The 143247-nt window shown below is 44.5% G+C and overlaps 1 protein-coding gene and 1 long non-coding RNA gene across 4 annotated transcripts; one reads left to right on the top strand and one right to left on the bottom strand.

The window, feature by feature from the left end:
• Positions 1-49041: 49041 nt before the first annotated feature.
• On the bottom strand, positions 49042-50542 carry LOC146767435 (uncharacterized). The gene is made up of 2 exons (XR_014955850.1): positions 49976-50542; positions 49042-49426 (listed from the first exon to the last, which is right to left on the bottom strand). It is a non-coding gene; the product is annotated as an uncharacterized LOC146767435 (long non-coding RNA).
• Positions 50543-50594: 52 nt separating this feature from the next.
• Positions 50595-122196, top strand: PELI2 (pellino E3 ubiquitin protein ligase family member 2). 3 transcript variants are annotated; one of them, XM_085580983.1, is made up of 7 exons: positions 50595-50757; positions 75040-75169; positions 91279-91350; positions 107563-107664; positions 112611-112808; positions 113087-113275; positions 116272-122196. In XM_085580983.1, the coding sequence occupies exons 1-7, from the start codon at positions 50681-50683 to the stop codon at positions 116851-116853; spliced, it is 1350 nt and encodes a 449-aa protein (XP_085437109.1). In that variant the 5' UTR covers positions 50595-50680; the 3' UTR covers positions 116854-122196. The 3 variants fall into 3 exon arrangements, with proteins under 3 accessions (XP_085437109.1, XP_021390313.1, XP_085437110.1); XM_085580984.1 differs by lacking the exon at positions 50595-50757 and adding an exon at positions 50768-70382; XM_021534638.4 differs by lacking the exon at positions 91279-91350.
• Positions 122197-143247: the final 21051 nt, after the last annotated feature.

The following is a 143247-nucleotide window of genomic DNA, read 5'->3' as shown; positions in this document are numbered from 1 at the left end:
AGAGGGAATAAATCCCTTCGAGAGAGGGATGTATTGGAGCAGAAAGGCTGTGGGGAGGGCAGGGATGCTGAGGGGCAGTGGATGCCAGGAGCAGCTTGTTGGCAGAGCCCTGGTGGCACCTGTAGGTCTGCCAGCCTGGGCTCTGGCTTTGGAAATGTGTGCTGAGGTTGATGTCTCAGGAAGTTCTGCCACACCTGATGGGCTGAGACATCCCCTGAGGTGATGAGCAAGGACACAGGTGGAAGATAAGGGCTTTTTTATTTTTTTTGTCTGTTCTCTGGCTTTTCAGGAATTGTATGCCCATGGTGTGTGGCAGAACTTCCTGAGACATCAACCTCAGCACACATTTCCATGCTCAGATGTGTCCTACAGCTCAGCACCCCACAGTTTTTATCCCATATTAGGGGCAGGGAGACAGCTGAGAATTGCCAAGTGAACAACAGATTGAATTGCTTGATTTTAATGCCCCTCTAACGAATAAAAAAATAAGCAAAACCCACTAGACATGAGATTTTTGAGCCAGTTGCTTACTCTGCTTTTGGTGTTGGCTGCTGCCATGTGCCAGGCCATGGTGGCTGTGGCTGCCTGGGCTGGCTCTGCTCTATTTTCTCCCCTTGAATCCTGTTCTGGGGGAATAATTTGGTTAAAAGTCAGCATGCAGATCTTTGGGGCTCTTAGTTGCTCGGCAGGCAGAAGAAAAGTGGATTTTATTTTTTTGGTGTGTGTTTTTTGAGGGAATAACAGGTGGCTTTCCCATTAGCAGGGACCTCCTGCATGCAGGGCGTGCTTGGGTGGGCTCCAGAGCAGAACCTGCAGCCCATTCCTGCACAGTGCCAGTGGCAGGGGGCTGCAGTGGACACCACCAGGCACCTCCCCCTGCCAAATTCTGCTCTTGAGGGGTGATAAAACCCCCACCCTCACCCCCATCCTTTGCCCCAGCGCCTTGTAAAAAACCCTGCCCTTCAGGAAGCGTGGAATCTTCTCAGCCTCATCAGGGAGGTGAGAGGGTGAAAGGGTGAGGGTGAGACCCTGGAGCCTGGTGCTGTCAGCAGAAGGGGGATGAAGGCACCCCAGAAAAGTGAAATTATGGGTTAGGGAGAGAGGGGAACCCTTTGGGGAGGATCAGGTGTGTCCCACGAGGTGACAACGTCCCCTCCCTGTGTATGGACAGCATCTCCTGCAAGGCTGCTCCTCCAAACTGTGCTGTCTGTTCCCATGTGTCAAAATCTGTGATATTTAAATGATCCCAAGATTGTAGAAAGTCTCTGTCTTTCTGCCCCATTGCCAAAGCAGAAGCCATCATTGGTCTGTGCTGGTTCCAAGGTTGTTTATTCTGTTTATCTCTCACATGTTCTGCTGCCCTGCCCAGCTCTGTCCTGCAGGGCAGCGTGTGGGGCTCTGCCCTCAGTGGGATGTGACAAACATTAAATACCAGAAACTCCCTGGGCTGGATTTACAAGAACGTGCCAATATCTGTCACCTACGTTGGACAGTGTGTCCCCAGCCTGAACCAACAGAAAAATGCCAACACCACAGTGAGACATGGAGGGCATGAAGAAGGAGAAAAAGGACAAGGCACACCCAATTTCCTCCATCTTGTCCCCTTTGGACCCCTCATCTAGAATCCTAAAATTTTACTTTTGCACCTGTGCCACACTTAATTATTACTGATATCAAACACTCAGAGCTGGTAATCCATCCTGTAAGATTGAAAACTCTTTTCCATGGCCAGAGATCACAGCCAGTGTCTCTGGGGGCTCTGTCCAGGGGGGTTCCTGACCCCTGCCAGGGTCCCAGACCTGCCAGGGCAGCCAGAGGGGAGGAACCCTGGATTCCCACACCCGTGCATTGCTCTGCTGCTGCCAGGAAGTTTTTCCCAATCATTTTCCTAATGGATGTCTTTCTTTGCTTCAGATAAAGCCGATTTCCTCCTCTTGTACCCTGGCGGATGCAGAGAACAATGGGTACCGTGTCTGCTCTGCCCACCCCGTGGGACAGGGACTCTTATCCCACTTCCTTAGGATGCCCAGACCTCCAGTGGGAATGAAAAAATTCAGAGAACCCACCTGAGGGGAAAAAAAAAAAACCAAAAAAAGCACTACTGCAAAGAAGTGATTGGGGAAACAGCTTGGCAAAAAATGGTGGGAAGCAGAAATTTAAAGAACAATGTTTGTGGCTGTTCCAGGACAGGTCCAGTGAAACACACACAGGTTCCCACAGTGCGACTTTTATAAAATTACTAGAAATAAAAGAATCTCATCACTGTGAGCTTCCAGGAGTTAAGAAGCAGCCAAGGGTGACCAGCATGACGGAGGAAAATCGTGCCCAGGCTTTTTGTGCTGTGTTGCATTGCTGCAAAGGGAAGGTGCTGCCTGGGAAACCTCAGCCCAGGAGCCAGAGACCCACTTTGGGGAGCCAACCACTGCTGTGAAGCTGCTTATTGTGAAATAGGCAGCTGAATGTATCCAATTATCACCCTGTCTCTGGGTAAAGCAGACAAAACCTGAGCTTGTTTTCTCTCTCTCTTTTTTTTTTTTTTTTTTTTTTTTAAATAGCAGATGGTGAAAAAGTCTGCAGTCCCCAATTCTTTAATCCCTTCTGCGTTGGCTGGTGTTCCCAGACCATGTCAGGTTGCTCTTTCCTGGACCAGCTCCAGCTCATCTGTGCTATCCCCAAGCCCTGTGGAGCACTGCCTGGTGCCCAGGGAGAGCTGTCACCTCTGTCACCTGCCAGGGGTGCACCCAAAGGTGGCCCTTGCCCTACCCTTTCCCTCCTGAGCATCATCCCAAGCTGGGGCCCACCACAACATCCTCAGCTATTTTTATGGTGTTTTAGACCTTCCCAAATGCTATTCCCCAGTCTAGATTTGGGTGTTATTTATCTATCCAAAACACAGCTCCTTTCCCTCTTTGCTCTTACTGAATTTTGTGTAGCTCACTCAAAAGAAATGGCATGAATTTATTGTTTCTAATTACCTGCCTTCCAAAAAGCTGGTACTCCTCACAGCCCAGGGTTATCCACACACTTTCTAACACACTCTTGAGTCTCTCATTGAGTTGCTAATGTAAATTTGGAATCTATGGTGCCCCTTGCAGCTTGGCAAGGAATGCCTGGTAACAGCCCAAGGGGTGCAGGTTTCCTCCCCTCTGCTGTGCCCCCCTTTATAACCTCACCTGGATCAGGTTTCCTTTGTTTGTTTTGAAGTTATCAACCAAGACGGGTCCAGGAGCCTCCCCTGAGTGAGGCTCTGTCACAGCTACAGCTTCCCTGCATCCTCCTCCTCCTCCATCCTCCCTTCCCTCCATCCTCCTGGCCAGTTTTCCTGTCAAAGAGCAGGAAGGATTGACAGGAATTTGCTCTGGCAAAATCCCTGTTGGCGATTTCTCTTCCCTTGCTTTCCCTCTGATCTAATATTTCTAAATTCCTTAACAATTTGCACCTGCAGCTTTCCAGCTGCTGAGACCCAGGCCATGTCTGGGATGCCCTGGGCACTGCCTGACACTCCACTTCAATTTTGTCCTGTCCTGTCATTGCTGACCCCAGACTGGGACCAGTTTGGCACATCTGATTCACCAGTTCTTTGGTGGGTGAAGGCTGGCTGGCACAAGAGCTGCCTGCTGCAGCACCCATGGATTTGTCCCAGCCCTGCAGGGAAATTCTCCAGGTAGAGCACTCCAGGATATTTGGGAGACATTCCCTGTTCTTTGAGGCAGTTGCAGAGCCTTTCAGTGTGATGTCAGAGGTTAATTGTGTTTAGGTATTTGCTGCTTGGCAACATTTAGGAAGGCCAGAGAAAACATAAGGGATCGGCGTATGTTCCCAAATGCTCCGTGATGATGTCAGCTGAGGAAGATTTCCATAGGAGCTGGAGCATATGGCAAACTTTAGCACTGCAATCATCTGCCAGGACATGTGCTGTCACCTAATCACACACCCACATTTGTCTCCTCTGCTTTACATTTTGCCTGGTTCCCTGCAGAGGCATCAGCCATGGGGTTTTCAGGCAGAGCACTGGGACATCCTGGACAAGGACAGCGGTGTCCCCGTGGGCATCTCCTGGGCTCTGTGTCCTCATGTGTTGGTCGATGTCTGAGAGCTCACAGAGGAGCTAATGCACCTCTTAGTTCCCATGTGGCTAAAATCCAGCTGGACATACTCCTGTGGAGATGAAATGCAGGGGATAGGAGCTATCAGAGCACAGGGATGGCTGTTTAACACATCAGCAGGTCCAAGGTGACACTCTGCTCCACATCATTCCTACAACACTCGTCCAACTTGTTCTTAAAGATTTCCAGTGACGTGGACCCCTGTGCTTCCCCAGCTAATCAATACCCCTGCTTAATTAACCTTGTAATTGGAAAGATTTCCTTAAGCCTCCCTCCAATGTGCTGCACTTTAATTCACCCCTGCTTGTCCTGCCTGTGGTGGCCGTGGAGAGCTGACTCTGAAGGACTGTTGTACCTCTGAGGACTGGTGGAAGCCCTTCCCTCTATTTTTTCCACTGTTTTCTCCAGATTTCAGGTTTTCCTGACCTCTGATCACCTTTGTCTCAGCCCTTCAGGTGTGACCAGTTGCTTTGCACCCTCCTTCCGTGGTTGCTTTCCAGTGCTGAGCCTTGCCAGAGGAAGACCTCGTGTACCCTAAATCCAACAACTGTCTCAGCTCACCCCTTTTTTTATGGCTTTTTCAGGAAAGGAAATATCAGTGGCTCTCACGGCCCTGTCACAGCAGTGAAGAGGGGGATGGACATTGTGATGGAGAAGAACAGGATCTGCTCATCGTGGTGGGATTTCACAGAACACAGAATGGAATCCCAGAGTGTTTTGGGTTGGAAGGAGCCTTAATGCCCATCCAGTCCAACTCCCTGCCACAGGCAGGGACACCTTCCACCATCCCAGGTGGCTCCAAGCCCTGTCCAAAATGGCCTGGAACACTTCCAGGGATGGGGCAGCCACAGCTTCCCTGTGCCAGGACCTCCCCACCTTCACAGGGAAGAATTTCTTCCCAATATCTCACCTAACCCCACCCCCCTTCTTCATTTCTGACTGTCCCCAACCGTGGCCTTCTAGTATGGAAAACAGCATTTCCAAAGTGGGGAAAAAAATTAAAAAAATCTCAAACGATCCAAATGTTTTACACTTGGAGTTTGATTTCAATGATATTTTCAGGGCAGCTTTGTCTTTAGTGTGTCTCGTTTGGGAAGGATGAGAACATTCTGTGCTGATGAAATTGTTTGGCTTAATTGCATGCTAAAAGCATGTTGATGTTTATGTTGTGTGAGTATTAATTTTAATCTCCAATATTAATCAGCAGCAATGTAAACAATGTATCAAGCATTATCTTTGCCAGGTTGTATTTGTATATAATTTAATATTTACAACAGGTGTTTAATATTTTATATTATGTGATAATGTTTCTCTGTTATTGCTCATCAGGGACATGAGAAGAAATAAAGGCTCTAATGGCAGCCAGGGAGTTTGGATTAAACATCTGGAGTATTTTTTTCTTAGGGAAAGGGCAGGGAAGCACTTGGGCAGATTTTTGGGGGTGGGGAGAACTTGGTGTGACCTCACTTGTCACACCAGTTGGTTGTTCCCATCTGACCATCACCCCAAAACCCTTTTAGCCCCATTTTCCCAGTGGGGAAAGGAAACTCTAGAAGTGTCATCTTGTGGGAAGAACTTATGATAAAATAGTTGTGAAAACTCATAGATTTGATTGTCCTGATGGAACTATTTCCTTATTTAGCAGGAAACAACGGAGATTAAAGGCAAGATCTGGACTGGCCAAATTTTGCTCTGATTGGGACATTGAGGTCCTTGAAGTAGCTTATGAATGAACTGCTCAGAAAATCATGGTCCAATTTGTACTGCTGCCAGAGTCAGATAAAATTTAGCCATCACTCCTTGTCAGGACTGAAAATCACAAATCCAACCTGCCTCCAGATCAAGGCTGGAAACATCTGCATAAGAAATTATTTTTTACCTGCACAACTGGTATTTATCCCTGAGGTCTACTCTGTGCCTGGAACACCCAGCATGGGAGCCATGGACATTTTCACCCCAAATTTGTATGGCAGAAAGACCTGCTGTGATCCAAAATACAAAATAACCTGTCTCTAGTCGATTTAGTGGAGATATCTTGTCTTCAAGACATAGCTCTTGATTTCCAGCACTAGGAAAGAGCAATCCACACTGTTTTCTACCAAAATTATTTTGAGAGCTCATGGAAAGACTTATGTAAGAGCTAAACATGTATGAACCACTTTGACATTTTTTGACTCTTTAACTAGAAAGGGTTTTTAAAAATTATTATTATTTTCCAGGAAAAAAATTGGTTAAATTATATTTTAATAGTGTTTCAACAGACTCTAGTACAGGAAATAAAGTAGTCACAAGTTATGCACCTAAGCACTGATTTGCATTATATTTCCCCACCCAAAAAAAAAAAAAATTATATATTCATTGTTGCTATGAAACCAGAAGTTTTGCTTAGATCAGATCATTTTGTTCTCATGTCATGGATAGAGGGGCCGAATGAACAATGAATGGTGTTCATGTTAAATGTCCTCAAAAGGACCTTTCGCCTCCCACTCTTCCCAAACAAATAAAGTCTTTTAAAAATGATTTTGGGTAAGTTCAGTGCTCCTGAAAGTTCCTCCTGGGCGAGGCAGTGAGAGGAGCACTGGGGCTGTGTGTTGGCATGGAAATCTGGATTTTGCAGTGATTTATGTCTGGGTTAGTCGAGGTGTGGTTTTTGCTGATGCATCAGTTCCCTCCTTCAGTAGAGGGGGATCCCTTGGGAATCCTCCTGCTCCTCTTGGGAGCCCAGAGTAGCACCAGGATGTTGATGATAAAATAATGGTAATGTGAATATAATTTTTGATTAAACAGCTTTTTCCAATTGCCTTTTGGAATAAAACTGGGGTTAGAAAAGATTCACTCAATTCCTGGAATTTGGTCTTTAAGGGGAAAAAAAAAAGGTGAAATTCTGGGATAAAACTTCCTTTGGGTGATGATGTGTCAGGCCTTGGGCAAGACAAGCAGGTTCTCTGCTTTTTTTGGCTGCTTTTGTGTATGAACAGTGTGCATGTATCTATATAATTTATATATCAATATCTATATCTAAAGACAAATATTTATACATGATATATATGTAAATATATACCTATAGTGTATAGCTTAAATTTTAACAAAAATTCTTGAATATATGAATCTGTATGTGTGCATATATATGTGTGCCTGTGTCTATATATATGTATTTTTATATATATAATAGCACATAAAACCATATGTTTATATATATATATATATATATATATATATATATATATATATATATAATACATTTATATATAATGGCATACATATTTATATATGCATCTAATAGCATGCATATTTATATATACATATAACATACACACAGAGAGACATATATAGGTAAATATAGAAAAAATATATAATATATTTATATATGCATATAATAGCAGGCATATTTATATACACATATACACAGAGAGACGTATATAGGTAAATATAGGAATATATATAATATATTTACATATGCATATAATAGCAGGCATATTTATATATACATATAACATATACACACAGAGAGATGTATATAGGTAAATATAGAATTATATATATAATATATTTATATATGCATATAATCACAGGCATATTTATATATATATAACATACACACAGAGAGACATATATAGGTAAATATATAAATATATATAATATATTTATATATGCATATAATAGCATGCATATTTCTATATACATACAACATACACACAGAGAGACATATATAGGTAAATATAGAAAAATATATATGATATATTTATATATGCATATAATAGCATGCATATTTCTATATACATACAACATACACACAGAGAGACATATATAGATCAATATATATATATATTAAAAAAATATATATATATATATATAATTTTTTTTTTCTGAAAAAGACATCAAAGACAGAAACTTTCTCTTGCTCCTGCCCTCATTTACTCCTAATTGTGGATGATGGATTGCATTTATATGGCTCCCTCGAATCTCTTTTCTTCAATACAAGCATACCTCTGTAAGAATTCCTTGGCAAGAGCTGTGGGCAGCAAGCTAATTCAGCTTTCATGCTGATTCATATTCCTTGCTCGCCTCACACATAACAGTGATGGGCTTGTGGAGTGGGTGCTTGCAGAAAAGCCCCACCTGTTTGGGGGAGCAGCTCTGGGGTGTCTCGTCCTTCCCCTGAAGGGGGAATGAAAGTCTCTTTTTAGCTGCTGAACAGAAGATAGGAGTTAAAATATGCAAGTCCATGACGGAGCAAGGAAAATGTGTGCTTTGTTAAAATTAACTGCTGAGGGCTGCTCCCCATCCTTCCTCCTCAGCCACTGTGGGAACACCGTGGCTCCTCTCCAAACAGGAGCTCGGTTTTGGGTTTTCCTCGTGCCAGCTTCCACCCTTGGGTTGGAGGCACTGGGTGCTGTGAGCTGCAAAAATCTAAAAACTTCCTCAAATATCCATCCTGAAGGCACACATTTATATATGTGTGTGCACGCACATATATAAACATACCCCCACACACACACGCAAACACATGTAAAAATAAATACATGTATATACATTTTTACAAGTCCTCAGCTGCTCTGTTTGCAAAATAAACTTCCAGTCTAACTCAAAAAAAAAAAGAGGACGAAAATCAACAGTGAGTAAACCTGGAGTTGCTCAGAGGGAAGTGATGCTGCCTGGAAAATCAGTCTGTTTTTAGGGTTGCCTTTGCTGGTGTGGCCATAAGTCGTGTCAGGAGTTACCTGTGGCAAATTCACTCTCTTGGCTCGGGCTGAATTTGCAGGGAGCCCCAAATTTGTACCTGGTTCCTATCCCTGTTGCATTAAAGAGGAAAATCTTTAACTACAACTTAGCTCATGAAAAGAGGGATGAAAGGAAAAGGCAGCTCAGAGGGTGGGGAATTAACTCAGCAGGGAGCAAGGCAAGGGGTTGGGATGGAGGGGCATGGGAAATCCAATATTTGGGACTCCAGGAGGTGGTTGGGAGTGCACATTCACAGGTGGCCCTTAAAATTTTGGGTAATGCTTATTCTACTCTGGCTGCAAAATCTTCCATAGTGGAGGGATACCTGAGAGTAACCTGGGATAAACTTCCTGCCAAAACCCCACAAATCCAAATGGGTTTTTATGATGCTTTTTAGAAGCTCTGGCATTAAGCTCCCAGTATTTTTACTGGTTAAACTGGTGGTCTTGTATGGCTGCAGAGCAGACAGGTAAGGATGAGTTCCTGTCCTCTTTTGCCTCCTTGAAGAAAACCTGCTGTAAGAAGATGTCTTCAGCTTTTGGGGCAGGAAGGCAGCAAGAGCCATGTTCCTCCTGTGGTTCCTCCTGTGGAACCAGTGCTAATTCCTGGCTGCTTTTGGATGAGAGCAGGAGAGGGATTAGGGGATGCATGGAGTGTAATTTTGTGATCAAAGTGAACTTTTGGGGTTTTGCACTGGGCTCTGACACCCAGGGTGGCTGTTTATACCTCCACTAGGTTCAATCAGCATCCTTATCCCTTCAGGAATGAGTAGATATTTCCACACTGTCTCTTATTAAAAAAACAATTACTGCATCCATTGGGCAGTACATTAATTGACACCGTTTAACGACAGCCTAATTTATCTCTGAACGAAATACATTTCAAATTTCCAGTGTATTATTCCATTCAATTACTGCAAATCTCTGTTTGCTGCCACAGACAGCTGGGTTGGCAAAGCTGGGCACACACACTCAGCTTTGCCCTCTCCTCCCTGGGGAATCAGCTCCAAACCCAGCCCCAGCAGCCTGATTTCTGGCTCAGCTGGCTTTTCCAAGCTTTAGTGCAGGTGGGATGTTTTCCAGCCATTCCCAGGGCCAGGGAGGTCAGGTCTGGGGTCAAATTAAGCTGATACGGAATTTGGGAAGAGGCTGGAACATCTTTATGGGATGTAGGATGATATCCCAGCCTGGCTGAGGGCAGAGAGGAGTGAAACCCCAATCCCATGGCCCTGGTCTCCAAGGTAAACCCAAGGTGCAGCCAAGCTGAAACCCAACAATTCCCATCCTTTTGGTCCTTCCAGCAGAGCTGCATCATGTAATCCCAGAGCTAGAAGGTACAAAAATTTACTAAAATTAAGATGGCTAAATTTTATCTGCCTCTGCCAGCAGGAGAAATTGGGCTGTGATTTTCTGAGCAGTACATTTATAAATTATTTCAAGGACCCAAATGTCCCAGACAAAGCAAAACCTAAAGTAAGGGCACCTTAGAGACCCTTTTGCTCCAACCCCCTGCCATGGACAGGGACACCTTCCACTATCCCAGGTGGCTCCAAGCCCCATCCAGCATGGCTTTGTCCCAAAAGCTTGCATTTCACAAAATTCCTTATGTTTTCAGCCACAGAAGCTCAACAAATGAAATAATCACGGGAATTTATGCCAATCTGGCATAAATTTGTGCAGAAAGAGCTTTCCAGCCAAGGACAGACAATTTGCTGTCAGTGCTGCTAAGCAGTCACAGGAAACGTGCCTGTTGGATGAGTCTGTGGCTAAGGGACCACTAAAATAGGCCCCCTATTTAAAAGAAATGAACTAATAATAATAAATAAATAAATAAATAAATAAATAAAACTATAAAATATATAAATAAATAAAAAAATTAAATATAATCTATATTATAATTATATATAATATATATTTATATAGAATTATATAGAATATATAGCATATATAATATAGTATCTAATATGTATACTATAATAAATAATATTAATAAATAATTAAATAAATGAAATAAATGCAAACTCTGGACATATGCTCTTAAAGCCCATCCCATTCCAGCACGCAGAGGGAGGTTTTATTTTATTATTGTAATTATTTTCTGTTATATTAGATTTTTCTGAGCAGCCTGAAATTGGGCAGGAAGCTCACGGGAGTCTGGGAAACGACATGGGCTAAACTCCTGCTGCTTTTGCCCTTAGCTACAAATCTCTGTGTGTTAAAGATGTTTTCTTTAAACACAGATGCCCTCGCTGCTTCATCCTGGGGCTATGAAATATTCAGGCATTGTGAAGAGAAGGAAGTGGCAGTGACTCTGGCTCTAGAGTGTGGGTTGGAGCACATGCTGAAGTCTCAGTGATTTCAGCTTTAATAAACACGTTTTCCTTAAATATATATTTAAGGTTAGGCATTTTCTAACCTGGGACCTAAAAGATGATTTTGTTTCCTACCCGTTTCCATGAGCAAGGACACTTCCCACTATCCCAGGTTGCTCCAAGTCCTCTCTAACCTGGCCTGGACACTGCCAGGGATGGGGATGGGGCAGCCACAGCTTCTCTGGGCACCCTGTGCCAGGGCTCACCACCCTCACAGCCAAGAATTTCATCCCAATATTTAATATCTTTGAACTACTCGCCAAGTGGGCTTCCTTGCAAAGAAAAACGACTTTTCATTCCAGGTAAAGCCACACTGTTCCTTTTTTTCTACAGCCCTGCAGTTTCTTTTTCATTATGTCTGGGAGAAGGGAACACAAATAGAGACACAGGAGAAACCTGACAGAATTCAGCCTAATGGGGAATATGGGACAGCATTTTTGCTTTTAGATCTGTGCTGAACCTCTCATCTTTATTAGAGAAGTTGACAACTGAGCTTATTTCTCTGTGTGATAAATCCACTGTAGTAAAAGGCTGTTTCCAGATGGCAATAGCTGGCACATAGGAGTAAGATATAAGCAGAACATCAGATACACAGATATAAGCAAAACATCAGATACTCCCAACCAAAACTGTTGGCTGGTCAAAAATTCTTCAGTTTTAATGGTGTGCAAAGCGCCATGTGAAACACATCCCCTCAATAAAAATCGTGGGGGATGTTATTTTCAAATGAGCTCTTTAATCAAGAATTTTTTCTTTAGCCTCAAAGTTTTCACTTGGTCCTGGATCAGCAGAAAAAAATCCAACACGGCTGATCTGATCAAACTGACACGGGAGTGTTGGAAAACTGGGGGTGGGTGGTGGCAGGGATAATTTAGGTTGTAAAGTGCTAATGACCTCCTGGGATCATCAGAACGTTTGTTTGTGTTCCTTTGACTGCAGATGCCTTTTCCATGAAGGCACAGAAGTGTTTTGAGCCCAGGGAATGGCAGGTTGGATGCAGAGGCTGTGCCTGTGGAGGGGTCTGGTGGCAGCAGCACTTTGTCCCCCAGGGCATGGACAGGGAGATTTCACAGCTGAACAAGTTTTTCAAAGCAACATAAATCCCCTGCTCTTCATTCCTGTATCATCCACAGCTTGTTGCTTCCACACTGGGATGGTGTCCCCTCACATTCCCAGCCTGGATGGGAGGTGGGATTTGGGAATTTGAGCTGTGTCCTCCCCTTCTTCCCGCTTGCCACAATTTTCTCCTGCTTCTGCCTGCAAGTCTAATAAAACAAAAGCCATGTGCATTATGCAAAGCCTTTAATTTCAAATGCTATCCATAAATCCGGTCAGTTTTATTTTGCCACGGATGGGGGTTTAGCTATATTTGCTGTTTTGCTGCCTTTTTTTTTTTCCCCTTAGGATTTCTGCTCTGAATCCTCTTGGAGCTGCAGTTGGGGTTTGCTCTAGGGAATGTCTGCCCTCACCCTCCAGCCTTCAAACTCCTTCCCTGTGTAAAGCCTTCCATGCAGCCACAGAAATGTGCTATATATTATGTGCTATATATTGGTTTTGTGCAATATATTGGTTTTGTGCTATATATTGCCTCTGTGTTATAGATGCTGTTTGCTGAACACGGCCTGTGTGCTGTGTAGCCATATATTAACATCCCAAACACATTTGCATCCCATAATTGCCATACAGACTCCTACAATGGTTTGGGTTGGAAGGGAATTTAAAGCTCGCCTCGTTCTAACACCCTTGCCATGGGCAGGGAGACTTTCCACCAGACCAGGCTGCTCCAAAGCTCATCCCAGCTGGCCTTGGACACTCCCAGGGATGGAAGTTTTTTGGCTTAGAACCCCTCAGGTTTGGTTTATTTTACAGAGGCAGCCCCAGGCCTGTCCTCAGGCACACCCCAGCCTCCTGCCAGTGCTTTTTCTGAGGAAAACGCTCCAAAATCAGCTCTGGCTCCCGCTCAGAGCGTATTAGCGTGTGGATTATGTGTAATGCAAGCCATTATGCAAGGCAGGCGGGATGGCAGCCGGGATTACAGCCCCAGAACCCCCTGGAAATGCAGGATTAGCAGCCCTGGGCCGTGAGGCCGCTCACCATGGCTGTGCGGAACAAAAAGAAGGAGCTGAGCCTCCAGCATTCCTTCCCCCAGGATAGCCACCAGTGCAGGCTGCCTGCAGAAGGCATCTCATGGGATCACAGAATATCCTGAGCTGGAAGGGGCCCACAAGGATCAGAGTGCAGTTCCTGCACAGACACCCCAGCAGTCCCACCCAGAGAAATTCTGAGAGTGGCGTCCAAACACTCCTGGAGCAGCCTTGGGGCTGCGACCATTCCTTGTGGAGCCTGTCCAGTGCCCATTCTTCACCCTCTGGATGAAGAATATTTTCCAAACATCCAACCCAAACCTTCCCTGACTCAACTCTAGCTGTTCCCTCAGTTCCTGTCACTCGTGAGGGTGAAGAGTTGGTGCTGCCCCTCTGTCACCCTTGCTCCAAGTATGCCACAAGAACAGAAGAAAGACCAAGAATAAAAAAGAAGCTTTAAAGGATTCTCCAGCTTATATAGACCGATATACATTCTACTTGTTTGGCTAGTTAATAAAAACATCTTTTTCACACACCCTCCTTGAGAAGAACAGAAAAACAAGATGGAAAAACACCACCTGCAGATTGTTTATACTGACAAGTTATCACATTCATACAACTCTCTAAAAATTCTCCCAAGCCACTGTGAGAAAGGATTGCAGTTTCTCTCTCCCTGACCAGGCTGGCTTCCACACGCCTCTGCTTCCCCTTGTGAGGATTTTGGAGGCTGCCAAGAGGTCTCTGCTCAGTGGTGTTTCACCCCTGGTGCACATCCCAGCAGGAATGATGTGGGATACATCCCTGCCACGGGATGAAAAACTTTTTCACAGCATCCTCAGGTCCCTGGGGAATCCTCTGCACTCAGTCCAGAATGACACAGCTGGGACAAGGTCTGCTGTAAGGTTGTGATGTTTGTGTGCCTTTTTCCTCCTTTTTTTTTTTTTTTTTTTTTTCCCTCCAATCCAAATCCACTAATTACTTTTATCCCTGAGCTATCATAGCTCTGTCCTTTGCCTTTTTGGAGTATCATGCTAATTGGGCTGGAACAGAGGCTTTCATTACCAAAAGCAATAGCTCACAGAGTGGCACCAATTATTTCCCAACCAACTGCAGGATTATTTAATCCAAGGTTGGATTTTGAAGCCAGTGGCACAGAGGGATGGGGATGTCCCATTGGCCTGGCTGTGGAGTCACAGGGATGGTGATAATTATCTGAGAGAGGGACATAGAGAGGGCATTGAATGCTTTTCAGGTAGGATTTTGGGGTGTGAGGAAGTGTCAGATTTGATGAAAGACTGGCTGCAGAATCCAGCCAGTGTCAGGATTTCCTGAGGCTCAGGTATGACCTGTTCAGACCTGTGTGAGTCTGTGGTGGAAAATGAGAGAACCTGGAACTGCAATGGTTACAGGTAATGGAAGAGCTGCTGGGGATTTTAATCTCCCTGCTATCATAGAATCATGGAATGGTTAAAGAAGAACTTAAAGCTCATCCAGTTCCACCCCTCTGCCATGGGCAGGGACACCTTCCACTATCCCAGGTTGTTCCAAACCCCATCCAGCCTGGCCTTGGACATTTCCAGAGATCCAGGGGCCTCCCCACCCTCCCAGCCAGGAATTCCTTCCTAATCTCCCACCCATCCCTGCCTTCTGGCAGTGGGAGCCATTCCCTGGGTCCTGTCCCTCCATCCCTTGCCCCCAGTCCCTCTCCAGCTCTCCTGGAGCCACTTCAGGTCCTGCCAGGGGCTCTGAGCTCTGCCTGGAGCTTCTCCTCTCCAGGTGAGCACTCCCAGCTCTCCCAGCCTGCCTCCAGAGCAGAGGGGCTCCAGCCCTCAGAGCTTTTCCATGGCCTCCTCTGGATTTGCTCTAGCAGATCTGTGTCCCTCTTATATTTGAGGCCATGGAGTTAAGAGTAAGGTTAAGCTTAATTACATCTCTCTGTTAGATGTTAGGATGAAACCTCTCAGGAGGGATGGAGCACCTGAGGGTTGCTGCTTTCCAGCCCCAAAAGCAATGGGGATTTTTTCCAGCCTGCCCAGCCAGCCCAGCAGAACTTGGTCCCTCTGTCTGCCCTCCCAGACTGGGATCACTGGGTGCAAGTGGTAAAGTCCATAGAGGAGAACCAAAATATCCTACAGAGGAAGGTTGGCACAGAGAAGTGGAAGCTGCAGAGCAGAGGCTGTAAAATACCCTTGATCCTGGGGAAAAACTGCTCTGAGGGGCTGCAGGGCATTAGGAGAGGACAAAGCTGGGCTGTGGAGTGGGGACAGAACCCCCTGGGCTGCCTGGTGCCTGCAGAGCTGTGGGAATCCAGAGCTTCCCTCTGGCTGCCCTGGCAGGTCTGGGACCCTGGCAGGGGTCAGGAACCCCCCTGGACAGAGCCCCCAGAGACACTGTCTGTGATCTCTGTCCATGGAAAAGACTTTCAATCTCACAGGATGAATTACCAGCTCTGAGTGTTTGATATAAGTAATAATTAAGTGTGGCACGGGTGCAAAAGTAAAATTTTAGGATTCTAGATGAGGGGTCCAAAGGGGACAAGCTGGAGGAAATTGGGTGTGCCTTGTCCTTTTTCTCCTTCTTCATGCCCTCCATGTCTCACTGTGGTGTTGGCATTTTTCTGTTGGTTCAGGCTGGGGACACACTGTCCAACGTAGGTGACAGATATTGGCACGTTCTTGTAAATCCAGCCCAGGGAGTTTCTGGTATTTAATGTTTGTAACATCCACTGAGGGCAGAGCCCCACACGCTGCCCTGCAGGACAGAGCTGGGCAGGGCAGCAGAACATGTGAGAGATAAACAGAATAAACAACCTGGAAACCAGCACAGACCAGTTATGGCTTCTGCTTTGGCAGAGGGGCTGACAGAGACTTTTACAATTTTGGAATCATCAATACCACAGATTCCAACACAGAGGCAGCCCTTTGCTAATCCCTGATCCCTGTGCTGCTCCTGCAGGGAATGCAGGGATGGGCACCGATGCTCTGCTCCCACAGGAGCACCCAACACATTGGATTTTGTCCTCTGGAGAGGAGGAGAGAGGGAAAGCAGTGAGGAATGATCAGTGATTAATGAAATCAGGGTGCACACGTCTGCAGGGATCAGATCAGCCTCAGTGGGGATGTTCAACACCACCAGGCAGGATTAATCCCCTGTCTGTCTCCTCCAGCACCTTGCACTGACACTGGCCACAGCCAGATGTTTCTGGGGAAGGTGTGAGAAGTCTGGGGGCAGGCAGACACCCCTGTGCCCCCAGTATTTTCCCTCCTCTGCCCTATTTCTCTGCCATGCAAAGGGCACTGTGATGGGTGCTGTGCTCTGGGCTGCAGGGTGAGCTCTCTGCTCGAGGCTTTCATTATTTATTTTTGGTTCTGAGTGGCAGCTGCCAGAAGATGCTGCATTTGAGGCTGCTGGCTGAGGCTGCAAAGTGACCCACGACACTGGTGGGGACAGTGGGCTCTGAGTCTGTGCTGCTCACTCTTGGGGACACCACACTGGCCCAACTTCTTGTCCAAGAGCATGGATATAGACTTACAAAATCCAGCCAGCTCAAGGAGGGGATCAAGGCAGGGAATAGAAGCACTTTTCTGCATTTATTTGGTATTTGAAATTCTCCCTGGCAGCTCATACTTGGCAGGTTAAATCCCTTTCCCTCTCTCTCTTGGCACTAAGCCCACTGGAGGCAGAGCTGCAGCCCCAGCTCTGTCCCCAGCCATGGTCTCAGAGGACATGGACATGGATTTTTCCGAGTCATTCCCTCCAGCAAAGGCAAATGATGGGTGAAGCTCAGGCTGGGCACAGGCACAGGGTCTGCCCTACGTGCTCCTGCCTCCAGGAAACACCTGAACACCTTCCCAGCCCCAGGGCAGGATCATGCCTCCATCTGCCCCTCTCCCACCTTATTGCCCTCCTTGGCACCTGGACCCTGCCACTCTCTGGAGGGCAAAGGGCTGGTGCCCATCACGCTCCTGCTGCTGTTGTTGAGCCTCCTTGACTACAGCTTTGCTGGAGAAATGCTGGGGTTTCTTTCCCCTAGAAAAAACATTCATATTTTCTTAGATCTGCAAGGCTCATTGAACAAAGGAATTGATCACCATGGCTGTGAAAAATGTCTTATCTCTTTAAGTCTATAAAGGACTCACGCTGATGTAGTTATGAAATACCTGTGAAGTTCCTGAGGTGTGTTCTGCCAGGGACCAGAGCTGCTGGTAGGGTCCTTCCCCTGAGAAACACAAAATCCAGGGAGCTGTGTCCACTGTCTGTTGCCTGTCCAGCGTGGAGCTGTGATTTCTGTCTCAAGTGGCTCCATGTTGCTCCAACCAGCAGGACTTGTCCTTGTCCATAGTGGTGGAGAACATGGAGGCAGCTTTTAAATTGCTGGGATGAGGCTGATGCTGGTGTGTCTCAGCTCACCGATTCTGGTTATCTTTGCTTCACCTCTACCCCTTGGCCTGAAAATGTGGGACTTGCCAATCCTAAACCTGCTGGAATGTCGCCCTGATTCTTAAGATTTTCTAAAGCCTTCTGAGTTTGCATTCTTGTAGAGAATTTTCTTACACGACTTTCTGTAAACAACATATTGTTTTGCATTCCTTCATAGGGGTGGAGAAATTTGATGTACTGGTGGTTTGTCCAATGTGTTTGGAGAGGTGACACATTCACTCTCCAATCCACTGTGACCTTTGGAAAAGTATAAAAGTTGGAGTCAGAAAATAAACCTTCTTCTTTACCTTGCAAATAGCAGTGGCTCACGTTGTGCTTTCACGTGTCCTACAGTGACACTGGAAGCACTGAGACACTGAGACATTCAGATTCACAGCATCACAGAATGGTTTGGGTTGGAAGGAATCTCTTAAAGCTCATCCAGTTCCAGCCCCTGCCATGGCAGGGACACCTTCAACTATCCCAGGTGGCTCCAAGCCCTGTCCAGTCTGGCCCTGGACAATTCCAGGGATCCAGGGGCACACACAGCTTCTCTGGGCACCCTGTGCCAGGGCCTCACACCCTCACAGAGAAGAATTTTTTTCCTAATATTCCATAGACCTGCCCTCCTTGAACTTAAAGCCACTCCCCCTTGTCCTGTCCCTCCATCCTTTGTCCCAAGTCCCTCTCCAGCTCTTCTGGTGCCCCTTTAGGCTCTGGAAGTGGCTCTGAAGCCACTCTGGAACCTTGTCCAGGTCCAGCTCTCCCAGCCTGTCTGCAGAGCAGAGGGGCTCCAGCCCTGTGATCACCTTCATGGGCTCCTCGTGGTTTCTGAGCTCCAGGAGGGAATTCAGTGAGAGGCACCATGCCCTGGTGTATTCATCCCCTGGTGTATTCCCCTGGTGCAGCTCTGATGTTTTAGCTCTTCTGCATCCTTTTCTGACACACATGCCTGTGCAGAGCTACGTGGAGAATTACAGGCACCAAGTATTACAAAGCCAGACTTTGGGATATTCTCTGTGTTTAGGATGAATCCTGGGCCATTAGCAATAGCTCCTTTCCTTTTTTTTTCCCCTACCAGGATAATATCAGCAGCCTAACTGGATGCTTTCTATTTATTTATTTATTTTTTAATGTATTCTTTGTGATGAGAACCATGTAGTGAGCAATCCGTGTACTCCAAACAAGATAATGCAGAGATGCAGCAGACCCCCTGCTTGGCTAGAGATTGCTGGATAATATATGGCATTCTGGTGAGATAATAACCCCAAATGGAGTGAGTTTTTTCTCCCTGCAGCATTTACATCAAATACTTAAGGTAGCCTTTTGTGGACAGAGAAGTCAGAGGTAGTATCATCTGACTGGAGAACAGAAAAGACTTGAAATAGGGGGATAAAAAGAGCTAGTCATTGAGATGATTTCATTTTCTTGAGCTTGCAAGGCTTGGGAGGCTGTGGGATGAAAGGGGATGGAGGGAATAATTGGAGTTATGAAGTGTGGGCAGCGAGCTTGCTGCTGGGGAAGTTAATGAGCTCTATGAAAATTAAATCCCCAGCACGAGAACTCACTATGAGGATGCTCCCCCTTATTTATTTTTTTTTTTTTCCCTGCTGGCTGCCAGCAGGTACTAGAAAATGGGATTTTGCCATAGATGATGCCATGCCAACCTGCTGTCACCAGATTTCTTTCTTGGAAAGGGAGCAGAGTTTCTAGGCAAGGCAAATGCAGAGTCTGGAGTCTGCCTGCCTGCCTTCCCTGAAGCACTGACCTGTGCTGCAGGAGAGTGCAGATGGAGTCTGGGGGTCAGTGCTGGTATTGAAGCCTGGGGAAGGGCTGTGAAAGCAAGAGGGTGGCTTAGGGGTGGGGTAAAACAGGGCAAATGCCATATTGCAAAGGTGAGCTCAAGAATCTGAGAGGTGAAGCAGCTTTTCTGCTAAACTGAGGGCTCGTGAGTGCAAATTAAAAGGAGAACAAAGACCTCGGTGCATTCCCTATGTGCCATTAATTGGGATGGTGCTGGGAGAAAAGGAAAATGGGACCCTAAAGAGAAAAAAGAAAAATAAAGATGAGGACATATTTAATTACTCTGCTAAATGCTGGGGAAGCATCTTTGGGAACGTGCCACAGAGTTCTGGTGGTTACCCCCCAAAAAGTTGAATTTAAATCCCAACAGGTCCAGCACAGGGGTGCTGGGAAGGGCAGGGGAAAAAGCCTATTTTAGGTAAGGAGCTGAAAAATATCATCTGCGTTTGTCCAAAAGATGTTGGGAGAGGACACGATGCCTGTCTATAAATACAGAGGGAATGTAAACACCAGGGAGGGAAGCAAACTGATTTAACTGGAAGGGCCGTGTCAGCAGAAAACCAAATGGCTCTGAAGGGGGCAGGAATAAATCTGAGAGGGGATCAGCACATGTGGGATCCTGGGCTGGCTGGGGCTAATAGGATTGCTGAGGGTGAAAGACCTCAAAACTCATTTTGAGGCAGAGCTTGTTAAACTGGTGAAAGATCTGAAGGGCTGTTCTCTGCTGGCAGCAGAGTGGGGGCTGAGCTGGGAAATCCCTTTGGGGGTGAATTACTGTGAGCTCCCTGATTTGCATCCACAGCACCCCCGTGACCCTGAGCCTATGGTAACAGGAGTAGGGACTATTCACAGCACTACAGGATTCTTTATTTGTATTTTCCATGCCTATCCCATGCTATTTGTAAGGAAAAGAAACAAAAAAAGAGGAATATTTGAAATTAATACAGGAATATCTGAAAATGCCTCCTTGCCCCAGGCTGGGTGGATATCAGGATTAGCACAGGAGCTTCCAGCAAGGTTCCTGCTGTAGGTACAAAGGAGCTTGTGAAGGTCCTGTGCTGATGAGCAGAAGATGCTCCTGCTGGGGGATGCTCAGCCCTGCCTGAGACAAGGACATGTGGGCACAAACCCACTCTGAGCTGCTGCATATTGCTCCTATCATGGGAACCACAATATTGTGGTAGCACCTTATAGTAGCAGACCAGAAGTGGGCAAAAATTTGCTTTTTTTCTCAGTTAATTTGAGCATTTCCTGCGACCTGAGAGCCTCCAGACAGATGGATCATAAAGTTTTTGGTGGTTTTTGGGATAGGCCCTTGCAGGGAGATTTGTGGGCTGCCAACCACGCTTGAGATTTTGGAAAGGGTCGTGTGAGGGAGATGGGAGAGGCTCCCCTGGGGCAGAAGAGTGTTTGTTCTGCAGCAGGAACAGACCCAGGAATGATTTCCCTATTTTTTGCCCCTAGGCATTTCAGTTTTGTTAATCAGAGCTGTTAATTCATTGGGCTGGAATGAACCTCGTGCTGAGGGTGTTTGGATAAAGCCTTTGGGAGGCTGTGCTGTTTGGGCACAGAAGGGGTTTGCTGAAGCTTCTGTGGGGTCACAGTGGCCTAATTAGGATTTAGGGGAAATGGTGTCTTTTTGTAAATGGGTTTTTAGGTAAAAGAAAGAGGTGGCTGGAATGTGCTGTTAGATGTGGAGTGTAGCATTAAATGAGCATGTAAATGAGATGACTCTCATTAGAAAAGGGCAAGTTTGATGAACAGCTCCTGAGAGCTTTCCCTGGAATGATGCCTTTAACTTCTGCCTCCTGCCTTATTATGGCAGGACAAGGAGGCTGGGAGGGTAGGAGGGATAATGAACTGCTGGGAAGGCTGGCAGAGCACGGCTGTGATGCTGGTAATAAGGAGCAGTCATTCACCAGCACTGCCAAATCTGAGCCTCATCCCAAAATTAATCTGCTTGGCAATATGGCAAAACCACCGTCAGGCCCAGGGGGTGAGGGTTGCCTGAAGTTGTGGCCAGTGTTGGTGGAGGTTTTTGGCAGGACCCTGCTGGGTTTTGCATGGGTGGGTGAGCCTCTTCTGAGTCTGCTGATGTTCAAGCCCAGGTTTGCATGGGAAGTTCTTCCCAGCATCTCCCAAAATTCTCCCCAGGAGCATCTCAGCACCCAGGCCTGCCACAAGCCACGAGGGAGAACCAGCCCAGAGTTACCTCCTGCACTTGGGATGAAGCAGGGCTGGTTTTTTCCTGCCTAAAATAATCTTGACTATTAAGCCTCCAGCCCTAGACCTTCTCAGCCTGACAAGAGCACTTCAAGATGATTCCTTTGAGCTCTTTCCTTGCTGAAAAAACTCGTGTGTGCTGGCTGTGTGCTCCAGCCCAGCTGAGTGCAAAGGCTCCAGGGATGAAAACAAAATCCTATTTGTCTTTCCTGACTGCAAACAGTTGGAGGATCAGAGATGTCCATCCCATTTAGAAGCAGGCTGGGGCAATTTTCAGGACCAGGGGATGTATTTTGCTGAATAAGGTGGTTTTTTTGTTACCACTCCTTCAACTGAAGATGAAAATCTTGCTTTTCATCAGCTGCCTTCCTGAATTTGGTGATCACCTCCTTTGGTTTATTGGAAATAGGCTGACACACATGGGGAGAGCCTTGGGGATAAATGGAGTGGAGTTGTCCTTATGGAATCTCTGCTGGATCCCCCAAGGGAGGCTGAAAATGATTTTCTGAGCTCCTCGGCACTCCTAGAGGAGGTTTTAAGCTCTGAGACACATGTCCAGTCAGATTTCCCCTGGAGATGTAGATGTTCATGGTTCTCCTGGATAACTTTCCTTTGAGACAAGAAGATTGATGCCCTGAGCATCTGTGAGACCATCAGATCAAAGTGTTTTTCTTCTGGACCCATATTCTTCTAGGCTAGAAATGAAAGCTGTCCATGCTCCCTCCAGGCTGCTTTTCCACATCCCTCCTGCATCTTTACCCTCTAACAGTGGGTTTGTGAGGGTCAGGATCAACCCCACAGTCAGTGCAGGTTTAGGCAATGAAGTCCTGGTGTTGGTTACATCCCTCAGCAGGAACTGACATTCTCTAGTGCTGGAAACTGCAGGAACCAACCCTGAAATTGCAGCAGCTCCCACGCTGCTCCCCTGACTCCAACTGCAGCCACTGGCAGCCCTGTAATTGTCACTGTAATTGCAGGGGACTTGGAAACCCTGAGCCCTGCCAGAAACATAACTTAATCTTTTTCTGAGCTGTTGCTTTTGAGGGCTGAGCGGGGGGATTTGCTCTTCTCATGGTGGCAGGGGATCAACCCTGATCCCAGAGCTGGCAGGGAGGGTCTGGGTGCTGCTGCTCCTAACAAGGAGCCCAGGTAAGCTCGTTACAGGGGCTTATTCAGCAGATGGACGAGCTGTTGCCAGGTAGATCTGATTGCTCATTAATATGCCATTGGCCTCATTTGCGTGCCCTGCTCACCTCTGGCTGCATCCTCGTCTGGTGCAGGGATTGTGTTTCCAGCCCAGCCTGTCCCTGGCATCCTGCTCCCATTGTTTGTCACCTTCCCAGATGGCAAGGGCTGGTGAGGGACCTGGATATGGCCAAACCCAATCCTGGGGCTTGAGAGCTGTCCCGAATGTGGCACTGGGTTACAGTGCCAAGGCTATGGAGAAATGATGCCCCATCCCTGGAATGTTCCAGGCCAGGTTGGACGGGGCTTGGAGCACCCTGGGATAGTAGAAGGTGTCCCTGCCCATGGCAGGGGGTTGGAATGAGATGAGTTTTAAGGTCCCTTCCAACCCAAACCAGTCTATGAACCTATGATTTGACTGCAAGAGATACCAAAAGCTTCAGTATCTTCTCCAGCTGAGTTACGAGAACCTCTGGGGAGGACGTTTGTGAGCATGTTGACATGGGGACAGGTGGGTGACACAAAACACCTCAGCCTGCAGCACAGCAGGGAGTGATCTGGGGCTGGGAACCTGCTGCATTCACTAGTAACATCTATCAAAACTCCCCCCAAAAAATCAAAGCCTGGCAAAATCCCTCCTCCTGTGTCATTCTTTCTTAAATGTTTGCCATCAGTACATTTGGTTCTCCATTTTCCCTGGTACTGAAGTGAGAGATTTCATAATGATTCACACTGTGTTCTGCTGAGCAGTTTCGAGCAGCAACTGGGGAGTCTGTTAAACAGGCATCCAGCCCGGAATATTTTGTACACTATCTAAATGCAGAGCTGTAATTAAAAGACATGCTTGAAATAAATGAGAGAGGGCTTGGGGTTTGTGGTTTTTTCCCTCCTTTTTTTTTTTCCCCCCTTCCCCAAGGGAGATAGGAAGGCGGGTGGAAGTTGCACTGAAGTACCAAAAGGCACAACAAGCACAATTGAACAAATAATATCCAACAACACGGGTCTACAGAATTGCTTTCAAATGCTGCATGTTCAGTTATCACCCAGGGAACTTTCTGTCTGATTAAAAATAATTATTGCTGGCATTAAATCTGTTCAGAATTACTCAGCGCAATTCATCTCCTACCGCACGCCGCTACCATATGCCTGCTCTGTTGAGTGAAAAATGTCTCTTTTATTCAGATAAATAATGCTTTGTAAATATTTAGAGATGAATGTTCTGGATTAGTGAGCGGCTATTTTTTTTTCCTGATGACAAATATGTGCAAATGAGCTTGTTTTTGGCGGCGGCTCCATTTGAGGCAGGCGCTATATGGGGCCAGATTAATCCCTAAGTGAGCGTGCAGGGGCTGTGCCAGGATGATTTACCATGGGGACAGCAGAAGGGTCACACAGTCATGGAAGAGCTTGGGTTAAAGGTCATCTCCTTCCAAAATTACTGCAATCAGCAGAGATACCAGGTTGCTCCAAGCCCTGTCCAGTCTGGTCTGGAACACTTCCAGGGATCCAGGGGCAGCCACAGCTGCTCTGGGCACTCTGTGCCAGAGCCTCTCCACCCTCCCAGCCAGGAATTCCTTCCCCATCTTCCATCCATCCCTGCCCTCTGGCAGTGGGAGTCATTCCCTGTGTCCTGTCCCTCCATCCCTTGTCCCCAGTCCCTCTCCAGCTCTCCTGGAGCCACTCCAGGGCCTGCAAGGGGCTCTGAGCTCTCCCAGGAGGATCCATGGGACATGGGCAAAGGTACAAGAGCTGGATCCCACATTGTGTCTGGATCTGACCCTGCTCCTCAATATGCCTGGAAGGAGGGTTTGTTTAAGAAATGGGACAAATGAACCTTTTGGCATGGCCAGAGCCCTGCCTGATGCTGACAGGGGCTCGTGGGACTGGATGGGATCGTGGGTTACAGCTTCTGGAGCCGTCTGACGGCAGCGGAGCTGACGCTTTGCATCTTTCCCCTCTTACACTTCAAAAGTGCTGCAAGGAAAATGCTCATCTCAGTGCCAAAAACCATATTTGCTGAGCACATATAACCTCCAGGACAGCTGCTCTTGGCTGGGTCCTGGTGATGCATGGAAAGGGAACAGGGCTGCTGGAGGGTGCAGGCAATATTCAAAGCAATGCAGTTTGTCCAGAGGCGTAAAATGAGATGAGATCTCTCCCACAGGTGAGATAACAGGCTCTGAGAGAGGTGAGAGTTAGCCAGACACATCCCTCCACTCCCAACATGCCTCCCAGGGAGTGGAGGTGTTGGAGGGCACATCCAAAAGATGAATTTCTTTCCCTCAGGATATGCACAGGAAGGGGGATGCAAATCCCAGGCCTCCAGGTCTGCCACCTCTTCACCTTCATCACCTCTTTCTCCCGGGAAAATTCCAAGTGGCTGGAGATCCTGTCCTCAATGAACACCCTCTGGATGTATTTGCTCTGTATTCCATTAAAACATGGAGGCAAACAAGGGGCATTAATGAATTCCTTCGTTTATGATGACAATACCTTTTTGAGTCCTTCTATTGATTTGCCGAGCAAGCTGATAAAAAGAGCAAACCTTGCAGTATTTCCCGCCCCGAGCCTAAGTGTGATGTCTGAATCAACAGAGCCTGTTTGCTTTTCCAAATTCAAATGAGGACAAAAATAATCTCCTTTTCAGGAGGCCAGCAGGCCCCTGCAGGAGGGGTTTTTGCCAAACTCACTCCAAGAGGTGGCACAGCTTGGGGCCAGCTTGAAGGGCCTGGCTGGTGTAACTGGGATCTCCCCCAGCTCTGGGGTCTGTGCTGATGCACACAGGGGCAGACGCTGGGTCAGGCTGTGAAAACTGGAAACCAGAGCAAAAAAGCTTTTGACAGTCAGCTGAGTCATCAGCTCCACGTGGTTCATTAGGCATAGCTCCTAATCAAAGTCATTATTTACCTTGGAAAGCAGGAGTCTGGGCTGCTCCGGCCTTTGCTGAGTGCAGGGCTGGGCTTTGATGTGTTTTCTAGGGAGGACAGTGGGAAACAGGGGCACATGGCTCCTTTGAGGGCATGGAGACAGGAAAAAAAACATGAAATGAAGAAATTGGAGTGACTGGGAGGGTCAGTGTTGCCTCTGGTGCTCTGTGTTTCTTCCACACTGTGCCATGCTCAGTGGGAGCTGCAGGATGGAGAGGGATGAGCAGTGTGAGCCTGGCTGGACCAAAACCACCCTGCTCAGATTAACTACAAGAGAAAAGCAACACAAAAAACCAAACAGGATTCAAGATTTTCCTTTCTCTCTCTGGAATACTGGAGAACCACAGGCCATGCTTCTGGCTCCTTGCTCACCCTGAGAGCAGATGGAGCAGACCCATCCTCTGCTTTCCACTCCAAAATGCAGCAGCATGCTCAAGCCTTGACCAAAGAGGCCATTACAAAAGCAAGTCAAAGCCTTGATTTAAACCAGCTTGTTCAAATATTTTCATGCTCTTTGTGGTTGGATTCCAGACTTTTACTCTCTGATTGCTTTAGCCTGGGGAAAAAAAAAAAAAAAAGAGAGAGAAAAGAAAGGCCCGATTCAGTGACGAGGGGACGGCACGGCTGAGCACAGGGTGCTACAGTTTTCCCAGGAATTGTTTCAGGTCTCAGAATGCCCTGCAGTAAATAAAAACAACCAAAGATTGCTAAACATTGAGGTAGATAGTTTTGCCCATCTTAACAAGTTATAGGATGCCTTCTGGGGAGTGAAATTCGGGAGATGCTCCATGGACAGTATTGAGGTTATTAATGAATATCCTGGGCTTTTGGCACCATCAAATTGATTTTGTTCAGGATGCTGAGGGGACTTTGGGTTTCCTGGATAACCCCATGGAGAGGGGCTGTGAGGACTCTTCCATGTTTTTGTTCCTCTGAAGTAGCAGCTGTGGGAGGGCACAGGAGGCTCTGGGTCTGTACTGGCTTCGTCACTGACTCCTGTTTCACTCACAAATTATTAATGGTCATTACAGGCTTCTCATTCTTGGTGCCATGGAGATGCTCCACAGGCCAAAACCTTCCAGTGAGTTCATCTTGATGTCCAGATATATATATATATTTTTTTTTTTTTAATTGCAGCCAGGAATGTGCTTGCAGGATCCCCTTCAGAAGCCAGAAGTTTTGACATCCAGTGGGGACACTACATGTGACAAGCACTTTTGTCCTTGTTCTCTTTGTTGGACAGTTTAGGCCTGGAAATCCCCTCACGGCCACAATCATCTCTCCAAGGCCACAGAGTAGGCACAGGATCACTGTTTTTTTTTTTTTTGTTTTTTTTTTTTTGTTTTTTTTGTTTTGTTTTTTTCAGAAGACAATTTTTAGGAGGAAGGAAGCAGCTGATGGTGGTGTGTGCTCTTCCCAAACAAAGATAAAGAAGGGAGCTCCAAATAACTCTGTTCTTGCTGGCAAGGGGTATTTTTAACCAGCAACACAACACAAAAATAACACAGACGTCTGGAAAAAAAAAAGGAACGGCTGCTTTGCTGAGAGAGGAGTTTGCTCTGTTTCACGGGGAAGGCAAGAAACATTTATTTTTGCAGCCCTCTCCCAGCTGCCCATCAGCCATGCCATTCCCAGGAGGTGTTGCCCATGGTGTTTGCATGGACATGGGGGATGATTTTAAATGGCTGCTATAAAGTAATCAAGGTTGAAAGGTCAGGCTTGGGTATAAACAGCCCCCAGGAGCCTGTTTTTACACCCTGAACCAAGCCTGTTTTTATGCCCTGAACCAAGAATTGGTCGACTTTATGGGTTTCTTTCTCCAGAGACACTTTGGACATCTGGGTGTTCTGATTAACACTGTCAAAAGGCAGAAAATACAGCTCTGACTCAGTGCCAAAGCAAGAAATGACCTTTTTCCAACCCTCCTGCCTGCAGCTTTCCTTCCCCACTGTGCTGCAGAGCCAGGGCTCCCCTGGACCGTGCTGGGACAGGGCTGAGCCTGCCCATGGCAGGGAGAGAGCCCTGGCACAGCCTTTAGGGAGTCTGGGCTTTTCTAGCTCTGATCAGAGCTTTCATGGCTTCGGGGCAATTTTTGTACATGCTTGACAGCTGTTTTGTTTTTTTTTTTTTTTTCCCTTAGTAAAGAGCAGGAAATGAGCTGGAGTAAGGATGGGATGTGCAGCGTGTGGGGGAAGTTTTGGAAAGAGGCTCAGACCCCAAGGCTACGTGAGGCATGCTGAGACTGTCAACATGCCTGTTGATATTCAGGTGGAAAAGTGGGAATATCCCCTTGCAGGTACACACCCGTGGAGGTTTTGTTTTGGTTTTTTTTTCTTTGGTTAAACTTGGGATTAAATGTGTGAGACAGTATTTTTTCTTTGGACTTCTATGCTTATTAGTTTTTATCTGTATTGTAGTTTCACAAATTGTGAGTTCTACAATATTTTAACAAATTAAAAATGGAGCTATATTTTTTCTCTATAAGGTTTTTAAGGATAAACTGTCTAATTTAGAAATTATACTTTATTGTTTTTATTTTTAACTTAATAACGAACTACTTGTGGTCTGTAATGTGGACTTCTTTATTTAATTACACAATATTACTTAAACTCATGAAGAAGAAGGTGAAGAAGAAGGACTAGTCTCTGCTTTAAAACTTTTATCTTGTTTTATATATGTTACTATATTCTAAAACTTTAAACTTTTACTATGTGATATGATACATTTCTATTTAAACTATATACTCATAGTTTTAGTTCTATCATTCAATTTTGGAAGCCTTCTTTATGGCTTCAGGTTAAATGTAGTGTTTTGTTGGAGGTTAGTGTCTGTCAGCACAGAAAGTTTGAAATTCTCAGGAACCAGGGCTCTAGCACACGCCCACACACGCAGAGGGGAAATGAAGGGGAAATTTTCTCTGGTGCTTGTCAGAGCATCCTTTGGGGAGAGCAGTCAGGAAGAGGAGCAGTTGTGCAGGAAAATCCCGGTCTGTGCTTGTCAGCATTCAGAAACACAAATAATCACAGGATATGATTCTATGCAGGTGCTTTTATTGAGAAATCTGGGAGTCGGGGTACAAACCCAAATCTGACTCTGACACGGCTTTCGAGCTGAACGTATTTTATATTTTATCATTATATAACTTACACATTAATTATTAAACTTATATTGTTCTATTGTATTCATTGATATGAGTTTCTCGTGCTCTTTCTTAGGTCCCTGACCACAGTTTCTCATGATGTTTCTTATGATTAAACAGCAATTATATTTAATAACTAAACAATCATCACATCTAACAATTATATCATTTATCATGTACTAGCTACATAGTGCAGTTCTAGCACTAGTTCTCCATGTGCTTAAGGTATTTATTTTTCCAGGGCCTACTAAGCTTATTTTCCTGTAAACCCTAAATCCCCATGATTTTAAAACCCTTTTACTATCATGCTCACGGAGCAGCCCCAGGGCTCCGGTGCCTCCAGCCCCTCTCTCCGTGGTGCCTGATGTGAGTCAGGTCCTTCCCTCTGCCTCCCTCCCCTGGATGAGCAATGGAGTTGGGATAACCTTTAACGTGTCTTGGGGACTCTCCCAGCTCCTTTTTTTAGGTGTTTTATTAGCAGGGACCAGGATGGAGTAAAAGTGCAGGGGTGTGAAATGTGGAGGTGTCTGCTGGGGGCTCCAAGAGATCCCCAAAAAATGCACCCAGTTCCTACAGCAGCATCCACACTCTGTGGGGAGGGAGCCCCATAATTCAGCTTTCCTCAAACTGCAGCAACCCCCAGTAAATCTTATTTGTGTTTTAGGGCTTAAAAGCTCCAGTGGCTCTTGGAGCCTTTGCTGCAGCCTGGAGGGAGCCTCTGCCCAGCTGATCCTTGTGGTGCTGGAATGGGGTGGCTGGCTGCAGCCTGGCCCTGGAGCAACCCAAAGGCAGCAGAAATTCAGTCAGAGTGAGGACCAAAAGGCACATTCCTGGCTCAAAACTGGCCCCTTGCTTTTCTCAGTGCTTCACAGGACACGTTGATGGCACAGAACCATAGAATCATTTAGGTTGGAAAAGACCCTGAAGGTCATCCAGCCAATTGTTCACCCAGCCCTGCCAACCTCACCACTCACCCATGACCCCAAGTGCCACATTTCTGCCTCCATTTGTTTGTACAATGGCTTGAAGAGGTGAGTCCTGGCCCGTGAGTGGGACATTTTTACCTTCTGGGGTGCAAATAATGACCTCAAGCATGATGGGCTGAGTCTGGTGAGTTCTGAAATTTTCATAAATAAGTCCTTTACTGAGGGAGAGTCACTCATACCAAGCTCTCTCCCTTTCAGGATTACAAATAAATTGCATACTGTGATTTTTAGGGTTATCCTGTGCAGGAGCTGGACATGATGGTCCTTGTGGGTCCCTTCCAGCGAAGGATATTCTGGGATTCTGTGATAAAGAATCTCTTCCCCATAACCAGTGTGCCAGAATAGCACTCGGGTCGGTGAATCAGAGGCAAGCAATTTATGTCAAGATTTCCCCTCTCTTGCAAATTATAATGTACTATATTATCATTATAGGATTATGATTATGTCTAATAAGCAGGAATTTTGGGTGCTGGCAGCTCTTTAAACTTCACTGTAAGGATTTCTTTGCCTGTCCCGAGGCGAAGGCAGGCAGCAAAGTCACGCAGACAGAAAGGGCTCTGTGGTGGCCCAAAATGAGATGGAATCTGGAGGTCAGGATGAAAGGAACCATTGTGGGGGCTTGTCTGCTGCCCAACATGTGAAGGGCCTGGTGCTCAGCAGGGCTCATCATGTGTCAGCTCTGAGCACAACTGCTGACCTTTGATTTTGGGGCCAAGGGGTTTGTTGGATCCCGAGGGTGATGTTCAGCCCATCAAGCAGCACAGGGATGCTTCAGGGCTTGAAGTCGTGGGGTTTGGCAGAAGATTGTGATCATTCAAGGCAGCACAAGGCATGGGTCAGGGAGGTTTAGGTTGGAAATTAGGAGAAGATTCTGGCCAGAGCGTGTTGAGAACTGGAATGGGCTCCCCAGGGCAGAGGTTGTGGCATGAAGCCTATCAGAGTTCTAGAAGTGTTTGGACAGTTCTCTCGGACACACAGTGTGACTTTTGGGGTTATCCTGTGCAGGGCCAGAAGTTGATCCTTGTGGGTCCTTTCCAACTCAGCTTATTCCAGGATTCTATGATTCTGAATGTTAGAGAAAGCTTTTGGGCACCTGGGCTATTTCAATTCTTCCACTACCTGCAAAACAGTCCTGCATGGGGTATTTAATGATATTATTAATTTCTCATAGGTACTGAGCAGTTTCAAAAGATTAAATCTCAAAACACCAATGTCAAATTTAAAAAAACAAAAAAAAAAGGGTGAATGCTTTCTGTGATTTGCTGATCTTCCCCGTGTCAGTCTTCAAGACTTTGGGGGACTTGGTGTAGACTTTAATAATTGAAGTTGGTAAGACTGGATTTAAAGGGCTATTATTGGTATTTTAAATTTCTGGCATTTAGTTATGTGTCATTTGTATGAAAATTGAAGCCACCTTCTCCCTCAGATCTCCTGCTAATAGTGTTGTTTTAATTTAGGCTTGTTAATGGGCCGTGTAATTTAAGGACAAAGCCCTGTTTGAAGCATTCCCAATCACTTCAAGCCCCTCATCAGCACTGAGGACTTTCCTGCCTTTGCAGAAAGAGGCAGGTGGAAAACATAGGGGCCTCCAGAGGCAAACTGCAGGTGGCTTTCTCCCCCTCCAGGAAAGGATTATGAAAATGTTCATGTGAGTGCCCAGGATATGGGGGATCTGTTCTTGCCCCATCCCTGGAAGTGCCCAAGGCCAGGCTGGACAGGGCTGGGAGCCTCCTGGGATAGTGGAAATTGTCCCTGCCCATGGCAGGGGGTTGGAATGAAATGAGCTTCAAATTCCCCTACAAACCAAACCATTCTGTGATTCTGTGAAAATATGGAATGTTTTTGGAAAAGTCTGTCTCCTTGTTGGAACAAACCCCACAGTGCTGGGATAAATTGCTGGGAGAAGGGATCCAGGCAGTCATGCCCAGCTCAGCAGCTGATGCTCCAGCTAGGAATTCTCCAAGATTTCATCCCCTGGGCTTTTCCTTCCACTGCCTCCCTGATGATCTGCTGGGCTCCTTCAGCACTAGGAGGAGGAGGAGGTGGAGGAAGGCTGTCACACAGCACTTTCTGGATTTTACAGCACTCATATCTGCTCCTGAGCTTCTCACCACATCCTTCTCCTCTGCAGAAGGGTCTCATGTTCTGTGCTGCTGTTGGATCCCATTTCCCCACCACAGCTCCTACCTCACTCTTGGAAGGGAGGCTCTGCATCTCCCGTGGCTTTAATTCACCCACCTCTCACCATGCGAGACACAAGAGCAGCATTAAGCACATGAACATATCTCTGATAATTTATGGTCCAGCTTGGGAACTCCGTGGCTTCTGGATGCTGCTAAGTGGTTCTGCAAGTGAAATAAATATCATCCCTTCAGGATTCAAGCTGATAGCTTTATTTTAGCTTTATATTCCCAAGGGGAAAACGTAGGATCTGCACTTTAATTCTTCTCTGGTACCTGTTCCTCCTGAAAAATGTTGCTGAACTGAGTCAGGAGGAGAAGGAATGCATCTAAGTGCAGAGTCAGTTGCCAACACCTGAGATTTATGCCATGGAAAACACCATTCCATCAGGACGTTGCTGCTGTGGGCACCTCATCAGCGTGATGGGAAGTTGCATTTATCCTGTTGTGTGGATGCAGAATGGGCACCTCCACGATAAATCCAGTGCCAATGCCTCACTGGAGAATTTTGTGCCTGTGGTGGTAGGAGGAATCTCATTAACACGAACTTCAGAGGGATCCAGCCCTGCCAGCCACAAGACAAATGCAGCAGTGCTATCATCATCTATCAAATGGAGAATGACCTTTGCTATCCATTAGGATGGAATGAAAAGCTTTGGGCTTTAACTTGGTTAAAATGCACATGGCTTTCTTTTTAGATCCTGGAGCCAAGCACATTGCCGAGATTAATCAAATTGTGCATTTTGCAAGTGCTTAAGCAGTAATGTTATGTAACTCCACCTCTGTGTGGCTTCAAGACAGAAAGCAGAATAATTACACCGAGCCAGGCTGTGGAATCATCCTGCTGTGGTCAACAGCTGAGGAGGCAGGAGGGCTTTGGAGCCAAGTGCCAACCCCATGTTCTTAAATCTTGAATTCAGTTTTCTCCTGGTCAGAATTAAATATGTGGGTCTCTAAGGCTGTGTGTGCACTCAGCAAGGCTCAGCTGAAGGACATGGGTGCATCTCATTGTGGTCTGTCCTAAATCTCCCCTCAGAAAGGGGTGTAGCAGTGGGTTTTTCTGGGATTTCACTTTGAAAAATGCTGATGTGCCCAAGAAATGTAGCCATGCTGAAAAGAGGGAGAAGAGAGCATTGCTCTGCCAGCATTGGCCATCAGAGAGAGGGCCCACAGAGGGAAGCAGGGCCTGGTGGGGGTCTGTGCCTCTGGGGTGGCTGGGCAATGGGCTGGATGGCAGTGAAGAACATGCCTGGCAAACCCTCTTTCCACCAGCTGTTTAACCAAGACAGCTCTGACCATGGGTCCCTCCTCTTTGATCACACCTTGTCTCTGAGAAAAGCACAAATCCTGCCCTTCCCTAAGAGAAGGAATCACCCAGATCATCACATCCAAAGTGTTGCAGTCAGTGCCTCAGAATCCACTGGAAATAATCCAGTGCTGTCCCTCAATGGATTGTATTGGGACTGGTTGGAGCTGGATGATCTTTAAAGGTCCCTCCCAGCCCAGCCCACTCCATGATTGTAAATCCTCACAATCCTCCCGGGCTCCTTGGCCTCCATCATGTGCATCCTGCACCCAACAGCTCCCTGTGTGTGTCTTCCCCTCCCTTTCTCCTCTCAAGCTCTTCCCTGCTTTTCTCCTGGTCACATTGGAGCCCACCTCCATCCTGGTGCTGTGTGGGCTGATAATTTGGGACCATCTGTGGCATGGGCAACTCTTGGTGCTCCCATACCAAAGGTGAATCTATTTTTTCTGCATAACCTCTCTAGTATTTCTATTTTCTTGACAATTCTTGGCATAGTTCTTGGCATAATAAGTCAGATGGTGACTGATACCTTCTTGTCTTCACCTGAGAGCTTCACCCAACTCTGCATCCCTGGATTTTCAACAATTGCTGCTGCATGGGAACCATTCCAGCTGACTTGAGCAAAAGCAGGAAATACTTGGAGCAAACAAAACAAACCCCAAAAGTCTGTGCAGCTGTGTGAATTAGGTTGGATGGAACCAGTCTGAGGTCTCAGCTTACACTCCCTGGTTAGAAAAACTGCTGTGTTTATAGGTTGTAACCCCACCTGCATTTATTTCAGTGTCAGTCTAAGCAGATGCTTTACTTAAGCCTATAAATATCTTTTTTTTTTTTTTCCCTGCTTAAAGTATCTGCTTATTTACAAACAGAAATTAAATCCAGTTTAGAGGATATGATATAACAGGGTCTTACACTGAAATAATGACAAGCTTTGGGTTCCAGCTGGAGTAGCTCAGCTGGCAGGTAAGACCATAATACTACTGCACATAGACAAGCCTACAAGCAAACATATATTCTTGTAGCTTCAGTGCAAAAGGCAAGAAAAAGTGATGATGAGGAGAGCTGGAGCTTTGTAAATCAACAGAGCCCCATTGGCTGATCTGACAGGAGCTGAACAAAGAGGAGCTGATACCTCAGTGGAAATCAATCCCTTAATGGACAGTTCTCCTTGTCAGTTCCTGGAGTTGATGCAGGTCTCTGGGACGATCTAAAATGATTAGCTGGAAATACATCTTGTTTGAGCAGGGTATGTGGGAAGTGTCTCCTTAGCTCAAGTTGTGTGAACTTTCAGTCTGATGGTGACATCAGATAAATCACCTCTAAAGCGGGCTCGATTCTGGATTTCTGATATACCAAATCGGGAGGAATTTCCTCATGGGAAGGGTTGTTAAGCATTGGAATGGAGTGCTTGGTGAGGTGGTGGAGTCCCCATCCCTGGAGATGCCCAAGGAACTACTGGATGTGGCATTCAGTACTCTGGTCTGGGTGACAAGGTGGTGACAGTCACAGGTTGGACTCAATGATTTCAGAGGTCTTTTCCAGCCTAAATGATTCTGTGATCTAGGATGTGCTATTTACGTCTGTGTGCTGGTAATAAACAAGTTTGCATCACTCAGTTACAAATCCATATGTAAAAGCCATTTCCAGTGTGGTCCTGGAGGAACCACGTCCTGCTCAGACCCTGCTCTCCCCTGGGAATGCCTCTGCTCTGAGAAGCTAAGCTAGGAGCCTTGAATGGGAACCAGTGACTAAATATTAACCCAGAAAAACAAAGACCCTATTTAGATGTAAATGGAACTGAGGGGAGGGAGGGGGAAGCAGTAGGGAGAAGAAGGAAGGAAACAGAAATACATAAAATAGGAGTCTACAAGCAGAATTATTTCTTTGCAGTTTTCCAGATTTCCCTTGGCGAATTATCAGCAACACTCCACATATTTGTGCAGCCCAATAGCTGCAAGGCTACATTCTCCAGGAATGGGGCATAGAACTGGATAATCTTTAAGGTCTCTTCCAAACCAAACCATTCCATAATCCTGTGACTGCAGATCTGAGCATGGACATCAGCACTGGGCTGCTCCTGAGTTACAGTGATGCCCTGTGCAGGCTGACCTAGGAAAGAAATTAGATGGACCTAAAGAATAAAGTAGAGATTTATTAGGAGGCCTCAATGGATCCACCTTGGGCAGTACAAGAGCCCAGACAGGGCTACGAACCCAAAATGGTCAATAAATGGATGGCCAGTCAGGAGGTCTCTCACTTTTATAAGTTCTGGTCTATTTGCATATTGAAATTAATTGTCCAATTAGTGCTTTAGATTATGAAGTCACTTTCTCCTTGTTTTTCTCTCTTTAGCCCATGTTCTTTATGCTCTTGGGCCTGAGATTTGGATCATTTGTCCCTGGTCCCCAGCTAGAGAAGGAATTGTTTTGTCTCCCTGCTCTGTGCAGAGAGCTCACCATTCCCTGATATGGAGCCCAGACTCACACACTAAAGCAGCACAGAATCTGGAAAATATAAAAGCTGAAACCTGAGGCATCAAGAGAAACAGGAAGATGTAGCAGGTAAACCCTGCAAATCTACCAGAGTAATTTCCTCTTTGCCAGAAACACAAGATGCACCTTGCTGGGAGGTGTCAACACTTCAGCATTTGCAGAGCAGGGTCTGTCAGACCTCTCTGCACAAACGCTAATTGCTTTTAGTGGTGAGGCTGCTCAGCTCAGTGGACAGAGCCAGTGCCTCTGGACCTGCCTCAGCTCCTCTGTGATCAGCCTGTCCTTGAAAAGCAGATTATCCATTGGTGCCATTCATCTGCCCTCCTTTGGGTGGGGAGCTGTCACCCCTGGGTCTGAGAGCTCACAGCTCCAGGAAAGGTTGCAGCCAGTTGGAGATCAGCTCTGAAAATGCAGAGTTCATTTGTCTCCCTGACCAGCAGAGTGAGTGCTCAGGATGTGCAAAATGAGGTTAAAACAATATCATAGATATTGTTCCAGCTTTTTTCCCCCTCTTCTGTTGGTGTCACTGGCAGTAACTGGCCAAGAGAGAGGAGATCTGGGAGAGAAGGAAAACTGCATGCTCAAGGTCAGTATCTTTCCTCAGCTCCAGTGGGAAAATAAAAAGAAAAAAGTCAAACCTCTGTCACAAAACCTCGAGCCCACATGGCAAATTAACACCTCTAAAAGGGGTTTCTCTGCTGCTGCTCACATCAGTCCAAGTGTTGGCATCACACCTGTGCTTGCCCAGCTGGCTTGGCTGCAGGTGTGAGGAGTTACCTGTGTCCTACCCTTGACAAGCAGAAACATCCTCTTTTTCTATCTTATTTTTTTCCACTTGCTGGGAAAATGGGGGCAAATCCAAGAGTCTGTCATCCAGGTGCATGGGACTGAGCAGCTGCTCCACACTGGGGGCACCAGCACAAGAAGAACGTGCTCAAGGAGCTCGGCCAAGGGACACTTCTCTGTCAGGGTTCCCAGCAAACCTTGTTTATTCCCTCCTTGAATTTTTCCTGCCGATGAAGAGCACGTTATCCTTGGAGACACAACCCAGAGCTGTGCTTGCAAATTGAAATCCTGGGCTCTGCATGCTTCCTGGGAAGCATCAGCTCAGTGGTGAACACCCACAGCACACTGCCCTTCACAGGGGCACGTCTGCAGGGGCTTTGCTGCTTGCAAGGGTCTCCTGCTCTACAGCGGGGGAAAATGTGGTTTTCCTCTGTTGGTTTGGTCTTTTTTGGTTTTTATTTTTTGGTGAAAGGCTTTACTGGCTGGGATTTGGAAGCATTCCCAGTTTTTGCAAATAAAACTGTGAGTCTGTCTGAGAGCGTTGGAAGAGGAATCTCAGGAACGTGGGAGCGTTCTCCCTGGAGCCGCTCTTGAGTTTCTCCTCGTGTTGCTTCAAAATATTCCTGAGGCGGTGGTTGTTCTGCACATCTCCAGGTGCTGGAAACAAAGGAGACGTGAGACCTTACAGCAAGTTTGTTTGGCAAAAAATGCAGGCCAAAATTAAAAGCAGGATTTGCCCCTGCAGTTACAGAAGAAGGAAATGTCAAACTCTGATTTTTGCACGACGAGTGAGGACAACGATGGAACAAGTTCCCCCATGAAACGGTGAATGCTCCAACGCTGGCAGTATACCAAGCCAGGTTGGATGGGGTTTGGAGCAACCTGGTCCGGTGGAAGGTGCTCCTGCCCATGGCAAGGAGTGGAATGAATTGATCTTTAATGTCCTTTCCAGCCCAAACCACTCTGTGACTCTGTGACAAAATATCAGCAGTGGTCCCTGCGTTGGTGACTGCAGTCTGTGAAAGACCCTCAGCACATCATTTTGTCCCACTTTTCATGTCCCCACACAATGTCAGGACAGCTAAACAGCTTCCAAACTCGGATGGGACTTGGGGAAGCCAGGAGTCATCCGGAGCTGAGATAAAAGGCTGCAGTTGTCTCCCAGGCTGTCTGCATTAAAACGAGAGATGATCCTTGCTTGTTCCTCAGCCACATGGAGGATATGATAGTTCTATAAAATTTTATGGAACAAAAGCTCACAGGCATTTTATTCGCTTTTTTGTGACTTAGGAGTCACAGACAGTTCAGGACTGTGATGAACCCTGAGAAGAAGTTTTATCTTCTTAACCAAGGACTGGAGCCACCGGCAGGATAATCTATTTCCTCCAGGCTGCTGCCTTAAAAATGTCAAAAAGTCAAAGGGATTTGAGTAAAAATAGAAAACGACATCCTGGATGATGGGGGAAGGCTTTGTGTCCACTGGGAAGGCAGGAAGTCACCAGGCAAAGCCCAGCTCTACCAGGGAACCTGCCTTGCGTGGGGACCTGCAGGCTGGAATGGGAGGAGGGAGAACAAACCTTGTGGAAAGTCAAAAATCCCACCTGGCCATTATTCTGGGGGGGAAATGGGGTGGTTTCTGCTTCTTGCTACTCTGCCATGTGCATGGGGCCAAAATGAGATGGGTGCCAGGGCTGGGTTGGCTCTTGGGGGGACAAAACAACATCTGCTTCCCACGGGAGCGTCGGTGTGAGCAAAAAACGCTGGGATTTATTGCTCAAATGCCTTCCCAGCAACCAGGAGTTCTTGGAATTTCCATTAGAGCAGCAATGGATGGGCAATGCCAGTGATCCTGGGATGGAGATGTGGAGTCACAGAGAGCTGAGGGGTGGCCTGTTTCCAGGGCTTGGTGCTGAAATGTTGTCTTGGTATAATTGAGTGAAGAAGACTCAGCCTGTCCTCTAACAGCAAATTAAACACAACTTTGTGGGTTTGGTGGTTTGCTGCCAAGTGTCAATACAGCTCCATATTAATGGCTTATGACAGGATTATTCTCCCTGTTTTTGGCAGGAAGCAGCTCTTTGGCCTTAATCCTGCTTGTGGCTGAGGGAAGAAACGCAGCATATCCCATGTATTTACCAATGGTGTAACTCCCAAATACTGCTTAAATCTCAAATTTTCCGAGAGAGGCAGAGCAGCATGACCCTGCATCAATCCAAAAATGCTGCCAGGAGGCAGAGAGAGGTGAGGACACTTCATGCACATCCCAGGGTGAAGCTTAGCCTACCCCATGAACAGGAATTATCCTATGTAACTGTGGGCATCCATCCTCTCAGTATATATATATATATAATTTATATTATTTATATAATATATAAACATCATGGTAAATATAAAAAGATATAATATTTTATAGAAGTACAAAAATACGATATGTAAAAATATAAGTATGAGGTTGTTAAACCAACAACTTCTAAAAAATTTTTAATACTGGTAGGGACCTCAATATTTAAATGCCTGAAAGGAGGTAAAATCCCCAAACAATAGGGTTGGAAATAGGAAAGCAAAAGGGATTTGAAGCAGTAGGTTTAGGAGCAAAAAGTGCTCAGCACACAACCAGGTCAAAACCTCTTTCAGGGGGCATCTGGATGAAGCTCCCACAGCATTAATCCTTTTTAAAATTCACAGACTCCAGGCAGGGACCTCAGTGGTCACAGAGAATCAATTTAAGTGAAAATCTCCAAATTACACAGCCAGCATCCTACCCTTCCCTGTGCTTGCAGTGATGAGTGACTGGCCAGAGAAGCTTCAAGGGCTTGATTTTGGGAAAAGCTGAGTTGTCAGCACTGGCAGCAGAGCTTCACTGAACTGAACTGGCAGCATCACTGGAAATAAAAGCAGGGAGGTTTTCTGGTTTTTTGTTTTTTTTTTTTTCTCCAAGAGAGAATTTTCAAAATTTCTCCCTGATTGCTGAAGTTTTGGCTGGGTCTGTCAGGATTTGCTGGTGTGGGCAGCAGGGCTGGGCTGCACTGGAGGCTGGTCAGTGCTGGGGGTGGGGGCAGGACAAAGATACGTGTGTGCAAACCACCAAAACCTCCAGGAAAAATGAGGACAGGCTTGAATTTTTATAAGGAGGTCAGCACAGCCGTGGCTTTGTGCTTCCCACGACCTGCGGACAATGTCCCTTCTCACTGTTACACATTTGCAAAGAGGAGGAGGGGAAAGAATAAAAGTCAAACTTTGTCTCCTTTGCCTTGCCCGTGCCAGCCATGCCCTGTGGGCACAGAGGAGGTGACAGGGTGGCTGGGGTGGAGGTGACACCCTGCAGCACCAAGCTGCCATCGCTGCATCCATCAGCAAGGCACAGAGACGATGTGAATTTTGGGAGGTAGAAATGTTTATCTTGACTTCACGCTGCAAACTGTGTGGAGTAACCAGGAGTCAGAGCATGAATGGCTTACTACAGGGAGAGAAGAAAAACAAAAAAATTTAAAAAGAACCCCAAAGCCCTCAGGACTCTTCAGTCTGCTTTAAAGTTCTCATGTGGCACGAAACAGAGACATCTGCACTTTTTCAGTGTTTCCTTATCGTCCCAAAAACAGAGGAGCATTTGCCCACATGAACACATTTGTAAGAGGATCCAGGCACAGACACGCTGAAATATTTAAATGTAGCACCATGCTCAGTCGATGACCTTTGCATAATTAGCAGCTCTTTCTCTTTCTGATCATGGAAATGGCCTGTGGCTTCTGTAGCAGGGACCTTTGTGCTGCCTGCTATAGTCTCCATATGCTCCATTTGCATCCTGGAATTATCGATCGCAAATGTAAAGATTTATAAGCAGCTGTGGCAGGGCTGGGGATCCCAGGTTGGGGGTTGAGGTCACCGAGGCTTTGGCTGCTGCAGATGGGACGAGCAGAGGGTTTGGCTGTGCAGGGCCTCGCTAATGAGCTGCAGGTTGGGTCAGTTCTTGGATGAGGAGGCTTCCTGTGGCTCTGTTCCCATCTCTTCCCCAAAATCAGGGGAACAAAACATGAAATAAATAGGATAATACATAAAATGAATCTTGTGGAATGAAAACTTTTGGGGCAAGGCCAGGTTGGATGGGGTTTGGAGCAACCTGGTCTAGTGGAAGGTGTCCCCGTTCATGGCAGAGGGTTGGAACAAGATGGGCTTTAAGGTCCCTTCCAACTCAAGGCATTCCACAACCCTGTGATTTTCCCACCACCAGACTGGGATTTATAAGGTTGCTTTTGCTTTCCTGGATGCTTGGATTTGACTAAAACATCTGACCTGAGGGCTTCTTCACTCCAGAAGGCAGAGGGTGATTTTTATTAGCAAGGGGTTTCCTGTTCCTTTGATTCCTTCGATAATGTATTTTCTGTTGCTGGGGTTGGATGTACTCCCTGTATATGATTGCTAACCCTTAGCAATGAATTCATGTTGATTTTCTTTCAGCTCAAAGGCTTTCCTCATTCATCTTCTCTCTCTTAATGGCAACAGCAGGTACGTCTGCGCTCTTTTTGTACCAAAAAAAAATGTATCACACACTTTTCACAGATTCTTCTGGTATTTCCATACAAAATCTTCCCCTCTAACAGAGCTGGTAAATCTCGGCTGTGCGAGTGCCTTTTGAAGGCGAGGAGCTCTCAGCCTTTTCCATGATAACTCGGCTCCTTTGTTAAGGAAAGGCATTATCTGATGAGGTACAAGGCATCTCCATCTCCCAACCATTCCAGAAGCAATCAGGGGCCCACCAGGATCGTGTTTCTCAGCCATTACCTGATTGCTCTCAAGCACCGTTCCAGCCGTCCATCTCCTAAAGAGCCCATAATAAAGACAACCCCACCGGAATCCCGGCCGCTGCCGACAATAGCGAGCCTTTCAGCCTGTAAAGATAATGATTCACTAATTACCCACCCGGAGGAGAGGTGACCATCCATAACCACCTCTGCAAGCTCCCACAGCCGGCAGGAAGGCCGGGAGCTGCGGCCGCACGTTGATTTTAAAGGATGCTGCAGGATGTCGCTCCCTCTGCCACATCCCCCCGACATCTGCGCGCCGATGGTGGTCGCTGCTTTTTGGTGGTGTGTTTCTTGTGGTTTTTTGTCTTCCGATTTTCCCCCCTCTTGCTCAGATTTCAAGGGTTTTTTGGGACTGCAGCAGCCTTTTTCCCCCCTTTTTTTTCCCCCTGAGTTTATGCACTGGCTGGCTGAAGGCAGCCTGGAAGTTTGCCAGGGGCACCTGGCAATGCACTCAGTAAATTACAGCAGTGAAAAGAATGTCAGATGCTGGGAGGGAGGGAGTTATAAGGCTTTACTGGTGTATATATTTTGGAGGCCAAATGCTGCTTTTATTACATATTCAGGTATGACCTGGCATCTCTTTACCCTAACAAGATGTAGAGGAGGAAATGATGAATTGCCAGGTCTTGCTACCCACAAAGACAGAACTCCCAAGTTGTTTTTAATCACAGAATGGACTCACAGAGTAGTCTTGGATGGGAGGGACCCTTTAAGGTCATTTTGTCACCTTCAACTAGTGCAGGTTGCTCACAGCCCTGTCCAACCTCTGCCTTGAATGTTTTCAGTGCTGGTCACCCACCACCTCTTTGGTCAACCTGTTCAGTGCTCCACCACCCCATCATAAACCCTTCCTCAAAGAACACGAGGTCCCACCAAGATCCCACAGCCCTTTCTGTCCCATCAAGTCCCAGAGTGGTTTCCTTCTCCAAAATCAGTGCTGCAAAGATTGCCAAAGGCAGCGATGAGGAATTTGGGGAGACAAGGGGATGGGCTCCCACGGGCTCAGTGCTTTTGGCTGTGGAGCTGAATCCTGCTGGGGAACAGCCTGGGCTGGATCTCAGTGGGGATGTGGAGGAGGTTTTTGTAACCTACTGATTATCTGCTGGTTGAATGGGAGCTGGGGGAATGTCTCTCATTTCCAATATGCAATAATTTCTAAAATGCATTTCATTCTCTGTAGCAGAAATATGTGGAAGTGATGTTTGATTTTAAAGTGTCTTTGTGGGTGTTCACGCTTTGCTGGTGGGCGAGATATTTTGGCAGCTGCAGACTGGGGAAGTTTTGGGTCTGAGGTTCATAGTGCTGATACTGATGTCTCCCATCATCCTGAAACTCCTCGAGCATCCCCTGAAAAGAGGATTTCTTGGCTGATAAAAATTGGTTGGGTGATACCAGCAGCTAAAGGAGGTTTTCAGACATCTGTGCAATTGGATGACAAACCCTCACCAAGGGAGCCTTTCACACCAGAGCCAGGCTGAGACCACAGATCTGTGCTGTGCCAGAGCTCCAGTGCTTGGAAAGCAGAGCTCCTCTCCTACCCCATATCCTGCAATGATTTGGGTGTTCTCATGATGTCTGACTGGGAGAAGTCTGGTTGATTTATGGGATGGCTGAATTTCTCTTTGTGGATGAGGACCCAGCCATCTGCTCTGGAAGCTGCTCCCCTGGGGGATGGGGACCATCACTGCCAGGGATGGCTCCTGCAGGAGGATGATGTGATCCAAGCCCAGGGATCCATATTCACCAGCTTTGTCTGCTGGGATAAAGGTCAGAGTAGCAGAATTGCCCCTAAATTAGGTACAAGTAAATTATAGGGAAACTGTGTCCATCTTTTGCATCCCACCACTGTGTGTGTGTTAACTTTGCAATGGAGGCAAAATAAAAAGGAAAAAGGGGTGAAATCTTGAAGAGCAAAGGTCCATTCCCAAAACAGCAGCTGGGATAGGATAGAGTGATGTGGTGATTTGAGAGGGGATTTGGCTCTGGGCTGCAAGGTCCTCAGGAGGAGTTGGAGCTGTGGCTGGACCTGAATCCTCCTGGGAAAATTGCAATAAAGGCAATACCAAGATTTGGGATGCCAGTGTTCTGATTTTGGCAGAAACACACAAAAGATGTTTATTTTTATTGCACCTTAGCTAACACAAGTCCTTCAGGAACTGAGCTGCAAAGTGAGTGCACAGTGCTGGTGCTCCAGGGAAGGAGGAGGCTGTGGAGCACACGAAAAGGGACTCAGAACATCCCTCTGGATTAACCCACGTTGCTGTAAAAGATGTACAGAAGCATCTGGGCACGTTTGGTGGTTTAGATCATTCTCTTTCAAGAGGAGGACCTGTAGTGCCTGTCACACCTGGAATGACAATATATCAATTACAGGCAGCCATTAGACAGATATGGCTAAGGTCATCTTCTATCTACTTTACTCTTGCTGGGTCCTTCTAGAACTCCTTACAGTCAGCTTAAAATTTTTTTGGCTTGTCAGCAAACTTTCCCATTAGAAGTCAGCAGCCTGGCCAGGGCCCCACAATACCACAAAAACCCAGCAATAACCTCTCCCCACTGTGAAAACGAAAACTGATTTCCAGCCTTTGGTTTCTCTTGTCTCAGCTGTTAATCCATGCAGCCCTTTCTTTAGCTCATGCAACTTTTATCTCTTTGACAGCTCTTGTGGTGCCAAAGCTTTGCTGAACCCCAGGTATGTGATACACATGCGATCACCTCCTCCAACATATTCATTGACTGCTTTAAGGAGTGTGAATGCTTTATAAACTTTGACTTCTTTCTGCAAAAACTTCCTATTGCTCTTTCCCTGGTGTATCAGACCTTCCCAGTGCATCTCAGGTATCCATATTTACTTGAACTCCATTGGATTTTCATTTGTGTAGTGCAGGTCAGACTTTGACTCTTTAAGTTTTTAAACTTGCTTCTTCAGCAAAGTTTATTTCTTTTAAACTTGCTTCTTCAGTGGCAAGTTTGTTATTTCTCATCCTGTAGACAAGCGCAACCCTTCTCAGAATTGTACAAACGCAAATATATAATAATATATTTATACAACGTTTTATAGAATATAATGATATAATTATTCATGTAATTGTATTTGAATCTCTTTCCAAGTCTTGAGCCAGTGGCATCTCATTCTAGAAATTTGCTCCTCTGCCAATTTACCTTTTTATTCCAAAATTTTCTTGGTGATACTTATATTTAAGAAGCTTATCAGAGCCACTGCAGAGAAGGAGGGTTTTTCTGTGGGAGTCTCAAGCCCAGACACATGGGGAGCTCCTTTACTCGACCCACCAGTGTTTTATTTCACCCCAAACTTCTCATTTTCACTGCTTGCTGGTCCCAGTGAGTCCCTGATTGACTTTCTGTCTCTGGTAAACTGCTTTGAAATATCTTCTCCCCTTGCCTTGCAGTGGTTTTATATTTTCCAGTGTTTGTGCTATATTCCATTTCCCTAATTTTTGACAGCTATCTTTTTTGTTCCTAATAGCCTTCCCCACTCTGCTACTTAACTTCTTTGCTTTTAAAAATTCCTTTAGGGTCTTTATTAAGGAATGTTACATATTAAGCTGGAGCCTGTACCATATCTTTAAGCTGCTGCCAGAGTATTTGAAAGTATTTTATCCTTTTAGCTTTTCCACTTATTTTGTAATGCAATTCTCCTCTCTAAATTTTAGGTGGTATATGAGTCGAGACCATTATATGTTGTGGTGGAAAATTAAGACAATAGGAGAGCTTCTCAAATGGGGTAAGGAAAAGGAAATTGGTTTTAGCCTGACCTAAGTTAGGCACTGAACCCCTGAAACATGGACTGAGAGGCTTCCCCAAACATCCTAATCTTGGTATTGCATCAATATGAGCAATCAGATCTTATTTTTTCTGTAATTTATTTATTAAATCTACTTTTAAAACACCTGCTGCACTTTCTTCTGCTATTTCTACTTGGTGGCTGCTTGAGAGCCTCACTCACCTGCCAGCTGGAGACTTTCCAGCCTGAAAGCTATCATCCACCCAGATGGTACTTACTTCATTCTAACCTTAGAGCTGAGAGAGTTTTTCTCCTTTTTGGGATAAAGGAGAAAAATTAAATTTTTATTCCCCTCCCTGGAGCACCAAATCCAGGCTATTGCCACCCCAGAGTTTAATTTTCCCATTCCCAACCATCCCCACTGATGGCTGAACATAAAGCTGATCCCAGGCCTAGAAACCTCTCTATGAACCAGGACTGGGAATGGAAACCTTTCTCCCAGTTTATGCTCTGATCCCATGTGCCATGAGTTCCACGTGCAGTGGAAGCTGCAGGTGTGATCCAGGGGCTGTTTAAACTCGTGGGATCCCAGAATGGTTTGGGATGGAAGGGACCTTAAATCCCATCCCATCCCACCCCTGCCATGGCAGGGACACCTTCCACTATCCCAGGCTGCTCCAACCTGGCCTTGGACACTCCCAGGGATCCAGGGGCAGCCACAACTTCTCTGTGCAACCTGTGCCAGGGCCTCCCCACCCTCACAGCCAAGAATTTCATCCCAATATCCCATCTAAATCTCCCCTCTTTTACTTTAAAAACCTCTTTCAGTACTTTTGAAGCCCATTCCCTAAGCCCCAATTCATAAAAGCACTGAAGTACACTCAGAGTCCAGCACATCTGGAAGTACTTTGCTGAATTAGAGACTTATTAATCTTCCTGCATTTAAAATAACTTTTTATTACATTTTAAAAATAAATGGGCATGTACTATTTCTTCATGTTTGGGAATTTTTTTTTTTTCAAACATTGATTTTTAATGCTCGCCTGGCTTGGCTGGATATCCCTCCATCCAGCCAAGCAGCTGCTTGTGCTAAACCTGGGAGCAAAATCCCTCTTTCAGTATTGATGCAGCCTAGAAGGAGCTCCAAGTTATCTGTAACTCCCACTTTTAGTTTTTTGTGGTTGGAAAACAACCCAGCCTCCCTTTCAGCGCCCTAAAAAGCCACCCTGAGACACCCCAAATCCAAAAGGGAAGGATGTTTTGAGCTGAAAAGTAGCAGAGTGCAGCTGTGGGCTTATTTCTCAATTATTTCAATGGGTTTGGGGGAAAAACGCCAGCCAAATGTTGCTCGTACCATTTGAAAAAGGAATTTTTTGGAGCTGGGGGAAATAGAGAGTCTGGGATTTGGGGTTGGGATCTTTGTGGCACAGGGAGCTGTGTAATGTGTGGCAGAGCTGCTGCCTCCTCCTGGCTCTGCTTCATTAGCCAAAACGTAGAAATTTTAAATATTAAACAATTCTAAGCAGGTTTCCAGTGCTGGCAGCTATTGGTCTTTGGGAATAGAAATGAGAAAACCTAAAATTTGGCAAGAAAAGACTCAACAACCCTCAGAACACCTTGTGGGGCTGGGACTGATCTTCCTTCAAGCTAAAACACCCTGTGGGCAGAACGAAGAGATTGGACGTGGACAAATAAAGCAGATTTTCCAAGGAAAAAGAGTAATGGATCAGCCCAAGCTCAGGGTTTATGTCATAGTGTCCCACCACAGGTCCATGGCAGCACAGCTTATCCACCTCCTACAAACACCACAGATGTAAATATTCCCCTGTGAATCCCACTGGGATCTTTTCCCCCTGCACATTCATTTTTCAGCAATGCCAAGAAGAGCATTTTCTGTATTTAATAATATTTTCAGCAGTGCAAACCAGTGCATTTTCTGTAGCCATGGAGTGGGAATCACTTCTGTGTTTAATGACAGCAAATACAATGGTTTGTGTGCTAGGAAAAAAATCTAGTTTTGGGAAAAGGGTGCAGAGCTGCTCAACTTCCCTCTGTTTTCCAAAAAGAGCAGCGTTAAAAAATGAGGGAGTGGAAAAGAGGGGCAAACTCAGACCTCCAGGGTCCTTCCTCATCCCTCCATCCCCAGGTGGGAGCAGTAAAAGATGCTTGCTCTAAGTCCAGATCCATCCCTGACTTGTGGAAGCCCATCTGAGCTGAGCTGCTCGGGAGCATTTTTTGGAAGATTACTGGAGTTTGTTAATGCCATGTGAAAGCCAGGCTGCTGGGAAGGTCTTGCTTTCAGGGGAGAGATGCAGAAATTGAAGAGGATGCAGCCAGGAGCTTTGTTTTCCACGCTGTTTTTGGGAATTTATTTGTTTCCTTTGACAGTGACTTACGGCCCGGCTTTCTTTTCTATTTTGTTAGAGCAATAAAGAAGATAAATCTATAATAATTCAGCTCCCTGTCTTCAATAAAATCTTGTCTTCTTCACACAGCCCCTGGGAAGATCTCCATTTTGCAGCCCTTCGAGATTAGTTGTGTTTTTCCATTTCACCTCTTCACCGGAATGACAGAAAAATAATATTACCAGTAAAATTAATAGCTAAATACAATTTCTGGCAGAGGGAAAGCTTTCGGCAGGAGCAGCTGTGACTGTGCTGGCCCCAAGGATGCTCTTCAGCAAAGGTGGATGCTCCCATTGCTTTTGTCTTTGATAATGGGTTGGAAACATCAAATATCAGCTAATGAGAGTTTCAATCTTCAGCACGGATTAACATCAAGCCAATTTTTGTTGATTTTGGGCTTTAGTCAGGTGCAGAGGACAAAGGAGGAAGATAAGAGGATGGTGGTGGGGCAGACATCGAGGCAGAAAAATACTCTTGGAAGTTGTTATAAATGAAAATTTGTCCGGCCAAATTAAAATGAAAAAAATAAAATATTTATTTTGCAATTTGAATTTTATCTAGCCAGCCACAAGGAAAGAACAGAGCCAAGCCCGGGGTCGGCCCTGGGTGTGTGACAAGGAGTCAGCCTCAGCAGAGGTTTTCCCCTATGCCCACACACCTCCATCCTGGCACAAGTGGTTTTTATAGGGAAAATTCCTCCTGAGGCCAAGATTTCAGCAATCAGTCCTTTCTTCTATTCATAGTCCCATATTTTGATGAGATTTCTTTTCTTGGTGAAGAGGTAGAACAATTTGATGTCTGGAGTTGGTGAAACCCTTGATGGAATTTACGGGAACGCTGCATTCACATGGATCTGTCCTGAGGATTTCCACGATATCCATCTTGGGTCATTCATGAGCAGGCCTGGGTATCCCCATATCACAGCCATCTCCAGAGAGCCACATCCTTTTATTTGTAAATCGGGTTTCAACATACACCAGGTTTCACCTATGAGGGTGGGGGGGACTCCTAATACAAACGTGTACACTAACAAATATTCAATATCACATATATCATACTAGAAACGGCACAAATTATATCTACTACACACAACAAAAGTCATGGAATGGGTTGGGAAGGATGTTAAAGAGTAGTAAAGAACAAAGGGGGTGAGGGCATTTCTGTCCCCTCAGACAGGAATTTCTGTCCCCTCCAGAGGAGGCAAAAGGAATTTCAACATTTCATTTTTACCATTAAGAAAGACAACGAACAAAAAGCTTAGAGATCACGAATTTCACTCCCCACAGAACTGCTGAGGTAGCATTTTCGTTATATGGGGAAGACTGATGTGAAGTGGCATTAACAGGCATGACTCAGTAAGCACATTCTTAATATTTATTCTAGATCTTCTGACAATCTAGCAGCATAGTTTCTTCCAGAATTCAATAGGCATTTAAAGATGCTGTCAAAGGAGACAGTTTTACCCAGATCCAAGTTCATTCGCAACCTCAGAACCAGGTTCCCAAAGCTGTATTGGGCCAGCAACAACAATCACACTTTCTAGGTCAGAGCTTGCTTCTCTCTTGGACCTTTGAAGACAGCCTTGGTGGCACCTGGAAGAATAATCATAGGCCCTGCATACCACCAGCTCACACTGCAGGTGAACCTCTGCATTGCTCCCAGTGACCTGGAAAGAGTTGAATTTAAACCGGAGGATGTGTCTCTGCGGTGAGTAATAAGCAGCATAGGTGAGATCTTTGACACACCTAAAAAGGAACAAAAATAACACTGTGATGAATACACGCGGCAGAAGAGGCTGGGATGTGGCTCCAGGGCTGGGGGCCGGGAGGTGGGGCAGGAGGGCAGCGTGAGGGCACTCGCACCACCGCTGTCCATGGAAGGCGCAGGGATGGGCAGCGTGAGGGCACAGGGATGGGCACCGTGAGGGCACTCACACCATGGCCGTCCATGGCAGGCGCAGGGATGGGCACCGTGAGGGCACAGGGATGGGCAGCTTGAGGGCACAGGGATGGGCACCGTGAGGGCACAGGGATGGGCAGCTTGAGGGCACAGGGATGGGCAGCATGAGGGCACAGGGATGGGCAGCGTGAGGGCACTCGTACTGTGCCTGTCCATGGAAGGCGCAGGGATGGGCACCGTGAGGGCACAGGGATGGGCAGCGTGAGGGCACAGGGATGGGCACCGTGAGGGCACAGGGATGGGCAGCGTGAGGGCACTCGCACCACCGCTGTCCATGGGAGGCACAGGGATGGGCACCGTGAGGGCACAGGGATGGGCACCGTGAGGGCACTCACACCATGGCTGTCCATGGAAGGTGCAGGGATGGGCACCGTGAGGGCACTCGCACCGTGGCCGTCCATGGCAGGCGCAGGGATGGGCGGCCGCCCCCTCAGGGCAGGAGCGGACCCGGGACCCTGCAGCGATCGGGGGGGGAGCACTGCACAACCCCCAGCCCGGACAGGAGGAGACGCGGCCCCGCAGTGACCCAACCCGGGGTTTAGAGACACGCTGGATGGATGCCGTGGGCAGAAGGGGACCTAGAGCCGCACAGGCGATGCGGAACCCGGGCTGAGGTGACCCACAGCGCCCACTCGGGACCCCTCGCTGACCTCGCGGGTGCGCGGCCCCTTTAAGAGCGGCCGGGTCCCCTTTACTCTATGTTTACATAACACGGCCGGGCCGTACCACTGCTGCTTGAGCGGGGGGGGGGGCGCACCCGCGCCCAGCCCCGCCCCGCCCCGTCCGCCGGCCGTTAATAGGCGCGCGGTGGGCGGGGTCACTCTCAGCCCCGCGGGGGAGGAACGGCGCCGGTTCGCTCCTCCCACCCCCCCGGCGCGGCGGGTTGGTCCGTCCCCGCGTGGCCCCGCCCCCGCGCCCCCCGCGGTGTAGTGGCCGTTGCCGGCGGCCGGCGGCGCAGAGCGGAGCGGAGCCCGCTCGGGACGCGCTCCCCTGGCGGCGGCGCGGACGGGGGCGGCCGGTGCTGCCACAGCGGCGGCCCCATGTTTTCCCCCGGCCAGGAAGAGCTGTGCGCGCTGAACAAGGAACCCATCAAGTACGGGGAGCTGGTGGTGCTGGGGTGAGTGCCGGGCAGGGGTTCTGGCGGTGGTGCGGAAGGGAGAAGCGCGGCGGTCCGCTCGCAGCCTCCGGCTCAGCGCCGGCCGCGTCTCCGCGCTGAGAGAGCGCTCGGAGCTGAGGGGGGCGCGTGGCGCTTCCCGCCTTCTCCGCGGCCGCTGGAGGCGGGGGGGTGACCCCGGTGCCCGAGGGGAGCCGGGAGGGATGGATGGAGGGTTCCCGTTGCCTAAGGGGAGTAGGGAGGGATGGAGGAGTGAAGCGGGGGAGGTCCCGGTGCGTGACGGGGCGCGCGGTGCGGCCGTTGCGGGGACCCGGTGCCGGTTGCCGGTGCCGGAGGGGAGCGGGGAGGGAGGGACGGATGGATGGGGGGTGGTCCCGGTGCCGGAGGGGAGCGGGGAGGGACGGACGGATGGATGGGGGGTGGTCCCGGTGCCGGAGGGGAGCGGGGATGGACGGACGGATGGATGGGGGGTGGTCCCGGTGCCGGAGGGGAGCGGGGATGGGTGGATGGATGGGGGGTGGTCCCTGTGCCGGAGGGACGGACGGAGCGAGGTCCGGCCGCTCTCGGGCATCGAGGTCGCGGCGGGATTTGGAGAAGAAACTTCTTGCAGTGCCTGGGGGTGCGGGGTTGTGGCACACAGATCTCCCCGCTGCGGGCCCCGTCCCTCCGCCGGTGCCGCCGTCCCTCGGCCGCTGCGCTCCGGGAGACGGCGTCCTCGCTGCAGATGGCAGGGATGATGACTTTGGAATGGGGAGGGTGAAGCGCTTATACTCAGATTCGTCGTGGAAATGTTTATTTTCTCGGCTTGATACGGATCTTAAAGTAATCCGCTTGGCATTACGCTGTTGCCCTGCTGTTAAAGCTCGCAGCCGCTGTGCTGAGCGCCGCGGAAGCAGATGAGAGAGAAGCGTCTAAGCCGTGCTTGCTGGGAGCCCTCGCAACCTCAGAAGAGATGCTTAATTTTGGTAGTTCAGTGCGTGGCAACGTGTGGTTAATGGAGTAGTTTTTTCAGTGCTAAACACAACGGAAAGGTTCGGAGCCAGCCGCGAAGCAGCACGGTCACAGCCTCGCTGCGTTACTCAGCCTCCCCCAGAATCTGGTACATATCTGCTGCAAGGTCTTAGAAAAGCCTATTCTGGCTTCTTAGGGATTTTTTTTGTTCTGTTTTGGTGGTTTCCTAAAGAGCCGTGTTCACCTTTGCAGAATAAATGTTTGGAAAAGAGCAATCCAGGCTGGGTACTCGTATCCAGTAGTGCACCTTTTTTCCTTCAGGGATGCTGAATGTTTCCTGTCACGAGACTGGGTCAAGACGCAGTTACCGTGGAATAAAACACAGCTGCTATCATGAACGTGGTGTGGCTGGTTCTTGAAATCCTTGAATTTAAGTCCCTTGCTTCGTGAGGAATACCCTTATCACACTAAATTTAATAAAGAAACGCTCTTACTGTTTCAATTGTGGCAGTGGAGGGCAAGCTCAGCTGTGCAACACTGTCTCTGACAATAAAGTCATAGTATAATGCAGAATCTTTAATTAAATTAGAGTGCATAAATTGATGTTGTGCTGCAGAGGCTCTTTGTGCACAGCTGGAAGCATTTTCCTTTCTGTTGCTTTACTATTTTTAGCAGCAGTTGAAAGTACAGAAGTATGAAATGTTTTGGCTCTGATCTTAACCTGGCAAAGTCTGGTGCGCTCTGCTTTTAATATGGGGGCGCATTGATCTCGGCTTATCGGTTCTGCTGGGCTCTTGATCTTCACTGTGTGTGTTGAAACACACAAATAAAATCGCAATAAAATGTATATGGCTGGGTTTAGGTCCTGTTTGAGTTTCAGCTGCTCTCTGAAACTACTGAGGCTGCATCTTGTAGGTGTAAGATGCACTGAAAATGCAAACAGATGCTCTTGTCCTTGCAGTGCAGCCAGGGACAAGAAGTCTGTGCGAGGGAGCCGAGTGTCCCCGTGGCTGCACTCAGACAATGTGGCACTGGCTGTCACTGCTCACACAATGGGATGTAGGGCTAGATGGAAACGATCCAGGAAATCTCATGACTTCTGCAACTGCGTTTTTAAATTTCAGACCGAAGACTGTTGTTTTAAGAGCCCTTTGCTGCTTCAGGAGTTCATTACTGCCTGTCCTATCAGAGGTGTCTTAAATGTTTGTAGTGCCATAAATAATGTAAACATCCCTCTCTTTGGTGACTCACTATTTGTGACTAGGAACTCTTGGAACAGCTTAAGCTGTTCAGTATGCTGAAAAAACCACTTAATACCTGTTTTGTATTAAAATCTTGTAATCTGGAGTTTCATTTAAATAAGACAGTGTAAATCTGCTCTCCTCCCTGCAGTGACACTGAGACCTGGGGACCAGCACAAGCTTACTGTTGCAGCTCCTGTTACAGCTGCCTTATTAAAATTGATAGAGCAGCCTCGCAGCTAGGTTTAAAAAAAAAAAAAAAAAGAAAAAGCTGTTTTGAGACACTGTATGGGTTGTTTTGTTTTTTTTTAAAGAAGCCTTGATTGTGATGTTGATGAATAACTTGTGTCTTGAACTGTGAGACTTTTAAATTAGGTGGTGAAAAGGATGATGAACAAAGGAATTGGCATACCTGGCAAACTGCTGAGCTCCTGTTTTTAAGATGACAAAACTTTCCCTTTATCTTTAGCTCTCACTCTGCCTTAGCAATATTAAAGTGGGGTTGCTCTACGTTGACCTTTAAATCGAGGGGAAGGCGTGTTTTTTTGGCAGGAGGTGGCTCTCCCAGCAGGGCACGTTCCTCATTGTCTCAATACTTGGGATTGCTCAGTCTGCACCTCAGGGTGAGCCCCAGCAAAGCCCGAGGCGTTTCGTGTCACAAACACATTTCTGATAACCTTCTCCCAGCTCTGTGCTACGTCTGTGCTGGCAGTGATGTGGCAGCGTATGTTTGGTTAAGGTTTTGCCGAGGTTTACATAATCAATGTTGTAGTGGATAGAAACAGTTTATGTAAATCGAGCCAGACAGGTCAAGACGGCTGGTAAAGAAGAGATCATCTGCTTTATTGTGAATCTGCTTGTGTACATCTGCTCGTAGCATCATCTGCTCACAAAAGGCTCTGGATTTCTTGGTGAAGCAGAAACATTCATATTCTAATTCTTTTTGAAGAAAAAAAGAAAGCAGCTTTGTTTGAAGTCCTGTCAAAGTAATGACTCATTATATATTTCTTGGAACGTGGGGCTGGAGGGAGTTAAGGAGATGCTGAATGCAGTACCAAGTACCTGAGTAGTGTCAGGGTGTTTGTTACTGCCTTTGTCAGTAGCTTTTGTTTGACTTATCTAGTGCCTTAGTGTTTTGGCCCCTTGCTCCTGGTGCCCCTTTGTCCCCTAACTTGAAATTGTGCCCTTTATTCCAGCAGTGTCACTTCTGCGAAATGCATGGAGGAGCTGGTCCCTGGCTGCAGGGGGTGACTGTCACTGCAGGCAGGTGTCAGTGGCCTGGTGCCCTTAAATCCTTTGGGACTGCACGATGGGGATGGGCAGCTGTGACCTCTTAGGAAAGTCACTTGATTAAAATGATGTAAATTGAAGGAGGAACAGCAAGGAGACATGAGCTGTAGTCAGTGGCAGAGTTCTGTAGCAGTGAAAGATTTGTACCTGACGCTGAATGCTTTATTTGGATGGGGTTTCTGGTACCTGTGTACATGTAAATGGAATATTTCTTATTAACCAAAGGCTTTCTTGGTATTTGCTACTCCTTAGCAAGGTGGTGCAGCCTGGTGCATCCTCAGCTGAGGAAGACTTTGTTGTACAGATTTAGCGGATTTTCCAATATCTAATGAATTTTAAAAATTTAACCAAACAAAGCTCGAAGGACTGTCCCTCAGTGTTGTTACAGTAGTAATTTTGAACATTTTATATGTAAATTTTCCATTGACTATCATTAAAATAAAGGAATTGTTTAATTTGGAGGCTTCAGTGCTGAAATAAGCCACTGTGAGTTATGTGAGCATTGTTTAATGTGGATTCATGGACATCCTTGAATAAACAGGCTGTAGTTCTGCTTAAATTAAACTTTTTGAAAAAGTACAATGAAAGGATAGGTCTTGGAGCAGCCTGGTCTGGTGGAAGATGGCCCTACCCACAGTAGGGGGTTGAAACCAAATAGTTTTTAAGGTCTCTTCCAATCCAATCCCAATCTGGGATTCTACAAAAATTCTCACTTGTGTTTACAGTCATACATTCTGTGATAATTTTTGGGAAGCTCTTCTCTTTGATGGACCACTTTATACTTGAAGCAACTTTAGATCTGAAACAGTCTTTTTGTATTAATCCAAAGAGACATGCATTTTTAAATTCCTATTTTTCATAATGTCTCTTTCTGACTGATCAGAATTCCCACTACCGCCACCTTCTTGCAGGGTAAATAAGGTTTCTGAAGTATCTTCTGCTTATAAACAAATTTCTGTTTTTTTTTAAACTTTTACCTGTCTGGCTTTTCAAGTCACTCATGTCTATCTCTTGCTGTGCAGTTTGGGAAGAAGCCAGTGCAGGTTTGCAGTGGTGTTGACAAGTGCAGAAGCAGTGTGGGATCTCTGCTTGTCCTTGGGTGGTGTTTGCTGCTGTGCATGGACTGAAGGAGGAGGGAGAGTCATCCTGGCTGTGGAATTAAACTGGGGACTTAGTTTGCACATAGATGGATTTGCTGATACCAGACTGAGGCTTGGTTTAATGACTTGGTGGTTTCCTGCTCTGTCTGCTATAGATATATTGGTGAAACTGCTTAGGTGACTCGAGTTCTGCTGTTAAGCCTTATTTAAAAATGTACTTTAGGTTTCATTTAAAGGAGTGACTGCAGCATATAATGGGAACTACCAGTTAAATGTGTTCAAGGTCATGATTCTCTGAGAGTCATTGGCTCCAGCAGTTATAGCTGGAAGGCTGCTGTTCTGGAGAAACAGATTTTTTTTTTTTTAAATTTTTCTTTTTCATATTTTTTTCTTTTTCATATTGACAGTGGCTTCTTGGTGACCTTTATGTCTTGTTCTAGGTTTACGGTGGATCTTATATGTGCATATTGCAAATGCGTCATCAGGGTCAGTTCAGAACTTGCAAGGAGATTAATCAAACAGCAGAAGAATTGTGTGTGAATAGAACATTAACTGCAGCGTAGGGAAACAGTGGAAAGGATTATATCTGAGGAAAGGTCTGTGGATTTTTTTGGAAAGCTTGTACATGGCTGAATAGAGCAAACATTTTGCTTCATTTAAGAAAGAAAACATACTTGAGTTGTTTTTTTTGCAGCTATCCTATTCCTTGGAGTACATTTGACTTTCTCAGAGTGCAGGTTTGTATCCAGCTGTAGGCTTTATTCACAACATCTCAGTACTGATGTAAAATCAGAGAGCAGAAACGTCAGACTCTAAAATCTATGTTTATTGAAGCAAATCACAGCATCAAATGTCTGCATGTTTAATGTTTGTTATAAAAAGGAAACTGAGTGCATTCTGGAAGTTAAAACTAATCCCCTTGGTGTGTACAGGCAGGAGGTCACACATGTGGTAGTGAAAGACTTCGGTTTTATTTTCTTAAAATATGGAAAACAGTTTACTCTGAATAAACAAGTCTGGGAAATATAGGACTTTGCCTTTGATGCAGTTCTTGTGTAGAACCAAGTATCTGTTCCTCTTCAGCCCTGGCAGAATCAGGGATGAATAGTTTTCCATTTTCAGCTGAAATTTGTAAATGGGTAAATGTTGTAACAGTCCACTTGGTTCTACTTTAAAATATGCATATAAACCAATAAATTATTTCTAGGCTGTTAAGAATTGGTTTTTTTGCTGAAAGCAGTATCTTACTTAAGCTATTTCGTGTTCTTTCTTAACTGTTCTTTTATTGTGATTACAAGGTTGCTTGAGAACAGGTTTTTCCTAAGAAGTCAGGAATTTATTATCCAGTTCAAATGGAAATGATGGCTGGTTTATACTTACAGAACTAATGTTACTCTGACTTGCTCAGTAGTGATAGAAGGTATAAACTTGATACTTTAAGACAACGAACTCCTTATTCTGTACCCTAATGAGGTGTGTGTGTAGTACCGAGCCTGTGCCTTGCTCTAGGTTGAGTTTGTTAGCTCAGGGTGCCAGCAGAGAAGTGTTACAACTGTTTGCAAAGTCCTACAGAAGTGTCTTGTTTCCTGTTGGTATTATCTGCACAGCCTTTGGTTCCCAGTTTGTCCTGAGCACTTGTGACTGGTGTAGCTCTGAAACCTACCCAAGATGACTCCTCTGGTGTGTTATTTGCAGTCTTTGTTATGTGCTTCTTGTGGTGTCATCTCAGTCTGGTTATTCTGCACTGTCATACTTGTGGCTTACTTGTCCTGTGGTCAGCCTGGCAAGTGAAGTAGAGGAAGATCTGGTCTAAGCTCCCACCTTGAAGCAGGATCTCGAGCTGGTTTCCAGTGCACTTTGTGCTTTCAAATCCTTTTTTGCCTCTGCTGTTTGATACCCTAAATCTCATTTGTGTTGGGATGCTTTTTCTTTTATCAACAGAAATCCTTATGTTTATTCTTGCTCTGTCCCAAGGTCACCAATGGAAGCTTGCACGTGACTTGTCACGAGTTTAAAGCTTGAGGGACAGGAATGAGGATGCTGGCATAGGGAGTGTGCCTGCTTCCAGAGACTTCTGAGCCAAAGCTGCTCATTCTGTTGGTTTTATAAAGACATCACTAAATGCCCTTGCATTTTCATTTCACCTGCATAGTAGACCAATATGTTGAGGGGCTTCTGCCTTTCCTTGTTTCCCTCTTGATAAGCTGCATTTCAGAATTTTATGCCTCCCTTATTTTTGCATCATATTTGTTTTTAGGCATCTCCTGCTGTAGCTTGATGTGGGTTGGTCCTGGGTCTTGAGTTCATAGTGATGTCCCTGTACTTTAGGAGACCAGTTTGTGCCTTGTCTGACAAACTGTAAGTAACATCTGGGATTAGACTGCTTTAATCCTATTACTTGTTAGCCTGGAATAGTCTTGGTAGTCATGTTAAACAAAAAGTACAGTTGAGAGCAGTGGGGGTTCCAGAGCAGAGATTAGTGAGCTCTGAGGGCTGAGCAGGAGCAGTGCTGTCCCACCAGCTGTGCCCCCTCTGTGCTGACTCCTCTGCTTGACTTTGTAATGTCACCTCCTGTGCAAATACTTTCCCTGGGTCTCTGCATTGTCCATGACTGAATAATGATTTAAAACCAAACAAAGAGCAGGGGAGGACAGTGGGCAGCAAACTGTTTGTAGAGTTTTCTTAAAGTCTGAGTAGCCATCGTGGTGCTGGGAATTCAGCACTAAGAGTAACCTGTCTTGGGGTTTGCCTAGGAATAAACATCTCTCCTGCCTTTCCTGCAAACAGCACTCATTGGCTTGAGTTAAAAGATCTTTGGGATTCAGGAAGACAGCCCTTGCAGGAAATCCCTATACAGTGAAACTTCAGTAGATTTAAATATTTGGTATTTGAAGGCTTGTCACTGAGGGGCCGTGTGGCAGGAGGATGCATTTTAGTGTGATGGGGCTATGAGTGATGTGTGAACAAGGTGACGCTGGACTTGCATTGTCTTCATCTAGACAATGCTTCTATAATTACACATTCTGATTAGTATAACCTCTGTTCCCAAAAATAGCAACTATCAGCTGTTTTGCAATGAAGTTTCTCTCAGTTCTTTGTATTCCAGCCTTGGAAGTCCTCATGTGAGGTCACTGGGAAGCATGGATGCAGCTGGGTAGGGCAGCAGTTATTGGCTCATGGAGAAGAGAGAGTAATTCAGCTAAAAGCTTTCCTCTGTTTCACAACAGAAATGTCATCTGGAGAGAGCATATTAGAAACAGCAGTTGTGAAAATGGATACAGACAACGTCTACAAAGCTGAAGAGTTTGTTGTGTTAAAAGCAAAGTGGTTTGGAGATGAGCTCTATTTGATGAGGAATGATGTGAAGGTGCTGATAGCTGAAGGACCTCTCTAAGCATCCTGCTTTTAATAGCAGTTTGTTTCTGCTGGAGAGGGAAAGCAAACAGGCTCTGTTTTGTGCTTCTGGAAGTTACTTACTTCAGATAATTTAACAGTATAATTTTTAATATTTCATGCTGACCTCACTGTAGATACAACTCGTGTTTCAAGGAGGATGGAGTAGATGTGGGCTGTGCCTAATCTGGGTAGCAAAAGGCTTCCTGTTCTAGGGAATTGGTACAAAGGCCACACGTGCCCTCACTGAGTGTTTGTCAATAAAGACCTGATGTTCTTTTGTCGTATTTATTGCTTGTATTAACTATGATATAGTTACATTGCTGTGTAGCAACTAATTGTATTTACCAAAGGCGCCAGCAGGCAGCTGCACAGTGAGTCAAGTACTGTGTAAAATGTCTGTCGTGCTGCCTCCCCAGAGGAGTGGGGACAGGCAAGGAAAGTTGTGAGACAACTGGCATATAGTAGGTTAAAAAGAGAAGGCCAAGAAGGATTGTGGTCATCTCCTTGAGTACTGTAATGTTAACTGACCCCCGTTTTTGCAAAATAATTTTATTTTCTCTTTACATTCAAGAAATTTGAGGACAAAAAGTTATCAGTCTTTCTTTCTGAGAAATGCTTTTTAACTTTTTGAAGCACTTGCTGAACTGTAACTATGCATTTAGTGGGCTTTCAGATTGCTCTTCACCCAGAAATGTGTGCTGTCTTTAATTTAGAATCCAGTTTACAAGCTGTCATGAAAGAATTTTATTCTCCAAACTGGCTGGCTTTAGCAATGCCTCAACAAACCAGGTAAGCTTCAGACTTCTAAGGTGTATCCTCTTTTAAGGCATGGAAATGTCATGGGTGAGGACAGAGTGGGACTGACTGTGAAGACGATTAGTCACTGTATGAAAGTAAACAAATTGAAGTGAATAAAAGCTCAAATCCCTGCTTGCCTGTTACAAATAAACTGGAGCCCAAATGTGCAAACCCTGGAGCACATGCCCCTAGAAAGAGTGAAAGAACTGTTTAGTCTGGACACAGAAGTTAATGGGCTGAAACTTTGATATAAGCACAGCTGTATTTCTTCATGTGCAACAGCATGAATTCATTTTGATTGTTGGTGTCTGATTTAGTGCTGGTAGAGGCACAGCCTTTGAAACAGGAGTAGAGTTTGTGTGTGTCCTCCTTTCACAGAAGACGCCGTGCTGGTGAAAGATGGCGAGGGCTGTGTGGTTCCTGCTTCCCAGCACATCCTGTGCCAGGGTTCAGCACCTCACAGACTGACTGTGTTTTTTATGGAACACTGACTAATAAACCAAAATGTTGCTGTCCTTTCAAGTTGCCTTCCTCCTCGTGCATGTTTGACCTCTGAGAGCAAGTGGCTGTGCAGCTCAATACTTGGATTCAAAATCATTCTGGTGTTGAAGACAAATCTTTCAGACTTGATAGGATTCATTACCTTGTGCTTGCCCTAACCTTCCTGCTACCATACATGCAATACTTACTTTGAATTGCATTCTGAATCTTAAAATGTGCTGGAGTAGTTTCTCAGTGCATCAGGGAGTGAGTTTTGATTCATGAGTTTGGTGTGTGCTGGGCAGTGGGCAGGAGTCCCATTGCAGAACCACGTGTGTGATGGGAGAGGTGGCAGTGCCCTGCTGCAGGTCTGCAGTACAGAGGAATTCTAAGTGTTCCCTCATCTGACTCTGCCAGAAGATTTAATTAAATGGGCTGCCAGCACTTCAGTGGTTTTGCCAAAAAACTACTGGCAAATTAGGCAAATTGAATGATTTGGTGTTGGGGCAGATCTGTGAGAAGGCAGGTGCTGGTTCATGTGAGCAGCTGAGTGATTTCTTCCATCAGAGCAAAAACTGGAGAAGGAAGTTTGGGACAAGCCTTGCATGGTTTTTTGACTCCACTTTTATTTTAGGCTGGGCTTCACTGGAAGCATGAAAAGAATGGAAGGTGAGAGATGCCTCAGAACAGCCCTGGTGCTGCAGCTGCCCTTGGGATGGTGCTGGCAATCTGGGAAGTTGCAGGATCTGCCTCCATGGGCCATGGAAGCTGCAGTGCTTTGTTCTTACTGACAGTACTGGGATTTGTTGCCTGGCTGAGATGCCTTGCTCAAGGTGCCAGGGTAGAGACTGCAAGCTGCTTGTTTGCTTTTAGGGATGTGCACTGCAATTTTTTCCTCGTAATCTCGTAAATATTTTCATAATACCCAAATGGTTTTTTCTGCCCTTTTTGGTAATGAGTCCCTGTGCCCATTTAAAATACTTTGATGGAGCTTTCCCAAAATCTCTGGGTATGTTCCTTCTTTTGCTTATGAAAGATAAGCTGGGTTTTTTCCAGTATTTTCAGTCTGCTTGCTGTCAGAGCAAAAGAGCTTTATTTTTTGACTTGAGTTTGGTGCCTTTTTCCATGTTTGAGCACAAATGCTGGAGTTCCATTGCTCACTTAGCTGTGCCTTATCTCTGGTTGTGCAATCCCACTTCCAGCTGCAGAACTGGAGTGCCATATATCCAGTTTTATTGCAAGTTTAGGGTTTCCAGCATGCAGAGACTGGTGTTACCCAGCAAATAGCTGTCCATGTAAGGATGCAGGAAGACTACAGAAAGTACAGTTCCCTCTGTAAGCAAAGACAGGGTTTAAGTGATTAGCAGGGTCTAAGTCAAGCTCTGTGTACCCTCCTAGTTTATTACGTGGAATGGGACTTCAAATTCAGCTCAGGAATTGGCCTCTGATCACGTATTGCTGGTTTGCACCTTCAGCTCTTTGGAGGAGACTGGTTTGTGTTATGGCTTTACCTACTGGAAATCTCTTGTTGTAGGGAGAACAATGATAAAATTATGCTTTGTTAAAGGGTAAGCAGATTGAAGCAAAAGTGATTTATTTGCTCTTTCACCTCTGGGCATTCTGTCTCCAGTGCATGGGGGTAAGGAAGGAACTGGATTTGGGCTTGGCTGGGGTCCAGTTGCAGACTCTGTTCAGACCCAAGCCAGAAGGAATATGGGCTTATTTGTAAGTTTTGGGCAGAGATGAGAGTTGAGAAAAACCAGCTGTCTCAGTTTTGTGAGCTGATGAAATTAGTTATGAATATGTCAGGTGGTAAAAGTGGGATGCTTTGTGCTGTGCAGAGACTGAGAAATGCATTAAAGATCAGTTTGTCATGCCTAAGTCAAGAGACCAAAACATTTAGCTGAGTTAAACTAAGAGAGATAAGAATGTATGATGCTCTTTAATATCCAGAAAATAAGTGTATTCATTTGTAAAAACAACTCATTTATTGTACCCATGAGTACAAAGGAATGTTTTCCTACCTCCTCCACCATTCTTACTTGTACATGAACTAAGTGGAGCTTGTGTAAGTGATTGTGAGCAGCATTTTGTTTACTTAGTCATTATTATATCTAAAGGCTGGTCAGGGTAGGAATAACACACATTTCATTTTCTTCCTGCTTCTCTTCCTAGATTTTACTTTGTATTTGGAGAAGGACTGAGTTTATTTGATGTACAGACCTATGCAGTGTGGCAGCTGTTGTCAAAATTTTAAAAAAACTGGTATAGCAAGCAGAGTTTGACAGGACATTTTAGTTTCCTGTTATTTATTGGTTTTTTTTGGAAGAACAAAAGTCCAGATAATGACTGTTCAGATGGGCAATTTGTCTTGGCATAAACAAATCTTTAAAATTGGGAAAAGTTCTGAATAGGTGTTTGTTACACTGATGGTCATAACTGCTTCTAGTGATGCCTCTGGTTTTAGCTTTTCTATGTTTCAGATTCTGTGCTGCTTAAATGTATGGGTCTGGGCTTCATCTCAGGGGATGGGGATGGTGAGCTCTCTTCACAGAGTAGGGAGACAATTCCTTCTCCAGCTGGGCACCAAGGACAAATGATCCAAATCTCAGCCCCAGGAGCACAAACAATGTGGGCTGAAGAGAGAAAAACAAGCAGGATGGGACTGCCTGGTCTAAAACTGGAATTGGACAATGAACTTCAATATGCAAATGGAGCAGAACTTATAAAAATGTGAAACTGTGACCTTTTGTGACCATTTTGGGTTCACCTGAAGTGCAGCCCTGGCTGGGCTCTTGTTCTGCCCAAAGTGGTTTCATTGAGGCCTCCTAATAAATCCCTACTTTATTCTTTAACTTAGTCTAGTCTCTGTTCTAGGCCAGCCTTCACAAGGTATCAGTAGACTCTGGAGCTGCTGCTGTTGCTGGGGTGGGATAAGCTGTTTAAGGATCTGGTTTGGGGACAGAACAAGGTGTCAGTTTTGGGATGGTGATGCCACATCTGCAGAGAAGCAGTCACTCTCCAGGCAGTTTCCTTGCAGGACACTGAATCCTCAGCTCTGCTGGCACCACGGGCTCCCTCTCCCAGTCGTTTTCCATCTGCCTCTGGTGAATATGCCGTGATTTACTGAGAGATGTAGTGACAGGTGAGGTTGTAGTCTGTAACTGGAAATGAAGGATGTCACTGAACTGATTTTATTCCACAGCCTCCTGATGCTATTTGAGCTCTGGTGAGGAGAAGCTGTAAAGATGAATGAGATTCCTACCCCCCTCCTTGTTAGGCATCAGGGAATCCATGTGACTGATTCTCACCTCAGAGGAAAAGCTTCAGTTGGAGCTGTCACCTCAGTAGACAAAGAAGGAATCCAACTGCAAGACATGTACCCAGAGGAAATCATGCTTTGCTGGTTCCCTGGCTTATGAAACTCCTTGTTTTTTCATTGTTCTCCTTGTCACTACTAGTGCTTCACCTCTGCTGCCTGCAGTAGTAATAACAGTGTTGGGATGTCGAGTTTGAGTGAGTGGGAATGGACACAAATGTTCTGCTGTAACTGAGGGCTGGGTGTAGGAGAGGTTTGGGTGGAGAAGACAATCACTTGAGTGTTGTCTTTTCTTGGAAAACCAGCTTTTTGGAATAATTTTGAACACAACCTGAAACTGCTTTGAGAATTGTCAACAATGTCTCATGTTGTTTAGCAGCCTCCTATTTTGCCTTATGGATGAGCTCAGTTCAGAGCTAAGAATAGTATTCTGTGTTACTCAAACATGTAAATTTTCTGGATGTGGAAAGTCTTCTTTTCCTAGTGGTTGTAAAATAGCCTAGTGGAGGATTTTTGTGCTTGGCTGAAACTCTAAAAGGAAAAATTTGGGATTTGTCCAGACCTGAATGTCTCTCCAGTAGATTTCAGGCTTGTTCCTTTCTAATGGGCAGTTCTAGGAGATTTTACAGATCTTCTGAGTTTTACAAAGATACTGAAACAAACTGATGGGGTGTGAGTATTTCTGGATATCATTTTTATTTTCTGCTTCCCCTCAAGGTGGTGCAGTGTGAGAGATTTCTGCAAATGCTCTTTTTTGATAGGACTGTAGGAGAAAAGGAAAAGAGTTGTGAGAGACCCTTAGAGACATTCTTATGTGTATAATGCCAAAGAATTGACAGAGTAGCAAGGGCATGTGTGCTTTATGTTCTGAAATGCACATGCAGCACCTTTAGCTGGGCAAGGGAGGACAGCAAAGAATTTGGTATCTGCACAACCCACATAAAAACAAGATAGTACAGACATAATCTGAGTCTTTCACATCCTCATGTGCTGCAGTGGCTGCAAAGCTTTTCAGCATTGTACCACTCCCCTCTTCAGCTGGAAACAGTGCAGCATGGCCAAGGTGCCCTTATGGAGAGTGATGTCAGGTATAAAAACTTGAGGGCAACAGGGAATCTCTGGAGCCAGGCAGCTGTAATCAATTACTTGATTTCTGTGTCTCTGAACTAGCTCCTGCAGTCATGCTTTGCTGGGCAATGCACTTCCAATTTCAGTCTTGGGCTCATGAGCTTTATTTCCACAGCTGAATTTCCATTTGGCTTGCAAAAGCTACTTCTGAGTCCTGTACTGCTGTTTGATATTATGACCTGTATTTGGGGAAACATTGCTTTAAACAAATCCTCTGTTTTCTTGGTCTGGTTTGCCCCATAGGGTGTCCTTGCCTTTAAAATCAAAGGAGTCTAGAGAAATAGAGAGAAACATATGGGGTGGCTTGTTTTCTTGAAAGTTGGTGAACAAAAATAGTAATAGTATGCTGTCTGTCTTTGTGGGTGTTGGCAGAGAAAAAGAGCTGGATTTCCAAAGGAAATAATTTGAGGGAGAACTATCTGTGGTTTTAAACTTATTTTCTCTTCTACAAACCATTGTGCCACTTGTGCACATTACTTAATATCTGTTGGAATGAAAGTTCAGCTTGCAGAGTGTAACCAGAAGTAGTCAGGCTGGAATAGTCCTGCAAAGGAGCTGAGAGAGAGTTTTGCTCTAGGAAACATCTCTGCTGTAGAGCCTTCAGTGTGGCTGCAGAGTTGCAGAGCTTGGACTGTGTATGAACTCAATCTTGTGTGGTTGTCTTGCATAAAAATCTCTTGGTGCTTCAGTGAGGAGGAGTTTCCTTCCCATCTGCAGAGCACAGCAGTGCAAGATCTCCTGTCCAGGCACTGCTACACAAAGCTCTGTAGTGAGTTTCTTCAGAGATCAGAATCTCTGAGCATTTGGACATGAAAAACCACTAGGAATTAATTACTTCTGTTGCTTTGATTCATTCTTAGTAAGTGGTGCTTTCTGAGGCCTGTGAAAGGTCAGTGTTTATTTTATGTAGCATTTTGGGAAGCCCTCGTAAGGAAAGCAAAATCTCCAAATTCTTTTGGTGAAAGTGTGAAACGGAAAGATTTTACTGTCATGAAGGTACATAGATCAGAATTCATTCTGCTGATCAGCAGTAAACATCTAATGGCTTTGCAGAAATCTTTTCCTGGCTAGAGATGTCTGATTAACTTTGTTATAGATTATGATAAAAGCAAACACCCAAGGTTGCTGTGAATTAGTAAGCTGTCAGTGTGTTTTAAGCCAGAAGAAGATCTATTAAAGTCTAGCTCTCTGCACTGCTGCACTGCTAATTTCTGGTTTATTAAGACTTTTTAAAAAAAACCCCACAGTTACAGCAGTGCTGTGATGCCTCTGTACCAGTAGGTTTCAGGTAGTTCTTTCAGGCAGGGTATGAAGAATAATTTATTCTGTGTGAATTTTAGGGTACATAACACACCTCCTAAGCAAGAACAGGCAGAAAGGTAATTCTTTGCTTTTTCTCTTTCCTTACCCACTCTAATCATGCTAGGAGCAGGCAGTGCAGTAGATTATCTTCCCTTTGACAGCTTGTGCCATGGAGCAGTTGATATAATGCAGATTCAGTGATATTAAGAAAGCTGCTGTGTTCAGAGGCAGCAATGCTTGCAAGTGCTACAAAGAAAGAAACCCAATTCTTTATTTTCTATTTCTGAGGCAAATATTTGGGATTCTATTCAGAATTTTAGGTTGAATTGGGAGCTGTGCATTTGTAAGGGTGTCTTTTCCCCTGGAAAACTAAAAGGAATGTTAAAATTGATGGAATTAAGAGTTGGATGTTGCAGTTCAGGATGCAATAATTGAGTGCCTCACTTTCTATTCAGTGCACTTCTGGTGACATCACCTATATTCAGAAAATGGATGCAAATTTTCTCTGTTCCTCTGTGCTAAATGGTACTGAAACCAGCCTAGGAAGATTCTTGCCATGCTTGAGTGTTTGAAAAAGCTGTAGCAGACATCCTGGAACTTCTTGCACTGTCTGTGAAATCATAAAAATGACATTGCCACTGCTTACATTTGGAGGTGAACTGAAGTTAGAAGAAAGCTATCACCTTTTCTTATGAAAATGTGAACTATTAAATAGTCCTTGATAGGGTTTTAGGGAAAGCACTTGATTTCTTAGGAAGGAACTGTTGGGACTGTGCTTTTATTTTCAATGGCTCAGATAGTCCTTTGAGTGCAATGTAGTTTCTCCATAATGTTTAATGTAGTGCAGTTTCAGCTGTAACATGGTGTTATTACTGTTCATTCCTCAGGCTAAAACTTGAGCAGTTTGGTTTTGCACCTTGGAGCATGTGGGAAGTACAAATAGGTTGGGAGAATGTTCAGAATGTCAGGGCAGGTGGGTTTTGAGGTCTCTCATCCTCTTGCATGCTATGATGTCTAATTTGTCTCAATTCTGAAACTTGCAGCTTTTTCTTGATGTCATGTTTAAAGGCAGATTGTAAATAGTTTCCAAACAAAGCTGTGTGGTTCTTAAGCCTCTGGTGGTTTGGATCAACAGGATTCTCCTTCCTTTCTTTCCTCCTGTGCCCCAAAACCCAGCTGTGTGTAGTACTTTGCTTTGAAAGGGATTGATTTTGTGTTTTTCTGACTTGTTTTGAATGCAGTGAAAGTCAGGTCTTGCTTTTTGCTGTATCTGTGTTTATTTAACCGAACTCCATATCCAACAATTCTGGTGGCATTTGGTAGATGATGGATCCTTCTCAGATGAGCAGCATTTCCTCTGTGCTGTGAGAGGTTTAGGGTTGGAAAGAGGATTCTCTAAACATGCTGCTTTGCCCACCTCTTGTGCTCCTTTAGCTGGAATAAAAAGCATGCTTTGAAATGAACCTGATTAGTTTATATCCTGTTTTTTTGCTGGTTTTATGCAGTGGTGAAGGGTTTTAGCTGGCAGCTTTGGAGATGGGCTTAAAGCACTCAATAAAATTGCCTCCTTGTTAAATGAATGCTGGGGGGAGCAGTAAAATGTTGAAAATAAGGATTGTTAAGGAAATCATTATGTGAAAGAAGAGGTTTCTTTACCCCTTACCCCCTTTGCTTTTTGAAAGGGAAACATCTTGCATTCTAATGCTCTGCTGGCATATTACTTCTATTGGAATTGTATAATAATGCCTTGAATATGGAGGTTTTTTTTTCCTGTTAAAGTTGCTACCTTTCTTTTTCCATGATCATATCATGGTTATCTGTGTTTCATGTTGTGAGACTCAAGTCATCACTGCCTAGAGAGTTTTTATCTATTCAGTTGTTTGGAACTGTCAAGTTATTTGACTGCTTTAATTGAAGCGTATCCTGATGCTCTAGCAGCCTGCATCAGCATGTTCCTTGGGTTCTTCCAGAGTGTCAGCTTTTAATCAAACTCTTGTGCTACTTACAGAGCTGTCTTTGATTTCACAAAAACAGAAATAACAAATTATTTTCCAGAAAAATAATCTGGGACAAGTAACAAGCCACTTGCTAAGAAAAATCAAGGAGTGTAGGAAGAAGTTTGTGCAGAAAGTTTCTCCCAGCCCAGGAGAAACACCAGCTCTTGTGTATTCCTGAGTGGATCTCCCTGGTTTTCTGTGCCAGGTAGCTGCAGTAATAAAGAACTGACTGGTTGAGGACTGGTTGCCTCTGTATTATTTTACTTCATAATTTCTTCCTTTACACCTCAGTGAGGAGAAGAGTATCAAAATAGCCAGAAATTTTGGGAATCTTGGAGGCAGCTGGATGTGTGGTGTAAATAAAGCTGTTTAAAAGCAGTTCTTACACAATCCATTTGGTATTTGCAAGCCAAGAGCATCCTTTAACTTTCTGGATAGAGTGAAGTTAATACAGATCAGGTGGGTTTTTCTTGAAGTGCCTGTATTACGTAAACTAAACATGCATGAGCATTAGTCAGCTGTATTTTCTATAAATATTCTCCTGAACCAAACTTGATTGTTTTATTACTCATATGTTACAACTGTTGTAATAGCAGCGTAGTCCTGCTGGTGCTGGAAGGGAATGTGTGGAGTGGAATAATTAAAATAATGAGTTAACCTGATCTGTAGGGTACCAGATTCTTTCATCTCTTGGTGGGTGGAGGTGGGGGAAACAGGAGGAGGCCACAGCAACCAGGAATAGCTTTTCCCCTTCCCTAAACCAAAAGAATGACCAGTTCTGCTCCAGAACACCAGGGAATAATTAAGGTCACCCTGGAGAACCTGAGCTACTGCACATATGACTTCTTGTGGTGTTCCAGTAGATAAAGTTCTACTTAATTTGTATACCCTGTGAAGGAGTAAAGTAGGTGCAGCTTATCTGATCTGCAGTAGGTGCCTCCGAAAGCTTTTTTTTTTTTTTTTTTTTTTTTTTTTTTTTGTGGTGTACCTAACCTTTTACTGTGTGCTCAGCTAATCCATGGGGCTGGCTGGGTGGATGTGAACATAAAAGTTCTGTGAGTGTAATGTGAGGCTTTGGGGCCAGCTCACTGCTGGGTTCCTGATGGTGGGAGCAACTTTTGAAAGGTAGCTAAAAAAAGTAATTAAAAGTAATTCCTAATCCTGAGCCAGTGATGCAAATCAGCCTTTTCTCTGAAAAATCTGGGGTCATGGCACAGATTGGGCAAAGCTGCATTTCACTGAATCACTGCAGCCTCTGTGAAGGCTGGAGGACAGTACAGTGAGCAGTAGACAAAGCAAGGAGTACTAAAATTTGGTGTTGGGGAGGAGAAGGCTTGTGAGCACACAGGGCTGATCACTGTCCTGAGTGTTCCAAAAGTGCTGGAGAAGGGAATGCTTCCTGAAGTGTTTTATGATAGTAAAATGACTTTACAAATGCAAGTTGTAAGAACAAACACTTGTCTCAGAAGAAGAAAAAACCTCCCTCAAACTGATTATAGCCAAAATTAATAACTCCAGCGTAGCTTTCTTATGGATAATCAGGTTCACAGATGCCAAAACATTGCTTTTAATTGGGTGAAGAGATGAGATTATTTGGGACTTTGGAACTTGTTGGTTTGGATTTTCTTGCTCTGCAGGAAGACTGGCTTTGTTAAGCTGTACGACTGGTAGTGATTAGGAAGCATTTATGCCTATGGAGATGTCTTAGCCAGCAGAGTCTGAGGTGGGACTGTCTTTCACTCAGGACTCCCTCCCAGGTTACATAAACCAAAGGTCTTGGATCAGTGGCTTTTTGTTAATCAAAGGATGGAAGCCCTTTGGTTATGCTAGGAGTTGCTTATTGCTGTAGCCTTTCTACTTAATGCTACTTTAGTTTTGTGTTTGTAACGACTTAAAGCATTTTCCTTCAGAAAGAAAGCAGAATCTGATGGGAATGAATTTTCTAGCAGGTGAGCCTGCTGTGGGAAGGAAGAGAGAACAGGTTGTTTAAGCTCTTTGGTGGCTTTGGCAGGAAGTGCAGGAGACTTGCTTGACCTGGATCTCCCTTGCTGTGTGCATGGGAAAGTTTTAACTCTAAAGATGTTGAAACACAGTGGGGAGGCCTGGATCTTCCAGAGGTGTCATGGATGGATTGGATCAAGCCTTTGGGTTGGGGATGGAGTAGGTGACTCTGCCAGCTCTGTTTTCTGTCACTCTGTGGTCAGAAAGCAGCTGTACATTTTTCCAAAGGTGCAGTGGGGAAAGGGAACCTTCTGGTCAGTCAAGTCTTGTTCAGTGCCTGGGGTTGAGGGCAGCAAGGATAAAACAATATAAATAAAACAGTATCCTCCTTCCAGCCTCCAAGAAACCTCAGCATTAAAGGTGATCCTTGCAATCTGTTGCAGAGATTTGTGAAGCCCTGAGTGTTCGAGGAGCAGCCGTGTGTTCACTGCCAGGATTCCCCGACAGGAATGGGATTAGCAAAGCTCTGGTGGTGGAGCTGCTTCTGGAACAGACATTGGTGCATGCAGTCAACTGGAGACAAGCTGAGACCTAAATTCATATTGAGTTAATACCTGTGACACTGATAGAGCACCAGAGAACACAGTTCAGAGGAGGAAGTGAACCAGGAGTATCCCTGGAGTTGGTACAGAAGTACTCCTTAGCTTTGCTTTTGCTGTTTGGCAGCTCTTCCCCGTGAGATTAAGTTTGAGAATAACTTCACTGTTCTGTTTCACTGAAATTCTCAGATAACTGGCAGACAGCAACTGCTTGTTTTCTGAAGCTGTGATGCAGAAAAATGTGTTTGGAATAATTCTTGCCATTTTTTAAAAAAGAGGAAATTGTTAGCCATTCTTTTGCTGAAATATTACTAGACACAAAATGAGTTGTTGAGGCTGATACAAGGAAAGAGGGCGTAAAGACTGAAGTACTGGCAGTGATATTATATAAAGGGAGACACAAATACACTTATTTTGTTGTCAGCTTTGTGTATGTTGAAGCTTTCTGTTTGTATTTTGCTATAAACTTGTGACTTTTTTAATGTGTGTTCAAGGGAGGGAGTGCTGGATACTTCAGCAGCAGGAGAATTTTCCTGTTAGTCAGGACTTGAGTGTGGAGCTGTGAAAAGCTCTGGGACTGGGTGATGCAAAGGTGAATAATGTATCTTTAGCCTTCATATGTGGTGGATGTCATGATAGCTGTAGGACTGCAGTGCTTCCAAGGGAATCTCTCCTTCTCCCTGCTGTTTTCTATGTTGCTGATACAAGTGCTTCTGTGGCTTTGCAGTGGGCTGGAGAGTAAGGAATGTGGTTTTAAAACTGAACTTAAAACATAAATCTAGTTTTGTTTCCCCTTCATGTGAACCAAGGAGAGAAGCAGTGGGAACGAATTAATAAATGAAAGGGAGACTGCTGCTTTTGGCAGTGGTGTGGGACCACACTGGTTCAGGGAAGTGAAAATACAGTGTAAGCACAACCTGAATTTTGCTATGTGCAGAGTATGTCTACAGGATTCTACCAAATATGGGATCAGAATGTACTTACAAGGGAACATTTAGTCTGATTTTGCTTCTGCAGCTTTATTGTTTAGTGAGCAAAGATGTGCTGTTTGACTCACTAAAACTATGGAAACAACCAAACTGCAGCATCTCATCTGTTTATAGCCAAATCTGTCATTTGGGATGGTTTCCATCCAAAAATGATGAGGTGTGCTGTATATCTGTTAGTAACAGACAAGAAAAGCCAAGTTAAATTTCTCTTTTTTTGTCTGGGGGAAATGCTACCAGTGAAAATCAGGAGTTGTTCAGTTTTAGTCTTTAGGGAGGTAGTTTGCATAGGTATGCAGAAGTATGTAAGTTTAAGATGCTTGCATTTTGATAGCATTGCAAAAGAAATCAGCTACATGCAGCACCTTCAATGTCAACTAGTACATACTTTAATTCTAAGGGTGCCTTCCTTGAGTTGAAGTGAAATTTACTGAGGTGCAGGTCAAGATTTAGAGCTGCTGTACTAAGATTTACTCTTTACCACTGTCTAGGCTGGATTTGTTTTTTTTAAACAAAACCAAAATAAACATAAACCAAAAAAGCTTGTGTAACAAGCCTTCTGACAAATAGTTCAAAGCTTGTTGCTGATCTCTGAAGTAGACAAGTCCTTGTAGTAGTACAAGTAGTACAAGACTTGTAGAAAGTAGGAACTTGCACAGTGGACTGTGGGAGAGAGCATGTGTGGTCTTGCTCTCCAGACAGCCCTGAATCCAGGCAGAGGAGAACCTTTCATTACACATCCCAGCCATGGGAAAAGCTTAATTGGAGTTTGCAGCTCAGTGTATACCAAACTCTTCAAGTGTTTGATGTAAATCTGTAGGAAACTGGCTTTGGTAATTATGGTGCCCCTAGCCCATGCCAGCACCACTCCCTTATTTGCAAGGAATAGTGCTATCAACTGAGATAATTATCCCAGGAGGTTTCATGATGCAGCTTGTCCCAGTACTGCTGTCCCTGAGAAGCATTTGGAAAAATACAGGACTGCTCCTTCCACGTGTGGTGGTCTGATGAACATCTGGAGAACTTCCAAAGTGCCCCACAGATCTGTGTGGGGACAGGGATGCTCTCAGAAATTATTGTTTTGTTGCTGTGACATTGATTTTTTTCCTAGCTTGTTTATTAGTTGGAAACAATATTTGTTCCAGGCTTTTTGGTGGGTGGAGAATTCCAGCTGCAGGTTCTTTTGGTGGTACTGAGAGAAGCAAAAAGCTGTGTGCTCAGGTGCTGGTCCCTAAGCTGGTCCTGGAGCTTTTGGAGGAGTGCAGAGGAGAAAGGAAATGGCTCCTTGTGGAGTGACTTTGTGAGAAGAAGTGTTTGGTGATGGGGAATTTGTGTCCTCTAGTCTTGTCCCTTCTCCTTACATGATTCCATCTCATTCCACCCTCATTTTTTTTCCCCTTCTAAAACATGTGTGTGTCCCTAGGAATTGTCCTAGCTCTTTCTACCATTGTTGGATCAAAATCAGACTTGAAGGTCTATAATTGAAGCTTAGCGAATCATAAAATTACCACTCAGTTCCTCCTGCCCTTTGTGGAAATGAAATGTAGAAATGTGGGCACAAGGAGAACCATCATGAGAATTTATCAGTGCTAATCAGGATGAATGAGTTCAACGTTCACTTTGCTTGTGTTTGAATACTCCAAGAGATCTTTTAACCTTGAGCTTCTTTATTTATGTATTTTAAAAGTAATTAAACTCCACAGAGACCTGAAATGGAGTGGACTGCCCCAGTTAAAATTGTGTTCTGAAAATGAGGGGAAAAAACCCCCCAGACAAGAAAGCCCTACTTGCCTGGTTTTAACTTCCAATAGAAGTATTTTAATTCAGAACTATTTAGCAGTTACACAAGTATAAGGAAAAATCAATAATTACAGAATTTAAAGGTAGCAATGTTAATATATAGTACTATATATTAACCTATAATATGTTAATATATAGTACTATATATTAACATATTATATCATTATATATAATTTTATATGTTATATATATGATTATAATATATATTATATTCCCTATTTTTGAGGGAATTGTTACTTTTTTAGGTTTCCAGATAAAAATACTTGTAGAAAGAATGTTGTCTTCAGCAAGTTAAAGCTTGCTGGCATATCCCTGATAATAGTGTCTTTGAAAGAAAGCATGTGCATATACCCAGGGAAATTAAAGTGGAGAGTCAAATAACTCCTGTTTGAAGTGCTGGTATGTAAGCTGCTTGTGGAACATTTTGATGTCTCTTTCTAGAGATTGGCCTCTTGTGATGAGGATCCACAGGCTGCACTTCTCTGGAGTAGAGTTAATAGCAAATTTCCAAGGTGCAAGTAGGCCTGGCATGAAATAATAGTGATTTATTCCTGTTGGTTTTGTGCTGTGTTAGGGAATCTCCTTTAATATTCCAGAAAGACTCAGTAGTTTTCCCTGTGAAAATGGGAGTGAGAGGACAAGTTCAGCTGGAAGTCTCTCAACTTTCTATGTGGCTTTAGCATCATGTATTAAACATGCATTTTTTAAATGTCTGGGTTTTAAGTTCTAGAGCAGTGAGATTTGAGATAATTTTTATCTTAAATCTAGTCCTGCTTGTGCAGCAGTCTTGCCTTTGGGATTCCTAGAAGGGTAGGAGGCTCTCCAAGTGCATTTTCCTGTCACACAAATAGTTACATATACAGGATGTAATGATAAAAAAAAAATATTCTGTGTTACTGCATTGCTGCCTCTTTCCTTTTCATATTCTTTTTCTGCCTGGTGTGTTAACCTGTAATCATAAAGACTGGAGGAGAGGGATACATGAGATCAGTGTAGAACAGATCTCACCAGTAAGACAGAAGAGATTTATCAGTGGAATAACATCTGTAGTTTCTTGGGTAAAAGTCTGAAATCTCTGAGGATCAGGCATGGAAGATTCAGTAAAACCCTGAAAGCTCTTCCAGCTGAGAGTTGGCAGGAATGGTGGTAAAAAGCTTTTATCTGACCCAAATCTTGGGGGTGAGGTGACGGTGAATTCCATGCTCATGCACTGCGAAGAAATTTCCAGTTGATCCCTTCCCTGGGGAAGGAGCTCTGTCCCCTGGAGGCTTCAGACTTCTCTGGATAATTAATCCATTGGGTCTGTGTCCTCAGGGAGAGATGAAAGAACTGTCGAGGGCTCCTGTGTTACACCTGATAAAGAAAATCATTAGTGAGTCTTCAGATAGCCACATAAATTAAAAACACTTGCATCCTCTTAGTAATTAATAGATGAAGCCTTTAGGATTAAAGTTCTGTAAAAAATGGGGGAGATGCAACTAGAAAAGCATTCTGTGTGAGTAGAATTCCTTTCTCAGTTTTACTTGCTCCTAAATGACTTTGATTTTCCTGTTGCCCCTGTTCTTCCTCCAGTCCTGCTTGAGGTGTGGGCAGATAGGTGGTAAGGTAATAAAACATTTTAGCACTCCTCACATTCTGAAATTAAAGTGAAGATGTAGAGTTTGTTCTTTTAAATTCCTTTGATTCTAGAGGTGAAGAAGTGTTTCTGTGGCTGAAAAACTGGCTGTTTCATTTGTAGTCAATTCCTTTTAAATGAGAATAAAATTTCAACCATTGGTAGGTAAAGAATGTTTGAATGCTCAATTCAGGAAGCAAAACTTAGCCTGACTATTAGTTTTTTTTATTTTGCCCCATGCATTTGAGGATACCAGAATATTGTGGCCAAATTACCTCTCTCTCCTTTGCTGCTTTCCAAACTGGTGGTGTTCTATGCTAAACTTTTCCCCCTTATTTCCAGGTACAATGGATCCCTTCCAAATGGTGACAAGGGGCGCAGGAAAAGCAGATTTGCCCTTTATAAACGATCTAAAGCAAGTGGAGTTAAACCCAGCACTGTCCATGTCATCTCTACTCCTCAGACATCAAAGGTATGCGACACATATGGCAAATCCTGGGTTTTGATGATCCTGAGTGGAGAGCAGCTTGGGTATTGCTGCTGATTTACCTTGCTGCCAGTTTATTCTGTGCTTGTAGGATGCTTTGGTTTAATGAAGAGGCTGCAGTGGATTTGCTTTCTGGGGTATATAGCTTTAATCCAGTTACCTGTTTAAAATAGGCTGTAAGCTCAGGTATGAGATAATCTGACCTTCCTGCCCCTGTTCAGAAATCTGGCTGTCAGTGCTGACTGTTCTGAGCCATAGAGTACATGGGATAAAAACACAAAAAGTAGTTTAGTTTCTTTCTCACTGGAGTGATCCTTCCTCTTCAGGAAGATAACTGACGTGCTGTAAAAAATGTTCTGATCCCTTTAGGCCTTTCATTTTTCTTCCTAATAATGAAACTGTACAAATTTTTACTTGAAGTTTAGCGTGGGTGAAGGAGGAAATGCAGCAAGGTTAACATATTAACATAGTAACATATTAATGTATAGAACTGTCCAGGTTAGAATTCTGGTGGTGGAATGTATTTCAGGCTGTAAATGCTCTTCCTGTCTCTCTTCTCAAAGCCTTTTTCTTAAAGCAAGAAATGAGAGTAGAGTTTATGGCAAACTGGAGGAGGAGGAGTTAAGTGGTGGACTCATACAAGAGGGAAATGTACTTCACTGAAGTATCTCTTGGGATATTTCAGTGAGAACTTCCACTGTGCTCAGAAATGTGTTGTCTGACTTGAACCAAGAGAAGGATGTTGTTTAATACATAGTATGGCATTGTTTTATTTTCTAATACACAATATATGCCTAAACTTGTCAAAATACACGATGTCAGAGCTTGTTCTCTTTGAACATAGTATAGAGCTTGCCTGCTGCTGAGAAATGTGGAGTCTTTTGGATTAAAAGTTACAGGAAATATTTTACAGTTTTCTTGTTATCAAAATGAAAGCTTTTGTGAGTTAAATCTTCCTGATGAAATCAACCTTCAGAATAGAGCTGTAGTATATGTTGGTAATTCTAGTTTGTTGCTTAAAATATAACAAATGGGGGAAAAAAAGTGTTTTACATAGTGGATGAAAATATACATATGTTCTCACTGGATGATCTTAAGCATTTGGACTGCAGATAGTATTTCAGCATTTGAGTTGCAAAATATTTGAACACCTGGCAGACACCACAAGGAATCTGGTTAATGTTCATCTGTGGTGTTATTGTAGTACAGATAAAATATGTGTGCTGTACAAATTAGTGCCCTTATAAAGATAGCAGAGGGATCTGGGACATTAAAGCCTTTCCTCTGAGCATTTGGACTCGGGTAGATGTGTAAAGTTGAATGTATTTTGCACTTTCTCTGAACCCTTAGAAAAGAGCTTTTGTGTACTTGTGCTGCTGTCTGGGGCAGGGCTGGTGGATGTGTGCCAGAACAGTGGTGCAGTGGCTCTCAGTGAGTGCTCTTCCATGCACAGAAAGGACACTTAACATTTTAAAGATGCTGTCATCAGCTTGTCTCACATCTTAGGCACCAGAGCCTGAATTGTTTTACTGAGAATTGTTTCTATATGTAACTTGTGTAAATGCCTGAAGAAAGCTAGGCTAATAAAGAGTGAACTGCTTAATTCTTAGAAAATAATGGGCAACTTGACCTCAAAAGTTTAGTTGTGCTCTCAGTCTTTCAGTCTTGTATTTAAGAAAGATAAACCAGCAGAGACTTGTGCTGCATAGGATGTTAGAAGAGTTTCCTCCCTTTACATTTCATTTTAACTTTTCAGGTACCAATTTTTTGTTTTGTTCTGCTTGTCTGTCACTGTAAACTGAATCTGTGGGTAAAAAGGCAAGTGTAGAGCACTGATGCTTTTTGAGTGGTGGATTTTGCAGAGGAGGGAGAAGCCCTGACTGCCTTCGTTGGTTTTGTCTCTGACAAACAGAGGCTTGAATAAGGTGCACGGCTGGTTTTGTGCTGATTGCATTAATGCAGCAGCTCAAGAACTGTAGCTGTCACCAATTTTAAGTTCGTGTGTCAGCCTGAACACTGCAATAGATGGAAAGAGGATGCTTGTCATGTTCCATTGTCCCTGCTGTGCAGGTGTCAAGGACAGCTGGAGTAGCAATGGCTTCAGTAGTAAATTTAGCTGAGCTAATTACATATGAATCACTGCCTTTTGTTTGTTTTCTTCCACTGAGCGCTTGTTTTTTGCCACTTTGCCTTCTGAGGTGCTGAAGAAAATTCAGAAATATTTGGCCTTCTGAGGGTATATGGGTATATTTAGGGGAAAAGCAGTGCAGAGGGTAGTAAGTCTCAAGTTTTTTCAGAGTTGCTGTCATTGTTAAAATACAGAGGAATCTCTTCAACATTATGCACTGGACTTTAAAACCCATTTTATTAACTCTGTGCTTAGGCACCATTCAGTACATTTTGTGGTGTCCCCTGTTTGATTTTTTTCCAGCATTGTCAGAATTGGTTTTACTGTAAGAAAGAGCTTAAAACTCTTCTGCTGTCCTAAGCTTGTCTGTGTGGATATGTCTGGGATAGAGGTTTGGGGAATAGGGGACTGTGAGTCTTCATTAACTGAGTAAGGATCTTTATCAAGATTTTAATAATCCACTTTGCTGAATTAGAGTTTTTTTCAAAATCATCCCATCACAGAGGAGGCCATTCCTTGCCTCTTGACCTGGGTCTCATGATGAAGAGGAAGGTTTATCAGTCACAGTAACAGAATTTGTGAAAACCTTCCTCTGATTACCAAACTCACAGGTGTAAATTTGCTGTTGGCTCATCATAGGGTTGGTGGTTTTTATTTTCAAGCTTTTGGAGCTGTTTAACAAAGTCAAGTCAGTTGTAATGTTTATTTCATGTAGTTGAGTTGTGTTAACTGTTGTTTTCATGGACAATATTTAATGCTGTGAAACTTCAGTGTCTGCTGGTGTCTGCAATGATTACAGGGTTTACTTGGGCAGAAATTTTCCAGTAAGTGCTGAACTTCAGGTGAGAGTGGGATAAAAGGTTGTCTTTAGAATAGTCACCTGGAAATGATGGGATGCTGAACTGGATTTCTCTGGGTTTTGGGAGGAATAGGGGAGGCCTTCATAAGAGTTTCTTGCATTTTGAGAGTTTGCAGCATTTTTTTTTTTAGTTGGGGACATTTGTGTCTGACAGGGAAAGAGGCATCTGACTGAAAATGAAACTGCCTTAATACCATAATATTTGGAATAATATGAAACTGGCTTAGTACCATAACATTTGGAATAATATTTGAGGACAGTATATTTTCTTACAGATCTTAAACAGGTCAGTAGTATGCTGTGGAAATACAACTATATGATCCCAAATCCTGCAAAGAGTGGATGGTCCTGTTCCAGTCCACATCCAGTCTCTTGAATGAAGGCTTTCCAGGTTAACACTTTTCCCTGTACAAGCACAGGTGAATCTTCACTCCTCATTGCTTTTCATGACCATCCCTGGCTTCTTGCTGGATGTTGTTAGTTGGGATTCTTTTTGTGGAGCAGTGGCAGAGAACTGCCCCAGTCTCATATGAGAGGGGTGCTGGCAGCTGGCATTAGCACTGAGCTCACTGGTGTTACTGGGAACTCTGATCTTGGAATTCCCCATGACTTTGGCTCTGCAAGCATTTGGATTTCTCTGTTGGGTGCTTCAGAATTATTTCCATGGGCGTGAAGTTTAGAGAAATGAAGAAGGAGCTTCATGTACATTTGAACTACTTGAAGTATGGCGTTAGGAAGCAGGAATTGTTGACAGTAGCACTCCAGGATTCATCTGGAAATGACTGAATTTCTTTATTACAGCATGGATGGTAATTGAGACTTTTCCAAAGTATTGAGTCAGTGGGCAAGAGAATGTAACTGCTGAGCATTGGAAGTACTCCTTTTTAACCAGAGACGGTTGGGCTTTCTTAAGTGATTGCATGTGTAATGGTGACTCCAGAAAAGATTCCAAATGCCTTTTGAACTGCCGAAGACTTGAAAAACCTCACATTTAATACCTTTTTATGGTGGTGTGTCTTGGTATTTATTATGTCTGTCTTTCTTAGGATCAAAGTTTTCCTTTGGTAACCTGTGGTAGATAAAGGCAACCTATTTTCTCCCCTATGAAATTACTATTTCAAACTGACTGAGGAAGATCTCTCTTGACTTCCAAGTCCAGTTACCTGCCGAGTTGGCTTCTGCTTTGTGCTATCACAACAGCAGCTTGGCTAGTCACTGGCTGGGTTCCTGCAGCTCTAATCAAGTTTCCTGCTGCTGCTGGAGAAGAACAAAACACAGCCATACGAATAATTATTAGGTCGGGGAGAGAGCTGCAATTTGTGCTTTGAGTGACGAGAGAAAATGAAAGTATAGGATTCTTGTGATTAGTTATCTACTGTAGCTACTGCATCTGCTTTGACGCACTTTGAATTGGGAGTAAAAAGCCACAAATCCTTTTGGCACTGACAGCTTTTTGGTGCTCATTGTGAATGAGAGCTGTAGAGCTCAGCTGCTGTCGGGAGGATGCTGTGTCTGTCAGTGGCTTCTTTCTTTCCTGTTGGGCTTATTTATGGTCTAATCAGTTCATGGAGCACTAATTTGTTCTGAAGTGACTTAATCACATAGGTGTCTCAAGAGCCCTGGCTTGTGCAGAAGCAGCTTTTTCTTGGCTCATCAGACTGAGTCTGCTTGAATAATAGTTTCCTTGGTGTAATGTCCTTTTCTTCTATTAAATGAGCATCATTTTAATGTGCTAACTCCCTACCCCAGCGCCCTTGCAAATAGCAGGGAATGGTTAGGCAGAAGAAGATGGTTACACCAATTTCACTGGTAGGGCTGAATAAATAACAACCCTTACTCGGTTTGAAACCCTCCCTCCTGAGCTTTTGGGTCCTGTGGAGCAGAATGCATGTCAAAGGTTTTGGAAAATCATTTTATAGTGTTTTCTAACAAAACCCAGATGTTTAGTGAAGGAATAGGAATTAAAAATTGCTGAGGTCTACAGCAATTATTTTTTTATGACTTAACGTTGCTTTTTGTTTTCGTTCTCTCCCTTCAGAGGATAAAAAAAAAAATCGAAAAATGCTTTCCTTGTAAATTCTCTTTAAACTACATCTGCTCTAAATCAATATTTTAGAGCAGATTTTACTTGAATGTGGTGCCCTTTGAAAGCAGAGGAAGATGCAGTGATCAGCAGGGCTGGTGTCAAGAAACTGGGGAACATTTCATTTCCCCGTATGCTTCCCCTTGGCTTCCCGCGGGGAGCCAGGCTGTGGAAGCACTGCTGTGCAGGATCTGTCACTTTGCAGTTCCTTGACCATGTCAGAAATAACCTGGGGGGTTTGGGCTTGTGAGAATGCAGAACCAGAGAAAGGAGAAGCTGCATCTCAGCTGAGGTTTAAATGCTGTAGTGTAAGGTCAGACACTGCAAATCCCGCTGCCCATCACGGAATGTCCTGGATTTCTTTGTGCCACGGGAAAAGCGGCGCGTAGGATTTGTACTGGAGACAGCAGAGCCACTTGTTTCACTGGAAGATGAAAATTTCACAGCTTGAGCTTAATGTAGCATGACTTGTTTAAAACTGTCTTGTTCCAGTTTGACTGGTTCCTGCATGCTTCCCCACTGTTCCCCAGAATGTAGAGTGGAAATTTTGGACCACCTGCTGTAGTGGTGAAACTCTGTCCTGTTTCATATTTATTTTGTTTGGACTCTCAATTGCCTGGAATGGACCTGGTCTTAGAAGTGCATGTCTCCTGAGAGCTGGGCTGCTCTGAGCTTCCTAAAGGTCAGGAAAACTCCCCAGTCTGGTTTTGGATGCCTGAGCATCGTATTTCTACCTGTCTGGTGGTACTGCCTTTGGACTTGTTTGGGATAACTCACCCTGCAAGCTGGCAGTACTGAGGGAGATTCTCTTTAGAGTATTAATGTCTAGATGTGGAAAGACAGGTGACTGCTTAGGAAGGCAGGAGCTTCCCCTGAAATGGAAAAAATGTAGACTCCCTCCCTCCAAATTGTTATAAATTTGAAATTAAGGGGCTTTCAAGCAAAAACATGGGAGCAGGAATAACAATTCTTTATTAGGGAAGAAAATAAAATGATAAAATAAACAATGCAGTAAACCACAACAACACTGACAGAGTCAGAATACAACCTGACACCCTGCTGGACAGGGTGTAGGCATCAGTCCAATTGGGAATTATGGCTGCAGTCCTCCTGGAGTGTCAGGTGTGGTTCTGTTGGAGCAGTGATCCTGTAGAAAAGGGTTCAGTCTTCCTCTAAAGATGCAGTGAAAGAGGCAGCTGTTCCTCTGGGAAATCCAGTGCAGGAAAAGCTGTGCTGATGTTTCAGGAACTCAAGATTATATCCAGGTAGGAATGCTTGGCTCCTCCCTCTGGGTGGAGCATCTCACAATGGGATGTTACAGTTCTTATCAGTCATGCAGTGACATTCAATAGCCCCTTATCAGCAGGTGTCTCCCCTCAGAGAGGATTGATTGTGGAAGAGATAAGGAAAACTGCTCACTTAACAGATGACAAGTGCCATACAGATGGCAAATAGAATACATCTTCAATCTGGGACAGTTGAAGTGGTGGGGATCTGCTGTAGTGCTCTGGGGCTTGGGTGGGCTGTGCTGGAGCACAGCTGGGAACAGCCTGAGGATTGCAGGGCTTTGTATACAACTGTTGGAGCCTGGGACTGTCAGCATCTGTAATACAGGAATTCCTCTTCTCTGTATGGGTTGTTTCATGCTCCGAAGAAAATGCCATGACAAGGGAAACATGGCAGCTGATGATGGATATGCTTTTCTGATATCTCAAACAAAGTTGTCTTAAATGGATGGAACATGGATATGCTTTTCTGATATCTCAAACAAAGTTGTCTTAAATGGATGGAACATTGTGTTTTGGAAAAGTCCAAGTCCATACTCATTCCATACTCAGAGTAGGGAATTGCTCTCCTGGAACAGGGGAGTTGGAACTTCATCAAAGAGGAGATGAGACTTCTCTGCTCCAAGGCTTTGTTGAGAGGGGCAATTATTTTGAAAACACAAAAAGCAATTGAAGCATCATGGGCCAACAGCAACTTTCCAAAGAAACAAACAGCTGCTACTCCTGTTTTACAAATTAGAAAATGCTTGTCTTCCAGAGTGCTGAGAGATTTTGTTGATGTAAAGAACAAAATCTAAATATTTCTCTTTTGGGGAGTCTCTTATGACTCCATCTGTAAAATGAGTAATGTTATCTGTGTGCCAAGAGAAGAACTAAGTGGGGTGATTCTCTTGTGATATTCAGAGATTCCTCTTTCCACTCTGTAGGTCTCTTGTTTGAGACATGTTTATGCTTTTTTTTGGATGTAGATTTACTTTGTTTTGAGATCCTGCTGAATTGTTCCTATTCAACACCAAAGACCTCACAAATATTTTAGGAGAAAGAAGGGAGTACTTTATCCTGATAATCTCTTTTGAAGGGATGTATGCCCAGCAAAGTGCTTATGGTGATGCTTCATTGGCTGGATGCTTCAAACTCTTCAGCTCTGCATGCAGAAATTCTCTGGCAGTCAGAAAGCAATCCAGAATTCCTTAGCACTCTGGCTTTGCTTTACGAGATTATTTTTTTTTTTATCATCCCTGAGGTGTCCTTCCATGAAAACAAATGAGTCCAGCCACTGGACCTACATCAGAGCTTGTACTTAGGTGACCTCTGTGTCAGACTGAGGGTGTTCTGTACAGACTTGCCTTGAAATTCTGCATGTCTCTTGTCCACAGTGATTCTGCCAGTTCTTCAAGAAGTTCTGGACTCTGCAGATGCCTGCTGTGAGATAATGCTTGTGGTAATCTATACTTTGGGCTTCTAATTTCAGTAGCAGCAGATGCCTATCGCTTTGACTTGAAGTTCATTAAAGGCCCAGCACTCTCAACTTGCTCTGTTCACTCTTCCCCCAGCTCTGAGGGATCTCCCTTCCACTGAGTTCCCCACAGCCAGGGAATGATGGATGCTTTCCTCTCTGCTTTTGGGTACCAGGGAGAGATATCACTCCCTGGCCACCTGAAAGACTCTGGACTTGGTGCACTGAGCTGAGGGTTGCACATTTCCTGGGACTCACTCTGGGGACTGTGGCCTGAGAACAAGGGCAAGCTGTGAACAGTGATTTATCTGAAACTGGGCTCATCCTGAACTGTTGCACTCTCAGCCTGGGATGTTGACAACAACTACCACTTTTGTGGGCCTAGAGATTTTCCTGGGAACCTCTCCTGTTTTGTATGTTTAAGATACTGAGAGACACTTTTCCTCCTCTTTTGCCCTAACCCAGGATAAGAAAAGAGGAAGCAAGTACAGGTTTGATTTTTATGTATTTAGTTTTCTTTCATGAAGCTCATGTGGCCAAAGAAACTCTTGTTCCAGGGTCTGTAGTTGCACAAGTATTTCTTCTCGCAGACTTCACAACTGATCAAAGGGTTAGATGGCAAAGCACTCCCAGTTTACAGCTTGGGTAACTCTTGTGTCTAAAACAATCCTGTTCAGCATTGGTCAGGGGTGTTCTTGAGCAGGGGAATCTGAAAAGAATATGGAACTTCCCTGGTGAGATAAACCACATTTTATATTTGTACTACAGCTATGCAAATCTCTGGGTTTTATTGCGAACCTCAAATTCCAGAGAAGTTTAACAGGGGAGATGGCTTGTTTGTGGGACTAGGACATGCACATTTGCACCCTGGATGACCAGGGAATTTCTGAACCTGTAACAGCTTGCTTGTTCTCCAGCTATTTGGGAAATTCAGTGGAAGCTGTTCTTTGGGGAGTGAGTTAGAGCCTCTGAGGATCAGAGCTTCTGTTCCCCAGACAGTGCTGTGCTCTTCCTAACAGAACTGTGCTGTTGCTCTTTCATTCAGCTTTATTTCAGCTGCATGAGTCCAGAATTCCAGAAGAGGTAATTAGAGATCATATGGTTCAGAGAAGGTGAGGGAGAGGTGCTCTTTTGTGCTTGAGGTTTTTAGAGAGTTTGTGAGTATTACTAAAGCAGAACTACTTCTGTGCTGCATAAATGCAAATAAAATCATGTGAATGATCAAGGACCCCTTCAGTGGTTATGAACAGATTTCTGTACTTTGTACCTTTAAGGCAATGGACTTTAAATATACAAGCTTACTAGTTTTGAATTTTCTACAAAGGTTTAGAGGGAATGTTGAAGAGGATAGCGAGAGCAAATGCACAAAAGTTGGAAGGGCGCCTGAAAGAAATTTTGGGAAGGCTTTGTGGATTGCTTTTGACTTTTAGCCTTCCTATAACAGCATTTATCATTAAAAACTTTGGACAATAGGCTACAGTGTAAAACATGCAGAAATTTTTCCTCCTCCTTGTTATCTCTATGTTAGCATTTGGTTTTCCAGACTTCTGTCTTTTCTTCAGCCCACCAAAGAACCTTCCACTGCTGAAGGTCAGGAATGAGGCAGTGCCTTGGTGGTCCAGGTGGGAGGCAGGGAGGGACAAAGCTGACCTTGCTTCAGCATGGGAAGCTGCTCCCAGATTGTTCCCAAAGAAAAGCTGGCCTTGGAAAGCTGGACTGTGAAACTTGTAAAAGCACATGAAGTGTTCTCCCTAACTCATCCCTCTTCCTCCTCCTCAAAGCTTTCTCAAGTCTTTGTTTGGTGTTTTGTCACAAAAATTGACTCTGTTGCTACTTGGGTATAATAAATAAACTGCAGAAGTCAAAACAAAATGTTTGCAATTTTGTTGGAGAGACAGCCCATGCTGAATGTCTTAAAATATCCCTGTGTTATGATCTTGCCTGTTACTGGAAACACTCTAATTCTCATTTCCTTGGTTAAAAATACCTTGGTTATTTAATGTTGTCTCTTGGTATCTTTGCACTGTAGTAGCAAATACTTCTGGGGTTGAAAGTACCACTGTGCCATTATGTGATGCATATAAAAACAAGGCTCTTTCTAAGGAATCTTTATTTCATCTCCAGATGAAGATGCACTTGCTAAATTTAGAGGTAGGGCTCTGATTTTTCTCTGACTGCTGAGGAATTCTCTGTAGAAATCCTCTGATTAAAATTGAGCCATAATGCTAAATAAAAATATATGTGCACTCCAAATACAGCATGACAAGGGAGAACACCATCATCCAGTGTGGCACTGTGAATGCACCGAGGTTTTTCCAGGCTGAAGTAGTAATTGGTTTTTACTTGGTGGCAGTGAGTTACCTCATTTAGCCTTAAAAACACTAAACCACTTTGAAACAGGAGTGTGGAGGCACCTTCCTCAGTCAAAGGCTTTGATGGCTTCAAACACATCTGTGAAAAGGAGAAGATTTTGAAATTTAACAACTGATGCTTCTGCCTCAGGTTGGACTGGGGCTATGCAAAGGCTGAGAGGTGATAGTTGTCTCAACAAGTGGATGTTAGAATTTCCATGGAGCTGCAACCCATTCTGTTCAGTGTTTACCAGGTAATGTTTGGCTGCAGCATTAGTGGTGGAGCAATAATGTGAACTGGATGATTTCTGATACCCAAAGAGTCTTGCTCCCAGCTCAAGGAAACAGTCCTGCCTTGGTTTATTCTGAATAAGGCACTTTGCATTAGGTGAAAGCCCACAACAATGCTCCAAGTCCAGCAGTGGAGACCATCCTTCCCTGTGGCAGCCCAGTGGAGAAAGCAGTGTCAGGGTCATGGAGGCTGGGGCTGGAGCTGTGTTGGAACATTTTGGAGGATGCTGAAGGCTTGGCTGGGCAGGTTTGGGCTCTGCAGGCTCAGGGGTGGCTCAGCTGAGCAGCACGTGCCACTTTAGAGCGTGTGGATTTGGTCAAGCTCCAGTGAGTCAGCTGTGTCCAGAAGGCCATACCAATTTTGGTATCTTAGTTGCTGATACAAGCCTGGCTGAAGGTCACCCCAGAAGGAGCTGTAGCCAGTTTGTGTACATGGGATGTTTGACAGCTTGGGAGCCTCATGTAATCCATTGTCCTTCGGTCATTTTTCTGCCAAAACCTTGAGTGTCTGCAGAGTCATCTTCTGAACTCCTGCCAGGATTCGGGTACTCTTTGTTTTGAAGTCAAGGAAGTTGTCTTCAAGGAAATGTCATATCCAGAATCATTTGTTAATTGTGCATAAATGGTGCATAGGCTGTGTTTTAGCAGTACTTGCCCAGCTTTCACTTGCCTACTTGTGAAATGTGTTGTTAGCACCAGGAGAAATTAATAAATCACAGATATAATCTGTGTATCTAATCAGCCTGTCCAGTGTTCCAGGATTATCTGAGTCTTGTGTTTCTCAGGCTTGATTAACAGGAAGGAGAGAGCACTTAGGACACTTGTTACAGGTACATGATGTCTCTTCTTTATCACTTACATTTTTCCTGTTTTATATCAATGTGTATTCGAAGAATAGTGAAGATAAAAAGTAGATTTTCTTTAAAACAAATCCTCCTTATTCAAATATTATGTACTCCAGACTGTACTATCTCCAGACTGGTAAAAGCCTGCACATTTATTTGCCATGATGGTTTGCTGTTTATGCACTTCCTTTATTTTGTTCTTTTCTTTGTTTGTTTATGCATGGATCTAGATACCATGTTCCTCTTATTACTGAAATAGATGAGCAGTGTTAAAGAAGGCTTACAAACTATTGGGAGGGAGAATGTAATTTACAATTACAATTCTTTCTCATGAAACATTCACTACTTTTAAGTCTATTTATTTAGTGCCTGCTAACTACAGCCAGGATGATGATGATTGAATGCTTTTTCATGCAGGCTCATGGAGACTTGAAGTGGAATAAGATTCACCTTTGGAATTCACTGAGATAACTTTGTCAACAGCAAGAAATTGCATGCAAAGTCGAAAGGCCAAGAATGTGCTGAATGTTTTGGTATCATCAGTACTGTATTAATCCAATTTCTGATTGTGCCTTGCTGTACTAGTTCTCTATTAATAGTTTCTTATCCCAAGAGTATGTTTTGCTCCACACTGGGAGAAAACACCTTGCCTTGAAAATAGGGTTTGTGGTTCTATTAAAGTGCTTTTGGCAGAAACTAAGATTAATACCTGTCTGAGGCAGGTTGTGTCTCCCTGTCAAGTGGCAGATGGGTTGGTTGTCTGTGTAAACAGTGAGACTTGCTCTCTGATGTGGTGTTCTTGCTGCAAAATTGTTAGGCTGGCACTTAATTCCAACTTTACCAGGATTTTAAAGCATCAAAAATTACGGCTGAAGGGGTTGAATTGAACTCTTTGATAATTGACAGACATGATCTGGCTGTGATAGACTTGTGGAAGGGTGTACAGTATGAACTTTATATGAGAGGATGATGTTTTATGTGGAAATAAACTGATACAGAAGCTTGTGCTTTGTCGTCTTCCCCTTATGCATCACCTCCTGTGCATCTTATAAATGCAGACATAATACAGAGTGTAAAGAAGAAATGGATTTCATGAATTGGTTTGTAAGCCTGAGTTAAAGTCCTGCTGTTATTTTCCTTCCCATTTTCTTCCTTCCCTGCCACTGACCTGTCCTGTGCTGCTCCTCTGCCCCTTTGTCCCTGGGAAGTGAGGGACACCAGGAGTTTAGACGTTGGTTTTTGCTTTTTCTGGTTTGGTCTATCAGTGAGATGCCTTTGAGCTTTTTAGGAAAACATAGCTGAACATTTTCTTTTTGGAAAGGAAAATGCTAAAACTGTACTCATGGGGCTTTAAAAGAGAATTTTCCTTCTCATTTTGCATTTAAGATATAAAACATGTATACACTGTGCTTAGCACTCACTACTGGTGTAGAGCCTTGCTCATTCTGGAATGCACATAAAGTGAAAATAGGCTGGTGTGCTCAGGAGTTGTGAGATTTGTGTCCCAGTTTTCATTCGTAACAACACTTGGACTGTGTTGTTCTGTTACTCCATGTTGGTAATATTTTGATTTTTATTTCTTTCCTCTTGAGCTGGCAAAATGAGAACCTTGTTTTTGCCATAGTGAGTTCTTTGCTGGTCTCTGAACACAAATTGCAGCAGTGCACCAACAGAGTGGTGGGGATGTATTGATAGGATATTCCATATAATATTATGTTATATTCCCTATAACTTTAGATCCAGAAAAGATTTTCAATAATGTAAAAATATAAAGCTACAAATTCATCTCTTCATCATTTGTTTTGAATGCCTGTGTTCATGAAAGTAGTTCAGAGTCCTGATGGTTCTGGCTTAAATCTTAAAATCTTCACCGAGTCCTAGGATTGAATTTTCATGAATAAACAGATCTTAACTTTGGAAAGCAGGAAATGCTAGGGTATTGTTGCATTTCTGTTTGTTCACGTTTCTGTGAAGGGGAATCCTGGCCTGAGAGACATGATTCTGTAATTAGAATATTAGTTACACTAGATCACCTCTTTCAGCTTTACTGGAAATCAGTGCTTTTCACGCTTTGCTAAGTGAGATGCACAGAGACAGGCACTAAAAATTACACGTTACACTTCAAACTCTTCCTCTCTCTTGATATTTTCCTTGGTACTGAGGCCTTTGGCTGCTGAAGGGAAAAATCTAGGATACATGCTGTTCTTTCATAGCTCTCATTTCCTCAAAACTATTATTATTTTCCTTGGAAGCCAGTCTGAGCAGAAAGCGTCAGTCATGGTTCTGTATGTCTGGTGGCACAACACTGTGTCATCTCCTGGTGTCACAAATAAAGGAATTTTTCCAGGTCAGGACAGAATTTCAGCTCATTTCTCCCGGACTGTTTGCACTGGAGAAGCCTCATAGTAACAACTCAGCTTTTTTTTTCCTCCAGGAGGAATGTCTGCCTTTTGTTCTTACAACTCATTGTTCTTTTCTGAATGCCTTCCCCATAAGTGCCTTGTGGGTTTTTTTGTTTGTTTTTCACTCAGACTAAAAATCTTGAATTAATTTGTGAAGTGGTGTTTGAACTTTCTAACAGAAGTTAGTCAGGTTGGTGTTCAGTGAGACAAAGCTGCAATTATCTCTATTTTTGTACTCCCGAGGGGCTTCATTACAGCAGCTCCTCTCTCCCTGCTGCTGTGTCCTGGCAAGGTGAGGTTCAGGATTCAACAGACACAACAAATTATTATTTTCTCTGTCTGTGTAGTATTTCATCCCTGCTGATGGAACATTTAACTGGGGGTTTGTTTTTGGTTTTTTTTTTGGTTGATTTTTTTTTCTTGTTGTTGTTGTAGTAACAGGAGAATCTGTGTGAGTTCAGACAGAGCTTGTATTATTGAATACTTGTTTGGTAGTCTTGGTTTGAAAAGCCAGGTGTCAGCTAAGGAAGGTGGGAGCCTCCCCTGAAATGGACAGTGTAAACTCCCTCCCTCTGAATTGTTATAATTTTGAAATTAAGGGGCTCTCAGGTAAAGATATGGGAGTAGGAATAACAATTCTTAATTAGGGAAGAAAAATTTTTAAAAAAATTAAATAAAAAGTGCAGTAATACAAAGCAACACTGGCAGAGTCAGAGCAGCCCTGACAGGCTGTGGGTCAGGGAGTGGCTCAGCCCCATCCCAGGGGGGCTCAGCCCTCCTGCAGTGCCAGCTGTGCTTCTGCTGGAGCAGGATCTGCACAAGGGGGGAGTTTTCCTTGGAGCTCCAGGGCTGGGGGAGATGGGCCTGGGCTCCTCTGGGAATGCAGGGGGAAGGAAGCTGCTCCTCTGGGAATGCAGGGGGAAGGAAGCTGCTCCTCTGGGAATGCAGGGGGAAGGAAGCTGCTCCTCTGGGAATGCAGGGGGAAGAAAGCTGCTCCTCTGGGAATGCAGGGGAAGGAAGCTGCTCCTCTGGGAATGCAGGGGGAAGGAAGCTGCTCCTCTGGGAATGCAGGGGGGAGAAAGCTGCTCCTCTGGGAATGCAGGGGGGAGAAAGCTGCTCCTCTGGGAATGCAGGGGGGAGAAAGCTGCTCCTCTGGGAATGCAGGGGGCAAAGGCTGCTGTGCTGTTCCCAGGTCAGATTGGATCCAGGTAGGAATGTTTGGCTCCTCCCCTGGGCAGAGCATCTCCCCATGGATGATGGAATTTTCTCAGCCATGCAGGGACACTCACTGGCCATGAATTGATAATTAATAATTAATGGCCCATGAATAGAAGAGGTCTCCTGGAGGGAGAATTGGTTGTGGAAGAAATAAAGAAAACTGCCCAAAGAGCAGAGGATAACTGCCCCACAGACAGGAATAGAATACACCCCCAGTTCCAACCCAAGACAGTAATGATGTGGCAAAAGTATCAACAGTTCTGCTGCATCAGCTCCTCCACTGCTGTCAGCTAAAGACAGGGACACTTCAGCCCCAAAATGGCTTTAAACTGCTCTATTTTAATATTGCTTAATGCAATTTGACAGGCACATAGTGCTCTCTTAAAGCCTCTAACAACACTTTCATGATGGACTAGTGTGGGTTTAAGCAGGCTTTCCTGAAGTTTTAGATTTGCTGATCCAACCCTGAGGGCAAGTACTAGATGCTTCAGACCCTCCAGACTGTTAGTTACACTTCATAGTAACATTTCCTTCTTCAGGTAGTGCTTTGTCTTTTCATAACACTTAAACCTCCTTTAATTTGACAATTTTAGCTATCAAAGCTGAAGCTTGAGTGGCAGCATGAAACTGTAATAAGGATACATTTGGTCACAGACACAAAAACTGCCTTACATTTATACTTTCCACTGCAGAAAATTGTTGCACACCTGTTGTCTCAAGACCCTTTTAATAATTTTTTAATAAATCTCTTTTTTTTTTTTGCTTATATATTTTAGTAGGACATAGTTCTTTTTTTATAGTGATATCTTTGCCAGCATTTAAGTATTCAGTGCAAGTCAGGGGAACTGAATAGTTTATTCATGCATTTATAACTCCTTGTTAAGGGAATGTCTATAATATTTTGAACAGAATGTACTCAAGTAACTACCTGCAATTCACAGAGCTCTCTGCCTGGAAAGTGAGCTTTAGCTATTGTTCAATATTTATTTTTAGAAATTGTGGTAATCTGGAGAGGTCTATTCAAAATATTTTACTTAAAAGAGAGTATGTCAATATTTGGCAGGATGCAAATCCTGACTTTCTCAGATTCTCTCAGCAAGGAGAGGGGGAAAAATGTACCAAAACCATTGAGAATTAAATGCTCTGGTGTTTTGCATTATTTTGTTGCATTTCAGTGGAAGATGGATTTTAAGAGTGAAGACCCCAACCTTCTGCGTGGGGAATTTGTCTCTGAGATTGAAGACAAGGTAGAGTATCCACGTGAACAGTCTGTGGTAAGAAGTAAATAGGAAAAACTTACTTAGCAGCCTCTAGTCCCAAAAATTCCTTGCCTGTGTAATAATGTGAGGAATCTGACATTTCTGTGCCTTGCTGAATGTAAATGAGATATATAATAAATATATTTATTATATATCTGTTGGTATCTATTAATAATTATTGATATAATAAAAGACACTTTGAGAAAGTGTATGAGGACACAGTAAAGAGGAATTCTAAACTATTTATCCTCATGTTCACAAGGGAGGGATCAGTTCCTCATCTGTTTGGGTTAGATGGGGATCTATTTTCTGTAATGAGGGAACAGGAGAGAGCCTGGCTGTGCTTTTCCCAAAGCTTGCACAGCACCTCCTGCTGCCTTTTCATCCCTCTGCACACATTTTCTCCCTGCATTTGGGGAAAACAGCAGAACAGCAGGTGTCTGTTCACTCTAGGGTTATAAGGTGAGTCCTGGTTTATTGAGGACATCCTAGAAATACAATTTTCTAAATGAGTGTGTTCCCAAGGATCCTAAGTGGCTAAAGAGAGAGGGAGAGAGCACCTGCTGGCTTGGTAATTGATTGCTGGGGTGAGAGCAGTGGGGAATTCCTGAAGAGTTTTAATGGTCCTCTAAGAGCTGGAAAGGGATAATGAGGGCCCAGATCCCTGTGCAGGATGGGAACGTGGCACCACTGCACACTGGTATGAAAAGTAAAAATGAGAAATTGAAAAGGAGCTTCAGGTGATATTATCTTCACTGTTATCAGCTGGCTATTAATTAATTTAAGTCCTGGTAAATTATTTGTGAAATTGAAATTCCTGAGCTGGTTATTAATGGGATTTTGTAGTAGTAAGCAATTTTCCAGCCTGAAATGTATCACATGAAAGAACCTTTGAAAAACCAAATAACCAACCCCATAAATTTAATTTGATAAGACTGGTAGCAGTTCATGTGTAAGAAGAGTAAGTAAAATTAAGCTGCATGGAGTTGCTTGCCCATTTAAAAATGGTCTTTTTTTAAAAAAAACCACATTAGTTGTAATTAACTATAACCAAAATACTAGCAAAGTGAAATACTTGGAGGATTTCAGTAGGGCATATAGGTATTGCAACAGAGACTTGCCTTGGGAACAAGAGTTGTCTCCAATTGGTAAAAATGTAATTCTGCAAAATTGGATTTCTGGACTGGGATGAGCAGGGAGTTGTGGAATTGAACAGTCTGTGTTGACGAGGCTGCCTTATCCAGTACAGATCTGCTGTCAAGTGTTCAGAAGGATTCTGAAATGCTGGAGAGGATTCAAACGGGAGTAGCAAAACTGATTTGAAGGAGGGAATGGAAAGACGCTGCCTGGTATAGCAGCAAATGAAAACTGGCAGCTGAAATGAGCTGTTGCACAAGTTACTCACCACAACTGCCCGAGAAACCTGGCACAAAGTGCCTCACCAATTTGATTCTGAACTCCAGCAACTGCCTAGGAATTTCCACATGCTGCTGTCTGAAAACTGATTTCTTTGAAGAAATCTGGTTTGTTTTTAATTTAGTGTATTTTACACTTCATTGATGAAATCAAATTAGCATGAAGCAGATTGACATGTTTTAGCCAAATGTGATGCACTTAAACCAATGTGGGGACAAAAGGATGACTTTGGAAAAGAGCTGGTATGGGGAAAATTTAACCTGATTAGGTAATCCTGTTTAAAAATCTAAATTATAATTTCTTTGTGCTCTTTTGGAGAAAATATTAAGTGTGCAAAAGTGTTTGGTTATTCTGAAGCAGGTGTTCACTCTTGTCTCCAGGATCTGGGTGGAGGGTGGAGTGAGTTGTATCCCAGTAGCTGCAGGGTTTTGAAAATGATGGAAAATGTTCCCATGTGTTGTAGTAGGCACTGTGTGGAGTGTGTGGAATGGGAGGGTAATGGCTGTTGTAAAAATGAATTAGGACTGTTTGTGAGTAAGTGCTAAAATGGAACCTTTTTTTTTTTTTTTTAGGTGTAAAAAATGATGATGCTTGTAGTGAAAGTCTGTGTACATAATGTAGGGGAAAAAACAAACCTGGGAAGCATTAGGGAGGGAAGATTAAAGGAAGAGCCCATCTTTAGAGCCCATATGGGATTTGTAGCTCCAGCTCTGTCTGCAGAGACATCAGGGAAGGGGGTGAGAGCCCTGAGCCTTGATGGATGCAGGGAAACCCTCGCAGCTCTTGGGGCCTTTTGTTCCTGCTGCTTCATTAGGCAAAGCAGATGTGAGATTTAAGGGATTATTTGCTACTCCTACAGAGGCTCAGCAACAAAATCCAATACCAAAAGACCTCAAACTCGAGGTTCTATTTCGTCTGGGGAATTGTAAATTTGGAATGATACTGTGTGAAGTCTAAAATGTAGTTTATAATCAACCACAAATTTTGGTTTATGGCTTCTGTGCCATCATTTAAAATCCTGTTATCCGCACTGCCTGACCTGACTTAACAGTCAGAGGGCAAATCTTCTGAGTGGAAATAATGTTACATTAGTTGCCAGGTACAGAAACAAAAAGGTCAAAATGAGATACTGTGATAAAAGCTGCTCTGAATTGCCTATTACATGTAATAGCTGTATTAATAATAATAGTAGAGGTTGAGAGAGCAGGATGGGTTAATGTAGCTGAATAAAACACCTTTTAGGTGTGAAATATTTTCTACATATTCCATTGCTTGTTAGAGAATAGATGTCATTATCCCAGAGATTTAATAAAACATTGGAAGGTCAATGAAAAAATGAATGTTTTGATAGGACAAGATACTCAGGGACAGGGGTAGTTGGAAGTCATGCTGCAAGTGGGGAGTGCATTCAGCTATTGAGACACTCCAACCTTTCCCTCAATGTTTATGGAACCCAAGAGAGGTTCTGCTGCAGTTTTCTGAAAGGAATTCTTTAAGTAAAGCCAACCTTTGGTGTACAATTTGTACGTAAAAAGAATTTTTGTGTTGGCACTGCACACTGTGGTCTGCATTTCTTCAGCATTGCTGTGCTATTAAGTTCTTGTTTTTAAGGATCAGTGAATCTGTACCAGCTTGCTGGGTGGTTGTTAGAAAAATGGGTAAGTTTTTTCAGTTATAATTACATTAAATGTGAATTTAAATATACTCTTCACTTATATTGACTTTGATTTTGGATTTCAATTTATTATATTTGCTCAAAAAGTATGTAAGATCTTAATTATTTTTTTTTAAATCTGGCATTTGATCTGGATTGCTATTTTCATCTGTTGTCTTTAATTAGGCTTCCTGCTGGGTTTTGTAGCTTTACAGTTCATACCTTGTGAAAGAATCAATTGATTTCAGTGCAGATTCCCACGGTTACTATTCTTAAATTGCTTTCTTAGCTCAGCAGAGTGGTGGCACAGTTCTTGAAATTGGATCTTTACAGCCACTGCTGTTTATTTAAAAGAAACAGATTACTCATGATTTTTCTACAGCCTGCATGAGATGATTTGATAATTTATTTGTAGGCAGTGTTTGCTCCAAGGAGTCACCAGAGCTGCTTCTTAATTCGCTCACCCACAGTGTCTTGGGGCTTCCTCTGGATACCATCCAAGTATTCCAGAAGTGCACAGGAATGTGACTAAAACTGCACCCAAAGCATGTGATTTCAGTGTTTTTAATTTTATATATATGTATATAACATATGTGTTCCAATCATGTAATAAATGTCAGTAGGTATTTAGTCAAGAGAATGTAAAGGGCAGGTAAGTCTGGAGATGGAGGTTGGTGCAGAGGGAAGGAACAGTGGAAATGATTTAAATGATTCTGGGATTTATGGGGCAGCTCTCTGGAAAGTCAAAATGGGATTTTTGGCAGAGGGTTGCAAAAGGGAAATTTTTTTTCTTCTTATCTCCAGCATAAAAATGATGGGTGGAGTAAGCAGTGATCTCTTGAGCTGTGTGTGAAATGTGTAATGGCTCTTCCAAGTCCTGCTCTCAGTGAACCTGTAAAACTGTGGATAGTCAAGTGGTTTGAAACATGTCAAATACTGCTCTTAAAGCTCTCAGAAACACGTGTGTAAATTCATGATTTTTTCTTAAATTAAACAATAATATTGAACACATTTATCAGTACTATGGGCAGCCTGATAGTGCTGTGTGCTAAATACCCTTCACTGGCTCAAAGTTCTGCCAGGAGAAGAATCAGCACAGCAAAGATTTTCCTTCCTCCTTGCTAAAACTTAAACAACTGTTTTAAGACATCAAGTCATTTAAAACACCAAATTGAAACCATCTTTTAAATCAGTTAATACTGGGAAACACAATTTTTATGTCAAGAACTTCTACCCAGGCATGCTGTGGGGGCAAAAAAAGATTCTTGAAGTGCTTTTTGCTGTCTGTAATTTTATAAACCTGTTCTCCACATAGATGTGAGCTGCTTTATCCTAGGAAGCACTGGATATTCTATAACCCTAATTAAAACTGTGCCTTATTAACACTGTGGGCTGCTAAGTGCATTGTGTCATTATTTAAGACTCTTACTCAATGCTTGTTTCATTCAATATAAAGTCCCAAATCCCACCTTCCACTGGGAAAATTGTATTTTTCATAGAAATAATGACATAGCCCATAATTTGGCTCCTGCAACTTTAGATTTGTGCTCTACCTCTTTATTTTTAAAATAAAAATAGAGAAACAAGATATAATTTTAAATAATATAATTTAAAATATTATAATATTTTTGTCTGTGTGTGTGTGTGTTCAGATAATTTGGGTCTTATTGCTAAAGGTATATCTGGAAAAAAAAGTGTTAATATGGGATGGAGGCTCGATTCTGTCTGAGCCAGCCTGTTTTGGAGAGGGGCAAAGCAGGTCATATCAGTGGTGAAATCATGTTGTGTGAAGTGCAGAGCTTCTGATGAGCTGTTCTCTTATCTGACATTACATGTGAATAGAAAGCAAGTTGCCTGTAAAGCTTGCTTTAAATTTTAATAAACTGTAAAAAAGATAAGTGGTAATTTCCTGATGTGGATGCATCTAGTAGAGCCTGCTAAACCCAAATCTCAGGATCATAAATTTTAAAACAAATCTTAGTGGCTTGAATTTTTAAGCTGGCATGATAGATTTAAATTTTAGGGAAATAAATTTCCCTTCCTCTCCTCTGCCTGTATCAATCTTACTGCAAAACGACAGAAGATTCAAATTTGAGAACACAATGAAAATAACAGGAAGGGAGAGCAATAGAGGCGACTAATCCTCTAATTACTTTCTCTGAACACTGGGAATTGGGCTGCAGAATATCCTTCAGTACAATCTAGAGTAAGCTAAATTTATTCCATTCCAAAGCTGTAAAGGGAAGGATTTTGCTACCAGCTCAGAATAGTAATGGGCTGTGGTGGTCTTTATCTGATGGCAGCCAAGCAGATGTGGCTGCTCTGCAGATTTGAATTTCTCTGCCTCTTAATTGCCCTGTGCTCGCCCTTTCACACCCTGGGGTTTGAAATGGAATGAAACAATTCCATGATTTTATAAACCATGGGGCAGAGCCCTCTGTTCTGGGCATGGGGGCTGAGGATGGCGTTTACAACAGAATTCACAGAATGACCAGGTTGGAAGAGACCTTAAAGACCATAGAGTCCAACCCAGTCCAACACCTCAGCTAAACCCTGGCACCCAGTGCCACATCCAGGCTTTGTTAAACACACCCAGGGATGGGGACTCCACCACCTCCCTGGGCAGACAATTCCAGTGCTTAACACCCTTTCTGTAAAAACCTTTCTAATATCCAGCCTATATTAGGAAGTGACTGTTGGACTCTCCTAGAAAGTTCTCTTTGGCTCCATACTGGTATAAAAGCTGTTTTGTGGCAGACGTGACCTGTATTTTGGCTCAAGTACTCTCAGCCAGTTCTTTTGTGTTTACTTTGCTCACTAGTGTGCTGTTGATATTGATATTTTCCCCAATCCTTTATTCCACACTGAAGTTTTAGTAAAAACACAAAGATGCTGTACACGTGTGGCTTTCAGCTAAACCTCCCTCTGTTGGTGTTGCTTGTAACCTCTGGCTGGTGTCTTGGGTGCTAAAATTCTGGAGTAACACTCAGGCACAAAACATTCTGGGAGAAATGAATCTTAAATCTGGCTGTAAGCACTTTGTTGTGGTTCTGGTGAATGACTGAGAATGGGATTTGCTTTCTCACTGTGTTTCTCAGTTTGCAGGGTGGGGAGGCAGTACTGGTCCCACATCCTCCCAGAGCCCTGACACCTCCTAGCTGCAGAGATGGTCTTTTTTTTTCTCCCTTGGATAATTTAGAAAAGTTTGGGAAACGGGGCCAGCCTTGTTTTCAGCTTTGCACAGATTGAGACAGCACCAGGGGGGTTTACAGTCACTTATGTTTTGGAATGAGCCTGGCAGCTGCACATGTGGGGAGGAAAGCTCCTTGCTTTGCACTTGTTAGCAACTTGATTTTTCAACTCCTGTGCAGCACATAATTCAGGATTTAATTCTGACTGCTGTTTAATGTATTATCTTGTTGACTTAAATCACTTAAGTAGCTCAGTTAAACACAGTTCAGAGAGTGTGTGTGTTTTTAAGTACACTATGTTGTGAGTAAGGAATGTGAGCAAGCTCTGAACTTTGCCCAGGAAGATGCTTGGTAATGTGTATAAATAAGAACTGGAAAGGTTACAAATGCTGTGTTCATCGTGCACTTGTAGGGCTAAAGAAACCCAGAGTGATTTTTTCCACATGCAATATGTGGGCTATTAATTTGTGTTAGTGAACTGAGAGGTCAGATCATCCCTTTCATCCTGCAGGAGACAGATTCTACAGATTTACATTTACCTGGCTTGTTCTGCTCCCAGAAATCCCTTGCAGTAAGGATGCTCTGTTTGAAAAGTGGGCTTAACATACTTTTGCTCAGAGCTACTGTCAAATTTGCCTAACTTAGTTCAAGCCCCAGTTGAACTATTCTACAGATATTTTTATATTATTGAAAATCTCCACTGAGGAAATTGCCACAAAGTGCAGTTTGCAATGACTTGTTGCAGTTCCTGTAGCAATCCAGACCAGTAAAAAAAAAAACCTGATTGCTTTTGGGTTTGTTCTGTCAGAGTGTTTTCTCTCAGGACAATATTCCATAGTATGATTTCTAGAAAGCAACTTCTGTCCCTTGATGGGCTCTATAAAATCTAACTGCTTTCCAGAAGCACTGAATGGCTTTTTTGGCAAGAAGTATTTGCTTTTTTCCCCTCCCTCTTGAGAGAATTTTGTGCAGCTGCTTAACAGGTCTGTTAAGGTAACTGTCTGGAGAGTCTTTGGCTGTCTTGATGTAAAACTGGCTTGTGTCAGATGCAGTTTATGGAGTCTGGGAGCTGTGGAATGATCTGCAGCTTCTCCTGGTGTTATTGTGTGCTCTCCTTTGGCAGGCAGGCACAGCTTGGTGCTCAGGGGTGCTTTGATTCACAGAAGCATTCACTGCTGATGAGCCGAGTGTACAAATCTTTCAGGCTGTAGATTGATAAAAGCCCTTGAGGGGACTTCATCACTATATATATATATTTTTTTTTTTTTTTGTCTGGCTTTTAGTTAAGGATCCTAATTTGTGGCTATTTTGTGTGCTTGGCATACCCAAATACACGAGTGTAGCCAGGCATCTGCTGCTTTTGTTCCTGATGTGTATAAATGAATTGTAGACTGTTGGCACCAGAATGTTCAGTTACAAACACTGTTGCATCCTTCTCTAATTACTGATATTTTTGTGGGAGTGTCAAGAGTTTTGGGGATGTGATCCAGCTGCAGTGACAAAATCATGTTCATGTCTTCATGTTTAAATCTATAGCTTTGTAGTCTTCCTGGAAAAATCCTACTCTTAGGAAATTAATGCCAGGAGTTTTGGCGTCAGAAGTTTTGCTTTCCAAAAAGTCACACATGAAGGAAGGTCTCACTGGTGTCCGAAAAAGTATTTTAATAATTTGAGTGAAATCTCTACTGAGAGGAATATGGAAATCTAACCTGTAATACAGTGGAGAATCCCCCTATATTCTATAGTGATTATTTAAGGCATTGAAAAGAGAATTCCTGCTAGAGTAAATAAGAAGTAGTGGGACTTTTTTTCTTTTTTAAGTTATTGTTGACTGCAAATATTAAAAAATGCAAAACCGCCAAAAATCTGCATGTGACAACGTGATACAACACCACTGAAGGTCTCCTATCAAACAGATGAAACTCTGCATAGGAAGTGATAAACAAAAATGCCTCCTGAGGCTCCAGAGCAGCTGAAATGTGTCCTCAACACAGGATTCCCAGCAGGCAGCTCTAGAGCAGCTGTGATAAAAATTGTCACAGCAATGTGCAGGCACTAACGTGTCCAGAGGAGCATTCTGGATTTTGGGAAGGAAGATTTGGGTAGTTGATGTATCTGACACTGCTGCAGTTTGGTGTGATGCCTCTGAGCTGTCTCTGGCTCTGGTCTGTTTGGGGGAGGAAATTCAGCAAACTGAATAAAAGGAGGAAAAACAGATAATTCTAAAGATGGGTGAAAGATCACTTATCATGTAATGTTACTGAACATGGGCAGTAGAAAATGGAGAGAAGAAAGATCTTAAGGGCAAGAAAAGTGAGAAGGTGAGATTGGGAGGAAAATGGTTTATAGGTTGGTTCTGTAAAGTGTTGGTTCACAGCAACCAAAAGTTGGTGATTTACAAACAACTCCTGAGCTACTGTGTCATAAAGTTGGTGTGTGTTGGTATAAACTGGTGTCTACTTTGAGCTGCTTTTACTTACTAGGGGGAGCAACTGGGCTTGCAGAGCTGGTCAGGAGTCCTAGGAATGAGAAAGGATTCTGGTCTGGTCAGTGGCTGCAAAAATGATGGTTTGGACCCCTAACTTCAATCTGTGCAGTTTCACCAACACCCCCTTGAGCATTTTGAGGGTATTTTGAATACTCCCCTTTTGTTTGGGGAGTAGCCGACTCTACATTCTTCTGAAAAGCAGAATATAGCCAAGGGTCTTATCAGCCCTGATGTAGCTTTACAGTAGCTTATCTAGGAAAATTTTTCCTTTTCTGCCTCCTTCCCTGCTGCAGTACCCAGCCACAGAATTAGGGAATGGCATGTTTTGGTGCTGCTTCTCTAGGGAAGGGTTCTGTGTGTGGTATTGGCTGGTTGTCTAAAACAACACAGATCCAGCAAATGGAGGAAAGGGTTTAACATCTGCCTGTTGAGTTGATAAATGAAGTGCTCGAGTGGCAGCACACAACCCCACATGTGCACTTGGAGCAGATGGCTTTGATGTGTGCTGGAGACAAATGTGCTGTCCCTTCTGTCCCCTCCAGCCTCAGCAGGGAAAGGTGCACAGAACAAACCTGGGAGTGCTTCAAAAGCCATAAAAACATGAAGTGTAAACAAACCACGCTGTGCTGACTTTGTTTCTGTGTAGTCACTGAGCCTTGAATTTTGGGGGGTGATCTGCATTCAGTACATTGAAGTGGGGTGGGTGATCTGCTATTTTCATGCTTCAACTCGTTCATTGTGACAGGGATTGCAGACAGTGCCACACGTAGGTCGTTTCAAAGTGACAAAATTTAATTTCTTTGTGGTGGCACATTGCCTTCCCTGCATGCAGTTACTGGCTCTTGGTGCTTTTTTTGGTCATTTCCTGACACTCTTTAGCTGTCAAGAGAATATTGGCAGCTGAAGTATTAGAGACAGACAAGGTGTTAACATTGATATTTCAAAAATGACTGCAGAGATGTTGTTGCAGTTGCAATGTTTATAAGGAAGGGGGAAACCCTGGAAGAATGGGCTTGTGTGGAGTTGTGCAGGAAGCAGATACAGAGTTAAAAGAGGTGGGCCAGTGGTTCTGGTTGATTCAGATATTTCAGTTTCTCCTACAGGCACATTAAACCCTTAAGTTTTCCATAATAACGTGTCTTTCTTTGCAGAAGGCTGTAGGAAAATTACAGTATATATATACTAGCTGTATCAGTAGGCAGAGGTCAGTGTAAATTTATTGAAGTGCTGTGTTAGAGAAGCAGTAATTCTGGGCAATTTCTCTTAGGTTTGAGACAGAGTAAAATTGCAAACAGTCTTTAGCTAATGTTCTACGAATTGGCATTTGTCTTAATTTGCTGGGAAACTTCCCAAGTGGTGGACATACTTTTCTGATGTGGGTAAAGTATCAGTGGCTCGTGCTTAGGAGCTTTTGTTATGTTTTCTTCTGATAACTCAGAGTCTGCTGGCTCTGGCAGTCAGTCTGTCCAAAAATCCAGTGGAAATGGGATGTGTTCTTCACTTTTGAAGGCTTCCTTCCTTGCTGGCTAAAGCTTCCCTTTAAGTTGCAAGATCTTTTGTCTGACATCCCCGAGTGTTTCTTGTGTTCTCTTTTTATAAAAGCAATGGAAGGCTGGCAGCCAAGTCTGAAAGCTTTTAACTCATGAAGGCTCTGCTGTCATTAATTTTAAACACGTCACTGTGGTGTCGGTCAGCTCCACTACCAACAAAGAAAACTAAAGTGTTCCCATAAATCATTTTATTGTCCTAATCCAACCTAATTAACTCAACTAAAAATCCTATTCTGTTGAAGCAGCCCTTCCTGTGAGACATCTGCCTCTTTCTTAATGGATTTTAGCTTTTATTTCTGCTATGGTGCACAAGAGATGGTGACCATAATAGCATTAAGTCCCTCTTGGCCTCTTTGGGGAGCTCACCTGCCACAAGGGAACTAATTTTAAACTTCCAAATGCAGAGATTTTCTTTTTTTCCTCATTCCTTGGAAACATGGTTTGCAAGCCAGGAGGAAGCAATACAATCTCTATTTCTAGAAGTGGATTAGACTTGTTCCCTTCAAGCTTTGCAAGCAGCAGCCTAAAGGCTCTGAGAATTTTGGGATCTGCTTCTGTAGTTCATGGACACGCTCCTGACACGGCAGGTTTGGCTGAGCAGTGTTGAGCTGATGGGATCCTGCCCTGAGCTCTGGGGCTGGAGGTGACTCAGGGGAAGGAGCAGCACTGTCAGTGTGCAGGGCTTTGCTGTGGCACACCAGGACATGAGCCCAGATAGGGAACATCTGGCTGAGCACAGCTGTAAATTCAGTGTAGGAGAAAAAGGTGAAATGCTGACTTAAGAGCCATTTCTGCTCTTGGGGATAATCTGTTGAAGATTTGTTAAGTTGTAGTTTTGTTCCATCCTTTTTCTGTATCTTGGCTAAAAAAAGCAGAGCACTAAGAAGCATTGGTTTTAAATATAACCTTTATATATTCTTATTCCCTTTATCTATGAGGTGCCTTTCTTTGGGGTGAGGCAATTTGATTTTCTCACTTCTTGAAATGATGATAAAACTGATAGCATCCACCTTTCCAGGGGAGTGAGTGGAGAGCAAGAATTCAGATGGACTGAGATATTCCAGGGGCTGGCAGAGTTTGCAGTGTTGCTGCTGGGAAAGCAGACTCTGTTTGATCTCTATTTGATCTTGGCTCCTCTGAGACCTGACAGATTTGTAAGTCATAGCCTTTAGCTGCTGCTTTGATTGTGAGGGCAAAGTGCTGGAACGAGGTTTTGTTCTCAAAACGGAGAGAAAGGAGCAAGAACGAAAAAGTGTGTGTAAGGAGGCAGGGGAAAAACCAAGGCCAAGTGTAATTCCAGCCAGCAGGAAGGATATAACTGGAAACTTGTGCTACCAGCAAAGTTGAAAAATGAGAAATAAAAAGTAAAAAGGAACATTTGCTTGGGCCATGTTGTTGTGAGGTCATAGGCTTTTCAGTCTCTGTTCAAACTGGGGAGTTTTGATCCAAAATGACCAGAACACAAATCTTGAGGTAGTGGGGGGAGCTGTGGGGTTTGCCTGGAGCAATAGGGAGGAATCTTCCTGCTCACCTTAAGAGCAGGCTCAGCATCCACTGAGGCTTGGAGCCTCCATCTGGGAAGCCCCATGGATTTGTATTCATTGCTGTGCAAACACGAGCCCTGTCTTGGAAAAGTGCTGGCCAAATCTGTCCCTTCATGCCACCTAGAATATGGCACTCAGGGTTCCCTTACTGGTTTTTTTTGGCATTTGGACTTCTAAAAATCCCTCAGTCCCACTGTGGGCATAGTCACTAGCAGTGCAATTACTGTGGAAAAAATCTCTTGCTGCTGTTTGTTCCCCCTGTTCCTCCACAGGGTTTTTGTCAGGTCGCCTTCCCTTTGCTCTCTGTTTCCTCCAAAGGGAGCTCTTGAGCACCTTGAGACAGTTAAATGTAGAAAAACAAGTGTTGTGTAGGCAGCTGAATTCACCCAGCCTGTGTTTCCCCACCAACTGATGTGTCTTACAGTTCAACTGCTTACAGTTGAGCTATAAGAACTAGAATTCCTAAGATCATTGCACACATGCTTTTGTAATGTTTAGGTAACAAGAGTTACCTCAGAATGTTAATGCAACATTAAACATCTATAGAAATACAAGCTTATAGTGTAACTGTAACTCGCACTGTGCATCGCATACCTCTAATGTGCTTTTACAACTACCAAAAAGTGTGGTTTTAATCTATAGTTAGTATTGAGTTAGTATCCCAAGTAAAATAACAAGAATTCCCTGCAGTTTGGGGCAATTAACCCTACTAACACCCTACATAACAATGATATAACAAAAGATAAAAAGAAGTACACAATCACTCCAACACAAATTTACTTCTCAGTGTCAGGATAGTGGAGCCTTTTGAAGACCTAGTTCTATTATTTCTGCATCTGTTTAGGCACCTAGAGTACCTGCAGCTCACACTTTAGCCCAATTTAACCACATTCCTGCTGGACAAGGGGTGGGATGTCTGTGGTCAGCCTGGAGCCACATGGTTTGGATTGGCTTGGTAGGCTCAGGCTGTGGATGTTGGTGAGGTTTTTCCAGCATTTCTATCTGTTGGAAACTAACTCAGGGTGGGATTTTTTTTTTCCTGTTCAATTGATAATGTTCATTAAACTTTTATGAGCCTGAAAAGCAGGAGCAAACTGTTCAAAGTTAAACACAGGGAATGGTGAAGGAGCCCAAAATGCTGGAAGTGCCTGCAGGAAGATCTCACTTCCAAGACAACCCTGGGATTTATGGTTGGATTTGATAATCTTAAAGGTGTTTTAAAACCAAAATGATTCTACAGTTCCACTCACTCAAAAGCTTACTGGATTCTAAGAGAAAGCTTTGAAAATACCCAGTTTTACTCTGGTGGCTCTTGGCAGCCTTGGAGTTGAGGTGAGGAGACAGAAGTAGAGTTTGGTGCCAGGTTCTTGTTCTTCCTTGTCTTGTTTCCTGCCTGGAACGTGGACATGGTGTTGTCCACCCTGAAACTCTGAATTTATCAGTGAGAGCTCTTGAAGTTGCTGTAATTCTTGTGGGAATCAAGGCTTTTCTCACAATTTCAGTTGGTGCACCAGGGCAATTATGTGACAGCATCAAGGGGTTTTGAGGAGGGAATCCTGCTGACAGGAAAACAGTCTGAAAATTTGAATGCTAGAAGCAGTAAAAAGGCAAACTCACTATTTTGGTTGCAAAAAACCCCAGATTTGTGCAGTCAATCTCCAGACTCTTTTGGGACTTGTAGTAATGTGGTTCTATATTTCCTCAAGCAGTCAAAATCCTTCATTTTGCCTGTGTCTGCATTCCACTTGAAATAGTGTTTTATTAGTAGGAGTCTTACACTGTTTTGTGTAGTTCCTAAAATACTGTTACTTGTCTCTTTTTTTTTTTAATTTCTTGACTTTGGAAGTGGCCAGTTGCTTTGCTTAAAATACCTGTACAGTGTCTGAATTGGAATAACTGTTGGTGCTGAGCAGGCTGTGAAAGCACACAAGTTGAAACATTTCTCATAACGTTGGCTTTTTCCAAAATGATTACACAATTCCAGGAAATTAAATCTAGCGTTTCTTTACTGAAAATAACTGGGTATAAATAATGGAAAACAAAGAGGAGGGGAAGTAGATGGGGAAGAAAAGTTGGGAGGGGGAAGGAGCACACAGAGAAAAGATTATGTCCTACCCTGGAATTTCAGAGGACACACTGACCCTGGTCAGTATTAGTAATATATCTAAGCCCTGAGCTCTGTAGGCGTAGGGCACGACCTGAGTCAGTAATTCAGGAAGTCCTTGTGTTTCCCTCTGTGTTTTTTCCAGCAGACCTTAAAAACTTCCAGATTGGATTCTCAGCAAAGCTTCCATGTGATGCAGAAGCTTGTCTGACACCAGCCTGGGCTTGGGGCACACGTCCCTGCCTGGGTGCTGGTGGCCACTGCTGCACAGAGAGGCTGGAGCTGCAGTCAGGACTGTCACATTTACACTCTGTCCTCTGCTTATTCCAGCTGCAGCAGAGATTTGTGGAAATGAGTGATATCCTGTGTAGGAAAGCTATTGCTTTCTGATCTTTGAAGTGGTGATAGCTGATAATATGAGTATGAACTGATTATTGCTATGTTAAGCTTAAAACTTAAGGTGTAAGGGTCTCCTGTTTATTTCTTTATTTCACTTCATTCTTTTTTGTTTTATTTCTTTATATCCTAGGAACACCTTTATTCTTTTCTATCCTAGGAACACCTGAGACCTGCATAGAGTTTCAGATCCCTCTCTTAGTTGTCAAACAAGCACAGAGGAAAAACTTTTGAGAGCACAGCTCAGTGTCCTGGCAGGTCACAGAGTGTTAGTGACGTAATCCAAACTGCATTTTGGTGCCACTCTAGTGGTTATTACAAAACACTAGAAATAATCTGGGAAATTCAGAATCTGGCTGTTACTGATTACCAAGTGTGTTTGCATCACTTCTCAGCTGTTACAAGGCTTAGATTTCGTCTTCAAGTTTTGTTAAAAGCTTTATTGCAGAAAAGAAGTACTGGGAAAGGTCATCTTGCCTAATCAAAGTATGGTTTGGTGGGAGGGAACCTTAAAGAGGATCCAGTTCCACCCCTCTGCCATTGGCAAGGACATTTTTCACTAGACCAGGTGCTAGAACTTCCAGCAAGAGGCACTTTGTAAATGCATTGTCTGGTTGTAAATGCATGAGGTTTGCAAGAAACAATTCTTCCATTACGTGTTTTCAATAATTCTGTGTCAAATACTCTTGCTAACCCTTAGTAGGCTTTTAGTATGCACATAGATGTTTTTAATACCTCCAGCATTCAGAAGGATTTTTAATGATTTGTTCAATAATTGATGGAGCTTTGGCATAATTTAGGCTTTTGTGAGGGAGAGCAGGCAGATGAGTAGAATATATTTAGTTGTTTAGTTTAACCATCCCTATATGTGAATTCTTTAGGTGAAAAGCAGAACAAAGGAAAGGAGCAAGTGAGAGAACAACTTGGAGAAAATTAGTCCCTGAACTGAAAACTGGAGAAAGCTTTAATTAACTTATTAATTCATTGCTTAAGTATCTGCAAAGAGCAGTAACAGTCATTGCCTTCCAGAATTGTGTGTGGAATTTATATGGACCTTTTGTCCATATAAATGTCCATATATGGTCCATTTATATGGACCTTTATATTTACATCTATTTCCCTGTTAGCCAAGAAATTCAGTTTCTCAGCTCATTTTCCTCAATCTTGGTGAGATAAAGCAGAAAACAGGAGCTGTCCTCGTCTTGTCTTCTTTTAAATACAAAAATACTTTTTAATCTTTGATCTTAAATCCATATCTGTAGACACCAGTCTACTTTGACAGGTAGTAAGAAGTACCCTTTAATGAGGAAAACCACACTGAAAGTGTTTGGATTTTGTCAGCAGTTATATAAAACTGCTGGGCTCTTTCTGATATAAATAGGAATTTACTTAACCTGAACTCCTAGGTTTTAACTGGAAATCAGTTCTGTTGTTCACTTACTTCAAAAAAAAACCAAGCCAAAGCCCCCTCAACTCCAAGCCTTTGCTAGTGTACAAGTTGCTGCAAGGGTTAGGAACTGAATATAATTTCAGAGAAAAAAGGTGTTTGGAAAAAATATAGTATTTTTTACATTCAGAATACCATATAAAAATGGTATTTAGTATCTAAAAATGTATATAAAAATGTAAAAAAAAGTATTGGGTACTTCTGAACTAGAAACAAACAGCTGCAGCTTGGGGTTTTCCATTAAAAACAAACAAAAGAAATCCTGTTGTATGTGCTTACCCAACCTTGTAATAGCATGTTATGATACATTGCTTTTCCTGATCACAGCAAAGGTGTTTATGTAGAAAAATGATTTGATTGCAATATTTTTGTGTGTAATAGACATCTTTTTTTTTTTTTTTGTCCACCAGGCAATCAGCTCAAAAGGCCACCACAGTGTCTCTTACACATTATCCAGAACCCAGACAGTCATAGTGGAATATATTCATGACAGAGAAACAGACATGTTTCAGGTAAGGCTCTAAAATACTTGGATTGTTTTTTAAAAGCAGCATAAGAAAACCCCAGTTCTGCCTTATCCTTTGTGTGTTCTCTGTGACCTGTGGGGTTTCTGCAGTCTGACCCAGCTGTATTAATTTGGGAGCACTTTGAAATTTTGCATTATTCTGCTGTTTGCAAACCCACACCAGCACCTGTTAATGCTCTTACTGACTTACTCCTTTAATTGTACTCTGCCTTTTCTCCAAAGACAATTCTGGAGAGAAATGTGTGCTGTTTGAATTCATGAATGTGCACAGAATTACACCCACCACCCTCCAGATAATAATGTAGCTGGAGTAAAAGGAAAGTGGAGGGAGTAGGACGTGAGATGGAGAAGGAGGAAAGTAAAAGGAGCTGGGCAGTAGGGGAGACAAACCAGATAAATTATATTTATCATTCCAGCTCATTATGATGAGTTCCTGAGGGGTGTGCAGATCTATCAGCACACACAGGTGGTGTGGGCTGAATTTCTCTAAGCTCCCATCCAGTGTCCAACACGTGCTCAGTGTCCCCTGCCTGCATTTGTGTTTTTCTGCCTCATTTTGGTAACCTGAATGATTTTCTTGTGCTGGGGTTATATTTATGTATAATAAGAGAGAGCAAAAGTTCTGTTTATACTTAGACTTGAAACTTGGGGAACCCAGATATGCCAAACAACCTTTTTGTTCTAGACTGGTCAGGTCTGTGTTATCTAGAGCATCTCACCAGGAATTGTTATCCCTCCTCATTCAGCCTTTCATATTTAAAAGGGTCAGCAGTTGAGTGCTGTTGACAGAGAGGAAATAACTCTTTGGAGGTGTTGTTGCTTCTCTTGACTTGTGTGTTTTGCTCTATATTAAATTTTCCAGTGTGACCGAAACTATTAGGTCCAAATAGAAATTGATTAAAACCCAGTCTCACTCATTTGCTGCAGAATGAAGGATTGAACAGCCAGGATGAACTGAAATAGGTTTTTCTGTGTTGACTAGTGAAAGAAAAATGTAACCCATCCATTGGGGTTACAGTGTGATGCTTGTTCAGCTCTTGGGTAGCTACAGTACTATTTTTTCCTGTATATAAATTTTGAAAAACCATTTTTGAAAGCTGAATTTTTCCTCTTCTTGAGTGCAGTATAAAATTAATAAAGAGTTGCAGAACAGCTGCTTTTTCTGGGCATACTGCATAGTCATCTATTGCATAATGTCCTAGTGGTGGGTACAGCTTTTTTTGGGGGGGAATAAGACACCATTTCAGTCTTGAGGTGTGTGGGGGGTCCTGCTGTGATTTGATCTCAGTGAGTGCTGTGTCCTGGTTCAGGTTTCTGCTCTCTGCCTCTTTCCTGAGGATTGCACTCCATGCACTGGCTGCAGGGGCTGACACAGGAGTGATCTGCTGGACTGTGGCAATAATTCCCCACTGAAGCAGTGCCAGAGCAGCTGAAGAGGTTTCCATTATTCATATGAGCCATATAGATTTGAGCTGTTCTCATGAATCTGTTGGGGGAAAGTTACTTGAGGATGTTTAGTGCAACCCTGTGGTGCATGATGACAAAATTCATGTCTGTTGATCCACAGAGTTTCACTGTTGGCCAGGCATCACTTGGACAGACAATCCTTGGAGTTTGATGTTTTCTTTTAAAATGTGTGTTCTTGGTTTGTGTAGGATGTGGAAGTTGAAAAGGGGAGGATAATTCCTGGACCACAGGATTATCCTGAGCCTTCAGGCCCCACTTTGACTGCAGTTAACATGTATTATCCTGGGCAAATCCTGGGCAGTTAACATGTATTATCCTGGGCTTTTTTGTTCTTTATTCCCACTGTGCTTCTTGAGCTGTTGTTCTGTGTTGTTTGTAGTTTCAGTTTTTGGTTTTTTTTTTTAACGTGGCTATTATGAAATCTGTGTGCAAATGCTGCTATGCACCTTTGTCTTAGTGACATCCAGGTCAGATTTCTTCATTTAATTACAAAAAGAATGTACAAATGCGTTCCTCTGGCATCTCCCAGACTCTTATGTGGTCCAGCATCCATGTGCTGCTATAAATGAAGATTTTCTTCAGAGTTTAGCCATTCTGTTGATGATGCATTAGATGAAGTTGAACTTGTTCTTTCATGGTTTGATGGGGTGAAAATGGGTTGATTTTTATCTGCCGGTATCCCTACAAAACCTGAAGTGTGCAGCTCCTACCATAAATAACCACAAGTTTATACAAGAAGCAGGTACATTCAATACAAAACATTGATTTTTTTTCCCTGAAAAACGACCCTTCAGAAGACACAGAATCCAATTCTCACTCTCACCAGAGTGAAATTCTGTTGAAGCCCAAGAACCTGCAGCTGTTAAATTCTGTGCTGGCAGAGTTTTTGTCAGGGGCAGTGTTTTACTGACAGCAGCAAAGGCAGGCACTGCCTGCCTCTCACCCAGCTTTAACAATCACCTGCACAGGACACAGCTCCTGCTGCCTCTGCAGCACCTGGCACATTTATGGGTTCTTGTTGGAAGTCACTCAGGGAAAGCAGGTGACACAGTTAACAAGAAGGGTCCCAAAACACAGCCTGAAGTTGCTAGAAAGAAGAAAGTCTTCTGTGCTGTACAGGACAATGGGAGAAAAATGAGTAATGAAGTGTGCAAAGAGCAGCTCTGAATTATGGCCTGGGTCTGTAGTGACTCTGGTCTGGCTGCAACGGAGGTAAAAGTTCTGCAGGGTGGATGTTGATAGCATCACGATTTTCCATTTATTCCTTAGGCCCTTGCTTTTCAGGTGATCTCAACCCCAAATTCATTATGTAATACAGAGTTTGATTGTTCGTGCAATCTGAGAAAATTGCCAGATTTTAAAGGCCACTTTTTCAAATAAATTCAAATGCTGAAAAGTAGCACAATACATGAGACTGATCCTCTAGAAGGCTTTCTCAACTGGAAAAGGAAGGAAAACCAAATACTTAAAATATTTGATTTTGCACTGAAGGAAGGAAAACCAAATATTTAAAATATTTGATTTTGCACTGACATCCTTGTGACACAAATGAGAAGTACTGAAGTGTTTAGATAAAATGCTACATATGATTGCAGAGATTTTAAAAAAGCACACAGATGCATTGTTTATAGATCTTAATGGTTATATCTAATGAAATTGGAATTTCATGGTGAATGATTACTGTGATGTAAGGCTGGGAGCATACACTTGTGTGCTTTGTCATCCTTTAAGGAAAAATGAGGCAGATTTTTCTCTAATTGCATCTAAAAGCTTTGAGAAAATGATCTATTTTAGAGACTGCAAGAGGAAGAAACTTGTTATGAACAAATTAATTTCATATTTGTTATTGATTATCCTTTAAGAGACTCCATGTACAGATGGAGAATAGTCAAAATTTATTCATGAGGTTCCTGCTGCTGCTCAGTGCTGACTCTTAGCAGGAATTGCTTTGAATGGGAAATAGAAGCCTGGTAGAAATAATACTGTAAAAGGAAGAATATTGCTTTGTAAGATTTAGCTTCAAGTTGTCAAGTTCTATAAATCAGGAATATCCCATATTAAATAGTTTCTAAACTCTCTCTCTCCTGGGTGTTCTAGTAGACACTTTCTGTGAGAAATTGAAATGTGGACTTTTGATTAGGCCTTGTTGAGTATTTCCTGTGCAGGAAGCTGATCCCATTTTGTGCTTGTGCTGTGGAGACAGGAACTGGATGTGCCACTGAGCCAGGAATTCTGACACGTGTTAGACTGTGACCCTGCAAACAGAGCTTGGAGCAGAGAAGCACAGGAGAGATCCCTGCACTGTTTCTGTCAATCTACTTGTGACAAGGTTTAGATGTGGATAATACGAATTTCCTTGACTCTTGAACAATGTTTCTTTAAAGCAGGTTTACTTTGCAGAGATGTTTGTTAATGATGGAACTGTACATGGCTCCCCATAGCTGGCTTTAAAGAGCAAGATCTGAGCAGAATGGAACTTCTTGGGGAACACTGAGATCATGTTTAGTGAGGAGGTTATTTAATATCAATGTAGATACCTGATACTGAAGGTCGTTCCATGTGAAGAGTATTCCTAATTCTGTTTGATCACAAGGTGTCTGTAAAATTAATATTCTGTTCCACTTCTTGTTCCTCAGCTCCACTTTCCCAGTTAAACTCAAAGTTGGTGTAACACTAATTTGCCTGTAGAAATATTGATAAAGCCTCTCTGTCTGGCAGTCAGATCCTTCCCTCCATGTAGTCATGAAGTTTTCTTTCCCAGATGTTTCCAGATTTAGAATTTAAATTTTTAGCTGACCACATAGAAAAATTTTCCTGTCTGCTGATAAGTATCTTTCATTTCTGCTCAAATCAAGAAAGTTTTTTCGTTCTGTTAGTCATGCATGTGCATGATTAGGAATAAATTTTAACATAAGGGTGGGTTTTGCCTGACAAATCTTCTTTCAGGGACTACAAATCCTGAAAACATGAAGGTGGATAGCTCTTTATGACATATCAAAATAACCAAATTTAGGGTCTAAAAAACGTCCTTTATTTTCATGGCAAATGTATTTGGAACTGGAAAATGTGAATAAAACATCTCAGTCCAAGCTAGTGCTTTCTTGCCTTACAGAATGCAGTGGTAAGTAATTTGTTGTGGTTGGATGAGGAAATGGAAAGGTGATAATGCTTCTTTGGTGACAGTACTCTTATCAAACAGATCAGCTGTGTTGATCTGTTTCAAGCAAGCATGAACATCATTTGTGGTAAGTGAAAATTTGTCATTCCATGTCCGTGTTGTATTTCTGCCTGGCACAAATGTGGAAATACAGATCAGTCTCTGGTTGGATCTTGTCATCCAAAAATTCAGTAGATAGTTTACTGATGTCATCAGCTAAGTATTAACCTGGCAAAACTGTGTCCTGTATGCTTTATATTTCAGTGGGTATTTCTATTTATACCATTATCTTAATTTTTTTTTTGCAGGTTGGGAGATCTACAGAAAGTCCCATAGACTTTGTAGTAACAGACACTATTTCAGGAAATCAAAATACTGATGAAACCCAGATTACCCAGAGCACCATCTCCCGATTTGCCTGCAGGATTGTTTGTGACAGGATCCCACCATACACAGCAAGGATCTTTGCAGCTGGCTTTGACTCATCTAAAAATATATTTCTTGGTGTAAGTACTGCTAATAATGATATATTCTGTTACTTTCAAGCCCCCAAATCTCCTTGTACTGGTTGATAACTTGTACTGCCATTAGACTTTTATTACTCCAGTGCACCAGCTGCAGTGTTAAATAGAAACTGCAGTTTTATGTGCCTGAGTTATCACCAGCAGAGACTCGTGGTCATAATTGTCTTTAACAATGAAGCTGCACTTCAAGAACTGTTAGATGATTTTCTTTAGGTTCGGTTTGATGTATTTCTGATAGTGACTGTGACTGTCACATGTAGGAAAAAGCAGCCAAATGGAAAAACCCTGATGGCCACATGGATGGATTGACAACCAACGGGGTGCTGGTGATGCACCCCAAGGGAGGCTTCACGGAGGAGTCCAAGCCCGGGGTGTGGCGGGAGATCTCGGTCTGTGGGAACGTCTACACGCTCCGGGAGACCAGGTCTGCCCAGCACAGGGGCAAACTGGTGAGTGCCAAGTTGTTAGTTTTATTATTTGTTTTAATTGAGGTTGGGATTGAAGGTACTCGAGATGAAAATTTGTGTTCGGACTCAGGCGTTTATTATTTTTTATCAATGCTACAGTCTTACAGCATTTTCACTAATAAGGCACAGAAATGGTTAACTATCTTTTGTTAAAAGGTCTTTTAAGGCTAAACTGTCTAATTTAAGAAATGACACCTAAATTATTTTCACTTTTAACCCAATAACTAATCTCTCAAAGTCCGTACTGTGGACTTTTCTGTCCAACTATAAAATATTACCCAAACCCATAGAGAAGGAAGAAGGTGGTAAAGAAGAACAACCTGCTTCTGCCCTAAAACTTCTATCTTGCTTCATATATATTACTATATTCTAAAACCCCAAACTCTTTAAGTTTTCCACCCTGTGATATTACACACTTCTAACCAACTACACACCAGTAATCTTAGTGCTATCAATCAATTTTGGAAGCCTGCTCCACGGCTCCAGGTCAAATGTAGTGTTCTCCAGGAAGTCAGAGTCTGTTTGTACAGAAAGTCTAAAAAATTTTCAACATACAGAACTCCAACAGGATGTGACTGAGGTTAATCAAGGGGTACTGTAGATGTGAGAGTCTGGTCAGAGAGAGAGAAAGCGAGATAAGCTTTGCCATGAATCAGTCTGGGAAGTTTCAGGGAGCTGGAGACAAAGGATGATAATAAAATGGAAAAAATCCACAGGTTGTTTACAAATGGGTGTCTTCTTAATTAGCCAGTGGTGATGGTGTTTTGATTAAAGGACCAATCAGGTTCACCTGTAGTGAACTAGAGTATAAAAAGGAATGGGTTACTAAAAAAATTATTAGCCTTCTGGAAATGCATGGAGTGTGTCACCCTTTATCCATGTCTCTTCTGACTCAACGGTGACAGGGTACTTGTTTTCTTGGCTTTGAATGCAGGCAGGTACATGGTGGTTGTCCCCGAGTAGTGGCACTGTAAATGTGTGTGTTACAGCATATTTTGCACTGCTGTTCTGTTCCTGAGTGTATGGGAGAACACTCAGAACTTTCTGCTAATGCCACTTTTCCAGCTGAAATAGCACAGAGAGTAAAGCTAAATAAACTCTGCTCTGGAATGTTCTCCTGGGACATGGGGATGTCTGGAAGTTGCTGCATGGGGAGCTCTCTTGTGCAGTACTGCCAGAAGAGTCCACTTTTGTGCAAAAGCAGTTTGAGTAAGGCAGCTTCTGTTTGATTTACCTGCCACTGGGAAGATAAGAGGAGCCCTGGAAGTAAATTTCTGTTTTCTCCTGTGAGTCAGGTTAGGCTTTGCTTTCCCAGAAGTGAGAGATTTCAGCTGCCAGGGACCTGTGGCACATAAAACCAGGAGAGAAGTTCAGTGAACTGACTTTGCCACTCTGCCATTGGCTTTGGAGAAAACTGACTGCAGAAAGAGTTAGGGGAATGGAGTTGGGCTGCTCTGCTTTCAGCAGCCTTCAGCACATAAATTGCTTTGTCACACGGATGGTGGCAGGCAGATGTTGCCTGGGGACCTGGACAGATGATGTGGCAATTGCAGCCTTTGTACGTGGTTAGCAAAACACCTTTTAGTGCTGCTAAAGAGAGGCACAGCAAAACAAATGAATCCCCCTCCCTGCATCCAAAACGAGTTGAATTCTCATTTAAATAAAATTGCATGGCACACTGGTATTGATGGGATCAGTATTCGTTGATTGGGTTCATAAAACCAAATGCAGGCTGTATAATGAATTGAACACGTTGCATGTGAGGGAGCTTTTTGTTTTGCTGTTTGTGAGGGAATTATCTGAAAAGAGCATCAGATCAAGGCTTCTCTCTACTTGAACCATTACATTTTTCTGCTGGAATTACTTGGCACTGGTGACCTCTTATCTGTAGTCTGTATTGTACCACTGAGGTGTTTTTTGCAAGGATGATCCACAGTTAATCTGTGAATTTAAACTGGATTAAAATGTAAATGCTAAATTAGTTGTCATTCATAGTATTCTTAGGCAGATGTGATGATTTCATGTGACCTACTTAATGTATTTGTTTGTATTTGGCTGTTTGTTCTGCATTAGTGGTACTTTCTGTGCATTAGTAGGTCTGTTTTTCTCTTTAATTTTATAAAGAGTCTTTTTAATATATATTCATCATTAATGAACTGATAGCAAAGGCATGGATGGCTTATATGTTTGTGACATTAAAATAAAGAATATTTCAGTCAAGTACAATGTGTGTTTGGCATAATCCCTTGAAAATGTTGTAAGTACCTGCTTTTAATCAGAGAGAAGCCTTTAGGCAGTGCACGCTGGGGCTGTGTTTGCTTGAAATACTTCATTAAATAAGAGGGCTAATGAGTGGGGTGGGTAATTGTTCATAAGCTGAGCCTGTGTGGCTTCAAATTTGTCACCTGAGAAATTCAGCTGGTAATTCTGTCTGCTGCAGTGCTAAGCCATGCAGGTGCCTGTGCTGCTGAGGCACGCTCTGGGAGCTCATGCTTCTGCAAAATGCTTGACCCGTGCCACAACCCCAGAACAAATGGTATCTGAGAGGCAGGACAGCTGGCCTGTCCTGGGCAGCAGTTTTTAGTCCAAAAACGATTGTTTTTTTTTAATATCTGAGCAGCTTCTGTCAGTGTTATGTGGGCAAAGAATTCCAGGAGAGAATTTGCTAATGCAGCCCTCAGGGAATGGCACGTCTTTTCTTCAGTCTATCAGGACTTAGTGAAATATGACAAAGGTACAGAGAATCAATATTGGAGGAAAAAAATGCATGCTCAGGGGCCAAAAGACTGTATAATAATTTATACTGCAAACGCAAATCCCCTGTACAAGCACAGAATAAGAGATCAGTGCTCATTATAGGTTAGGAGGTGAGGTGGATTCAGGACAACAATAAGACAAAATCAAGGAGGTGAGAAGGGTGCCGCAGTGCCTGTAAAAGCTCCCGGGCTAAACAGCCTCCCCTTGTGTCCTGCCACCAGGTAGAAAACGAGACCAACATCCTTCAGGATGGCTCCCTGATCGACCTGTGCGGGGCCACGCTGCTGTGGCGGACGGCGGACGGGCTGCTGCACACCCCGACGCAGAAACACATCGAGGCGCTGCGGCAGGAGATCAACGCCGCCCGGCCCCAGTGCCCCGTGGGCTTCAACACCTTGGCCTTCCCCAGCATGGAGCGCAAGGACGTGGTGAAGAAGAAGGACGTGGAGGACAAGCAGCCGTGGGTCTACCTCAGCTGCGGCCACGTGCACGGCTACCACAACTGGGGCCACCGCAGCGACGCGGAAAGCAACGAGCGCGAGTGCCCCATGTGCAGAACCGTTGGGCCCTACGTGCCTCTGTGGCTGGGCTGCGAGGCCGGCTTTTACGTGGACGCCGGGCCCCCCACGCACGCTTTCACCCCCTGTGGGCACGTGTGCTCCGAGAAAACTGCCAAATATTGGTCCCAGATCCCGCTGCCCCACGGGACGCACGCCTTCCACGCCGCCTGCCCCTTCTGCGCCACGCAGCTCTCCGGGGAGAACAACTGCGTCAAGCTCATCTTTCAGGGCCCCATCGACTGAGAGAGCGCACGGCAGTGACCACAATAAAAGTTTTTTTCTTGAACGGTTTACTGTGAAGATTTTTGCCACTAATTCGAGATTTTAGCTTTTTTTATAATGTTGTTCGTAGGGGTGGGTAGGGTGGGGATGGGGGAAGCGATGAGAGGATGGAGGGACGGTGGTGGAATTGGGATACATTGATACCTGGAACTTGACAGATATCAGTGGTGTTGCATGCTCAAAAGCAGCATATTCATGGAGTCTTCTTGGTCAAATTGTAGTATATTTGTAATCTTTTTATTAGTACCCTGGATCAGAAAAAGGTGTCTTAAATGATTTTTTTAAGCTAAGATTTTTTAATGGAAAGGTTTTTTCTTCTAAACTTTGACAAGCCTTTAAAACCTATTTTTCAAATCTAGAAGGAACATACAGAATGTAACCGTCTTTAATTTGCAATATAATTTAACTTGAATAGTTTCTCAAGGAGCAAATACAGAATGTGTGGACAACCCATAGGTGAATGTTCACTAGAGATAATTGGATATGTAAGATAAAAATTAGCTGCCTAAAGTGTAGAGGATAAAAGTATTAAAATATCTATTATGGTATAACACAGCTGGCCAAAAAGGCATCAAAGATTACTTGAAACTGAGGAAATCCTGTTTGCATTGATTTCCTTTCAGTGCAGTAGATATCCACTGGCTATTAGGTATGGGAGATGGCTGATTATTTTCTGTTGGTGTTTTGTTTTTTTTCCATTTAACCCGCATCTGGTGAAACCACTTTTTTCCATACTTAGCTCTGGGGTTTAAGCTGATGTTTTGTGTGTGTGTAGCCTGGCCTTTTTATTTCTGCTTTGCTTGCCCTCAGTGCTCCTTACCCAGGGCTTTTGGGTGAGTGGAGTTCACAGATTCCCAAAATGATTTAGGTTGGAAGGGACCTTAAATTTCATCAGTTCCACTCCCTGCCATAGCAGGGACACCTTCCACTGTCCCAAGCTGTTCCAGCCTGGCCTTGGGCACTTCCAGGGATCCAGGGGCAGCCACAGCTGCTCTGGGCACCCTGATGTAGCCAGAGGCATGTCCAGGCTTTCCTGCAGTGATGAAGGGATGGTTTAGGTACAGCTGGTACAGAATTTATTTACATAAACCTGAATTCAGGAAAGCACTTAGTCTGTCTTTAAATCCAAGCCCACGCCTGGGACTGTTTAGATTCTCAAGAGCTTCAGTGCATTGCAGTTATTTGGTATTATGTTTAGGGAAAAAAAGGCATTTTAAAATAAATTATTTTTTAAGCTCACTTTAAAGCATTTTCACTAGAAGGGAGAGCATAATTTCCAGTTCAGCTGAGCATTTTTGTTCACTTTTCAACTTGCTGCCATCTGTCACCTTTCTTTTTGCAGATTGAGTTGTGTTTGTATCTCTTTTTTCCCCCAAATGTTTGCAAATCAAACAACATTCAAATGTAATCAAATATATGCACCGGGGTGGTACATCTGAAGTGGATCACTTGAAATTCGTGACTTTTTAAGAGAGCTGATAAATGTTTACTATGGAAATAATTAAATCAGAATTTCATATGAGGTGTACCCTGCCCACTGTTAGGCTCATTTCGTGCAGAATGATAACTCTTTGATTTGTGGTTTGTTTTTTTTTTTTCTTTATGCTTTCTGTACTCTTGGTATCTGAGGTATCAATCTATCCAGGTTTAAAAAAAAAAAGATTGGGAGAAATCTATAACATCTCTAGATGAAATTGATCATTCAAGCTCAGTTCTGTTTAATCAACTATAGCTTTTTGCTATATTTGTGCCCTTTGTATAAATATATAATTTATATGATTTTAATATATTCTGTATATATATATACTTGAATTGGCCTGTTCATATTTTGGTTGTAAAATTGTTTTATAGTTAACCTTATAAACATTTTACATGTCCCTTGCCAATGGTGATGGGATGGACTTTGTCTGCTGCTGTTTTTAGCATAATTTTGCTGTATACGTGTTCAGCATTTTAATAATTTGAAAATAGCTTTACTTTGCTGTTTAAAAATAACTGCAGCATTTTTTTTTTTTCTAAAAGCCCCAGACTGTACAGTTTTTGTCCCACTCAGTGATTGGAAACAGGATTAACCTTTCTGCTTCTTCCTAGTGCCTTTTCAAAGAGATCCTCTTGTGATTCCATATTCCAAGTCCTCACTCCCAGCCTTGTGGCTCATCTCCACGGAGAGCAGCAGCCCCAGCCAGGTGGGGAAGAAACCCAGACACGGAGGTGCCTCTTCCTCAGCCCTAAGCCCCTGCAGCTTCCTCAGGTCCCACAGTCATTCCTGGTTAGCAGATACCTCATTTTTGGGAGAGGCAGCCTCCCTCCTCCCTCCCTGCTGGACTCACTCCTGCAGCTCCCCTGCTCGTGGGGTCGTCTCCTCTGGGCCCCCAGGGACTGGAAACACCCAGGCAGCACCTCCCTCCCGCAGCTGCTTTAGTCCTTCCCTTCACTTGCAGTTAAATTGCTGCTTCAGGGCTTCACATCCCTTCTGTTCCCTGTGGAAAGTGAATGTACAGTGTTGGAAGGATCCTCACTGGAAGCACAGCACACCATCAGCCTTGGTGTGTTTGGCTTGTGTGAAGCAGAGCACTGGATGATGGTTTGTATCCAAGGGAAGTGTCTGTTTGAAACTGTTTCAACAAGATTTTTGTTTTTTTCCTTTTGCTGTTGGCAGTTCTGTGTAACAGAAGGAATACTGCAGGAAGGAAAACTCAGAATGCCAGAATGGGCAAGGCTGGATGTGACCATGGGGGCTCTCCCTGCTCAAGAAGGGCCATCCTGGAGCCCAGGGCACAGGATTGTGTCCAGATGGCTCTGGAATATCTCCTGATCCACACCACACCCTCTCTGATCTCTGTTCAGGGCTTGCTCACTGCACAGGGAGGTTCTTCCTCACGGTCAGGTGGAACCTGTGGGCATCAGTTCCTGCTCGTTCCTCTTGTCCCACAGAGCAGAGCCTGCTCCATCCTCTTGGCACCCCTTGAGATATTCATACACATTGATGGGGTCCCCTCTGTTGTCTCTTCTCAGGGCTGAGCATTCCCAGCTCCTTCAGCCTTTCCTCCTGACAGAGGCTCCACTCCCTTCATCCCCGTGGGAGGATTTGCCCTCTGCTGTTCCTGCTCCAGCAGCTCCATGTCCCTTCTGTCCCGAGGAGCCCAGAACTGGGCACAGCACTCTGGGTGTGCCTCAGCAGGGCTGAGCAGAGGGCCAGGATTCTTTCCTGGGAAGCAATTTCCCAAGGTTTGTGTGGAATTCAGGGACTTTGCTGTAGATGTGATTTTCCTCAAACCCTGCTCTGGTGAAATGATGGAGCATTCAGCTCTTGGCCCTCACCTTCCCCCAGCTCCATAAACTCCTCCTCTGCTCTGGTACCTCGATAGGAAAAAGGAGTTTGTGGATAAATAAAACTAGAGTCAGTAAACTTGAGAACCATGCTCAGGTTTATTCATTATTTCAGTGTTTCTTTGCATCCCATTTCCAATGCTGGTAATGTGTTCCATAAGGATTTTTTTATCACCTGTTACTGTTGATTCTGTTTGGATGCCTCAGAAGCAGCTTTGACTGCATAACTTAGAACTAAAAGTATTCTTCTAGTCTGATTTTTTTTTTTTTTTTTGAGGTGAGATCTGTCAAATCCATGCATGTTGGAGCTGGAACATTTCCCTTTTTCCTGGCAGCTTTTTGGGAGAGCGCTGAAGTCTAAATGAGTGATGAACACTGTTCTTACTGGGAATTGTTGTCCAGTTGTACAGGAAAGTGCACACAAGACTGTGTTTTATTCATTATTTTTTTTCAAATGTGGTCATTTTGTGCATCAAGCTACAGTCATAGTACTGTACAGGCTGAGTAATTAAGGGAGAATCTTTTTTTTTTCCATTGTGAGGGTGGGAATGGGGATCAGAAGAGAAGAAAGCCATGGCTGAACTGGTTCCAGTAGGGACAGATCCACCTTGAAGCAAAGGAACTGCTTGGAAATGTGACTGGAGCTGTTCCTGCTTTCAGACCTCATCCATACCCTCCAAAGGATTCTCCTGAGTTTGGTAGGAAGTTCTGGGATGCTCTGGAAAGCCCATGACCTTCCCAGTGAGACACTCCTTGGTGTTTTAGTGGCAGTTCCTGGAATTGGAGGGTTTGGCTTCAGAGCCTGAGCGAGGAGACAGAGATGCTGAGTGTGTCATAGTGAGAAACTGCAATGGAACTGTGAACAGAACTTAATTATGGTTTCGTGCTTAATTATATTTTAGGGCTGTGGTCATTCTCTGGTCATTCTCCCTTTAGTGCTCTTGCTCACCGTTTTTTCATTCTTCTAGAAGTGGAAAGAAACTTCTCCAAGAGCATCATGTTTCTGTTCCTCCATCCCACAGTCTTGAAGCTTTCCTGTGGTTGGAGAACCATTGCTAGGGGAAGAGTGATAGGCATTTAAATCCACTTTTAGCCTGCTAGGAAAACTGACCTGACTTCCTCCTCATTTCCTCAGTTTTCCACCCTTCTGTGTGTCCTTGGCTCCTCCTTTTTTATTTATCCTCACTGTTGCAGGTACACAAATAAATCCAGCTTGGAAGGAAAACAAGGGAAACACAAGCCAGGGTTGCAGTGTCTTTTTGACAGATTTTTCTCATTATTCTGGGTTTTCTAAGCACTGGTCACAAGCCTGCACACTCGGTGTTGTGAGGTAAAAGGACAAAGGTAGAAGGTAAGGCTGGTTTTGGGGTGGGGGTGGAGAGGGGGTAGTGTCTAGGATGGAGTCACAGTGGCTCTGCAAACTGTGTCCCACTGAGTGCAGTGGGCACTGGATTTTGGAAGAGCAGTGGAGTGACCCTGGGCAGGCAGCAAAGACAGATCTTCACTGTCTGTGCTGTTCAGTTTTCATTTCAGAGCAAAAATAGGAGCTGCTTGGATACCCAAACAGCAGAAAAAAAACCCCAATGTCTGTCCACATTCCCTCGTTGGGGGCGTATTTATGTTTTCCTGTTCCTCCAAGTCACCTGGAGTCCCTGCTGCTGCTGTGCTGGGGTTGGGGATGGGAATGGCTCTGCCCTTGCATTAAATCCACGCTGGAGAGCCCCTGAAGGCAGCACAGCCCTAGGAAAGCCTCTCCCACAGCGAGCCCTGTGTGATGGAGGGGTGATGTTTACCTTCAAAACCGTGCGAGCAGCTGTTCAACTTCTGGCTATGTTTGTAAAATTGGTCTTTTTATACGCCGTGTGAAATGGACTGGAATAATTTCTTTTGCTGTTGTACCTGTGGAAGTACAAGCCATTTTACAGGAGAAAAAAAAAAAATGAAACAAATTAAAATATTATCTCAGTATTGTCATTGACTCCTTCAGTTTATTTTCCCTGCTGGTTGGTTGTCAGAGCTTGATTTGCAAAAAACCATATAAACAACTTCAAAAATAAATGGTTTCTTTTACTCTTTTATCCCCTTTCTACTCAGCAAACAAAACCTGAAGCCTTTGATTGAGGATTTTTAAGTATTGGAGGTAGTGGAGCGTATTCAGGTGTGAGTGCCCTGGAATTTCAGTTAATTCCCTTCCCTGATTTTTAAATTGAACTGTTTGTTTTCAGTGCCAGCTCCCTTCTTGCAGCGTTAAGGTAATTGCTAAATAAAAGCAATTTCCAGGAATAATATGCTTTGTGACTCCTAAAATTAATTTCCATAATGGGAATTCAGTGGTTTGTTTTCCATCTGTGTATTCTGTATCCCTTTTTTTGCAGGTGGCCCCCATGAGTACCAGGAGCTTCATTTTTAAAAAGGAGCTAAAAGGAATTGTCAGCTTTTTTTGGGACATGGAAAATTAATGTTGGTGTGAGCACAGGGAAGGGAAATAAGGATCTCTGCAGTGTTTTCTAGATGTGGTCACCTGCCAGCTGACTTTTGGGCTTCCATGGAAGTCAAGAGTGCAAAATCCTTTCCAGGGAAGTGCTGCTGGGTGAGTGGGAAGCTTTTGGGGTGTCTGGGTGTAACTGTGCCCACCTCCCAGCAGAGCAGGGAACCCTTTGTCCTGTGGGATTGCTCTGCCCAGCTCCACTCCAGGACACTGGAAATGCCCTCCTGATGGCAGGGATGTGTTCCTGCTGGGTTCCTGGGCAGGAATTGTGTGCAGGGGAGCAGAGAGAGGCTCTGCTGGTTCAGAATGGTTGGGGGGTTGGAGTGAGATGATCTTGGAAGTCCTTTCCAACCCAAACCATGCCAGGATTCCAAGGCAGCCTTGGAGCAGTTCTGGGACGTCCTGGGTGAGGGGGGAAGTTTCTGCTGCTCCTCAGAGGAGGGGAAGAGCCTCAAGGCAGGAGCAAAGGCTGAGAGGGAGCAACAGGCAGAGTTCAAAGCTGAGCTGCTGCTGCTGTAGCTCCAGCCTGGGGAGAGGGATTAGGGAATCACTCATCCCATTCCACCCCTGCCATGGCAGGGACACCTTCCACCATCCCAGCCAGCTCCAAGCCCTGTCCAGCCTGGCCTTGGACACTTCCAGGGATCCAGGGGCAGCCACAGCTTCTCTGGGCACCCTGTGCCAGGGCTTCACCAGCCTCACAGCCAGGAATTCCCAGTTCCCAATCTCCCACCCATCCCTGCCCTCTGGCAGTGGGAGCCATTCCCTGTGTCCTGTCCCTCCATCCCTTGTCCCCAGTCCCTCTCCAGCTCTCCTGGAGCCCTTCAGGCCCTGCCAGGGGCTCTGAGCTCTCCCTGGAGCTTCTCCTCTCCAGGTGAGCACTCCCAGCTCTCCCAGCCTGACCCCAGAGCAGCAGAAGGGTCCCAGCTCATATCCTAAAGCAGCACCTGAAAACCCCTCAGGGTCAGGACTGACCCTCTGTGAGCTGGTTATGCAGATTGTGTGGATTTTCCATCCATTCTGTCACAGGTTTGTTTTTCTAATTGAAACCTTCAGCTTTCAGCCTATTCTCCATTCAATTTATGCAAGACAACAGGACCACACATCATCCTAATGATCCCATTCCCTTGCTCCTTTTCTCCTCATCCCTCCAGCTCCCTGATTAAAGATGTTGTGGTCTCTTTTTTTCACTCCTCTCTGAAGAGAGCATCGATCCCTGTCTGTGTTACCTGGCTGTAAAATTTCACTACTTACCCACTGTGGTTTGTGCTGCTGGGAAATCATCTTTGTGAGATTCCCAGGGTGTCTGTGGCTCCTGCTTTTCTTTGCCTTTCAAAGCATGGCTGTATGGATGCATATTTTTAGGAGGAACTTAAGAAATCTCTTTCATGTAAAACTAAGGCAGACAGAAGTTTGACAGAGGAGTCTGAGCCTGATAGTTCTTTTCTTTCCCACTCACTGAAAACTCCTGGTTGAAGACAGGCTTGAGATGAGAAAAGATTTCGCAGCAGAAAGGAATTCTGTAGAACCCCAGTTACATCAAGGCTTAAAATCTTGGATGTGTTTGTAAATAATTAAACAATTATATATGCATATATATTCTTTGGGGAGCCTTTAAATGCTGTATTTTTAAAGGAGCCTGGCCTTTGAACTGAGCCCAAATCTGCTAATTTCTTCCTATCTGGGGTCACCACATTTTTACTATATCCAGGCCCTGCCCTTCTGAACTGGTGACACTCTCACACTGTTGGATTTCTCTGGAAAAAAACAAATATCTTGGGTTTGAAGCAGATGAATCCACAAAGGGAGAGCAAAGCATCTGCTGGATGCTGCAGGTTCACTTTGGAGCCCTGCCCTGAGCACAGGTTTCCTCTGGGACCCTGCAGAGCATCCAGCAGCACCCAACAGCAGCTCCCAGCCCTGGGGCTTGGCTAAACTCTTCTCTCAGGAGGGGTGGGATGAGGGCTGAGCTCTCACACCTTCACTCCTGAAGCTGACAGAGGCAGCTCGTGTCTCCCAGAAGCTGAGGTGTCAGTATGGGGTTTTCTCCCCTGTTTTTGCTGTGGTTTTGTTCCTTTTGACAGAGAATCACCCCAGGATTCTGCACAGGTTTGAGTTGTCTCCTGCTTCTCACTGCTGACTGTTGCTATTGTGTCTTATTAACCACCCTGGGTAGATGAGTGTGTTAATTAGTGCTGGGAGGTGAAGGAAAATGAGGGATCAGAAGTTCATAGAATGATCTGGGTTGGGATGGACTTTAAATCCCACCCAATTCCACCCCCTGCCATGGGCAGGGACACCTCCCACTATCCCAGGTTGCTCCAAGCCCATCCAGCCTGGCTTGGGACACTTCCAGGGATCCAGGGGCAGCCCCAGCCAACCTTTCCCCCACCAACACAGCCCAGCCACTGCCAACCTTTCCCTAAGCAGGATGAGATCCTTATGGTCCTTCCCACTCAGCTTTTTCTCTGCCCTTGAGACCATTTCTGTGCTTCTTCTGTGCCTTTTTCAGGTTCCCTCGCTGGATCTGAGCATGTGGCTCAGTGGGATGCTGTAGGGTCACATCCCAGCCTTGCAATCCTGTTCCCACCCATGAGGCCCCTGGGATGTGTTGGGAGCTGCTGCTTTTGCTGAGCTGAGCTGAACCTGGTGGGATTGAGGCTGCCCTGGCTGCAGATCCCCACCCCACGGGGCTGGAATCCTCCCCACCTGCCAAATTCCCCCTCCTGCCGTCAGCCCCATTTCCTCGTGGAATCACTAAGGCTGGGAAACACCTGTAGGATCAATGAGTGTAAGGATTTTGCAGCTCTGCTTTCCAGTGTCAGGGATTTTCGATTCAAAATCCTCCTGGGATTCCTCTCTGGAATTCCCTGCTGTTGGTAGAGCTGAGAATTTGCTGATGGAGAAGAACACTCGTGTTGGGTGGTTATTCCTGCACATCCTCCCAGTGGAGGCAGGTGGGTTTGCATTTCTTTGTCCTTTGAGCTGAATCCTGCACAAATACCTGTGCTTTTCCACCTGGGACTGGCACCCGGTGGGAAAAAAACCTGGGTGATTCCTTTTGCCTTATTCAACCCTGGATCCACACTAAACCACTTTTCTACTTTTCCAGAACTTGCCTGCTATCCACAATTAATTAGATGTCATTAACAGCATTGTGTTGGCTCTGGGAGGTTTCATGTAACATTTACACATTTGCTTTTCTCCTTTTTTTTTTCTTTCCCAGTGATAACACCGAACCGTTTTGCAGTATTTACAAGGTAAAGCCCCTCCTTGGAGAATCCACCAGCATCCATCAAAGCCCCGGAGGTTTTTATTCCCCGGTGATTAGCAGGGTGCGACTCATCCATCCTGTTTAATCGGATTATGCAAAGTGTTTTGCAGGGAGGATGAGGCAGACACCCGGCAGGACGCTGGATGAGCTCAGATTTGGGGATGGAGATGCCGCATGGGGCGGGAGGGAGGCACTGCTGCGTTCCCTGGGATGCCTGGGGATCTCCTTTAATTCCCTCAGCAAAGGGAGCAGAAGTCAGAGCAGGAACCAGAACAGGAATTAGAGGAGAAATCGGAGTGGGAATCAGCAGAGGAATCAGAGCAGGAATCAGAAGAGAAATCAGAGGAAGAATCAGGGCAGGAACCAGAGGAGGAATCAGAAGAGAAATCAGAGGAAGAATCAGGGCAGGAACCAGAGGAGGAATCAGAAGAGAAATCAGAGGAGAAATCGGAGCAGGAACCAGAGGAGGAATCAGAGCAGGAATCAGAAGAGAAATCAGAGCAGGAATCAGAGGAGGAACCAGAACAGAAATCAGAGCAGGAACCAGAGGAGGAATCAGAACAGAAATCAGAGCAGGAACCAAGGCAGGAATCAGAGCAGGAACCAGAGCAGACTTTCTTTTTCTCATCCTGCCTGGAGGAAGCTGCTGGGGAAAATGGGGGTTCTCCCTGTCCCTGTTTTCCTGGGATACTCATCCATTCCTGGCTCGTTTCACACACATCCCTGTCACCCCAAAGAATCTTTGTTCTGGGATTTTACCTGCAGGTTTCTGGCCAGCTCCTGGTTTTCTAGCAGATCCAAATCTGTCAGAACAAAGGGAACCTGGCACATGCCCCACCTTGGTCCCTGCTCTTAGCACAGGGCATTCAGAGCACCCTGAATTCCAGGCAGGATGTTGGATGTGGGGGCTGATTCCTGGAGCTCCCCACCAGCTATTATGGCATCATCCTGATTTTTTTTTCCCCTCTCCTGCCTGCTTGTTTTAAGAATTAACATCTAGAGCTGTGTGAATGTATCAGAATTGCAGCTATCTTTTATTTTCCATTTTTTAAAGCCCACTTGGTTGCAGGGGGAAACATAACCCCAAAGAGAACACACATCAAAAGAAAGCCAGATATAGAACATTAAAAAAAAAAAAATAAGACAATTTTGAATAATAGCAATGTATGAGTGAGATTTTTTTTAAAAATCTGCTGACTTTGAAGGCAGTCTCATGACTTATGAATATTTAGAGCTGACAGTCCTGGGTACAGGCTCTTCCTTTTATTTGGGAAAGTGGTGCTAAACTCCAGTGAGAGATGGGCTCAAAGCAGCTCAGGGTGTCAGAGCTGTGGGAATTCAGCCCCTTTGGATTTGGGGGGTTTAAAGGGAGGGTGATGTCTGCCCATTCCATGGAATCCTGGAATGTTTTGGGTTGGAAGGGACCTTAAAGATCATCCAGTTCCACTATCCCAGGTTGCTCCAAGCCCCATCCAACCTGGCCTTGGACACTTCCAAGGATGAGCCGTCCATAAGCTCTCTGGGTATCCTGTTTTGAGGTTTTGGGAAGCAGCTCACCCTGGGAAACCTCCTCTGAGCATTTTGGATTTTGGTCCTGAGCTTGGGAGCTGCTTTAGCCTCCTGCATCCTTAGGAGAGACCCACCTGGTCTTTCTGAAATGCTGTGAGATGTGAGCAGAGCACAATTTGGGGTTCATTTCCCCTTCAGAGCATGGGGGAATCAGAATCCCAGAATGGTTTGGGTTGGAAGGGACCTCAGAGCTCATCTCCTTCCAAACCCTCTGCAATTTTCCATCGTCCCAGGCTGCTCAAACCCCTCCTCCCAAAAAGAATCTGGAGGGTTTTTCCTGGTGACTTTGGCAGGGGAAAAAGTGGAGCTGAGCAAATAATGAGGCAAAGGTGCAGCTCGAGGCCTTGCTGTTGGTTTTGTGATAAAGGTCCTGGGGTGCTCTATTCCCAAGGAAATACTGCTGCAATAAAGTCATTATAGGTTTTTTTCCAGATGTATTTAGGGTTAGGAGGCTAAGAGGAAATTCCTAGCTGAATTCCTGTCTGTGGGATAATACTCTTTCCATTATCCTCCCTGCCAAGAATCACTTAATTATGAGTAATTAAAAAAAAAAAAAACAACCCAACCTATAGCAGGGCTTTGGTTTGGCTCAAAAATGCTGAGGGATTTGGGGACAGGAAAATGGAATAAGGGAATAAACAACAAAAAAATATGAACTGAGTGACCTTCTGTGCAGATGGGACTCAGCAAAGAGGGGAGTGCTGGGGGGAAAAGGGATGTGGGGGAGAGAGGGGATCTCCTTATCAGGGCAGGGATTTTGGCTGCAGGCAGAGTGGCCCCTGCCTGTTTTGTTTTTTTTTAGGATGCTGTTTGGTTCCCTAAAAAAACCACAGCTCCTTCTCACCAGAAGAGTTACTAATTCTGTCATTTCTCTCTTTATCCTCCCTGCCAGACAAAAAAAAAAAAAAAAAAAAAAAAAAAAAAAAAATTAAAAAAAGTTGTGTTTTCTGCAGGTATTTAGGATTTCTGTGATGGACCTGGGGCTGTTGGCTCGCTGGTGTGTGTAAAGATGCAGCTTTCCCAGGAAAGCCTGATGGGTTTGGACAGGGGCTGGCTCTCAGATGAGGTGAAAAATCTGAGCCCTGGAGCATTTGGGGTCAAAATCTGAGGGGATTCATTTGATTTTTCCCCTTCCCTGCCAGGGATTTGATTATGGGCCCTCCAAAATGCAACACTTAAAGCAGCAAAATGATTCCAAGATGAAATTTTATCCCCGAGGAATCAAATGTTTAGCTGAAGACTCATCTCATAGAAAACAGCAGAGGGAAGTTTTGAGATTTACACCCCTCAGGTGTGTTCCACCAAGGAAAGCTTGGGTAGTTTGAAAAGTGGGGTTGAAATTAGCCCTTTGCTAATTGTTTGCCCTGGAGATGGGCATCAAATGGGTTGGTTTTGTGTGTTCTTTTTTTGTTTGTTTGTTTGTTTCTTTGTTTTTGTGTTTTTGGTTTTTTGTTTGTTTTGTTTTTGTTTTTTTGTGTGGTTTTTTGTTTGTTTTTGTTTTGTTTTTGAAAGTGCTTCAAAACCACACAAAGATCTGGAGCTGTTTCACACCTGTGCTGGCTTTTGGGGATGGATTCTCTCATCCATAAATGAAACATAAAGCAAAGTGGGATCATCCTGTGCTCCATCCCTCAGAGCTCCAAGGGCACAGGGAGGGTTGGCACAGGGACATTTAACCCTGCCAGGGCTCTGGGTTTAAGCTCCTGGCAAGAATTTCTCCTGTTTTCTCTCAGGGTGGGTGCCCAGAGCTCTGGGCAGGGCTGCATTTGTACCTGGATGTGTTTCAGTGAAATATTGTGGATATTGTGCACATCAAACCCACTGAGGGCCAACTCCCAGGCTGAGGGACCTGGAAACATTCCTGGTTTTGTGGCAGAAGGGGAGGGAGCTGGAAGTGATGGAGGGAAAATCTGATGTTGAGGGAAAAGGGTGGGGGAGGATGGAAAAGGAGGGATGTTGAGGTTGTGATAACCACGGGGGCAATAAAACAAGTGTGGGGCTGGGAGGGAGCCTGGGGCTGGGATCTCCTTCCCCAGGTGCTGCTGCACCCACCTGGCTCGGTGTCAGAATCTGTGCTATTGATTCCAAAATTGTAAAAGTCTCTGTCTCTCAGCCCCCTGCCAAAGCAGAAGCCATAATTGGTCTGTGCTGGTTTCCAGGTTGTTTATTCTGTTTATCTCTCACATGTTCTGCTGCCCTGCCCAGCTCTGTCTGAAGGTGAAGTGCTGGAGCTGGGTTGGACTCGATGATCCTGAAGGTCTCTTCCAACCTGGTCATTCTGTGAATTCTGTGGATGCCCAGACCCAGGGGCAGGTCAGGCCAAATGCTCCTCTTTGATCAAACCAGGTGCCACAGCAGAGGAATGTGAGGAAAACCAAGTGTTTGGTGGCCTGAAGGGACCCACTGGTTGCAGATTGTCCCAACAGCCAGGACCATCCTCCTGGGGGATCCATCCCTCCTGATTCATCTCTCGGGGACGATGGGGAGCAGCAAATTGTGTGCTCACTCCCTTAAAAAACCCTTTTAAACCTTTCTGCACAAAGCCTGGAGGTTTTGATGACATGTGAAAAAAGCCACAGCAAACGTGTGGAGCAGCCCTGGCTGCCATCCTGAGCCGGGGCACAGGGATGCTGCAGGAATAAAAAGGATATGGCAGCTGTGGAGGGCAGCAAAATTTATTTTTGCAGGGCAGTAAAACCCACTCAAATGAGGTGCCAGGTGCCACAATATTTCACTGAAACACATCCAGGTACAAATGCAGCCCTGCCCAGAGCTCTGGGCACCCACCCTGAGAGAAAACAGGAGAAATTCTTGCCAGGAGCTTAAACCCAGAGCCCTGGCAGGGTTAAATGTCCCTGTGCCAACCCTCCCTGTGCCCTTGGAGCTCTGAGGATAACAGGGATGGAGCACAGGATGATCCCACTTTGCTTTATATTTCATTTATGGATGAGAGAATCCATCCCCAAAAGCCAGCACAGGTGTGAAACAGCTCCAGATCTTCATGTGCACTTTCAAAACCAAAACAAAAACAAACAAAAAACCCACAAAAAAGAAAAAACAAACACCGAAAACCCACACAAAACCAACCCATTTGATGCCCATCTCCAGGGCAAACAATTAACAAAGGGCTAATTTCAACCCCACTTTTCAAACTCCCCAAGCTTTCCTTGGTGGAACACACCTGAGGGGTGTAAATCTCAAAACTTCCCTCTGCTGTTTTCTATGAGATGAGTCTTTGATTCCTCGGGGATAAAATTTCATCTTGGAATCATTTTGCTGCTTTAAGTGTTGCATTTTGGAGGGCCCATAATCAGATCCCTGGCAGGGAAGGGGAAAAATCAAATGAATCCCCTCAGATTTTGACCCCAAATGCTCCAGGGCTCAGATTTTTCACCTCATCTGAGAGTGCCAGGCTCTGGCAGGAGCTGAGACTCTGATTTTCTCCTTGCTCATCTCCAGGTACATTTTCCATGGATTCAGCCTGTGCTTGGCACAGTGTGGCATTCACGTTCTCTGAACAGAGACAGACACGAGTCCCTCTCCCAGGAGTTTTCCTGGGAAGTTGTGAGAGGCAAGTTGTGAGTTTTCCTGGGAAGTTGTTCTCTGAGAAAGCTCAGAGAAAGAAGAAAACAATTCTCATCTCACTTGGCTGCTCCAGCTGTCTGACACATGTGGTGTATGTTATGGAGCTTGTTGACCAGGGAGTGATTTGTTAATTGGACACTGCTGAAGGTTTGGCTTGATTGGCCACTTGGAAAAATCTGTGTTGTGACTGGGAACAGTCACAGGTTTTTCTTGAGTATCTTTTTGAGTATGATATAGTCCTAGTACAGTATAGGATTAATGTAATATAATTTAGCTCAATAAAAGCAATTTATCCAGATCTTTCTGCAAGACACAGTCAGAGCACAGGGGGGTCCCCCTGCTCCTATAGCACAGAACATTCCTGCCATCCCCTCCTCCAGCTGGTGCTGAGCAGGGGCTCTCCTGGAGCTGGCAGGTTTTGGGGATCTGTGGCAAAGAGGATCCCCCACAGGGAGCTTAATTTGTCTTTAACCCCTAAATTTGTGTTTAATTTAAATTTGTGTTAAACCTCCACCTAAGGCATGGAGGAAGGGTTTATGTTTGTGGCTGTTGCAGAGAGGGATGAGGAGATTTATCCTGTTCTGACTGCTGCCACTGAGTATTCAGGCAGGGCTCTGAGGGGTGAAGGATTCCTGGATTTATGGGAGAGGGAGTACAAATGCAAGGCAGGAACCAGCTGGGGATATTCCCAGATCAAGCTTTTAGGCTTTTAGGGCTGGAGCAGGGAGCAGAAGCACAGGGAATGCAACAAGGGATGGCTGGGAGGGCACATCCAGGGGAAAAGCAAAATTTTCTGATGCCAGACAGCTGCCCTGGGGAGGAGGGGAGAGATGAACAAGGTTTTGGGGTGGGATTTGATGCCCAGCACCCCAACCCTGAGCAAGGCTGGCTGGAGGTGCAGGGAGGAGCAGAGGGTGCCTGCATTTCCCTCTGGCCCTCCCAGCTGTGGCAGTGCTCGGGGTGCTCTGCTCCATCCCCCCAAGCCCGTTTTTGAGCCCAGCTGGGTTTTTGCAGGTGGGGAGAGGCTGAGCTCACCCTGAGCTCAGTAAAAGCTGTTTTCTCCTGGGATTCACCTTTTCCCTGAGCACACTGCCCTGCAGCTCTGCACCTTGTCCCCAAACTCTGCCCACGAGTCCTGCAAGCAGGTCCTGCCATCCTGGCTGATTTTCCATTTTTAATCTCCTGTACTCTCAGTATCTTTGAGTCTTTACTGGCTTGGAAATACCTTTTTTTTTTTTTTTTTTAATTCTCTCTCTCTCACCCTTCATGCTGCCATCAGCTTTCTGACACGGGGGTTTTATTGGAATAAAAGCAGATTTTTATCTCCCAAGCCTGTTTATTAAACCCTCTCTTTTCTTCCACAGTGAGCTACCACCCACCCTCCCGGATGTCTGTCGATTCAAATCAGGTTTAATCAACTGACAATATTGGACACAGTAAAATTGGATTTTTGAAAGCCCAATAAAGTTGTGCCACTGCTCTGGAGGAGCTCAGATTTCATCACATCGTGTCAGCAGCCACCAGGAGCAGCCCAGGAGAAACTCATCTGCTGGGAGCAGCAAGCTGCTAAAAATGGATGGAGCCTCTCCCGAAGAAATATTGACTATTAGTATTCTTATTAACATTCTGCTGTCAGAAATGACCAGAGGTAATAAATACAGCTGCATCTTTTCATCCCCCTGCCCATTCATCACTGTCTGCCTGAGCTTCCCTCGGTGCCCAACTGCTCCCCACCGTGCACATGACCCCATCTCTCTGCCCAAAAGGAGCTGATTTCCTTCATTTATGTCCTTTATTGTTATTATTATTATTAATTATTATATTGTTTGGCTTGGAAGGGACCTTAAAGCCCATCCCATTCCACCCCTGCCATGGCAGGGATATTTTCCACCATCCCAGGTTGCTCCATGCCCTGTCCAGCCTGGCCTTGGACACTTCCAGGGATCCAGGGGCAGCCACAACTTCTCTGGGCACCTGTGCCAGGTTCTCCCCACCCTCCCAGCCAGGAATTCCCAATTCCCAATCTCCCACCCATCCCTGCCCTCTGGCAGTGGGAGCCATTCCCTGGGTCCTGTCCCTCCATCCCTTGTCCCCAGCCCCTCTCCAGCTCTCCTGGAGCCCCTGGGAGCGGAGGCTGCAGATCCCGATATTCACCTGGGGATCCCAAAATCTCCCCAAGAGCTTTTGTGAGTGATTTGCTTTTGTGATTTTGTGAGTGGTTTTGTGATTTTTGGTTCCATGGAACCAAACCTTTGGGGGTTTGGGGCTGGGGATTCAGCAGCCCTTGTGCATTTAGCTGTGGGGTGATGGCATCCCTATCCCAAAATCCCAGTGTGGCCAACAGGACCAGCTTGGAAGGGACTTTGCTGCTCTGAAGGAATTAAATATTCCCTGAGCAGAGAGTGAGTGTCTCTGCTGCTGCAGGGAACCACTGGTGACTGGCCATTTTGGGGTAAAAAATGCCAATAAAGGCCAACCAAGTTGTTTTGGTGGGCCTTTTGGGATGGGATGGGCTTTGCTGGGCAGAGCAGAGCAGTGCCTGGCCCTCCTGTGGTCCCCACCCAGCAGGAACAGTTTAATTTTTAATTATGAAGAAGCACTAAAGCCCATTTTTAAGATAGGTTTTGAATGGCTGCATCATAAATTAAGGTCAAAACGCTATTTTAAAATATATCTTGAATGGCTGCATCATGAATTCAGGTCAAAATCCAATTTCTAAATTCTCAATCTATGATGCAGAATTTGCTTTATTGATTTTTCTGTGTGATTTGTAGCAGCTCCCATCATTGTTTTGACAGTTTTATCCTGGAGTAAAACACTTCCTTTTGGATAATTACAGTTTCTACATTAACTTTCAATCTTCTGTCGGACTCAGATAATCACACTTAGAGCGTGTTTCTTTCTTTAGTTGTACATACTCAATAAACTTCCCATTACAGCACTAATTGTTTTAACGCTGGAATGTCAGGGCTTACAGAGGGAAGTTTAAGGGTTAATCATGCAAAAAACCGTTTAATCTCCAACACTGGTGGCAACACTCATTTTCAAAGCAGTGAACATCTATTTTAGGGACAGAAACAGCCAAACTGGTGCTGTTGATCCATCACAGGAGATATTTGAAGCTGATGAATTGCACGTGTCCGCTTCCAATGTGTCTCTGTGTCTCATCTTCAGTCGCAGAGGGGTGCCAGTGAAAGTGCCACCACTTCCCTCTCCCAGCCCAGCACCGTGGGTGCTTGAGGCTGTTCATGAGCCTTGACCAGAGTAAGAAAACAGATTTTCCCTCTAGAGCAAGCAGAGGAAGGTGTTTTACAGCTGCTGCTGCAGCCACCACCGTGTCAGGGATATCTCTGCATCTCCAGCCTGCAGTGATCTCTCCCTCCGGTGCCCGGTCATTAAAAGGAAATTAATTTCAGCAGGCACTGACGTAAGTAAACTCTCTGATTCCTGCCCTGTTATGACTGTTAACCAGCTAGATCTCTCTTTAATAGCTTATTTAAAGCACTGGGCTCCTGACAGACCAGGTGATGGATGGAGCTGTCAGCGCCCGCTCCGTTTGGAGAGGAGAGGAACATCTCTTAAACCACCAGCTCCATAAATCAAAGGGATGAAAAGCAGCCAGTGCATTTTCCTGGACAGGAGCGTCCTTCTCCCTGCAACAGGCACGAAACTGAGGATGGATTTTTTGGGTCTGGAACCCCTTTGGTCTGGAATGGGAGGGAAGGTGTGAGAACCCCGGGCTTGGTCAGGGGTCTTGTGTGGTGGAAAAGTCTCTCCTCCAACCCGAGCTTCCAAAGAAAACTCTGCAGCCTCTTGTTGTCTGGTCTCAAGGCAGTTTAGTGCAAGTTATCTAAAAGATTTTCTCCTCGAGCTGCTGTGGTTTGCTCACAGCTCAGGCAGAGGCACACACACACCCTGACATCCTCTCTGACCCCAACTGCTTCTTCTTTCCCACCCAGGGCTGCTGCTGTCTTTTATATGGTACATTACGTGTTACATGGTTACAGTTTTTCCCCAATGCCTATTACCTATATTAAATGGTGCTTTTCTACTCTAAACCAATTGTGAGTGCCAACATCACCAAGAACATGGAGGCAAGGAAGAAGAAAGAGGAAGAACAGGATCAGCCCACCTTCCTCCATCTTAGAACTTCTGACCCCCATGTACAAAGTAAAACCCTCCCTGTACACGTGCTAAACCCCCCTGTACAATACAAAAAAATTTCCCCTCTGTTTTGTAACTACTTTAACTATCCTATCTAACCCTTTGTGACTTCTTGTTCCACCTCCAAAGTTGGTAACTAATTCCATGGTTCAAACCCAAAATCACAGCTGTTTCCAGCTGCCTGCCAGGGTCTAAAATGCTTCTGACCAAGGCCTGGAACCTCTAAAAATGTCTGAGAGACATTTTGAGTTCCAACAGGAAGGAGCAGGGAGCAGCGAAGCCACACCTTGGGGATGTCAGCCACGCTCAGCAGCAGCCCTCTCATGGCAATTCCAGTGTCACTGCTCATGGAAACAGGGAATTGATTCTCTTCCCTGTGCTCAGTGCTCCCAAAGCTCCCTGTACTCTGGGGTCCATCCTGCCTGTGACCCCTGGAGGTTTGGCAGCACTGGAAGCACCTCCCTCGTGCCAGTGGGGTTCTGCCCCTCGTTCAGCCCATGGAGCTCCAGCAGAAAATGAACTCTTGGCTTTCTCCTGCCACAATAGCACCGTCAAATGGCACCAGGCTGGGCAAAATTGAATCCCCATCCCTGGAGGGATTTAAAAACCACGTGGATGAGGCACCTGGGGACAGTGGGCTCAGCAGCGCTGGGGGAATGCTTGGACTTGATCTCAGAGGTTTTTTCCGACCTTAATGATTCCAATACACCAAATATTCACGGGGCAGAGCGTTACTCCTCCAGGTTCTGCCAGGTTTGAGAGCCTGCCAGCACTACAACCTTTTCTCCGTATTTTTTGCAGGCTGCCTTTCCCAGAGAGCTGATGGATGGGAGCAGGAGCCACCCCCACCCCCCTGCAGATGAGTTATTCGCAGCGCCTGAGTTTTGTTTAATATTGAAAGATGTACAAAGCGTGGCTCTGACCTAGATTGGAGCTCTTGGGGGGGAAGGCTGGCGGCAGGCTGGGGAGCAGCCAGAGGAGGCAGGGCCTGTGCCTTGCCATGGAATGCTGCTGCTGCTGCCCTGATAAAATAATCATTTAGGGATGGGAATTAACCCACTTAATCAGTGCTCCTCAGTGAGCGCTCAGAGGTGACTCGAAGTGCACAGACCCTGCTGGGCTCCAGTGGCTCCTGTGGGTGCTCCCACCCTTGCCTTACTTCCAGGATTGCAAAATGTTTGAGCCTTCCTTTTTTGCCCCTTTTTCGTTTTCTCCTTCCCCTTCTCCTTTTCTCCCCTTCTCCTTTTCATCTTTTCATCTTTTCATCTTATTTTCATATTTTCTCCTTCTCCTTCTCCTTCTCCTTCTCCTTCTCCTTCTCCTTCTCCTTCTCCTTCTCCTTCTCCTTCTCCTTCTCCTTCTCCTTCTCCTTCTCCTTCTCTCCTCCTCCTCCTCCTCCTCCTCCTCCTCCTCCTTCTCCTCCTCCTCCTCCTCTTCCTTTCCCCTCTCCTTACCTTTACCCTCCTCCTCCTTATTTTCCCCTTTTCCTTTTCTCATTTTTCTCTCCCATTTTTCCCTTTCTGTCGCTCCGCTGGGGCTCCCCTTTAGCAGCCCCTGGCTCCTTTGGGATCACCTGCCCTGCCATGCTAGGAAAGCAGAGGGGTTCTTCAGATTCCAAGGATGGACATTTTTTAGAAAGCACACCCAAGGAGTTCTTTTTAGGTCAGAATATGCATTTTTAAACACTTCCCATCACATCCAGTCATCACAGAGAGGTTTGTGTTTCACACAGAATCCCTGGAATGCTCCCACATCTCCTCCAGGCTTGTCCTAAATCCCTTTTTGGGAGGAGGAGGCATTTTGTGTCACAGCAGTGGCAGATTGTGGCTCCCTGTTTGTCAAGTCCAAGGCTTTCACAGCGGAGCCGTCGAAGGAGAAGGGAAAACCGGTGAACCACATAATTAGTTTTTGATTCAGTGATTAATATCCCTTGCAAACAGGTAATCAGAGCCCGAGCAGGCTCTTCCATGATGTTCCTCCCAGTGAACCAGCGTGGCTGGCTGCTCCTTTGCCTTTCAGTGGGAACACAAACACCGGGAGCTGCCGCTGGAATGAACAGAGGATGTAACAGCCAGAATCCTTCGGGATCAGTGATTCCCTGATACCCCCAGCAGCTCCTGGCCTCTGCCTCATCTGGCACCACCCCAGCCCCTCCTGTCACCATCTGCCAGTGGCAGTGGCCCTGCCAGCCTTCCCTGCCCACTGAGAATTCCCAGCTGCTTTTTCCTGGCAGCCCCTGGAATCGTGGCTGCTGCTGGGACCAGGGGCTGAGTTCAGAGCTTTTGTGCCTAAACCCCGGGCTGCTGGTGGGATGTGGGATCCATAATCTCCTCCTGCAATAATCCCGGAGCTGCAGAGCCCCGAGCTGGGGCCTGCCCTCGTTTGAATGTGATTTAGCCAGGCTGGAGGAGCTCTGACTACTCTGTGTTTCTGCAGGCAGGCAGTGTGGCTGTAACAATAATCTGGGGGATGTTGTTTTGGGGCTGAGCAGAGGAGCTCAGTGTCAGGATGAGCCCAGGGTCAGCTCCAGAGTATTCCCAGCTGGGATGGATGCCTGAATCCCCATCCCAGCAGCTGCAGCTTCCATTTTGTTCCTTCCTCTCTTTTTCCTTCCAGGTGAATTCTCCAGAGGCATGAAGAGCCCCTCGCCATGGATCCCTCTGCTGCCTCTTCCCAGGGAAGTTTTGGGTGCTGGGTTTCCCAGGGGCAGGCTGTGCCTCTCTTTTTGGGATGTGGGGATTGCAGATGACCCCATTGCTGCGATATCCAGGCATTTAAAAATAGCAATAATGATCTGTCTCTGCATCCAGCCCGCAGGGGAAGGAGCTTGATTAACTTATGGATCTCCTGGTTTCTCTGAGAGTGACCATGGTGCCCAGGGGAGGGGATGGAGGAGGTGGGGATGTGCAGGGGGAAATCGAGGAGCAGCCAAGAGGGGAGACCCCCCTGGACACAGCCATGGGGTGTGGGGTGCCTGGTGACTCCGTGTTTTTGTCCCCAAAATGGTTTTTGGCTGGATTTGGAGCTGATGGATGAGCAGGAGTCACTGTGATGGATGGCAGCGAGACGGGGCCACGGGGAGAAGGATGACAAATGCAGGAATTTGGGAGCTGTGGCTGCTCAGTGCCAGCCTGCCACGTGTGCTGAGTGCTGTGGATCCCCTGTGTCCCTGCACCCAGCCCCAAGGTCTCCAGGGACACCCTGCCAGGTAAAGCTGCCCTGTCCTCCTTCCCAAAATCCACCTTGATAACACAGAGCATGTGGAATCCTCAGAAATCCCAGGGCACTACCTTGGAAAGATTTACCACAGAGTTTTCCCCCTGCTAGGAGGGCAGAAAGGACTTCCCATGGAGTCTTGCACAGTTCCTTCCGCCATATGTCCCAAATTTGACAGGATCAGGTTATTTTGGAGCCTGCTTTTGTTGCCCTCTCTGGTCTGAATAAACCTCCCAAGGGATGTGGGTGGGGAAGGAAAAGAGGGTCCCATCCAGCCAGTGTGGAGGTGTCACCAAGAATGCCACGAGAACAGATGAGAGGCCAAATTGCAAGAAGAAAAAAGAAGCCTTAAAGGATTCTCTGGCTTATACAGACCGATATACATTCTACTTGTTTGGCTAGTTAATAAAAACATCTTTCTCACACACCATCCTTGAGATGAACAGAAGAGCAAGGTGGAAAAACACCACCTGCAGATTGTTTATACTGACAAGTTATCACAATCCTACAAATCCCTAGAAGTTCTCCCAAGCCACTGTGAGAAAAGATTGCAGTTTCTCTCTCCCTGACCAGGCTGGCTTCCACACGGAGGGCTCAGGCTTTCCCTGGAATCGATGGATTAAGGTGGCTCCGTGTCAGAGTCCAGCACATCCCTCTGGCTGCCCTGGCTGCCTCAGGACCCTGGCAGGGGTCTCAGAGACCTTGGCAAGAAGTCAAAAACACCTGTGGCTTTGATTTTAGCCCATGGAAAAAGCTGCCAACTCTGTGTGAGGAATTACAAGTCACACGGGTTTTAGTAGTGTGACATTTGAACTAACACAGGGTGGAAAAGTAGAATTTTGGGATTTTTAGAATGGGGTTCAAGGGGGTACAAGATGGAGGGATTTGAGCGTGTCCTGGCCTTCCTGTCCTTCACCTTGTCCTCCATGTCTTGGTGTGGTGGTGGCACTTTTCTGTTGGTTTAAGGTAGAGATTCACAGTCTGACATGGGTGATGGGAATTGGGGAAGAAATTGCAAACACAGACACGGAGTTTTGAGTAAATAAGGTGGGAGCCACTCGAGGCTCAGGGCAGAATGCCACGGCCTCCTTGCTAGAGCCAGAGCTCAGCAGGTCAGAGAAAGAATGTTTAGATGAGAAGAAATAAACAACCTTGGAAGTGCAATCAGACACATTCCAGGCTCCTCATTTGGCTGCTCGGGCTAAGGGAGGCAAAGACTCTTTCTGATCTCCTGGGGTCACCCTGACCTGGGAGCCCCGAGGGAGAACCCACAGCTCTGTGCATTGGGCTGGTGGAATCAGCCCCGCGGCCACTGCCGGGAAGGTCCTGGGATTCAGGGAATGTTGTCTCCCGATGGCCAGGGAGGGCCTGGCCACGCTTTAAAAAACTGATTTATGCTCTAATCGGTCTCGAAGCTTCATTATTGCCAGCATTAGCGTGTCTGAGCCACTGGCCTTGTTTGTTAATGTACTGAAAGCACAGCAGATGCGCTGTTCTTCATCTGTGACCCCATCAGCTCGCTGGTTCATCTACTTCCATTTTCATTTCCCTGTCATTGATTTATTAATGATGTCTTACTTATCTGGGGCTCCTCTGGAGGGCTCCTCCTGCCCAGCCCCCAGAGAGATGCTGGAGGAGCTCTGTCCCCCTGCCCAAATATCCCGTTTTTCAAACCATTTTCACCATCGCCGTTCCAGAGAGCAGATGTTTGAATCATTTAGTAACTGTGGCTTGTACAGTTTGTGGGTGATTTTCCTGCTGAGACAACATCATCCTTTTTTTTCCGTGGCAGACAGGGTACCCCATCCTCCAGGGATGCATTTGGGAATGAGAGTCCATCCAGGACTCCATCCAGGAGCTCCACAGGATGCAGAGGGCAGATGTCCAGGCTGAGAAAATGGATTGGTTTTCTTGCCTTTCTCTGCTGCTTGGGCTGGTCCAGCCTGGAATAATCCCAGGAGGAGATTTTGTGCAATTCCCTCCTTACTTTGAAAATCTGCTGAGGAGTTGGATCAAACTGTGGGGAGATCCTTTGGATTTCCTTTCTACATTGCCTATTTGACATGGGCCATGATGAAAATGATTTGTTTTCTGAATTAATTTCAGAAATTATTTATTTTCTGCATCCTATTATGGAAAAATACCTTTATTCTCACTCCTGTCTCAAGAGTGAGCCTTGAGCAGGTTATTGGTTTGCCTTTGCCTTGCAAGGGGATTTTTCTCCTCCTCTGTTCCAGTGATGGATCTCTTGGATAAACCACAAAGCAGAGGGAGCTGTAGTGACCTGGGAAGAAGCTCTGGCAGGCTCTGTCCCATGGGATGTCTGTCCCAGGATTTTGGCAGCTCTCAAGTTTTTGGCTCCTTACCCTTTTCTTTTTTTTTTGTTTTTCCTCTTGGCATCCCACTTTGAGCTGCTCAGGGCAAACCCTGCTTCTTTTCACTGAAAAGCATCTTTTCCCTGAGCAGCTCTGACCTAACACCCTCAGGGCTCTCCAAAAACCAAACTCTGCCACAAACACACACACACACAAACCCACAGGATCTGGGGAAGGGCACTCCAAGTTGATTCACAGACTCTTTGTGCTCCTCCTCTCCATCCCTAAAGCATCACCCCTTGTCCCTGTGATTTGCTCCTTGCTCCCACTTTTCCTGCTGGGAAATTCTGCCTGTTTCCAGCTGCTCACCTGGATCCCTGGGGGAACTTTCTTTGCTTCTGGGGATATTTGAGGGATTGATGGTGTGGGTGTTGATCCCTGAGCCTCAGATCCCTGAACCTCGCTGCTCCCTCGGATCCCCACTTTGATCCCCAGCCTGGTTAACTCCTTGGCTCTTTGCAGGGTGGTTGGCTCGTGACACATTATCCCAGTTTTGCTGGAAAAAAAAACCCAGGAAGCTTTATTTTTCTTGCTTATTTTTTTCAGGAAAAATAATTTTTTCTAGGTTTTTTTCCCCTTTGCATCCTTCTCTCCTGATGAATTTCAGGTGCTGATAAGGGACTTGCCAGCCTGGAGCCATCAGGTGTGTGTTACATTATTGGCACTGCAGACAAGCCCGTGCTGTTTTATAAATGTAAGTACCTCTCCTAATCAATAAATCAACATTCATGCTGGTTTAAATTGCCACAATGAGGTGAAGGAATTTTCTGGGCAATTCTTTTTCTTTCTGGTTAATTTACTTTGTCTGCATAAAATTCACATTTGGTGAGGGACAGATCCTCAGCTCAGTGCCCTGGATTTTCAGCAGTGCCATTTCCAAACATTTGCTTGGATGCAGAGTCATAGAATCTTGGGATGGTTTGGGTTGGAAGGGACCTAAAGGAAAATCCAGTTCCAAGCCCCCTTTAACATCCTCCATGTCCAGATTGGATTGGGAAATTAGTATTTAGTATTTATTGATATATTATCTATTATTTATTATGTATTATTTATTATTCAATTTTAAGTTTTATTTTTATTTTTATTTTAGTTTTAGGTTTATTTTATTTTCATTTTTATTTTTAGTTTTAGTTTTAATTTTATTGTATGTTTATTTTGTTTTTATTTATTTTTGGTTTTATTTTTATTTTTATTTTTATTTTTATTTTTATTTTTATTTTTATTTTTATTTTTATTTTTATTTTTAATTTTTTTTTTTTTTTAAATCTTGCTCCCACCAGCATCCTAACACCTCGGTGTACTGCCTCGGGAAAAGCCAAGCAGTGATGCGGTGGCTTGGGCTGCCCTCTCTTGGCACTGCTGAATGTTGCAGAGAACAAAATCCTCAGCTGGAAAAAAAAAAAATTAAAAAAAATCCACATTTCTTGACATCATCTTTCCCTCTGCAGCTCCCTCCGTGCTGGAGAAGGGCAGGTCTGGAGCTCTTGCACCCCTCCTTTCATCCCACGCTGCTCAGGTTCCCTGTTTTGAGGTCGGGGACCATTTGTGCCTCCGTGACTCGGGCACATCTCTCTGCCAAATCCCTTAATGAACTTTTCCAGCCTCGCTTTTGGCCCGGCAGCGGCTCTGAACCGGCCCCTGGGGGAGTCACTGAGGATTTTTTTATTCCCAACACATTTGTGGATGTGACCCCTGCTCCTCCCATTGCCGATGGAAGTGGCTGTGGGGTGCTTGTGACAAATCCCAAAATCCCCCCATGTTGGATTTTGTGATATTTAAATTATTATGAGATTGTAAAAGTCTCTGTCTCTCAGCCCCGCTGCCAAAGCAGAAGCCATAATTGGTCTGTGCTGGTTTCCAGGTTGTTTATTCTGTTTATCTCTCACATGTTCTGCTGCCCTGCCCAGCTCTGTCCTGCAGGGCAGCGTGTGGGGCTCTGCCCTCAGTGGGATGTGACAAACATTAAATACCAGAAACTCCCTGGGCTGCATTTACAATAACGTGCCAATATCTGTCACCTACGTTGGACAGTGTGTCCCCAGCCTGAACCAACAGAAAAATGCCAACACCACAGTGAGACATGGAGGGCATGAAGAAGGAGAAAAAGGACAAGGCACACCCAATTTCCTCCAGCTTGTCCCCTTTGGACCCCTCATCTAGAATCCTAAAATTTTACTTTTGCACCCATGCCACATTTAATTATTACTCATATCAAACACTCAGAGCTGGTAATCCATCCTGTAAGATTGAAAACTCTTTTCCATGGGCAGAGATCACAGCCAGTGTCTCTGGGGGCTCTGTCCAGGGGGGTTCCTGACCCCTGCCAGGGTCCCAGGGCAGCCAGAGGGAAGCTC

The sequence above is a fragment of the Lonchura striata genome, chromosome 5, assembly GCF_050655825.1.
Source record: "Lonchura striata isolate lonStrDom1 chromosome 5, ASM5065582v1, whole genome shotgun sequence".
NCBI lineage: Eukaryota > Metazoa > Chordata > Aves > Passeriformes > Estrildidae > Lonchura > Lonchura striata.
The sequence above is the reverse complement of the archived record's forward strand: the minus strand, read 5'-3'. Positions and strand labels throughout refer to the sequence as shown.

What these genes read in the sequence shown, in the direction of transcription:
- PELI2 (XM_085580983.1), top strand. Translation starts at nt 50,681, where the DNA reads ATGTTTTCCCCCGGCCAGGAAGAGCTGTGCGCGCTGAACAAGGAACCC. An exon ending in TCTCTGAGATTGAAGACAAG is followed by an intron (nt 91,351 to 107,562) that starts GTAGAGTATCCA and finishes TTTGTCCACCAG; the next exon opens with GCAATCAGCTCAAAAGGCCA. An exon ending in GAGAAACAGACATGTTTCAG is followed by an intron (nt 107,665 to 112,610) that starts GTAAGGCTCTAA and finishes TTTTTTTTGCAG; the next exon opens with GTTGGGAGATCTACAGAAAG.